This window comes from Echiichthys vipera (assembly GCF_963691815.1).
Source record: "Echiichthys vipera genome assembly, chromosome: 4".
Classification (NCBI taxonomy): domain Eukaryota; kingdom Metazoa; phylum Chordata; class Actinopteri; order Perciformes; family Trachinidae; genus Echiichthys; species Echiichthys vipera.
This window is the reverse complement of record NC_139829.1, coordinates 9,160,351-9,282,246: the sequence shown is the minus strand read 5'-3', so window position 1 is coordinate 9,282,246 and position 121,896 is coordinate 9,160,351. Positions and strand designations below refer to the sequence as shown.

The following is a 121,896-nucleotide window of genomic DNA, read 5'->3' as shown; positions in this document are numbered from 1 at the left end:
AGCTTCATCTTGCCATCACTACCCCTACCACAACAGCCCACTCTGCTCTGTTTGGTCAGCATTTCCAGGTCTTTGTATCTGCGCTCTTGGATTCTCTGCACCGCTATTGCAGCCGGGGATGACTGTAAATACACTGTAGGAGCACTTTCTAACTATATACACAGTTATGACATTACAATTGTACAGAAGTCCTGAAGGCTTGTTTAAAGACAGTTTCTGAATACGGACTGTGTGAATTTCTCTCTCACTTTTACAGCACGTATAAAGCACCTCGACCTGCTTTATAATTGAAAAAAAAAACAACACTTTTACAATACAGAGCCTGTAAGACTCCCTCCATGCAGCCATTGGTTTTCTGTGCAGGATAATGTGAATCTGTGATAGGATATAAAAAAGTTAACGCGCCTGCGGTTAATAATTATTATCAAATACCGTATGAAATTGTGCCGCTGCTGGAAGGAACTGTTTTGAAATCTCTTCCTGTGTTTTTTTCCAGAATATGTAAATTTGGCTCAAACAAATTCTCTTTTAGTAGATTTACTGCAGCTCACTCTCAAAACACTGACATTTGTCGAAATACCACCTAATATTTATAGAAGGCTTTATAGATATGAATTCAAACTACTGGTCCTTTTCTCGCACACATTTACTGTAGAGTTTAATTCAACACAACCAGCTGTTTGTTTTGTTTTAAAAGAGCCAACCTGTTACACAGTAGGGTTGTTCTCCTGTCCAGGTCCCATCCTCCAGACAAGAGCGCTCTGTTGAACCGTACAGTATGAAGCCTTTATTGCAGGTGTAGCTCAGAGTGCTTCTCTCCAGATAATGCGACCCATTCTTCTCCCCATTCCTCGGTGTGGGAAGCCAGCCACAAGACACCACTGAAGAACACACGCCCAAAAATCAAACTTTGTGAATGTTTTTGAAAGATATGCAGATCTAAGAACATAGATAACTCTTCCAGGTCCTGTTTGTTACATTTCCAGTCCTGTCATTACGTCTTTAAACAAGCAATAATAAACATGTATGATACAGTTGCACGTTGGCATTAACACTCCTATCTTGTTTCACACGGTACTGCACCTGGCTCCAGGGCTTTCATTAGGGCCTGATGGGTTTGGAAGACCCCGAGTGTGGTATTCCCCATTTTGAGGCTCCGCGTGGTCAGGGTATCATATTTACAGAACTTTGCTCCTTCCCCAAAGCACATCGTCAACATGTCTGCAACCAGAGGGTCATCGGGTCTCTCAGGAAGAGAAAAGGCAGGAACAAAAGCAGGATCGTGGCTTGGTGGGAAATAGTAAGTATCCAAAAGGAACTTTGAGTCATATGTGAAAAGGGAAGACTTCTTTGAAATGTTCCCTGTGGATAAAAATAAAACAGCAGTTAAGATGCGCAATCAGGTTGGGTTGTTGATTAAAAAAAACAAATCACACCGCAAAATAGTTTTTTTGGGGTAATTTCTTGAGCCATTGTTATAACTTTATTTTGCTGGTTTACGGGTTTTCCTCAGAGGAACGAGCAGGCATATTTTCAAATCTTTCTCTGTGAATTCTCATCAATTGTGCTTGAATGTTTCTCTGTTTTATTTTATTTTATTCTGTTTTGCTTTGTTTGACCTTGAGAAAGAAAAAGATGTAGATAGATAGATCTTTTATTGTCATTGTTTTAGGACAACGAAACAAAGTTTAGCAGCTTTCAAGGATTGGCAAAATAGATAGCAAAATATAAAATATATTATATAAAAATCAAGATAAGATATACACACAAAAGCACTGCATAAATACAATTTATTATTATTGTTAATATTATTATTATGAATTAAGGATTTATGTCTACCAAACCAGAGTTAGTCACTGTGGTTACGGTGGAAAGACTAATACGGATTTGGGGAGTTTTATTTTGCTTCTGTCCAGTTTGAAGGAAGTATGTTTTGATGAGTAAACATGGTAATAAAGCCAAGTTTGGAGAAAAAGAGAAATTTGAATTCAGAAGGTGTATTTTTGTGTTTAATAAGGTGAACAAGTGTAAGAATGTCTTTTCTTGACAGTTTACCAGTTTATTTTGCTTATTTATTAACTTAGGGAACTTGCCGCTCGAACACATCTCCCTGCGGGGACGCTGCCGCACACACTCCTGGGTGAATATATCGGTAATCACCTGTTGCTGACAGTGGCAGTCGGAAACTTTAACATATCACCCCACCCTGAAAAAAACATATCTAAGAATTACTGGGTTTTCACAGCTACCAATCAGACATGGCTAACCACTTGACAAATCAGGGTGCTTGGCTCAAACTCATCATTTTTTAAAACACGGAATTAAAAATCAGAAAATATGTGGCAGGCTATAATTTGGAGATAAGACCATAACTCTAAGAGATCAGTGCGGCGCACACACACATTATGCTGTCATGGTTTTCTTCTGGCACAGAGTTTGATGCACACAGAAATATCAGCTACAGTAAATCTATTAGTTCCCACAGGCTTAGGCTGAAGCAAATAACTTCAGTCAAAAGGTCAAGCACATGAAACGTCAGCTACTCTCCCCTGCTTTGAGGGATATGTACTGCAATTAAAGGCATTATTATCATGTACGTATGCGGTCTGGCCCGACTGTGTTCCACAGATGTGGTTTTACTTGCACTGCATCGTCACAGCCCCTGATATCTCTCAGTAATCCATTAAAGCTGCGCTAACTCTAAACATATGCCTTGTTGTTTTTCCTGTGCACTCTTAAAACATTTGTCAAAAGTTTTAGCCAAACCTGGCTCAAGTATGGAAGTCTTTAAAGGCACAATGACAGAAACCAAATCATAGAATCCCTAATCACTAACTCTTGCTCAACATGCACCATGGCTCTACATGGCTACACAAACGTTTGATATTCATGCTGCTTTGGAGTAAAAACAACTGCTTATTTCAGCATTTATCAATATGATTGATCTTTCACACTCACAGCCAGCTCCAAAGGTGAAGATGTCCTCTGGCGTGGCGTCCGCTTGGGAGATGATCTCTCCTAGTTGGGTCAACAGGTCATCTGACGGGTCAGAGTTCATCAGACCGAGGAGACCCAGAGTGCGGTTGGTAAACTCTGTTGGAAGCAGGACAGTAACTGCCATGGCTCCTCCATGCACACGAACCTCCATGCCAACTCCAGAGAGGAAGATTACTGTCACATTCTGAAGACTGGAGGAGAACACATATGCTCCTAGAAAAGAGACATTGTTTTTGTATTTTAATGCCTCATCTCTCATTGATTTTATTAAAGATCTATTGTCTATGTTTTCCTTTACTTTCTGTCAAATACTGTATATGATATTACAATGTTGCACGTTCATTTAAAAGGTAGCCAAAGCTTAAAATAATGAGGTAAACATATATAAAAGTAAACCTGCGAGCAAAAACCTTAGAATTTGGACCTCAAGTTGACAATCACAGGTTGCTGTGTGCTTTATCGTCTATTTGGCTCTAAATGGGACCATAATTTACTAACTGAACATCATGAAAAAGAAGACTTGAAACTAACGATTGAGACCATAAACTCATTAGGAAAATGTTTACTGAAGCAATAATCAAGTAAGAAGTAGGGTCCTCTTCTCATTGACCTCTATACAATCAGACTTTGTTTGGAGCCAGTGGAGTCGCCCCCTGCTGGACATTAGACAGAATGTAGGTCTAAGGACCTGTAGCATTGGATCCACTTTTCAGGGCCGAAAGTTACGTCCATCTTTATTTTAGTCGATGGTAAGCACCTGAAAATAAGCTAATAGGTCCAACTCTAATATCTATAAACTTAACAACTTTGACACTACACAGTGGTATAAGACAAAAACAGGCGCCCGACAGTAGATGTCAATACAAAACTTGTGAGTATGATAAAGTTAAACATTATTTTCCTCATCTTAACCTTTACCAGACATTTTTTTCCAAATCCTCTCACCGTGTAGCTCCACCCATCTTTGCTCGGTGAAAGGTACAACCTTTTGGTTCCGTAGCACCTGAAGGTGGCTCTCTGCTAGACGCACCTCGATGACGTCCGACGTCTTCTCCTTGATAGCCACGGATGACAGCCACGTGGCTTTGGCTAAGGTACCTTGGCGGTCGAAATATAAACATCATTGTTACAGATGTGCAGTTATGTCACTATGTATGTATTCCGAAGTTAAGAATGCTTTTTATCACTGCTCAAGTCTCTGTAATATCAAATAATCCAGATGTGTTTTTTTTTACTGATCTACCAAGGAGAATAATAATGACATCTGGCCATGTGCAGTCACTTGGCCCACAGCTGTTGTGAAATGGCTTGGCCTTGGAGGAAATTCTAAACAATGAAGCTAACATCTGTTCTTCTTCTTCACCACATCTGAACCTGAGAGATACTGAGCTAAAACAAGAGGGAACTCAGGAAATAAGCTGTCGTTTTACAGCGCACATATGTTTCTCTCACACGAGGAACTGACGTCAACCGCTCGCAGAAACTGTGTAAAAGATGAGAGGGAGCCTTAGACATGTCTTAAGAGAAGAATGCAAGCAAAAACTACTTCTAAGGTCACTGTGTCCGAGCATAGTCTGAAGGCAGGCAATCAATCTTGTGTCTGATAAAAAAGAGAAAGATCAATTGAACAATAAAACAGATCTCTCTGAAGAAGTCCTGGAAACAAGTTTCATCCAAACAAAGCTGCTACAGTAGAAGCATGGAGATGAAAGAGGGGACACAGACGGGGCTTTCACATCAAATGTGGACTCACCGTTCTTAAGTTTCACCTGTTGAGTTCTGGCCTGAACACTCAGCTCTCTGTCTGGCGAAGACACGAGGTAGAACTCTCCTTTGCCATTGAAAGTGTAGCTGAGGCCATCGAATGTTATGAAATGGGGATCCCCGAAGACAACACCTGCAAGGCGTAGAGAAAAACAAATCACGGATAAAACATACATGCTGATTTACATGTTTATTTCAAACTGAACACGGCTGATGTCTCATTCTCATATCGGTATGCCGCTCGTTGTTGCGTTTATAGTCTCCGGAGAGCAGGTAGTCAGTTGAATGATCTAATATATTTTCACATCTTAACTCTCAGCTGCATTCTGTAATTCATTTATTGCTCCTGCAAACTGGTCTCCTATTACTTGCTGCTCTAATGTCCATTTGCAGAGAGTGTGTGTGTGTGTGTGTGTGTGTGTGTGTGCCAAATTCAGCCACCGAAACCAGAATCAGGACTCTATATTCAACTATGAACAGGTTTAATGTTAGGAAAAATATATTATCTTATATACAAATAAATCTGAGTCGCAAAATGTATTTGACATTGAGAAATAAGAAACAAAATACTAGTCATAGTTTGATAATAAAGAGGTAATAATTAAGTTATGCCATGTTATTTAAGTAATATCCAGGTAATAGCTTGGTATAACATTGGAAATACAGTATGTGATTAATAATACACAGAAATGCATGTAATAATAATAATGTATTGAATTTATAAAGCGCCTTTCTCAGTACTCAAGGCGCTTCACAGAGTCCACGTTCCATCCATTCACACAGACATACATGGTGGTGGTAAACTACGTAGTAGTCACAGCTGCCCTGGGGCAGACTGACGGAAGCTTGGCTTCTATCAGCCCTCGTCAAACATACAGCAGTCATACACATTCACACGAGGCAAGGTGGGTGAAGTGTCTTGCCCAAGGACACAACAACCCGCTCTACCAAATGAATCTTAATTTGAATGATCTGATATTGATTTTAAAAGAAAAAACACATAACTCATAACCGAAGGAATTCACTTGTACCAACCATGTAATGCTGGGTTGTCAGAAGGGGAGGATAGGTTAAATAACGTTCCACAGTTAGGCTACATTTAGTCTACAGTTTCTCGAGGGATAGTCTGGCATGGCCATTTTCAAAGGGGTCCCTTGACCTCTGACCTCAAGATATCTGAATGAAAATAATCAGTTAATCAGTTATTCCCGACATCCCTAGTTTTGATGTCTGATGTGCTGAAAGCAGTCTGTGAAATACACTTGATGTGACTAATGAATTGTCTCACCAGCTCTTGGAGGCTGGTAGTTACGACAACCGCTTGAAGGTCGATGGTTGAGGTAGATGTGGCAGTGGTCAGACCACAGGCAACAATAGTAGAGAGTCATGACATCGTAAAGCCAGTGGGAGTACCCCGGCACTCGTGGTGGCTCCCTGTATGGAGGCGAGCCCCAATCGTGAGCCCTGTCTGGGGTGCTTCCACCTGTCGAGTCTCCCGTCAGTACCAGAGCACCTGTGCGGTCATAGCAGCACTGCTGCCCAGATCCATGCGTAGGACTGGTAATGCGAGAAGAAAATTATATCAAAAAGTGAAGAAATGCTTCTATCGTCACTTTTTAGAAAGATAAAACTAGACCCGTCCTCTTGTCACTCCTACCTGGCCTGGATTGCTCTGACGCAGTGGACGCTACCTGGATGATAAGTGCACACACTGCCCCTCTCAATGTCACAACTATAGTCAGTCTGAAATAACACAGTGAATACAAATCAATCTCAGTAAAATAATAAATGTGATTTGGCTATAAATTAAAATTAGGTTCAAGAATCAGTCACTGTTTTGATGACTTGATAGAAGATAAAAGACTTGAGACTCGACTCGGATTTGAAAGTTAAAGACTTGTGACCTGACACGAAAGATTTGTCTGTGTTTTATTTAAGGTTTTCAGTTTAAATAATAAATATTAGTTCTAAAACTTCTTCAAGCGAACAAAACATCTAGGGAAGTGAAGCTAGTGAAATTACTCAATTCATCCTTTTATTCTGCTACTGTTTGTAATTTAAGGAAGCACATTTTTCTGTTGTGATATAGAATAACTAAAAATAATAAATCATTAAAAGAAAATGTTAGTAATATAATGCAACCAGAGTCATTGAAGTGCACTCACATGAAACCTGCCTGTGTCTGCTCGCGCCTGTGCCAGAGTGCACGGACAATCGACAAGCTCACCCAGGAAGTTGGGCAGCTTCTTCTCCAGGACGTCCCACTGCAGACACTTTCTCTTGGCCCAGGCTGCAGAGTCATCTCTGAAAGCCTGCTCCAGGTGCCAGGCTAAGACATGATTTTCACTCCAGAGCCCCTGCACATCCCTGAATATATCAAAAATTACCATCTCAAGGTACTTTGGCATATTTGGTAAAATAGTTTTTGACCAAAAGATAGCGGCCTGCAGCAAAGTTAAAACAGATTGATCCTTTGGAGAAATGGCTACAACGCCTGATGCTTTATGAATGTCGCCTAACGCATTAATATATTTCAAAATCACTTGCAAATACTGTCCATGCCATTTTTACCTTAAGGACTGTGCCCATTTATAACAGCTGTAAAAATAGCAGCATTAGAATAAATCTGCATTTCTTCCCCCAGTACCAGCCAAATATGGGCAGAAAACACCTCAAGATGTGTATGTATTATGGATACCTTTCTCCATCTGAATTAGAACTAGCAGTGATGCGGATATTCCCCAACTCCCAGTCACAGAAGTCCTTTGAGGGCTCGGGGATGAAGCTGAAGGCACCTGTGTTGGGCAGATTCCTGCCGAGAGAGTACAGATAGCTCAGCTCGGCCTGCAGAGAGGATGATTCGTTTGTTCCAGCCTCTGTGCTCCTGCTGAACTCTCTGTAACCCCACAGCTCAACGTTGACCTTCTCTGCTCCAATCAAAGAGTTCTTCCATGTCATCTTAAGCCGTCCTGCCATTTTCTGTGTGCCGTAGTACTGCCACTGCGTTGCATTCACCAGGGTGACTTTGAAAGCAGGGTCCGCTTTACTGGGGTGGACTTATACAGTGCAAAACAGAAAACATTAAGGGGATACACAGGTGACCAGTTTTGGCGTAAGCATAGATTTGCTGATCCAAAGTAAAAAGAAACGTGAGGATGTGCAACTATAAGAAGAACTGCAATAAAAAGCTCAATGAAATCTCTTAATGAAACAGATGTATAAATAAATAGGAAATCCATATGCTTCTCTGCAGTAATAATTACTGTAAAATATGTGGGTCATTTCATGTTTTTCACAGCACCACTTGATATTTTCTAGATGGTAAGAACAAGAGCTATAACCGAAATTACTGCATTTTTGCAGTAGCACTGCTATAACATCTTAAATCCTTTTCCTAAGTCAATAAAGTGCACTGTATATTATATTCATAATCAAACCTATTAAAATGACAGGGCCAGGTGTTTGCAAAATAAAAGGTGGAAAATCCTCATTTCTATATTTCAGCAACATACCTGACAAGTACTCTCCCGATCTGTCAAAATGTATTCCTTCTGTTGAGACAGCAAACGGTATCCAACCCGTCTCAAACAACAAAGGAGAGATGCAGTAGCCGTGGCCTTCAGCGTCAATAAATCCTTCTCGTTCAATCTCACCTTTGAACCTGTAACAGAGAAGACAAACTTGATTTAATTTTTTTGGCTAGCTACACAACATGATTACTGTCCTCAATACCGCGTCTCTTCTGTAAACACTCGGACATTCTATTCTATGGTCAGTAGAATATCTATTATAGTTGCTTATCAGAGAATGTAATATGTCATTTCAAAGCCAGCATCAACTGTTTCCATTTGCTTTCAATACAGGAATATTATTAAGGCTGTCCCAGTGAAAGTGAACTCTACTGACATGTTTTGTACATCTACAAAGTCTGTTTGTTACAAAGTTTTCATTTTCATTCATTCATTTTTAACAGTAATTTAAAAAACATATCCTCCAGATAACTTTTTGGACTTTTAAAGGATTACTGCCTTTTCTAAAGATAAAAAATTGTTGGAATGTGGACACACATATCAGTTACCAATACTTTATTGGATAGAACAAGCAGGCTATCACATAACAAGATCTACTGCAAAACATATGCAGTTAGTCAGAAAAGTACACAATGTGATTTGTATTTTCTGTAATAGAAATAATCTCATGATGAGTGTAAGATAGATTTGGATCAAGATGTGCAGCAGATGTGCAGCAAAGGTCACTGGTAGTCTACACAAACCTGCAGAGAAGGCGTCCACCAGGATGAAGGACTAAATCGAGGAGCCTGAGAGCTCTTCCGCCCAGCATGGAGCTGGAGTGAGGTGTCACCTGAAAACAGAACTGGTTGTAGTCTGCACAGCAGTTCAGCAAAGACACACAGGTCGAATGGCAGGAGCATTCCTCCAATACGACTCCGCACTTTCTCCTGCATGTTTGACCTAGTATTAGAGACAAAAAACTAATTATTAATCACAAAGGAAGCCCAATGCTCTCAGAATCCTTAAATGATGAAATAAGATAACTGCACTGAATCCTGTGAATGCTATCTCTTGTACAGTCTATTGCTATACCAGTGGTGGAGGAAGCACTCACATGTTTTACTAAAGTAAAGGTTGCAATATATCAGTGTAGAGAGACTTTATTACAAGTAAAAGTCCTGCATTCAAAAAAAGTAGGCTTCCACGTGTCAAGGTACGACTAAGAACTGCCCATTTAGAATAGTATGTATTGTACTGTTAAATTATAATAATTGCATTAATGTATTCATCACATTACTGTTGCAGCAGGTAAAGATAGAGCTCATTTTGATAACGTTTATAAGCTTATTTCCCTTATCTTATCAGCACACATTATGTTTTATTTGTTGGGTAGGTTATTTGTGTTAACATCAATCTGAAACTTCAAAGTAAATAAAGTTATAATATAAATTGGTGTAAAGTCAAGTATAAAGTAGTATAAACATGGAAATATCTACTTATATATTGCTCTTTCTTTAAGACAATTAGGGCTCTACAGTATGTATGTAGTTGTGTAAATGATGCACTGTATTCAACTATAAATATGTAAGTTTGGGTGTGATGAGTGGTAGGTATGTCAAGCTTTATAATTGTATTTATTGTAAATAATGATGCAGTTGCTAAGGGGTAGGATTCCTACTCATTTTTGCATGTGTAAATTAAGGAAAATCTCTGATGAAATTAATTATTAGTTAGTTAACACTATTTCTTTTTTCTTTTCTGTCTTTTTCTTCTATTTTGTTGGATATGATTTTAGCAACTGCCTTTATCCTTTTTTGTTTTTTTGTTTTTTTTTTGGGGGGGGGGGTTACATGCTCGAAATAAAGAAATACATTTAAAAAATAAATACAATATACTCTAAAGTACAATTACCTAAACAGTACTTGAGTTAATATACTTATAAGACTTATAAGACATTGCACATTTTGGTTTGTTGCCTCTATTATACACCATGTAAATGAGTTATAAGACATTTGAACAGCGGCTCATATAAATCTTTTGTTCCTAAAATACCTTTGAAAGTGACTTACCAGCTGTTTTAGATGAGCAAATGAGAAAAACTCCACAGAGAAAAAAGGTTCCTCTTAAGTGTGCTCTCATGTTTGTACGCAACAAAATACCGCACTGCGTGCACACACATGCCTGTCCTACACCATAGCGTTACTCGGTTGAGGTTGAAACCCTGGTGGTGCAGAGTATCAAAGGTCATTTAAATAACAAACATTTAATAACTTAACTTCCGAAGGCACTTATTACGTTAGTTAACCGTTAATTCAACGGAATTTTCCTTCCGACGTGCCAACACACAATATAGCCTATATACCTCACAATACACATACTATATTTTTTTAAAAACAATAATACAATACTTTAGCTGGGGTTTTAATTTGAAGGAACCGTTAACGCCCGTGTTTATGGTTTATGCACGTAGTAGCCCTGTACTCTCGCGACACCTTGCGACACTTCAGCATGTGGCGCAGGCGCAAATCAGTCGCTTCTACATCTTCTGTTTGGTGTAACTGTGCTGTGAAATTAAATAACAACTGTCTTCTGTTAGGATTTAATTCCTCCCGGATCACCTCCGCCACGTTTACCGCTAAACAACAGCCTGAATGGAGGAGGAGAAGAGGGAGAAATGCCGTATTTCTTAGTCAATTATTGAGCTAACAAGCTAGCAGACGTTAGCTCTGTGCTCACATAGTCACCGGCATCAGTGCTGTAACGTTAGCTGCTTATAATAACAACAGGGAGGAAAATGTACCTCCTTTACACAATTATCGCGTCTTTGGTTGCTTTTTTAATTCGGGAATTGATTAAAAAGAGGAGGTATTGCACCGACATGAAAAGACTTGATGGCAAAACGGTTCTTATTACAGGTAAACGTCTCTAGTTTATTGCAGCGATGTAGATGTCCCCCTTTAGTAATCTTGTTCTGAAGATCAGTGGTTTCGATTGCTGAATGACACCAAACTGCCTATTGCCCGATGTTACATTAAACATGTGATTATAGCTAATAATAATAATAATAGGCTTATCCTTCCATGAGCACTAATTTATTTATTTTTATTTTTTATTTTTATTTGCAGGTGGGAATTCTGGTATTGGCAAGGAGACAGCTGTTGCCTTGGCAACGAGAGGCGCCCGTGTCATCATCGCTTGCAGAGACCCGGACAGGGCTGAGAAAGCTGTGAGGGAGATCAAGTTCAGAAGTCACAGCCTTAACGTCCTTCACATGGAGCTGGATCTGGCCAACCTGCGCTCCGTGAGGGAATTCTGTAAAAGCTTCCTCCAGAGAGAGAAGAAGCTTGACATCCTGATCAATAATGCAGGTGAGGGTGTCAACCATGAGGGTCTCTTGATACATGGAACAATATTCCCAGAGATCGAAAGAAGAGGGATTCTGTTCCTTCAAAGAGAGAACTTAGAAGTTTGAGTTGACCAGCTGACATTTCAGTAAAGATGTGTTGAGTTTTTCCTTGCGATGGGTGCTGTATACCGTACAGATTGTGCATTTTGCTATTTTCTACTTCCCTTCTTCTTTTCATTGTTTTCATCTCTTTCTCTGTACATCCTCAGCCATGCCTAGCGTCCTCAACTGGACCGATGACGGCTTCAGCATGTCTTTTGGCGTCAACCACTTGGGTCACTTCCTCCTAACCAATCTACTCCTACCTCGCCTGAAGGAATGTGCCCCCAGCAGGGTGATAACCCTCACATGCTCCAGCTACAAATACCAGAAACTGAACTTCCAGGACCTCAACTACAACCTGCTGCCTTTCTTCACTTACTGCCGCAGCAAGCTAGCTAACATCTACTTCAGCCAGGAAGTGGCCCGCATCACTGAAGGGAAAGGAGTGACCTCCTATGCTGTGCACCCTGGTAAGAGCTGCTGCTTTGTATGCTGCTCTAGTTCTGCAACTTAGGTTGTTTGTGCACACTATCCACCTTCTTTGCTAAAAGACATAAAGTGCAGAGCTAGACTATTTGAATCATCTTGCCCACTCTGAACAATAAAATATGTATATTCCTGACACTATTTATATTTATATATATATATATATATATATATATATATATATATGTGTGTGTGTGTGTGTGTGTGTGTGTGTGTCCTAATATCTCTGCTTGCATGTGTTGCTCCAGGTTTTGTCCAAAGTGGTTGGACACGCCACTACTCTTTCCTGTTCAGGATGCTGATGCAGGCGATCATGTGGATGTTTTTTGTGCCATGTGAGATTGGGGCTCAGACTGTCATCTACTGTTCCGTGTCAGATGAAGCTGCGAAACACAGCGGTGGTTACTTCGTGGACTGCCGACCAGCTACTCTGCGTCCTTTCGCAAGAGACGCCGGTGTGGCAAAAAAACTGTGGGAGGCCAGTGAGAGACTGGTTAAACTGGCCTGATGTTGAATGCTGGAGGAACTGATTCTTAGAGAGTTATTTATGGTCATGAACTATTTATGTTTTTCTTTAAACATAACATTTTTGTTGCATACAATGCAGATGTAAAGATTTCTTGTTCTTTTACGTGCTTGTGTATTTTGAGAGGAAATGTTTTTACACAAATAAAATACCCTGAAAAGTTTTTCAATGTCTTGGGAGAGTACATGTACATGAACTGTGTGTCCTGTCTGTGAGTTTTCTCTCCACCACGGTCACAAAGTGGATCCTGTACAAGAAGCAGTCAGTGACCTGAAGGACCAGCTGAAATGTGACTCCTCGGATCAGAGTCCAGCTGGACTATGACAGGGGGGAGGTGTCCTTCTACGACCCTGAAGACATGACTCACATCTGCACTCACAGAGACACTTTCACTGAGAAACTCTTCCCATGGTTCAGTATTGGAGAGGCTGGTGATGCTAAAACTGCTCATATCAAAGTTGATGTGATGTTCAGGGAGGTTGGTTAGGTCTAAGTGATTCATTAGAATTTTAATAATAATGGAGTATAGTGGGGTTTTTGTCAGTTCCAGTAAGTTCTTTTCAGGTGAGAATCATGGAGTTTGAAAGTACAGAAAATGTACCCAGACCCAGGTTAAAAAAACTTGACGAAGACACACATTTGCTCTGGCAGAGATACTTTGTCACGGTTTGTGTGAGCAGGACAGCACAGTTTTCTGTGAATCATAATTTACACCTGGTGGATGGTATCTGGTATGATGAGTCAATCAGGAAAAAAGTTTGGATTTGTGTGTGCTTGAGCTTCATGACTTCACTACAAAAATGCGTTTGAGAAATAAAATATAACATTGCAGTTGTCAATGACATTTGAATCATGAAAGCTGTTTGTAACCTGGGGACTTTTTGTGTATTTGTGGTAGCCTTCATTGTAAGATAATAGTTAATGCTGTATTGTTTCACACAGTCTAGTTCAGCCACGTTCCAACAAAGCTGGGACAGGAGCATGTTTACCACTGTGTTATATCACCTTTCCTTATCTTTCGTTTGGGAACCGAGGACACTAATTGTTGAAGCGTTGTAGTTGGAATTCTTTCCTTTTCCTACATAATGTATGACTTCAGTTGCTCAACAATCCGGGAAATTATAATTGAATCTTTCAATAATTGGGTTTTAACCTAATTGTTTCTCAAATAGTCAGACATGTGTTTGCAATGTCAATGCATTTTATTATGTATATTTTGTTCTTAAAAATAAATTATTTTTTTACAACTAAGCACAAGAAAATGACTGTATAATCTGAATTTAAATCAAACAGCACCATCTGATGGTAAGAATATGAAATGACAGCTGTCAGTTATATTTATAGAATGGACAGTGAAATTTAAAGCTTGATTTCAACGTTGCTGAACTGAGCTGAGACGCCATTACAGGCTGAATGATCTCTAGAAAAACAAACCAAAAGGATTATAATCTGTACTTCAAAGAGACTTGACAGATTTGGTGAGTCTTGCTGTTAAAGGATTAATCTCATATCAGAACAAATGGCTGAGAAAACTGTTGAAAATCTTCTGAACTGCAATGTGTGTTCGGAGACTTTCAGAGATCCTGTGTCTCTGAGCTGCAATCACAGCTTCTGTTCAAGCTGCCTGAAAAAATGCTTTGAACAAGCTAAAACCAAAAAATGTCCTGTTTGTAGAAGAAAATCATCAAAAGATGACCCATGGGTGAACTTTCCACTGAAGGAACTGGCTGATTCTTTTGCTGAGAAATCTGGATCATCTGAGACAGAAAAAGGAGAGAAGAAGGTGGAGGTGTGTAAACATCAAGGGCAGCAGAGATTATTCTGTAAGGATGAAGACAGAAGTGTGTGTCATGTCTGTGAGTTTTCTCTCCACCACGGTCACAAAGTGATTCGTGTAGAACAAGCAGTCAGTGAGCTGAAGGACCAGCTGAAATGTGACTTAAAGTCTCTACAGGACAAAAGGAACAAACACAAACAAGTGGAGGAAACATACAACGAAGTGATTCAACACTCCCAGAAGCAGATGTTGTCCACAGAGCGGCAGATCAGAGCAGAGTTCAACAAGCTCCACCAGTTCCTGAAAGAGGAAGAGGAGTCCAGACTGGCAGCTCTGAGGGAGGAAGAGGAGGAGAAGGGGAAGACTATCAACAGAGAGATGAAGATGATTCAGGAGCAGATCTCCTCTCTGTCAGACAGTATCGCTGCTGTTGAAGAAGACCTGCAGAAACACAACGTAGCATTCCTCAGCAGTTATAAAGCAACTCAGACCAGAGCCAGAGTCCAGTGCTCACTGTCAGATCCACAGCTGGGCTCAGGAGCACTGATAGATGTGGCCAAACACCTGGGCAACCTGTCCTTCAGAGTCTGGGAGAAGATGAAGGAGAAGGTCCACTTCACTCCTGTCATTCTGGACCCAAACACTGCAAACCCGCGTCTTTATCTGTCTGATGATCTGACCAGTGTGACACGTGGTTACATAAAGCAAAACTTCCCTGACAATCCAGAGAGAAACACTAAGTATGCAAATGTCCTGGGCTCTGAAGGCTTCAGCTCAGGGAAACACAGCTGGGAGGTGGAGGTGGGAGACCATCCTGACTGGCTGATAGGTTTGGTTAAAGAGTCAGCGGACAGGAAGGGAGAGCGACGTGCCACACCAGAATATGGAATCTGGTGTTTATTACATCGCAGTGGAAAATACATAGATGTTGTTGGTGAGCCCATCGCAGTGGAGAAGAGTCTCCAGAGGATCGGAGTCCAGTTGGACTATGACAGGGGGGAGGTGTCCTTCTACGACCCTGAAGACAAGACTCACATCTGCACTCACAGAGATACTTTCACTGAGAAACTCTTCCCATATTTCACTGTTGTACCTGCTGGTGATGCTAAAACGTCTGATATCAAAATCTGTCATACTAATATTTCTGTGTGATGGTCAGGGAGGGTGGTGAGATCTAAGTGATCCGTTAGGATTTTAATAACTGTGGTGGTTAGTGGTTAGTTACAGATATTTCTAGTTAGGTCTTTAAAGGTGAGAATTGTGTAGTTGATAGAACATAAAGAAAATGTAGAGATCCAGGTTAAAGAAAAAATATGGCAGAGTAGGCCGAGTGATGTGTAAAGCATTCTTGTCAAAATGGGGTTTGTGGTGTAAATATGATGCAAGAACTGGGACAAGTAGCTTGCATTTATTGATTTTATTTGTACTGTTATCCCTAGATTTTACCCCCAAGGATGAGCAAAAACAATACATTAGCATTATAAGAGCCTCATCTTACCTCTTTTTATTCGTGATGGCTTTATGGTGACTGGTTACTCCAGTTCCTTCAGTTGTTTCATGTGCAAACAAAACAGTTTAGTAGTGATGACGCTGATGCAGAAATATACACTCTGCATTGAATATCCTCTCAAATATCTTCTTCGACAACATAGCCAAATGTACAGTTAATGGTGTTGATGTAATGGTATCATTTTCATTCTGTTTAGATCCACAGGGTGGTGACAAAGCACACATTTTTGTTACAGACCTCCGGCAGTTTTATTTACACTTTCTGTCCCATTTGAACATTAGTTAATGTTTCCTGCACAGATTAACTAATATCTTACCGTTCTTAAGGGTCTGACCGAGAATCACGAGTGACTGTGTCTTGATAAGTTGGTTGAACAAACAATAGTTTTTGTGTGAGTCTCTTATTTATCAAATATACTAATTCAGTCATTCAACACCTAAGAGACGGCCTGTTTTTTGTGTTACTGTAATATTTAAATTCAACGGTGGGTGATACAGACGGCAACTAAATAAAACACTTTAACTTTATTTCCATTCGTCCTTCTGTGCTGCTCATTCTTTCTGATGGTGTTGGAGAAACACTCACCTGTTCAGTGAAATGTAGAACCCCATTCAGGTGGTGAGGGACTCTGTATGCAGTCAGATATTCCTCTGTTGGAAGAAATGACAATGTATTTTCCAGCAACACTGTCAAGGACTTTATTCCAGTTTCAGCATGTGCAATAAACGTGTTATCTGGAAAATACACAACAAAAACCAATACATTAATATATGTAATAAGGAATATTAAAACAATAAGGGTCTGTCCTCTCATCTTCAATATTTAGATCATTTACTTCAGCAAAAGTATATAAGCAGTATCAGCATAATTCCTGACAGTGTTTCACAATTATATATATGATGCATTAATGTGTATGTTGCATTTGACAGCAGTAAATGTTTATAGTTTTGTTCCGTTTAACTTCTTTATAAACTGTTGGGTATAGATTACTCTACAGAAATGCATCATATTTTACATCATATGTTTGTAGTGTGGCTGTCTTTTTCTTTTCATGTTTTCAGCTTTGTGACAATACAGTTTTCCAGCTGAACAGAGAGGCGTTTTTAAAGACTGTATATAGCTAAAGAAGTAGGAGAATTTTCTTCAACACATAAAGAAACACTTCCGCCTTCATTTGATCCGAAAACTTCAGCTTCAAAAATCACCAAATTTGGAGACACACGGTGTTCACTGGACAAAAGGGGGGATAGGAACTGTCATCTGAAAATTAAGTAAAGCTGTCAGACAAATGTAGTGGAGTAAGAAAAAATAACATTTGCCTCTGAGATGTAGTGGAGTAGAAGTATAAAGTTACATAACATGGAAATACTCAAGAACAGTTACAAATACCTTGAATTTGAACTTAATGCTTGATCAACACTGGGGCGGTGAATTCATATTAGCTGGCTCATATTGCCCACCTGAATAACCACTGATACAACATTCACAATCACATGTGAAAGCCAACTACAACTAAGAAGAAAGAAGAATTACTTTATTAATCCCGCAACAGGGAAATTCGATTTTTTTCACTCTATTAGTATTCATGTTACACACACACAGGCCTGAAATACACACACATGCACAAACAGGACCTACATACATGCAATCAATGGAGAGATGTCAGAGCAAGGGGGCTGCCAGTGGACCGGTGCCCCGAGTAGTTGGGGGTTCGGTGCCTTGCTCAACAGAACCTCTCCAGCCACCAGTCCATGCTCCATCCATGGACCACACAGGTACTCGAACTGACGACCCCCCTGTTCCCAGCCAAGTCACCTATGGACTGAGCTACTGCCGCCCAAATCCAAATCTCACCGTCATCGGACCAACCCTAACAATTACAGGGGTATCACAGTACTCAGCCTCCCAGGTAAAGTCTACTCCAAGAGACTGGAAAGGAGGGTTCGCCCTATAGTCGAACTTCATATTGAAGAGGAACAATGCAGATTCTGTCCTGGACGTGGAACAATGGACCAGCTCATCACGCAAGGATCCTAGAGCGGGCCTGGGAGTATGCTCATCCAGTCTACATGTGCTTTGTAGATCTGGAGAAGGCATATGACCGGGTCCCCTGGGAGATACTGTGGCAGGTGCCGCGGGAGTATGGGGTGAGGGGGTCACTTCTGTGGGCCATCCAATCTCTGTACACCCAAAGCGAGAGCTGTGTCCAGATCCTCGGCAGTAAGTTGGATTTGTTCCCGGTGGGATTTGACCTCCGACAGGGTGCGCTTTGTCACCAATCCTGTTTGTGATTTTCATGGACAGGATATCGAGGCGTAGTTGTGGTGGGGAGGGTTGCAGCTCGGTGAGCTAAGGATCTCGTCTCTGCTTTTTGCAGATGATGTGGTCCTGATGGCATCGTCGGTCAGTGACCTTCAGCACTTACTGGATTGGTTCGCAGGCCCCTGGAAGACACAGCACCAGGTGGGGAGATTATATCTCCACACTGGCCTGGGAACGCCTTGGGATCCTCCAGTTAAAGCTGGTTAATGTGGCCCGGGAAAGGGAAGTTTGGGGTCCCCTGCTGGAGCTGCTGCCCCCACGACCCGACCCTGGATAAATGGTTGAAAATGAGTGATGAGTGAGTGAGTGAACAAGAAAAATTGGTGCAGTGTTTAAAAGTATAGTTGCAAAGTAACACAACCACACACACTGAGAAAGGCCTTGTGCTGCCTTGAGGTGTCAGTGCTAGCATAACATGTTGCTACCTGTTGGCTGGATTAACTTCATGTTTAGCAATGACTGCAGTGTTTGGGACAAAATCATACAACCATTTAACTACAACAATGATAAATGCTAACTTACAGTTTTATTGCATGCATACACATGATGTCCACAAACAAAAGAACCACTGACCTGTAAGCAATCAGCTCAACACTTTGGATCCTGCTCCTGTGCAAGATGGAGTCCACTGCTGCCACTGCTAGATCTGGAATAGTCCAGAACACTGTAAAAATGGGGTTTTATACACAGGCATATCAGTCAACTTCTGTATTAGTCATCTTTTCTTTCCCACTACCAAAAGCCTTACACTGGAAATATTTCATTGTTAAAATACAAATCAGTTACATCATCACATCAGCGGAGTGGGGCTAAATCTCCTGACAAAGTTGATCCAGAACATGGCCCAGAATCCTAGTTCACCTTCTGAAGCCTTTGGTGCCTCCGTGGGCAACAAACACTCTGTGTTCAAGTGTTCTTAGAGGTGATTTTGGAGGAAGCCAGTCCAGCAGCAAGGTGTGGTCGCCCACAGTGGAGTCGGCCATTGCATTCGGACAACCTTCTGAGGTAACTGGACAAAAGTAGCAGCCACATGTTCTGCTATAACCTTAGGAAGAACCCCAAAATTATGATGTTCGATTGATTACCAAGATTCAGTCAGTGTCATGTCCAGCCTCGCTTTGGCACATTTGTATTCCTCCTCTAACTTGTTGGACATGGCCCTCTCTGTCCCTCTGTCGGTGAGGGGTTTTTGCATCTAGTACTGCTGCTAAGGTTTGAGTGACGACTTATGGTTGAGTCCTGAGATTCGGTCAATGTCATGTCCAACCTTGCATTGGCACATTTGTATTCCTCCAGCAGTCTTGAGATTGGCAGTTAAAGGGCTCCATTCCCATAGAGCCACACACTGCTGAGGTTTCTCCGTATTCAATGTCACTTCCTCACTTGTGAATTCACTAGTCTCCAGCTGGTTGGCATGGGACCATAGACTGCATGGGACAGAGTGAACTCTGGGAAGTTGGGGCAGCAAAGAAAATTGAAAACACAAAGCTTCCCTGGAAGAGAGAAACATTTAATCAAACTGTATAAAATATACAAAGTTACACAGGCGTGTTAGCAGAACACAGTTGTTGTTACATGTTCATGTTTGCTAAAAGATAAAATGTTGTTAAACTGGTTATGTGTGAGTCAGCCTGTTGAAATGTTCAGTCCTCACAATGAGTGAAAATAAAAATAGATTTTGGCATTGTTGATCAGTGCTAAGACATCATGAGAGAGTGCGAGATCTCTGCTGGAAAACACACAATTGGAATATTGTGAGCAATAAAGGGAAGAGACAATAACTTGGTGAGTCTTGCTTTTGAAGACAAATGGCTGAGAAAACTGCTCTTTTCGAAAGTTTCCTGAACTGCCATGTGTGTTTGGAGACTTTCAGAGATCCTGTGTCTCTGAGCTGCAACCACAGCTTCTGTTCGAGCTGCCTGCAAAAACTCTGGAAAAAAGCTAAAAACAAAAAATGTCCTATTTGTAAAGCAAAGACCTTAAGGGGTTTTCCAGATGTGAACATTACACTGAAGGAACTGGCTGATTCATTTTCTGAGAGACAGAAATCTGGATCATCTGAGACAGAAAAAGGAGAGAAGAAGGTGGAAGAGGGTTGTAAGCATCCAGAAGAGCATAAATTATTCTGTAAGGATGAGCAGAGAGCTGTGTGTCCTGTCTGTGAGTTTTCTCTCCACCAGAATCACAAAGTTGTTCCTATACAACATGCAATCATCGACCTGAAGGACCAGCTGAAATGTGAGTTAAAGTCTCTACAGGACAAAAGGATCCAACACAAACAAATGGAGGAAACCTACAATAAAATGATTCAACACTCCAAGAAGCAGCTGTTGTCCACAGAGCGGCAGATCAGAGCAGAGTTCAACAAGCTCCACCAGTTCCTGAAAGAGGAAGAGGAGTCCAGACTGGCAGCTCTGAGGGAGGAAGAGGAGGAGAAGGGGAAGACTATCAGCAGAGAGATGAAGATGATTCAGGAGCAGATCTCCTCTCTGTCAGACAGTATCGCTGCTGTTGAAGAAGACCTGCAGAAACACAACGTAGCATTCCTCAGCAGTTATAAAGCAACTCAGACCAGAGCCAGAGTCCAGTGCTCACTGTCGGATCCACAGCTGGGCTCAGGAGCACTGATCGATGTGGCCAAACACCTGGGCAACCTGTCCTTCAGAGTCTGGGAGAAGATGAAGGAGAAGGTCCACTTCACTCCTGTCATTCTGGACCCAAACACTGCAAACCCGCGTCTTTATCCGTCTGATGATCTGACCAGTGTGACTCATGGATACACACAGCAGCAGCTTCCCGACAATCCCGAGAGACACACTTTTTATGAAACTGTTCTGGGCTCTGAGGGCTTCAGCTCAGGGAAACACAGCTGGGAGGTGGAGGTGGGAAACAATCCTCACTGGCTTGTGGGTTTGGCTAAAAAGTCAGCTGACAGGAAGGGGAAGATAAATCCTTCACCAAAATATGGAATCTGGTGTTTTTTGCATATTAATGGAAAATGTTGGAATGGAGCTGGTAAGATTATCACAGTGAAGAAGAGTCTCCAGAAGATCAGGGTCCAGCTGGACTATGACAGGGGGGAGGTGTCCTTCTACAGCGCTGAAGACATGACTCACATCTGCACTCACAGAGACACTTTCACTGAGAAACTCTTCCCATGGTTCAGTATTGGAGATGCTGGTGATGCTAAAACGTCTCATATCAAAGTCTGTCAAACTGAAATTTCCCTGCAATATTCAGGGAGGGTGGGCAAGTCTAAGTGATTTATTAGGCTGATGCAAAGGGCCTGTTAATAAATAGTATAGCTAGCAGTTAAACAACTTTATCCACATTCCACATGTTAGAGGGAAGTCTCATATGTAATAAAATGTTGACTGTGTCGACACGTGCTTGGCATCAAAGATGGCCAAGCGCAGCCTAAATCCCCAGACCTGCCTGTCCACTACAATGGACCCCCTCCAAGTTTTAATTGAGAATGCTGTTCATTGACTTTAGTTCAGCATTGAACACCATTATCCCCTCCAAGCTGATCCCCAAACTCAGTGACCTGGCTATCAACAACTCTACCTGCAGCTGGATACTGGACTTATTAACCAAAAGACCCCCAGTTTAGACCTACTCAACACTCAACCTGAATGCTGGCATCCCACAGGGCTCTGTGCTGGGTCCTCTTCTCTAGTCTCTCTTCACCTTGTTGTTATTGGGTTTTGTCTGTCTTTTTTTCTTAGAACTTTAACCCTTTCACAGTGTTTTTAGTTCATTAAAGTTAATTGCATCAGTTTGATCACCTAAAATGTCTTGTTCAGCATACTGTTGTACTAAAATACACTAAGAAGTTGGATGTTCATTTCTTTGATTGAGTAGATTTTGTTTTAAGCCTGCTTTTCACTAATTAATGTCACGGTTAACGTGAATTACAGAAGCACCTTGCAAACCAAGTTAGCTAGCCAGTGCCAGCATTACAGCAGCTGATTGCTTATTGTTTGCTATGCTAACAGAAGAAGAAGAAGAAGAAGAAGAAGAAGAAGAAGAAGAAGAAGAAGAAGAAGAAGAAGAAGAAGAATTTGACCATCACCAAAGCAATACCGACTGGTCAGACACAGCAACAATCTACATTCATCTTCATCTTTAATACATAGCAGCAGTTATTTCATATTTCTTGAACATTTAAAAAGGTGGAGCTGCTGTTTGTTCCTGTTTGTTTCTGCTGTCTGTCCATTTGATGTGAAACAACCCGTCAGCAACCAAGTCTGTGCTGGATGAACTGCAGGGCTTACTGCGGATTCATTTTTGATGGAGTGGGCAACCATTGAACTTAAGGTTGAAAGAAGAATAAATTATCTATTGGGCCCTGCACCTTAAAATGTTTAGACATTGTGTGTTTAAAAACAGTTGAGAGTTAAGAACAAAAACCTTCCTGTTTTATTCAACATTTATTTATTACTTAGAGAAGAAAAGTATTACTTAAGAAGGTTGTATATTTTTGAAAGCTATAAAGTGAGAACCATTGTGAAAAAGGTGTGTTTCAGTCTCAAAAAAGTTTTCAAATGTAAAAGATTATAATGTAGAGTATTGTTTGTTTGACAAAGATAACCTTGGGGTTTTGCCTTTTCTTTTGGTTATTGATTGTGTGGATTATATTGTGTGAAATGGATCATTGTATGCATGTGTCTTTCTGTTACATATTCACAAATTGCTATGGTTTTGTTCTTTAGAATGTTTATCCAAAATAAAAATGAATCTATTCATTCAATTAATTTTGTGATTCATGCTGCAGTGCAGTTTGATGTTTGAAAACACAGAGACGGATTCACTTTTCTATTTAAATTATGGTTTTATTGATACCTTAACACATTTTCTTGAAGTTATAGAAACACGTGTAGCACGTAAGAGCACAGAGCAATAAGCCGAAGAATCAGAGAACTAGAGGATTCATATTATTATACAGAAGAAACCCAAAGTGACAGAAAGAGACACAGGGGACCTAGAAAGAGCCAACTGCAGAGAAATGATCTAATCAGGTTGGAAACAGAGGGAATGGGAGAAAAAGTGAAAGACACCCTATGAAGAGAAGCCAACTCAGTGCTGTCAGTGCAACTCAATGTCACTGGCTGGAGGAAGAAGATGGCAGAGGTTCAGAGTGAACACACTGGCTCCAGTTTATTATTATGCTTATTCATTCCAGCGCTTGCAGTAACCTCCGGACAGTTATTGTAGTTTATACTGTATGTAGAGCTGCACAATTAATGATTTTCTATTAGGATGTCAGCTTTGATCATTCATACAGAATTACTTAAGAATGTAAAGTGTCTCGATTCTGATGATTTCGTACCCCAAAATCACAGAGGAAAACAATCATGCATCGATATCATGATGTCAAGCTGTAATCAGGACGGCCATTTTGGTCATCATTATGCAGCCTTGATCAATAATTATAATGGAAGCTTTGTCTTACTCTACAGCGATAAACTGCTGTTGTCTCTGACTGGATTGTCAACTTAATGTGCAGCTACATCGGAAGCCCCAACTATCTGTGTGTGCTTGTGCTTTAATTTGCGTGACTGCACCCCCTGCTGGAGCTCATTCACTCTCTGAACTGCCTCTAATCTGTCAAGTGCTGTTCCTCAAAGTGACATGCGGGCTAAAAGTGAAGCACCATTCACTCTTGGTGCTGAAGGTCAACAGGCCCTCCTCGTGTTATCTCAGCTGTGTACAAAAGGCAGCCATTCTGCACTGACAACACGGAGCCCCATAGAAAAGCATGCCGAATGATCTTCATCACATCATCATCATCATCATCATCACTGTCAATATCCTCAGTGCCACAGTCATCAATATCATCCTCTTCATTATATAATCTGGAGACAAAAATAGTTATATGCACTCAAAAAGCTGAGAAAATAGATAAAGGTTGAGTATACCAGCATTCAGTAGAAAATGAGAAAACAAATAAAAATAAAAACACAAGTGTCCTGTTGACTGTCATGCAAATAAAAATGCCAGCTATGCTGCTAGTTAGTTGCATTTGTGTAATACTGTGAATTCCCTCGTTTTAAATATGTGAATCCTATTATATTGATTTTCAAGGCTAGTAAACACACTAAGAACAGAAGAACAACACTTGTACTGTACATGCTGCTATCTCTTCTTTTTTTGGAGGGGGATGGGGGGGTCATGTCTGGTCAGCACGATCACGAATGAACGCCTTCAGGTAACCGCTGACCTTTTAGTATCAGAATAGGGTGAACTAGGCATTAACACGGTCACTGGATGAGACACGAGTACAATACAACGACCCAGTGGTTCACCTTCATTTGAAAAAGAAAAAAAAAGCTTCATCATCTCAGAACAAGGCGATGGAGCTTTTGGAGGGATAGTTCACTCAAAAAACAGTCCTGTATTATATGAGCTTTAAGTGATAGATGTACCACTCTGGCAAAGTGGTAATGACCTACGTGAAAGAAGATGATGGACACCATAAAACTGCAAAAAATGAGGAAAAAGAACAACTTCAATCCACAGTTGCAGAAGAAAAATAGCATAAAAAGTAATTCACACCATGTTGGTCGTTACAGAAAAACATGCAGGATGCAAATCTGGGTGTACTATCCCTTTAAAAACAGTCCTGTTTTACATGGAGCAGTGTCCCTTTGAACAACAATAGACAGTACTTGCACAAGTGCATGAGCTGTACAAAACCCAAAACAAAGAAAGAGAAAAGCACAATAAAAATATTGACTACAAATAAATAAATAAATATTCAAAATAAATAGAAACCTGAGGACTATTCACCAAACCAACTGCCAGGTCTCTTTAATATCTTGGTCTGACCAATAGGGGCGAGACAAAATGTGAAGGCAGCAATTGGTGGACAAGCAAAGTAGAAAGATTTTTCAGTGCTGCAAAGTCCATCGGATTAATCCTGCCACCCCTGGCACAAGCACTTTAGATCATAGAAAGCTGATAATACATGAAAAACACAATACATTAAAAAATAACATATGAAAAAAAAAGAGTCCTGGGCTGAAGGCAGGGGACTGATACATCGTCCGAAATAAAGCCTTCTCCTTCCATCTCTCACACGACACACACCTCCAGTGTTTCTCCACCAGACTTGTAAAGAATACACGCCGAGAGCGACGTACATGCCCTCACACACACACACAAATATTGCACCCTTTGGCAAAGGACTAGCCTGAAACGAGGAACCAGACAACAGACAAGCCCACGGCAAACCTTCACATCTGCAGATGATTATGAACTCATGGTACGGTGGGAAAACTCCTCTCACACAGGCTTCAAGCATCCACACTTTATTCTTCTTTACTGATATGGGTATATAAGTGTGTGTGCACTGTATAAACAAACAGGCAGTGGCACTAGCTTTCTGCAGTATGGCTTTGGAAGTGAGAAAGGTCACGCAGCCTCTGGGGTCGGATCAATTTGGAGCACTGACTTCTTTTCTTTGTCACATTGATTGAAAAAAGGAGGACCTGCTGTTGTGAGATTTTAGCGAGTTAAAAATATCACAACTTTCCGGAAAAGCGCGCTGATCTTCAAGCGGGTATTGAGCCGTTGCCTAGCAACAGTAGGAGCCACCAACAGCGATTCCCATCCCCGAGCACTTTTTTAGCACCACTAGTTGAGAAAAAACAAACAAAAAAGGCTCCTGGTGGAAACTGGGGCCAAGGCTGAACTAGTGCTCGCTGAGATCCATACTGTATGAATCATCGCGCCGTGACAAAAGGCAGCTGGCCACTGTGACTGTGAGCAAAAAACAGGTTCAGCTAGGTTTATTTAAATGATTGTGATTATAACATGATACTTTGATGTATTTCAATCATTATAATGCACCAAAATATTTCGTATAATAAGAAGCATCTCTCATTGTATCACAAGTTGGTATAAAAATATTTTTTAGTTCTTCATCTGTTTTACTTGGCAGTTAAATGTTTTGAGTGTTGGGGACACAATCAAACCCATGTTGATGCATGTATGAATGTTAAGTGCGCTCTGGGTAAATTTATAATCAACTGATTGAGGTGAGGTACAGGGTTCCCACACCTTTTTACAGCCGACATCAAATTCAAGGACTTTTCAAAGGCTAATTCCCTCAAATTCAAGGGCCCAACAGTTTTAGACGTGTTAACGTGGGTTAATTACTGTAACGACATTGACCAGACAATATTCACATTTAAGAAGCTGGAATCAGAGAATTTTGGCCTATTTTTCTTTAAAAAACAAACAAACAAAAGTTTAACCAATTATCAAAATATTTGATAATTAATTTAATAGTTGACAACTAATCGATTAATTGTTGTAGCTCTAGTTAAGGTCAACGGTCAAATTCGGTTTGTCCTCAGCGCCATGAAAACGTGAGCGGTAGACAGATTATAGTCTAAGCTTTATGATGATGTATGACTTATGAAGGTTACCCTCTTTTATACCGACTCCATGTGTCAAATAGAACCACTGTAATAATGGTAGGATGAAAAGAGGAGTGACAGCACATACAAAGCCTCCATAACTTCAATGATGATCATGGGTTTTCCAACAGTAGGGACATTCCTCCAAACTGGAACTGAAGGCTTTCCTCTCTCCATCCAATCACCTGCCAGGTCTGTTTTGAAAGTGCCTGCCCTTTTCCATTCAGTTTCCAATGATGCCTTCTCAGATGTTTCTGTGAAACAAACCATCTGACGAGACAGGTTAGGTGATTTGGAAACTCACGATAAAACTTCTATTGTGTGCCGTTTGTTGTTTTATATGTTTCAAATGTTCACGTTTTAAGGCAGAAGACTCTGAGCTCAGTTAACCCCTTCCTCCTGCCGTTCACATCGCAGCAAGGGAAAAGCAACAAGTTCCTCCAGCTGTACGTAGACATTACGTTTGGACTAGCACACACCATGAGTCTGGCTAAAATACCACAGTCACGCACACACAAAGACCCTACATACATACCATCACACGCACGCCCCTTCCAAAAAAAGAAAAGAAAAGCCCAAAACCAACAAACAAAAAGCATGTTGACCATCAGTTTGGGCGCAGAAAACATACAAGAAGCAAATTACAAAAACTGCCAATATCATTTTCCACTTAAAAGCCACAATAAAAAACAGTTACTGTTAATATGGGGAAAAACATGCTTCCTTAAAAAGATAGAGAAAACAAATCCTTCAACTCTAGAAACCACTGGCATCAAGAAATATGAATTATACAAATTACATATACAATTGCAAATGTGTAATAATAATAATAATAATATAGTAATGATAATAATAATAATAATAATAATAGATTTTACTTAAAACTTTACATACTGTATTTCCAGTGCAGTGTTTATGTCACACAAGTGTGGATTCACAGGAGGACAAGAGGGTTGTGGGGACGGTGAGGAAGAGACAACAGGAAGAAAGAACCACACCCCTCCCTCACTGTCACCCAGTGTGCCGGAGAGAAGAAGAGGAATTCGGAAGGGTTGAAGGAAGTCGAGCTGTTTGTTTGATGGTTGTAAGAAGATTTTGTAGGGCAGGTGACATGCATGCTGGGGGTTGAACAGAGGTGTCCAGTGAGGGAGGGTTTGTTGTTGAAGGGCCTGTCCCCAAACCGACACTGGACTCCTCCTCCTCCTCCTCCTCCTCCTCCTCCTTCTCTTCTCGCTCTCTCCAGCAGAGCACTCCTGACAGACAAAGCTACGCCATTCAAACCTGAGAAAGAAAACAAAACAGCGCAAAAATAAATGAAACGTGTGACAGGGTTAGGGTTATGACTGAGATCTGTACAGCCCACTCTTTTAAAATCAAAGGAATAGTTTGGCCTATTTTCAGGCTCTGACAGACCAATCAAAACCCTCCATCTCATGTGGGGCGGGTTTAAGACGATGACTAGTCTGCAGGTCTGTTCAGTGCGGTTTAGGAGGCTCATGAAACTCTGATTTGGAGGGCGCTTGGGCAGAGGTTGCAGGATGCAGGACGTGATTACACAGAGTAATAGTTGCTACGTGCGTAATTTGGTCATAAACTAACATGTCTCTTGCCGTTCCTTGAATTTGTCTTTTTCGGTGTTCCTGAATCTCATTGACTCAAGTTTTTTTGACATTTTCGTTGCCATCACCCTTTTTCTTCACCCTTTAAATGTTTTCTTACTGCACGATGGAAATGTCATCAACACACCAACTTGCTCGCTATGAATTCTCCACACAACGACATGTTCTTTTAACACACGGCAAGGTGAAGCTTAAACAAATAATTTCCAACACAAAAAGCAACTGCTCTTTTCAGAAGAAGCAGTTCTATTGTAAAAAGTAGCACACACCACCTTCTACTGTCACTTTACTCCCAGTTGTCCCAGTTTCTCTGGTCCATACCTCACTGGAGGGGCGCAGCTGGTGCGCCTGAGCAGTGGAAGTGGATGTTCTGCCACTTGCTGTCTCTGCGGTGCCACACGCGAGTTTCCTCCGACTGGCTGGACCGCGGCCGACCCTGGTTGTCAACAAACTGAGTCAGGCGGATGTAGGCAATGCAGGCGGCGTCCTCGCCGATCAGGTGGACGTGGGGGTTCAGTATGGTGGTGTGGATGGGCTTGCTGTTCTTCGCCAAAACTGAAAAGATGACAAGAACAATGTTCAACAAACTATGTGATGTGATGTATAAATGTAACTCCAGCGCCTGTCAGTCTCAGTGGATGTGGGAGCGGCTGTGAAATATCTTCAGCTATCGTTGGCAGGTCCAGCTTTTTTTTTAAAGATGAAGCTTTAGTTAGATTTCTCTACTTTCTTTTTTCTCTCTCTCTCTCTTCACTTGATGCTTCCTGTGAAAACATTTACTGATGTGGTCTATTTCTGTCATCTGCAACCAGCAAAAGGGCAAATGGAGCAGCAAATACACAGCAGCTGAATTTCTATTTTTGAGCCCCATTTTGTGATTCAGACAAATCAGATGTGTGTGTGTGTTGACATTTAAAGTAAAGATAAGCAAGGAAAAAAAAAAAGATCAGGAAATAAACTAGATAAAATGCCAATCAAGTTACAGTTTACATCCAAACTGTCCAGACTTTAATGAAATGTATTAAGTGATTTTTTTTTTTTGGTGAAACTTTCACACACATCTTCAAATTTCGACCGAATGTCTCGTCTTCTGTTCCTGAGTTATGGAATGATGGAGAGAAACATTATGACGTCACAGTGAAGTTGACCCTTGACCTTTTGCATATAAAATATCATCACTTTATCATAATTAGTGTAGGAATTCTCGGCTTATTGAAAAAAATGTGTTTTGTGTAGTCACGGCGTCCTTGACTTTTGACCTCCAAAATCACGCCAGCTTTGAAGAAAATCTCTCAAGAACGGAGACGGACCTTATTTACAAGCAAGTCTGCAAGTAGTGATTTAAAAAAAAATGACAACAAATAGCAACAAATCTATCAATCTTACGGTTCTCAAAGTAAAATCTGTGGAAATCCATCCCCTCGACCAGGTTGCCGAGCGCCTCCGGCTCAAACGAAGTCAGACCAGGGTCGCAGATCTTACTGAGGAGGGAAGAGCAGGACGTGTTAATGAAGACAAGCATTCAACTTTAAACTACTGGACACAAACCACATAAAGCAAGCGGGGACTCACGCGTATGCCTCAAAGTCTCCGTTGTTGATCGCCTCTATCAGCTGCTCGGTGATCTTGATGATTTCTTGTTTGCGCACTGCGGAGGACAGTAGGCACAGATGTTAATTGGAGGTAATCGCGGCGGCTGGACGGATGGAGAGCGGTTAGATTTTTAAAACGCAGATGCTCAGGCAAAACATTCATACTCACTGAGAATACTGTGTTAATTAATACTCTAATTGTGTTAAGCGTGGATTAGGACTGCACCATATCAGTAAAAAATGCAATGTGCGATTGGACAAGGACATTACTCGTGATAAATAAAACAGAAATGAAAGTGCGCTCAGTTCTGCTGCAACAAATTGCTTGTTTAATGAAAAAAGAAAGGAAATTATCTTCAGTGTTATTTTATTGATCGAATTGAACATTGAACTGAACACAGACCATAAAAAAGAATGATAGTTTCATTTTAAAGTGCAGATTTTTTAGAACGATACCCTTTCAACTAACTCAAAAAATCCCAGAGTGTCTTTCAGGGTGTGTTTATGACGCAAGTTGATCTATGTTGATTTGAAAAAAAGGTTTCTTGTGCAGCCCTAGTGTGTATTCTGTGAAGATGCAAGTCACTCTTGAATTAGTTTGGGGCAACACCTCTTCAACACACATACAATAATAATAATACGAGCACACACCAATCATCTCCTTATACCTTATGTCACCTGAGTGTTTAAAGACAACAAGTCAAAAGCAACAAAACGATGCATGAACCCGTGTGCAGTCAGCGGTGCTCTCCATGGCACGCTGAAGAGGAGGTTAATAAGGCTCGCACACACTTCCAGAAGGTTGGATTTCCACCTTGACTGACAAAAGAGCAGTTTAACACAAAGTGCTTCACTTTGCACCTGTTTACCAAAAGCGTAGCACACTGACTGTTAAATGCGCTTGCTCACGCACAGGCCTGCGCTGAAACGCCATTTCATCAGCTCCTGTCAAAAGACTACCACACGTAGGCTCGGTGCGGGACGTGCTCGGTACTCACTCTGGGAGGAAGACAAGGAAGGGCTGGAGGGGGAGTGAGGGGGAGGTGGGGAGGTGGTGTGAGCAGGTGGAGGGGCGGGCCTGGCGCTATGTACCGGCTCAACGTCAACCTCGGGCGCTGGGGGCGCTGGGGCCACCGGCACCCTGCGTACGCTGCTTACCAGGTCTGTGAGCCGAGACACTGAGTGTCGTCCAGGAAAGGATGGATGGATGGGTTTGTGGGTGGAGGTGGTGGAGGAATGCAAAAGAACAGATAAGACAATACAATGAATGAATAAATAAGGAAATCCCTTTAGGACTTTAAACCACAGTGTCTGCAATATTACTAATTTTCACACTTGGAGGAAGAATCTGCTCAAACAGATTTATAAGGATTTTTAATTACACCTTTAGTATTAGACCTTTAATTTCTCCTAGGCCTTTCATGTGCATGGTTATTACTAAATTTCACAGTCTGAAATGTAAACATAAATACTACAACTCAAATTAAATTATGCAGTTACCATCTAAATTCTTAGTTAGAGTTTTAACTATATTTAATAAGACTATGTATTTGGCCTGTACTCAGGCACATTCAATCATAGTGAAGTGGCATAAAATGTGTATAACAAGGGGAAACAAATATAAAGTTTAATTTTTGCACAAGGGCTCAGTGATTTCTCTAATTCAGCTTGGCACTGTAGATTCTAACTAACGTTACTCAAACAGGAGTAACATAGTGCATTTGTTACGTAATAACACACATTTGGTGCTCAACTGAGTATTTAGAGAAGCAGCAGGACGTTTAATAGATGCACAATGGAGCTCTATGGCACAGGAGAATAAACATGAGCGGGCTATGAGTAGGATCAATTCATTGTTGTTCAAAATAGAACATTGTCAGCTTTATCCTTTTAACTTAAAAACATAAAAATTGATTTTGATTCTGCAGCTTGAGATGATTGTAATGGTGTTTTCTCAACTTAAGAAGATATAGTGAAGTAATGGCGTCCTGTGCAGAGAAAGAGTGTTAATGTGTCTGTATCAGGCACCAACGGCTGTGACAAAACGTCAATATGTGAAAAGTTGGAGAGCGGTGTTCTGTTTTCAGTAATTCACCTTTAAAGGGATTTCTAAAGATGCAAGATAATAATAGAATTCCATAGACCCATTTATAATCAAACATAAAATAGTGATCGATGTAGAGCTTAGAAATAAGCTATTTTACTCCTTTTCCGTCCTTTCCAAAAAATGACAAATGTTAGACAGAATTGATCCATGTTTGATTGGTTTTAAATGTAATTATCTTGGCGTGTGAACAGAGGAAGGGGAGATGCCAAATTCATGTTTTCCCTTCCACCCGTCGTCTGCTGTATGCGCCCGGTTTGCTCTTTCCTACTTACTCTGCATGGGGACGATGGGGGTGTGTGGAGGGGAGGGGGCGGAGAGGGCAGTGGGAGGCGGAGTGCTGGATCTACCTTCCCCGTCGGATATGGGCCCAGAGCCCCTGCGCACTGAGCCCAGCAGGTCAGCGAACTTTGTGGCAGCTGAGTTCAGGAGCGAGGGAGGAACATGGGAGACAGCACATTTAAATGGAAGTCTGACCAAAGCCACTGCGGCCATTCAGATGAACAAACCTAGTCTCAGAGAGCTCTTACGGTGCTTTCGGAGACCAAATCTGACTCACAGACAGTGAAGGGGAACATAAAACAAACTCATGCTTGGAAATATCTGAAAAACAATGTTAGACAGATTATCATGGAGGAGAATTGTGTTGCTATTCCACGTACGTCCATGAGAAGGAGACAACGACTTATTCTAAACACACACGGCGTGGGTGGAACAGGAGGGAGGATGGGAGAATAGAGGAGTTGAGATACTACAAAGCATCTCACTCTCTTACAGTTTTTTACTATTTATGTTGTTATGGATGTTTTAGACGGTCTGATAGCAAGACGTTGGAATGGTGCTGACTCTAATGGAGGAAGTCCAGAAGCCCAGAATAAGTCGGGGTACTAGAGGGATTTAGTGGTGCTAAATGGCGGCAGATGTATGCTTTTAATACATGCAGGGACGCTGAATGGGACACACAAGAAAGGATTAAGCCAAGGTGAATTGCTAGTAGAGCAAGTGAATGTGTGTGTGTTACAGGCTGCTTTTGGCGGGGCCATGCTGACTTACAGTACGCGGCAGCTGGGGGACCCTGAGAGTTATCTGGCTGGGAGCTTGTGCTGGACTGCGCCTTAAGTGAGCTGTTGTCTAAGCTCTTCCCTGATGACATGCCCACACACACACACACATACGGAGAAACCAAAAAGCAAACATGAATGTGAAGATAGATGACAATCAGTATTGCGCAAACCCCCTCCCCCAAAAGAAAATACAAGATGATAAAACTAGTCAAACTTTTCCCGCTCTAAGAAATCCCAGCCCTCTGTCGCCACATTAAAAAACAAAAAACAACACCCTATTCCTCGTTATCCTTGTGGATGGCTCCATTAGAGCAGGATTTACAACCGTAGCTGCTGCATCTGGGGTTTTACTGAGACTTAAAATGGAAGGCTGTGGCACAGTAGTAGAGTCGGTTGTCCTCCATCTGAGAGATCAGCAGTTCGTTCCCCAGCTCCCCCGGTCCACATGACAAAGTGTCCTTAGGCAAGACAATGAACCCTGATTTTCTCCCTGTGCTGTGAATGTGCAGTGAATGGTTAGATTACATGGTCTGTAGATGTCCACTGCCATCTGCGTTAAAGGATGAATGTGACAAGTAGTGTGAAAGCCCCTTGAGTAGTCAGATATCTACAAAGCTGCTATAATGTTTAAGTACAAGTCCATTTACCAAGTCTTGGTAGTGAGCTAGCACAGGATGGATGATGACAACGGTGATGGCCGTGATAATGAGAGTCGGATGTTACTCATTACCGCTCGTCTGTTTAATCAGCTGGCACAGAAAAGGGAAACGCAACACATGAACACTTGCTGACAGATAGAGGGGAAGAAAGTGTCCTTTGCAGGAAAAAAAAATAGATGGCAGGAGAAAGAATTTCGTCTACACAGTAGAGCCAATATTTGCATCAATACATTTTCCTTCTCTCAAAATTGACAGGTAATCCAAAGGAAAATTAGAGGTTAGCCGTGCAGCGGTTTGATTGATAGGTGATCATTCGGAAGTCCAGTGGAGAAATATCTCATCAATTAGCACTTAATTCCACAGAAGAACTTCACAATCAGCGGTTCAACAGCAAGAAATGCTACAAATCTAACCTGACGTGAAAAATGATCGCTCACAACACTGAAACTGTAGATTAACGACAAGCAGCCCAAAGAAAACCCTGTGTGAGGTATTCTCTACTATAAAAGTATTGGAGAGCAACAGAACAGATATGTGCTCAAATGCTCCGAGAGCCTGCACAGGTGTTGGGTTACAAAGCCAGCTGTCGAGCACTCGCTGACCTGACGAGATCCTACAAAGGCCGACATGTCCTAAACTATTCCACTAACCACACACGACTCACCCCTTCCTCTGGAACTCACCTGGCTCTTGTAGTTTTCTCTGTGCTATCTGCAGGTTTGTATCTTTAGAGTCTTAAAAACTGCTGTGCGAGACTAATGCGATCCAAGGGTGGCGCTAGCAGAGCGGTGTGGTTTTTAAACGCCGCTCTGGGCACTCCGTCTCTGTTTTCCTGCCACCAGGGCTAAATTTAGACACCTACCCCCTTTGGCCCCGACCCCTCTCGCAAGGCTGCCCTTGCCTTCTCCTGAAAGGGAGGTGGAGTGGTTGGGCTCCAATGTGGGACCTTGGAAGGGATGGCGATGGGTAGGGGAGCATACCTTTCACTGTGTGTACAGGGAAAGTACAGTAGAGCCTGGGGCTGTGAATGGTACTCAGGTGACACAATGCTCCTTTAGGCTAGCTTCTCCTATCAAGAGTAGTTTTTTCCCATCTTGCATTGGGATTACATCAGCCGCTACACCAAATCGGGCGAGGGGCGTAAGTGGGAGGGCAGTGGCCTCAACGCTCATTCCTACCTCCCTACTTCTTGCCCCTTTGCTCAGATCACACCCATTTCAGACTCTTGCCTTCATTTTGATCTCAACTACACGCCTGGTAAATTTCATGACTATACTGAAGCTGTTTTACTTTCAACTTCTTAATGAAGCCAAAAGTCAAATGTTTCCTTTGTGTTCTGGAATAGAGGTTAGATCCCAAGAGACTGGTGCTAAAGAAAGACAGTTAACAGCGTGGCACTGATCAAAACCTCCAAATAAATCTAGCTGACGGTGCTGGTCCTTTTGTCCGGGAACATTTAAGAAAAGTCCTTTCTTCCATTTATCTCATTTTCTTTCAGAGACATTATACTGACTAGAACACCTGGTGCCAAAGATGAGGAGGTCGCCGTTTTATTTGATTGTTTATTGATTACAGACAAAGTCATTGCCCATTATTATAGGAAGTTAGCATTCAACTCAATCAGAAAACACGAGACAGAGGAATCTATCTTTACTATATGCACTTTACCTCTGCATTGTATGTATATTGTGAGATGTATAAGGTGAGATTTCCTTTCAAAATGTGACTCAGTGACTTTAACTCTAAGCACATTATTAAGTGAGCACGATACCAGTAAAATAAGAGTACTTCTAGTCAAGCGCTACTTGATAATTGTAGTACTCTTTGCAACACAGTTAATTTCTCTTGCGGACCTACATGGTTGCTAGGGAATTTGTGACATCGCAGCAAAGTCTCTATGGGGAAGAGGAGGAGGAGAAGGAGGAGATGGAAGCGAACATTCAGTCCTGTACGCCTGGCACCAAAATGATACATTCAATGACCCGATTTAGACGCATTGTACTCATCTTGGATGTGGAGAACAGGGGTGTTTGAGTGTGTTGGCATAGATAAGCCGGAGCAAACACAAAGTCGCACGGTCACACACACACACACACGTGTGCCAACACACTCACACACTCACACTCACACACACACACACACACACACACACACACACACACACACACACACACACACACACACACACACACACACACACACACACACACACACACACACACACACACACACACACACACACACACACACACACACACAGAAAGCTGACACCCCACTCAGGCATGTTGGTATTTAGGAGGTGTGTGTTTCTCAGTATTAAGACACTAAAAAAGCAGTGCAGCCAGGCTCCATGAGGGGTCAGTAAGAGGTCAGCTATCGGCCAGTTGACTAACTTGAGAGTCACATTTACACAATCTGTACCACACAAGGTTCAAGTCTTGTTCTTACTTTTAAACAAAGAATAATCTAATTATTAAAACAGCTTTTTTTGGTGTTTACACAGTAACGGAAATTTAAAAAAGGAAGTAATTAAGCCATTTTTTGTTCCAATTTAAACCTGTAAGCTTTTAAAAATGGTCAATCACATTTAGAACTTCAAAGATTAATCAATTCATTCCCAACTATTAAATTAATTGCCAACCTTTTTGGTAATTGATTAATCGTTTTGAGTATTTTTTTTTTATTTTAAAGTCAGATTTCTCTGATGCCAGATTCTTGGTTTGTTTCCTCCCCTGTGATAGTAAACTCAATAACTTTGAGTTGTGGACAAAATAAGACGCTTAAGGACGACAACTTGGAATTTGGAAAACACTGATCAACGTTTGTCCCCATTGTCTGACATTTTATAGATCAAACAACTAATCAATTAATCAAGATAATAATCGCCAATGTACATAATAATTCATTGCATCCCTAATCATCACATTGACACAAATATTCATCCGGTCAGGAAATTCAACACATCTCATAGAGGAAGAAAAAAATCCTCTAATAAGCCACTGCAGACACAAAGCCAGTCCTACCAGAGTTTTTCAACAGTTTGCATCAAAATGCCTAACCACAATGAGGCGTGTGATAGTGCTGTCTATTAATGAAGAAGCTTGTGCAAAGCTGAGCACCAGCTGTAAGAGGACTTCTTTGCACTGTGTGCCCTCTGGATTTTCCCAACGTTAACTGTAATCACTAAGCTTTTAAAAAATCACCTGTGCCCAATTTCATAAAGAAAAAAGTTTACAGTAACAACTTTTACTGCATGGAGAATTTAAGAGTCCATTTTCACACGTGTAACTTAAGCAACAGCAGAGCTTGTCACTATCCACCATCAGGGGCCTTTTTCCTGAGGCCAGCTATTTTCCAAACGGCAGCAGCGTGACGAGGCGTTGAGCGCCTAATTAATGCTGAGCGCTGCGTTTGAAGTTTTTTTCTGGTCGGCAAGAGTTGATAAATGTTCAAATTAGGGTAAAACGTCGGCTTGTTACTGTCAGTTTTTACGCAGCCGTGCAATCACATCGAAGGAGGAGTGGGACAAAAAAATGACTTGTCTGCCTCATGTGATATTTATGATCATGAGGCACCTCATGGTGGGAGCTTTGCAGCTTCACAGGTTGTTCACTGCGTCTCTGCAGCAGAACAAACAATTACAGTACTCTGACCTTCAGCAACAGTTCAACCTTTCTGAGCTTCGTGATTTGTCACGTTATTGCCCTGTTGTATCTCTGCTGTCTTACCTTTCACATCTTCATCCTCCACGGTGGTGTTGCTGCTGTCTGAGGATTCCTGGAGATCAGAGATAGAGAGTCAGTTTGAGAACACATGAAAACACACATCACAGGAGTGATGAAAAGACTTGTTTTACACAGTCACAACTTGGGCCAGCAGGGGGCGGGTTTTTTCGTCATGTCAAATCCTCACAAAACCAAAACTTATTACACCAAATATAACACGATTAATGTGGCTTTAATTCATAGACCGATGCCAGACAAAATCCCAGTTTTGCTCAACGCTGTTAATGTATTATTGTGTCACAACCATCAAACCTTTGAAAATTCAAACCATGCCAGCAAACCCATCATCCTAGCAGCTCATTATGCCACCGTGTCAACAGTCATTTCATGTTTGACTTTTCTACCCTTGACCTGAAACCTCTTTTTTCCTTCTTCATTTCCTGTGTGTATGTGCATCACTCCATGTGGACAAGTGATGTCTTTCCTCCACAGGGTTCTCTCGTCTCTTGGTGAAACGAACGGAATCTCGGTGGGATGCGCTCCATCTGTCTATTCTAACAATGGAAGCACGCAGAAAGGATTCTCATAGGGCAATGAGTTGTCATCTTAAACTCAGCTCAGATGGTGCGATCTATCCATCTAACCTTTTCTGTCTGCCTGTCTGTCTTTGTCTACTCAGGTTTTTTCCACCAGAAGAATGTCGGCTTATGATATCCAATTAGCAGATGAAATGGGCCTAAATTCCCTGCATGTAGAGGAGAGTTTAGAGACTCTGCGACCTCATTAGAACTGCACGTTTGCACGAACAGCACCGTGAGCACAGAGAACAAATGTGGTTTCATGGCCTTCTAAAGAGCAGCTGGTTACCTGAGGAGAAGAGGAACAAGTGAAGGGAAAAATTGTGTGCGTGTGTGTGTGTATGTATGTGTGTGAGGGACAGAGCTCTGGCAAGTGCCCTCAAATATTAGAAATATTATATTAAGTGTGATCACACGTTAGTTCTCTTTGGTCTGAATCATAGAGAAGTTTTCTTGTGAGATTTAGCATCCTATTCGTTGTTTCATCCTGCCACATTACAGGTGAGCTGTCACCTGCATGAACATGATACACCTACTTGTGCTCTTTGCTGTAATTACCCCTCAATGACGTTAATGCTACGTTCATTCAGCCCATATATTAAAGCATTTCACCTATTTAACCTGCACTCCGGGCTTGCCCTCCATTCATTATGCAATACCAGGATGTCAAAGCATCACAGACTGCTTTGGTTACTCATAAATCCTCATGTTTTGGGTTGTTTCCTGTACAAAGTTAGCATCAAGGTTTGTTCTCACACGCCCAGATGGACCAAACAAAGCGAGCAAGTGTTCTAGATGTCAAGTAAGCTGCTTTAAACTAGCCTGCTGCTGGGAAAACATAAAAAAGGCAATGAAGCACCATTGTTCTTAAATACTTTCAGTTCACGTGTAGCAAAGTCATGCAGGTTCATGTACAACCTCTAAAACACCTACAGACACATTTACACTACATTTGAGAAGCTAAGTGATAGAGTGCAGGATCTAGTGAAATATCTTGTTTTTGCATATGTTTAAAGGCACAATGAGTAGGGTTTTACTTTAAATAGAAAAAGATGTACAGACAAAAAAAAAATCCCTCTTAATCATCACTTATGACCCACTAGAAGTGTGAGGTGGTGTCTGTATTCAGGCCCTCTGTCTGAATGTTCTTATTTTGCTGTATCTGGGAGTCCCTCCTGTCCCATCCAATTCCCACAAAAAACAAAACAACAACGCTATTTACATCCTGGAAGGATGATTTCCATCTCATCCCGTTCCCGTGTTGTGGTTTCTTTTGAAGACACCAGGACAGACAGGAGAGAATAAAAAATTATTCAAAAAAGACAAGAAGCAACTAGCAATATGTTCAAAGTAAAGAAAATATGTGTTTTATTCATATTTGAACTGCACATAGACTATATAAAAATGAATCTATTGTTGTTTTGATTCCCGTCCTGCCTACACTTTGATGAACAGTGAAATTTGACTCAGATCCTACAGTAGTGCCGTGCCCCACAAGATTTGTGAAAAAAATGTCAGCCTCTAGTGTCAATTTCTATAAAAAAAATGATCAGGTGAAAGATCGTAAGCACTGTGTATATATATATATATATATATATTTTTTTTTTTAAGGTTTCTATTTTCCGTCTTCAGAAACTAGCGTTAAGAATGATCAACTTTGTACATCTGACTCATCCATCTCTACCTTTGTTTCTCCAGTCTGTCATCATCAGTGTTTATCACATTAACCAACGACAGGTTGCTTTATTTGTACACAGTTCCTTGAGTAGGACCCTTAACTTATATTTCAAATAAGTTGCAGTGATGTGGAAAACTCTGCCACCCCATATTCGACATGCACAATTTAAGAAAGCTATTAAAAGTTTGTTTTTATCTCCCCAACTTTATCCCGATTATCTGTATGAACAGTAGACTAATAAGTAATAATTGAATCTAACTCCATCTACTTATTGTTTGGGTATACATGCTTATCTACGTACTAGTGTGTCTTTTTTCCCCATCATTGTTTCTGGAGAGTGCCTAGTTCAAGCCCCTCTGATGGTATTTGTCACCTTTCCTGCACATTTTCTGTTGTTTATGTACATATTCATTTGTCATTTTTTTGCATTTGAAACAAATAAAAAAATCAAGAATCAAAACACCAAAGACTGGTAAGCACACACACATCCAAGAGGGAGCAACAAAAATGGCTAACAGAGCACTGAAAATATTTGAATCTGGTCTAAGGCTTTCCCCGGCTGAGGAGGAGGAGCCAACTTTAAATGTTCACAAACAGCAACCGACAAATCAAACTGTCGCTGGGTGTGCTGGAACGTTCTCAGAACGATTACACTGGTTAACAAGGTTACACAAACACATACACACACACACACATACACACACACACACATGCGGACACATACACATTAGTAAACCAATGCCATGGTGCGTTCACACAGACACATGATGAAAAGAAGGATCAGGAGAAGATGAGGAAGAGGAGGAGAATGACAAAGAGGATAAAGAGTTAGGTCAGGACTGGGGAGTGATACATGTATACCTTCGTCCTGTCCACTGGATTATGGATGACTGTTGTCTGAGGTTCCTGGAGGAAGAGGAGGAGGAGGAGGTGGAGGAGGAGGAGGAGGGGAGATGGAGAAACATGGAATAAACAAGAGAAAGGAAAGAAAGGGGGAGATAGAGGGTGGGAGGGAAAGAAAGAGACAAGATTGTGACATAAAAGCAGATAGAAAAGGATCAAGTGTAAAAAAAAAGAAAGATGAGAAAGACAGTTATATGAATGTTCGATGAAAAGAAAGTGCTTGTTAAGGTTGACAAAGGAGAGAGGGAAGAACCCTTCAAAGAGACAGAGTGGGCGGATGAGCTGAAGACTGTAATTTGGAGTCAGAGATGTTATTGTAACTCAGGGTGAAGGGTCTGCAATGAGCACATCAGTACTCTCACACACACAGATACAATATGTACACAGCCTGAGGAAAGGACAGCATTGAAAACAACATTTCCTTATCCAGGGTTTTGCTTTACATGGGTACTCTTTTTTTTTGGCACTGCCCTGCTGTGCGTGCATCATTGGAATTGCCTCCAATGCCCTACATGATGCAAATATGTACAGGATCAAGAGAATTAGAAATCTAAATTAAGAGAATATCAGCTAGCTCATACAATATAAATGAGCTCTGACACAGATAAACACGAGCCTCAACCTCTTACAAGGCACTGGTGCCCCCGACAAGATGCAAACGGGTCATTCTGTTCCCTCACGCGCGTCTCAAAAAGAAAAGGCGAGCAGATGCTGATCATTCGGGATCTTTCTAAAGGAAAATCAATCTGAAATTGCTGTTTTTGTCACTCCACAAGATCGGCCATGTCACTTTTGTAACCCTCTCTAAATCTTGCTGCTAAAACTAAATCAGAAAATCAAATCAAATTCCTATCCGTATTGTTTTATATTGTTTCCCAATATGAAAACCATTTTTTTACGGAACATCTAATGCAGAAAACGATTTAGAAATGGTGTTGGTGAAACGTTTTTTTTATTTTTATTTATTCTTCTTTATTTAAATGGTCTGCAACTTACCAATACAGGACATAATATTTATTTAGCTATTTATTTTAGTTTTATTTCTTCTTTATTTTATCAGACAATGTAATATGGTGTTGTATAATAATGTTAAATATTCTTTAATGAAGTTATTTGTTTAGGAGAGCAGCCTTCTCAGTACCTCTGTAAAGTCATATTGGTGCAAAAATCAGTGCTTAATCCACATAGAAAAGGTTGATTTGCATTCGTCCGCCACATATCGTTAATCTGTTCATTTTCCTCCTCTAAAATCGATATCGGTCTCATATCCCCCACATCTGTTGGGGACTATTAAGTTACAGTTTTCCTTCTGGCATGTTATATCACAGTTTCTGCATAAAACGTCTATGGCTCTTATCTTTTTTTAGCACAATTAGTGGCCCCTTCAAAGCACTGGTACTTGAACTTTGTGCCTTACAAACGCCACAGTGGCGCCTCCTCATCGACTTCTACTGCAAGCACTGATTACTGATGATTCAGAATACAGACGATGATATTTTCTCCCTTTTCTAGAAATCAGACCCCCCCGGAAGTGACACCTCAGTGATGACCAATCATCAGCTTTCTCTCTGGTGATGATGGCAGCGTTGTCTGGGTAACCGTTACCCACGGCAACAGGCACTGGCGCCAACTTGGGAGATGATGATAATGGTGATGAGTGAGAACAAAGTACCTGGGGTTTGCAGAATAGAAGGAGGGGGCGTGCTGATGGTGTCACATCCTCAAGAAGGGGAAGCGGCTGACCGCTACACATCCCCACTCACTCTACATTAACACTGCTGCTCTTACAGGGATGTTGCAGTGGCACAGATAAGTCACATTATTTAATTTAAATGGTCTCTTGTGTTATGTAAATAGAGGCAAGCCACACACACATTTAAGTACATGTGCAAATTTAGGATTCCCGTCAGCCCCACCAAACTGCTTTCAAGTTAAGATAATGAAGGCCATGTAAACGTGTCTCTCCATGACCTGGCAGCTCTTAGTTAATGTACAAATGGTTAAACAGAAACGAGCTCAAGTCCCTAGCAACAGCATGGAGACCACAGGCGCCCTCCCACTCTCTATTCCCTTCAAAGATCAGAAAAAAACTCAACCTCTTTTAATCCATGTTGCGCTTCTGTACACTCCCAGTGCATAAACTTCCCATCAAGCCCTTCTGATAGTGTGTCTGCACATATGCAGGGAGGACTGGGGCTAACATCAATGCATGGACAGGCAAAAAAAACTGTCATTTTACCTTCTCTGGTTCTAATCACTCTGTCAAAAAAAAATCCGGCTGAAAACCATCCAGCCAATAAGCTAATTTCACACCTTCAACAGAAGTATCTATCTCTGAACTTAGCGTGTGTGATGTTTGGCTGGATGGACAACCTGAAGACCTTTGGTCTGTGATGCCCTTGCGGTGGTGGACTGATTTTCTACAGAGGCATACATAGGCAAGGATAAATCACACTGACAGTCCCAGCAGGCCATGGGGGAAATGTTTCCTGACACCACCTGCTGGCTTAAGACCTACCCGACCGCCGTGGCCCTCGCAGCGGGCAAGATGACCCACAAATCACAAAGATGTACAGAGAGGAAAAACAGAGAAAAGTGAAGGAGTAGGGGAGTGGGGTAGGGTTGAAGATAGGGGTCATGAAGGACTGACGGGTGGTGGGATAAACAAACACACATATAAAGAAGAGAGGGGTGTGTGGGAGGGTTAGGAGGTAAATACCAGAGCAGGTGAAGGGATGTTTCCTTTGGGGCTGGTGACTATGCTGTTTTTGGTGCTGTTTGTCTGGGGCTGTGCAGGAAAAGGAGAGGAAAGGAAAGGAAGGAGACACAACAAGAGTGTTAACAACAGCAAAAGGTGGGTTTGTGAGTGTGTATGTCCATCCATGCGTGAGGGTGTGTGTGTGTGTGTGTGTGCATCTATGTGACATCTTTTTAGTTAAATGTCACATACATTCAGTTGGCATTAGACACTGAATATGTGAAGAGGTTAAGGCCTCCTGCCACCCAAATACAATAAATGGTATTGAGTCAAAGTCCTAAAAAGGTTTCCTTCTTTTCCACCTTAAGACAGAATTACTGAACCAAACATTTATATTCCACCTCTACTGTGGTCAATTGTGAAACACCTTATCAAAAAAAAATCCATTAGCATAGTTAGACTATATATTAGCACTTTTAGGCCCAATTCCCTCCGTCCGACAGAAACTGGAAGCTCCTTAATGTTTAATAATAATAATAAAAATGTGCAAAGATTATCTGTATTAATAATAAAAAAGAATATGCAATGCATGGAGGAACTAAAATAAATAAATAAATCAAATGAAAAAAAAAAGTCACTGATGTTTATAAACTGCTCTGTTTTTGCAACACTCTCAATATACAACACTTTTCCATGAAATGAACACTTTTCCTAAATGAAACGCAAGCTGCTTGTTTTGGAATTAGGCCTTAGTTTGCAATAGGTCTGTAATGGAAAATGTCTAATTAAGAGATGGAAAATAATGATTACGCAGTAGCTGACGGTCCCCACAAGCACAGTAAGATAAACATAGATGTGTGGAGCAGGCAGCAGCAGTTGTGGGTTACCTCAAACATTTATTCACAAGACTGATTTGTAATTCTGAGAGTTCATGTGAGGTGTGATGTTGTCATTGGTGACTTCTGCTGCTTACTGATTCCACATCACAACTGTGGCCGTGATGAGACGCATTTATTAGTCTCGATCAAATGCTCCTTTGAAGAGCACACATCAAAGAGCAGCCAGGCCTTTATAGCTTAAGTCCCTGCATAATGATATTTGCATTGGATCTTCATTCAATTGCTTGTAATCTTGTTTGGAAAAATATTAACCTGAAGTTGCTTCATGGGACCTGGTGTGCGGAAGTGAGTCACCAAAGTGATTCGCTATAAGAAGTCATTCATAAATCTGAATCATGTAATCATTATTACACCTAAAGCATTTCCTACTAATCAGTAAAATAGGTCAAGAGAAGTCATGGATTACTTAAAGCCACATTAAGCCTTAATATGGTGTGAATGTTAAAAGGAAGTGGAAGAAATCTGCCAAAGAGGTGAGAGAATTCCACCCAGCTCTAAAGCTAATCACGCTTGGGGAACTGAATCCTATCACAGGCACTCCTACCTGAATTAGACAAAAGGAAGATTTTAAGAAAGAGGTCCAAGAATAAATGAATATTGTTTAGGGCTGACGTCTTCTGGTCGTTTGACTAATTGGTTGGTTGATATGCTCTTGTATATCGCTGGTGTTACTTTCATAATGCGTGTGTCCAGTTAAGCATTTGATCCCAGCAGAAACAGCCAGAGCGCTTGGATATTTTTTTTTAATGCCTGGTGATCTTGTGAAAATCCGCAGGAGTCGAAAATGTCACTTGTACACGTAGGAAGGGACAGTTTCTGTTTGTGGTAGAATATATCTCCCGCCCCCTCCTCCACCGTGATTGGATGGCTGTGTAAAAAACGATGACAGTCAGTGGCGAGCGCAGTGTTTTAAGTTAAACACTTTGAAACTTTCAGCTGCAAGAAAAAAACTCCAAACGTGCAGCGCCTCGTCATGTTGCCGGTGATTGCAGCGAGTGTAAATACCCTTGAAACACTTTGGTGGACACACATCAATTTAGTTTACCTAGAGAAAACATGCAGATTGCCCGTTGGCCAATTCATTGGTGGAAGAGTCGGTAGAATTTTGGTTGACTTCAGCCCTAATAATGATAGATCATTACTTTTCAGGCTACAGTATAGGTAACCATTTGACAAACTGACTTGCAGGATGGAGAGAAAGTCAACTAAGGTCTGTGTATGTGTGTATGGTTGTGTAATATGAATTCTTTAAGCCACTGGGCTCACTCAGGAGAGGAGAGGAGAGGAGAGGAGAGGAAGAGAGCATATACATCCGCAGGCACAAGTGCAAAGAGACAAAGCAATGCATACGAACACAAAACAGCCTAGGAAATAAAAGCTGGTGTTAGCTGACAATAAGTTGACAGAACGACACACACACACACACACACACACACACACACACACACACACACACACACACACACACACACACACACACACACACACACACACACACACACACACACACACACACACACACACACACACACACACACACACACACACACACACACACACACACACACACACACACACACACACACACATTAAACCAACCAAAGCGGCCTCAGGAAATGTATTCCTCCCCCAAATGAATGACTAGTGTGTGAGATGTGTCTTAGTAGGGACGTCAGAACCACGATTAGTGGGATTATTAATCAGGGAATTTGTTATTTGACAAAATGGAAGGAAAATGACATGCAAGCCACCCTTCCTTATATTGAAAATAGAGGGTTCAGCACGTACTCATAGGACTGGACTTACATCATGGGAACAACTCTGGCCCAGTTTAATCAGTTGTGGTGCAGCTTAGTAGTTTGTTTTTTTTACCTTGACATGAGCACAAAGAGGTTGGTGATTATCTCAAAGATGTTGGAACATATTTGAAGTGTTGGACCCTTTGTTTGGTCACTTTTTTGACAACAAGCTTTGCAATTTGGATATCCATCTTCTACAAGCACTCCCTGGTCATTTTGTAGATATCCTAAATGCTCCCACGCTGCAGATTTTTTGGGCCTATATAAAGGCTGGAATGTCAGTTGTCTGACATTTTTACAGCTTTTTCTTTTGAGTTTCAGGTGAGTGAATGGCATGGCTCAAAAGACAACAATGCAGGAATCATCATAGAAATCGTAGCTTCTACATTTCTAATACATTTCGTTTGCATCATGTGTGTCTGTGGTGAGAAAAACCCTTACAGTCCTGTAGATGGGGTTCAAAAATGATGACAGCAGTCCTGAGCAAAGGTTCACAAGTGCTGGAGACAACTGTTGACTTCCAACGCCAAACATTTAAACCATTTTCCATACTGACAGCAAGACCACGGCTGATATTTTTTACCTTGAGGATATATGTAGAGAAGAGATCACATATTCACCATTTAATAAAACAATGGGTACGTGGGTCAAAGTATTCACAGGTGGTCTCAAGGTGGGCGAAGAAAGCAGTGCACAGGGAGAACAAAGGAGGAAGAGGTGCAGAAGAGGTGGTGGGTGTGTGGAAAAAAGAGGAACATGTCAGCTCCGAGGGAGTTGGAGGTGCTTCAGGACAGAAAAGACGGAAACAAGTTAGGGGTCGCTTCCTATTCACTTAGATGAGTTAAAACATGTTTGGTTTTTCTAATGTACGTTGCTGTTTCGTTTTACATTTTGAATAAAGTGTCAGATGCTGTATTATTCAGTGCTTAGAAATGGGAGACAAGTATGTCCCAGCCTACCCAGTCCTCCTTTTTGTTTAAAGCATGGTCATTGTCCTTTAAAGTGAAATTACGGTTTTAAGGGTCTTTTTATGCAAATTGGGTCATCAAATAAGCCACAAGACCCTTTTTTTCGTGTAACAACTATTAACGAAGATATACCGGAGAGTCGCTAACAGCCTGCTGCTGCTAACACGGATAAGCTTGGGGCGAGTTGGACGCATTAAAATGTCTTTTTTTAACCACTAATACTGCTCCAAATAACACCAAAACTCTGCAGTAGCATGAGTCCTGACACATTAACCGAAGCACCAACAACGTAGTAAGTGAACACGGAGTTAATTAAAAGAGTGTTTTGACAAACTTACCTACTGGCCCCGGTACCAGCTGCTCCATTCAAGTTGATTACAAAATACAATCCAAAGGGAAGGAGCTCATTGGCGATTTATATTTTTATGGCAGTTTGGTGAAATGTCCCACAGAGTGTTCCCCTTTGCACCGAAACATTACGCAGATCTCAGGGGTCAGGGGTCGGGGCGTGCTGCAGGCAGGGGAAAAGCCGACTAGCCTGCAACTTGAAGTGAAGAGAGACAGAAGGGTTCGTGTTTGTATCTTTCCTGGCTGCGAAGCAAAAATGAAAGCTTACAACCCAGAAACCTTTCATAGGTTGCCATTGCGGGACGATGACCGGGCTCTGATAAACCAGTGGCTTATTGTTTTGAGACGCTGAGCCTCAGCAGAGGGATTACCGTGTCCGCCACAAACCACAACGTTTACGTGTCTTGCTGGAATAAATCACCAATGAGCTCCTTCCCTTTGGATTGTATTTGGTAATCGACTTGAATGGACTATAAGAGGAGCTTGTACCGGGGCCAGTAGGTAAGTCTTTCAAAACACTCTTTTAATAAATTCCGTGTTCACTAACTACGTTGTTGGTGCTTCGGTTAATGTGTCAGGACTCTTATCATGCTACTGCAGAGGTTTGGTGTTATTTGGAGCAGTATTAGTGGTTAAAAAAGACGTTGTAATGCGTCCAACTCGCCACCCCGAGCTTATCCATGATAGCCACGACAGGCTGTTAGCGACTTTCTGGAAAATCTACGTTAATATTTCATACACAAAAAAATGGTCTCGATGGCTTATTTGATGAACGAATTTGCCTAAAAAGACCCTGGGATGATTTTACACCGGAATTTCACTTTAAGTCCAAAGCTTTCTGTATCACATCTACAAGCACAAGCATGGAGCAGCATCCCATGAGTAACTCTGAAGGAACTCAAACATCCTGTTTCTATTCAGAGTGATGTCAGGGGTAGTCTTGAATTTTGGCCTTTTCTGACAGTCAAGTTTGACTTTCGGCACATTCTGTCTTCTTTTTTGCCATCACTGCTCAGTTTCTGTGATACCTAACGAGGCGCTGCTGTTATTGCCATCATGTAAAATTGATCACCTCTTGTTCACTAGAGCATTATTCCCGAAATGTCTACATGACTGCTCATGAAAATGCCTCATGAATTGGGCATCTCTGTATCACAGATTAATATTTCAGTGAAGTGAAGTGAAGGAGACTTGACTCTTCTGATGAAACAGAGCAAAGGCAGGAGAAAGGTGGATGAAACAAATCCAGGAGTGGAGAGAGGGGGCGAAAAAAAAAAATAGTGACAGGGCAAAAGCATAAAAAGCATGCTCACCATATACTGGACAGTAGAGCTGGACTTGCGTTTCTGTCCCCAGGCGATTGATGGATGGATGGATTTATTGACAGATGGATGCACGGTAGAAGAAGAGGGGGGAAGATAAAGTAACCAAGTACAAAAAGTAAATGGACTGGAACAAAGCACAAGAAAGAACTAAACCAAAACGTATGCACTTTGATTGGTAATGCAGATTTCAGTCCTTTATAAAAAAAAAAAAATACAGAATCAGACTTCTCCGAACAGCTTGGACAAAGCAGAAGAAGGACGAGGGTTTCCCTTCAAGTATTGCGAAAAGTAGGGAAAAAGGGTGGTTTGAGCGGAAGTCATCAAGAAGAGGATGTAAAAGATGGGGAAGCAGATCACAGAAGAGTCGTGTAGACGGCACAAATATGACCCGCTCGTCTTCTGTCGACAGATTACAATCTTTCAGTGGGGAACAAGGAGTAAGATGGAGGCACAATAGAATAGCAAGATAAGGAAATGCAAAATGTATTCTGTCAGAATAAAAGCAAGACTGTGCTTGGGAAGTTGTAAGATGTGTCGCGATAATTCAATGTGATGATTTATCATCTCTCATTGGAATTATATCGTGATGAATCTCTTCATTTGTCCAGTATTTAATTCACACAGGACTATAAAGAAATAGGCTTTTATCATGTGGTTATTTCATACGGATTATTTATTTACTGAATTACCAGAAAATATGCTATATCACTATCGAGATATAAATTGACCATATATCGGGATAGAAGATTTTAGCCGTATTGCCTGTCCCTACTGTACGTAATCATTTCAAATGAACACGCCATTAAAAATATGTAAACCTCACGTTGTATTTTACATTCTTGCGAATCTTGTGAATAGTTTTGTAGCAGTTAATCCGTCTATCTAACCATCAAATCGATATAAGAAGTATAAGAATGCTACATGTAATATCTTTTTGGAAGCATGTTGTTATCAACATAACAAGACTGCATGAAAAGCTGAATGAAATAGCTTTTATGGGCAGTAGCTGGCTGCACAGAACGCTAAAGGTTGAGCTTAGTCAGTGCCACAGAGAGGCTGCCTCCTTTGCTCTGAACAGGTGCTGAAAACGGTGCCATTACACATTAATAAGAAAGGAGGGGAGGCCGAGTGGAGTCGCCAAAAGGACGTGAAGGAACAAGAGAAGAGGGAAGGACGGAGGGAAAGCAGGGACTGCAGCAAACGAAGTAGAAGACGCCGTTAGAAAATGGTTTGGGGCAAGTGTGTGGGGAGCCTGTTGCTAGGCAATGAGTGGAAGTAAATGTCTATTTCTGTCGTCTGAGTTTCCAGGGTCCAGACTGGCAGCTATTCCTGAAACCGGAGTCACATTCCCTACTGAACCGACTGAGCAGATAGAAAGAGGAGGGTGGGGCGCGCACACACACGCACGCACGCACCCATGCGCACACACACACACACACACACACAAGCAAATCACACATGCGGACACCCACGCTTACGCACAGTCAATGTGCAGGCATGCTCACACCCCCATTTGCGCTGTCGTTCTCTATTCAAACTGAATGTGACACACACACACACACACACACACACACACACACACACACACACACACACACACACACACACACACACACACACACACACACACACACACACACACACACACACACACACACACACACACACACACACACAGTCACATTTACGGGTACACAAACACACCTCTACCTAACATAATGTACAATGTTGAGGAGCAAACACATTCTTATGCATGTACAGTACACTATGTTCCACAGCTCTGTCACACACTCTCATGCATGCACACATTCATTGGACGCTCTGTGTGGGATGTGTTACTGCAGTGTGTGTTCATGCAAGCGTGGGATGGTGAGAAAGCTTCATTAGAAAGGATGAACTGGAATGTGGGGTCAAAGACCAGATGGGGTGAGCAGGAATAGGAAGCACTGAAAGAGGAGGAAGAGACAGAAACGGAGGGATGAGAGGCAGAGGGAAGTGATGAAAAAAATGAATGGGGAAGCTGACAGATGGTTACATTTGATAATGGAGATGGAGAGGTGGCAATGAGATGGATAAAGCCAAATCAAAATAAAGGGTGCTTTCAGAAGGATGTGCTACTTGAGGCTTGTGCTCCGACATGCAGGCTGACAAAAGCACACCCACACACACACCCACACACACACATACACACACGCGCACACACACGCACACACACACAGTCGTCAAACTCACTCAACAGGATTTCTGATACAGATGTACACAATCTGAAAACAATCTCAACATATATCACATGAAATTACACATCCGATGAGATGAGGCACAAAATTATGAGAAACACATTTAGCTTCAGAACACAAACAGGAGATTAGCCAGATTAGGAAAGAATCAAATAGTGGAGCAGAGAAGATCATAAGAGAAGAAGAAGAAGAAGAAGAAGAAAAAGAAGCAAGAGGAGGTGTGGGAGGAAGGTGTGATGACCCTTACCTTGACATCTGCCTTTTTGTTGAGCAAGGTCTTAGCTGCTGCAATGACAAACACAGAGACGATTAAGCAGTCAGAGGGAGAAATGAGCAGAAACAGACAAGGAAAGCAAGTGATTCACATTATCTGCTGCATCTTTAACTACTAAAGAGATTTCATTCTTTAGACTTTGACAAACTTTGATATTTTATCGACACTGCAGTAAAATTGTCTTTTTGCAAAGAAATGGTACAGTTAAGCTAAAGCCATTTGTATGTCAATTGCTCAGTGAGTGTTGCCTTAAATCTTGTTGTTGTATGCTCAGTACTACCCAAATGTTTTCGCTAAAACCTTATTATTTAAAAACTCTTCCACTACTCCGAGAAGCTTTTTTGTCCGTGCATAAGGCTAATCATGAGGAAGTGTTTTAAAGAAGGTTTGCGTGTGTTTGGGATGTACTGAGCATACAAATGGATAAAAGATACTTGGTTATACTGCTCGAGCGGTGTGAGAGTTTGTAAACTGATATAGTTTTGTGGCTGCTAAACGCCAACACCTATTTCTTCAATGAAATAACACTTCTCTCTGTTTTTTGATTCTATGTTCACCTTGGAGGCATGCGACAAAAACAAAGTTTTCTTCACAAATTCAAAGCAACACTTGGTGAGTAATTGGAAATTAGGGAGTCAGAGTTGGGCTGCAAGACCATGATGTGTGAAAATGTTTCTTTTTTCCCTTCTAGTGATGCTGTGCAGCCAAGATATCATTTAAAAACACCCCTCTGCCAGTAATCAATACAGAATCTCACTCATTATGCAATTGCACGAGCTGTGAAGTAATCGAAAATCACCACCCGTGCTAAATTAGAGTGACACATATGCTTTTATAGATCTAGAAAGTCACAACCCACAGGTCCCGAGGTGATTGATGCTAAATGCTACAGCTGGTCGTCAGGTGGAAAGGCAATTATTCACCTTATGTATTTTCCCTGTCTGCCTTGAGGCTACCTACACAGTCCAGTTGCTATGTCTTTCGACAATATAAAGACGTTGTTGTCAGTGAAATAAAAACGTATTCCGATTCCTTACTTCACACCAATTCTTGTGCCAGGGTCCTTCGCATGGTTGCGAGGAAACGGAAACAAAGATGGCTGCCGTGCCCAACACAATAAGCCCTGCCTTAAAGAACTCTGTGGGGGCCTTAAGGAGGATTAGTTGTCAGTCTGCTCTCTAATGATGGGTAATGAGGGAGCTGGTGAGGAGAGGAAGAATGATACTGTAGAGACAGTCCCCTGATGAGCATAATACCCGTAATCCCTTACAACAGTGGAGCCCGCGAGCAGACAACAGAAGACGGTCCGCAGGGCGTTCACCATGACTGCACTGCTAAAGTACGAATAGCAAGGTGGTCCGATTGCATCAGATAGACGCACGTTGGCCCAGAGGGACCCCAAAATAAGAGCCAGACTCTCTGTGGTGTGTCGGTGGAGGCAGTGTCTGCCTGTGAGGATGTAGATGGAGCATTAACACTAACGACACACCAGGTGATGTGGGCGAGCAAATGTGGGCAGTTTTACTGCTTAAAGAATGATACCAAAAATGCACTAGCAGACTTGTTGGTACTGTACAGCCCTGACCCTGCACACATACATACAGGAAGTGAAGTGTCATGTCCTATTTTGGATGATTATCTGTTATGCATGTCTAAAAGTTACATTTACTGTTACTGTAAATGAATCACTGGAGCGTCCATTAAAATGGGATATCTTTGGATATTTTTCAAACAATATTGTTGCAATTATATTGAATTCTACATATTGATTTTTTTGGATGAAATGATCTTTGTGAATCAAAAAGACAAATTAGAACCATAGACCGCTAACTTGAATGAGGATTAAATGTATTAATCGTGCGTCTCTTCTAGACTTTATCAGACCGAATGGATCGATTTCCAATATTAACACCAAGTCATTTCACAGGGGTTGGGACACTCAAAAAAAGATTATCTACAGATATTTCACAAGACAAAACACCCAAGACAGGGCACCTCTCACCTCTCGTGTGACAGCTAAATCAAAAAGAATACACCAGCAAAATGAATTTGGAAAAACGCTGGTGCCCGTCACCTGCCAGTTCAAGTCCCAATCTCCTCTCTACCCTAGACATAATCCTTACTGGGACTGTTTTTAAAAGAAGCTGAGAGCAATTTAAAGTCTAATCAGATGCAATCACATCAACAGCCAGCCACGTTACATAAAAACCTATTTCTGGCAGTCTGGGATTTCTCTCTCTCTCTCGCTCTCGCTCTCTCTCTCTCTCTCTCTCTCTCTCTCTCTCTCTCTCTCTCTCTCTCTCTCTCTCTCTCTCTCTCTCTCTCTCTCTCTCTCTCTCTCTCTCTCTCTCTCTCTCTCTCTCTCTCTCTCTCTCTCTCTCTCCCTCTCTCCCTCTCTCCCTCTCTCTCTCTCTCCCTCTCTGTGTCCCCAGCTACATTGAAATCAACTGGGCAGTAATTCGTTAGCAAAGGAAGTCCAATCACAAGGAGGCCAGTTCAAAGTCTAGTAGAGCCCCAGTTCTTTTAAGTAAAAAAAAAAAAATCACATCCTTAAAAGCTGTCACTTGAAAAGTGAGACAGTGACCAAACACTAGCCCCCTTCTGTTCAAGCTTTCTTTTATTACTTTTCCACCTCAGTGGTCAGAGTATCTCATGTTTGAAGGGAAGTTTGCATATTTCAAACAGTCAAGGACGGAGCAATGGGAAGTGAGAAAGAGGCACTACATAATCCGGAGGGATGTGAGAGTGGCATTAATGTGCATGGTTCATGGTCGTGCTGTTGTTCCTCCTTCCGAGGGCTGCTTGTTACTGAGGAGAAGAAACGGGGTCAGAATAGTGTCATGTTCATTCTCTCGTATTATCTGATGGCTTCGCAGAAGAGGAGAGGATATGAAAATAGTCTAGAGAGGAGAAGACAAAGTGGTAAGGGTATTTCACTGTGCTCTTTCCAAACACCGTTATTCTGTATGCATTCTGTGACGAAGAGGGAGAAATCTCTGTGGAGACCTGAAAAATCAAAAAGGAAGCTCAATTCAAACCGAAGGTGGAGAAGCAAGGTGCACTCCTTACCTCGCCATACATTACACGTGAAGCAAGAAGAGAGAGGAGGAAGAGATTAAAAAACACAAAACCACTACTGTGAATTCCCACTATAGATCACACAAGATGCACAACTGCAGGAGCGAAGCAAGGATGGGCATGGATGCACATTCAGAAGTAGGTGCGAGAGTTCCTCAAGAACTTTTTCTACACAAACCACGTTGAAGGCCAGATTAATTTGCCCAACCCCTGCATGAGGACAGGGTGAGTTCTAGTAGACAGTGGTTGTTGCATTTGTGTGTATGAATATGCAAAATAGAGCGAGGCCTCCATTAAGCTGGTGAGGCAGAGTGAGGCTGATAGGGGGAGGCAGCTCACTATAAATATTTGATTGGAGACTAGTGGAGGCTCAGGGACACAGAGAGGACTGTGGAGTCCCAGTGGGCCACAGAAACAAGGACACTGCCACTAGTTCTGTCTCCTTAGCTCAATGCTAGACTGTCATGTGAAGCTCTTTGATGTTTGTGCCTGCGGTTCATCTCCGCAAAGTTTGACCCCAGAGCCGTGTACAGGTTGCTGAACACTAACTGCTGCTCATGCAATAACTGCAATGACAGTCAAGTGCAATAATCGTCAATAGCTGTAGATGTTTGGTCACCTATAACTTTGTTCTGTCTGTAAATATCAGTCACTGAAATATAAATAGTGTAGCTTCTCTATATTATCAAACCACTTACATTTCCATATATGTATAGTCATGTATTTTTTACAAGTGTATATATTCCTATTGGTATTTGTTCTGCTAAACTGTGTTTACTGCCGTTGTGTTTTAAATGCAATGACCATAAATCATCTTATCATACATATTTGTGGTGTTAAAAATGTCAATGACATCACCCATATATCTCTGAAGGAATGTTTTAAGGCTTACTATTTGGTTAATCAGCGCTAACATCCTTCAAATAAATAGTATGTCGATATTTTTAGCAACTGACCAAACAACAGCTAAAAGGTAAGTAAATATATTAGATCCAAATTTATAAGGGGGCAGAAAAAAAGTGGGATAAGGGAAGATCCTGTCTGTCAGTTGCATGTGTAAATTGTTGGCGAATAAGATTTCTGCAAGTTTTATTATAGACCTCTTAAAAGGTAAAATGGCTTTTACACTTTGTATGCAATTGCACCAACTCTAAAATGTGCGTTCTGTCTGAACACATGGCTACATATTAGGTTACTGAGTTTAAAATTAAAAGATCAGCTGATGTCTATAGCATTGGCTATATCTTGTTGGAACGCATGTACAGAATATATATTGTGAACTTCATATACAGGCTGTGGAGTATATGTGAGCTATGGCTCAGTTTAGTCAGCGGGCTTCTATGAGATATATTCCCCCATGCAAAAAGCAACAGCTTCAAAGGTTTTACACTTCATGAGAACCAGCCCAGCCTTGCATCTCCCACAGTGTTCACCATGCACCACACTCCCCCCTCCCCATCCGGTGTTGCAGCGCATGCACCAGTCCAGTGCCCCATGCAGCATTCACCGACAGCTCTTTGGGCAGCTCCATCCTTAAAGTGACAGGGGTGAACTTTCCAGTGTCATTGTCAGACAGAGAAAAGAAGAGAGAGGGACAGAGGAGAGTGAGATATGACAGTATGATGGAGAGGATTGACAGATTATAGGAAAGTGACGGGGTAAAATGGAGTGGTGATGTGACAGAGGTGAAGGTGGAAGGAAAAAAGAGAAACGAGAGAGACAGGACAGCAGTTGGGCTGGATTGAGGCCATGCTCTGTGGCTGCGTCTCGAGATGAGGATGAGAAGATGATGGGTGAGTATGGGTCAGTGGTGATGGGTGCTGCAGTTATAAGATCTCAGACAGGAGGTGATAGATGTGCTGACACGGAAAATGACAGCAGTAGCTTGGCTTCCATCCGAGTCCTTTACCAACTATGAAGTATCAACATAGAATGGGGCAAATGGAAACTGAAATATTTACAAATACATCAAAAAATAATTTCTGAAATGAAATATAATTTGCAAAAAAATATAGCAACATTTGTCATAAAAACTGTCAAGTAGATTTGAAATGAGAGCTTTATCTATGATGAAATCCTACTTTTACTCTCCTTGCAGCTATTGATTTGACCGTTTAATGATTGGTGAACCGGTGTTTAATGATTTCTTGGATGAAAATAAAACAAATATGGCAAAGAACAGCTGAACAAAATCTTTCCTAACATTTAACTTTTCCCTCTTTTCTTATCAGCCTCTGTAAGATTTAAAAATCTTTACTTGCCTTCACTCAGTGACTTTAGTTGCATGTTTTTTGAATTAATCAAAAGGTTGAAAGCTAGACAGTAAAATGGAAATGTAGCTAAGGCTGCAGATGATGAGGAAATGGGAAGATGTAGTTAGTTGCCACGTGGTCAGCCATGCTCTGAGCTCCCATGCCGAGGAAGGAGAGAAGAAGGAGAAGAATAAAGAGTAAAAGACCGAGGGACCGACAAAGGAGAAGGGGGAGAGGGGTGGCATGCCCTGGGTGAGCCACCCATGCTACCTTGTTCCACCAGCCCTGCAGTGGTGCCGGCGGCTGCCGCTGCCGCTGCTGCAGCCGCAGTGACAGAGGCTGGAGCGGTGGTCTGCCTGCTGCCCACTGTTAAAGAGTCCAGTAGCCAGTCACGCATGAAGAAAGAGAGTTACAAGGCAAATAGGAAAAGAAGACGAGAAAAAGAGGTGAACAAAGGACAGAAATGGTGGAGTGATATTTAGAAAGAAGGGGCGAAGAACAGAATGTGAGGGGAGACAGCAGGTAGGTGGGCAGGGTGGAGGGAGAAAAATAAAGGTGAGACAAAAGAAGGCGGAGACATTAGTTCAGAGAAGGGGGATGCATTCATTATACAGAGCACTGACATTATTTGGCTGTGACACAAATCCGCTGCCGTCATCTGAGAATCTTTGATGCTTGCATTTTGTCTCAACGTGTCCCCAAAAAACACTATGAGGATACTACTGTTTAAGGATTCCCCCAAATAGTCGACCAAGCACACCAAAAAAATCATTCTATCTATATCTAGTCTATCAGTCGCAGGGGAAAAAAAACATATTTTCAGTTTTAATTTAATTTAAACTTCTTTCTTATATGGTACGAATACTACAAGACTTACAGTGAACTTGTTAAGGGGAGCATACAAACAACTGGTTTTATGGCATATTTTGGTTGAATTGCAACCTGCAATGAAGACAATATTGTATATCTGGTATTTCTCATAATTCCCATGAATCCCCATTTAAAAGTGTCCACCTATGATATTGCCGGAATCTTGCAACCCTTTTCTTCGTCCTCCTCTTATTTATCTAAACTTTTTAATTATTTCTCATTCACCTGATGATCTCACACTGCTTCCTAAGAAGAAAAAAGATAGTGAGGAGGGAGTGTGTGTGTGTGTGTCTGTGTGTGTCTATGTGTGTGTGTGTGTGTGTGGCTTAAAAAGGGAAATGATCTGAACACCCACTTAACATCCACTCAGCTCTTCAACTCTCTCAATCACTCAATCACTCTCACACACACACACACACACACACACACACACACACACACACACACACACACACACACACACACACACACACACACACACACACACACACACACACACACACACACACACACACACACACACACAGACACACACACACACACACACACACACACACACACACAAACATAGTTTTACATATGCAAAGTGTATGCATAATGCAGACTTGTGATTTCATTAAAACAACGTGTTCCAGTTCAACAATCATCAAGGAACTGCTTTGAATTCTTCCGGTTATCCGTTACCACGATTAACCCCGAAAATATATCAGTCAAAGCTCATATGAAGCTTACAAATCAGCTCCATCCAAGCCTGGCTGCATTTAAACATTCTTCCATACACATTCTGACTTCTTGTTGCATGCAAAAAAAGAAAAATCTTTTTTTTCTTCCATGTTTCATTTCACTGACCACAACAGTGCTGGAAATGCCTCATTAAGTGAAACTGAAATACTGGAATGTCAGTGTCTGTATAATAAATAAAAGAAAAAAAGAGAGAGGTCCCGACTGAAAAAAGTCATTTGTGAAAGTGTCTCTGAGTGTCACAAGGTGGGAGGTGTACAGAAATTTGTATTTTGTATCTTAGAATAAAGCAGAGATTTATAATAGTTGTTAAACCTAAAAGAATCTATTAGAGAGAGATATAGAAATACAAGGACAAGGACACTGATACAAACTGATCAAATTCAGTGTTTCCCCATATTATACCGCAGCAGTTCAATGCAGTGCAGAAATAGGCAGGTTGGTCTTATGTACTGAACTTCTACACAGTGAGGACATCTAAAGCAATGGTGAGTATGAAAGTGTGGTCAATACAGAACTTTCTATATTTAAGCTATTGAGTCTCACTGAACTGAATTTCTGACTAACGCGGAAGGAGTCTCTCTTACAAGTTATTGTAATTACACTGCTAAATACTTAAATAAAGAATAAAGTAAAGGGGAAACACTGAAGTTGCACAGAGAAAATGTGAAATAAAAAGAAAATATATATATATATATCTTTAGTGAAGGGAGACAAATACGTCTCTCTGAATGTTTACTGTTACAACTATTTAAAAGGCACGTGCCACTATTTTGGCAGAGGAAACTAAAAGGAAGTTATTGACAGATTTAAGGTAAAGTATCACTTTTAAGAGTCACAGTCCTCCAAAATTGTGGCATGTTCCTAAAATCCAAACTGTCTTCTATATTCAACACATATTTTAGTTTCCCTGGTACTGAAGTATTTGCATAAAACTGGTATGCAGACGATACAATCCTGTCATTTAGCATTGATTGATGTTGGTTCACTGATATGAATGGTGGATTTACAGTAATGATAGACATAAGAATAATGTCCAGGCAACACTTACCAGAGAAATTTCGAGAAACCAGCATGGTAGTAAGAATGGCCCCCTGAGGAGACACAAAAAAGAACAGCTGTTCAATTTCAACCACTCAAACCACAATCCTATAATCTGTCAATCTCTGTTACTGACTGACCACAGCAGTGATTATTATCCATGAAAGACTTGTGTGTGCTGTTTTAAACTAGGTTAAGGATCCTTACATACATCAGGTGAAAATTAAACTTGATTTAAATAAAATGCAAAGAAAACTGCACTGAAATAGAACCACCAACGCGTTTTGACTGACAGATAATGATCGGAGATATATCCACCAATAAAACCATCTCACAAATGAAGACAGAAAAAAAACTTAAAGCACAAACTTGGCTCTAAAGAGAGAATACAGACAGAGAGAGAAAAGCAGACAATCTTTTCCCTGGAGAGATCATTTACAACTGGAGCTGAGAACTTTTTATAGGGCTATTAAAATGGTACTGAATTGCAAATAGACCATGGTATTTAAGAGCTGTGGAGGTTGATAATATACTTCACACCACTCGGCCACAGCCAGAGCTAAAACTAACATGTGTGGGTGTCTTTTTTTCCTTAATGGTGGATATCTTTATTTGGAACATATTTTCTTGTATTTGTTAGTTACAGTGAAGATGATCCACAATCTGATGTCACACTCAGTGTCACACACTGCCTCTCAGCGTGGTTTATATATATATATATATATATACTGTATATATATATATATATATATATATACTGTATATAAATAACGACAAAAAAACTTAAAGGAATCATGGTGTTCATGTGTTTCAAACGCAATGTAGCGGGTTGCCTGACTGTTCTTTTCTTGGCGTGCCAGGTGGTGTTTAATCAGACAATTGAATGATTAGGTTCATATTAAAGGTCAATCCCCACATGGATAAATGAATCAGTGTTAACACATCCATGAACCCACTTATTAAAAATCACCAGACAGAAGGATCACAATTACACAAGCAATTATTAGAGCCACAATGCAAACTCAGTTTAAATTAGTATATTGCACAATGAGCTACACTCTGCGACAGGAAATCTCTTTTAAATAATTGTCAAAAAGGTTCAAATGAAGTTCTCCAACAGAAACAGTCAAAAGTTAAAACAAAAATCTCTTTTCGGTTTCAAGCACAACAAAATAAAGAAAGAATTTCGGTTTGTTTAATTCTGTTTTAGTTGTTTTTGTAGGAGTGAATCATCTTCTCAAACTAAATAATAAGGATCTCTGATAAGTTTCAGTTTCGTTTTTCCCCCGCGTTAGGAGTGGCGCCTCTTCCCAAACAAAGGATCTTTGAACAAGTGAATCTCCAATGATGTTGGAGTTTTCTGAGAATTGGAAACATGCGACAATGTAGAGACAGAATTAACATGCTGTCGTGTAAATAAGATAAATAACATAAGTCTGTTTATTTTTTATCTAAAAGGACGAGGTATAGAGCTGTTCTATAGGAAAGGGATCCTAAAATGACTTCTGTGTCAGTTGTGTTTGACGCTATTCAGAAAATACAATAAAATAAAATAAACTTAACTTTCAAGGGGGGCAGGGGGTGCCGTTGGGGGGAGCGGGGCGCCCCCCTTATATAATGGTAAGGGAACACTGATATACCGTATATATTTTTTTTTCTACAACATTTAGGAATATTATATTGGGAATACAAATGAGGCACATTCAAGTTCTTTAGGTGATTTTCTTATATCATGTAATGTTTTGTGTAACATCTTTGTCATCTTTCAATATTCAACAGATTATTTTTTTACCAGCCATGACAGCGACGCTCGTGTTCACCTTGTGAGTTAGTGCGTGTGCGTGCGTGTGTGTGTGTGCATGTGTCCTGGAGACACCCACTGTAGCGTAAACTAGAGGTTTTTGTAAATATTTGTGCTGGGTGTAGTTGTGATAGATTAGTCAATAAGGATCAATGAAGAAAGATGAAGATCGGCTTTCTCCATGTGATTTTATTTCCAAATAATTTCCTTGCAAGGAAGGCTGTCTTCGAGACACCTGCACAAACGGCTCCCGTCAGGAAGAGTGCCCCGAAGGTCAGGTTCTGTAGAGCTTAAATACGGATAGCGCAGCCCAGCTGGCATGACGTTTACAGCAACATATCAGAACACAAGGGTGACTTGTCCTGTATTTTGAGCTACACAAAGTCATAGTTATAAATTTCAACAGTGTTTCTATGTTATTTTGTCCGTGCAAGATACAGTCAGGAAATGAGTGTGATCCCAGCAAGTGACCTAACCCTAACCCCCCTGTCCCCGACGCACCCGAGACAGAATGACAGACACCGTTCTGCACTGTTAATCAGCCAAAGTGTGTGAGAGAAGGAGCAAGAGAGAGAGATAGAAGGTAGACTATTGCACGCAACGTTTTTGTAAGTTATTAATAAGTCAGGCTGCTCGGAAACTTGCTTTGTCATTTTTTGATCCTCCCGTGTGGATCGGCTTGCTCATCACTACTGCGTTCAGTCACACCATTGGCAGGTAACTTTATTTCTAAATACATTACATTAACTAAATATTGTATTTTGTGGTTTAGACTATGTAAGTGAATGTGTAACCATGCCAACATTCATTTCTTTCTTAATGTAAAAAACGAGAAGCAAATGGTTCATCCTGATGGTATGTTGGTTGAATGGTCGTTCTCTACTCAAACTGAATGTGATATACACACATGCACACGCGCACATGCACACACACACACACACACACACACACAAACATAATTCTACATATGCAAAGTGCATGCATAATGCAGACTTGTGATTTCATTAAAATAACGTGTTCAAGTTCAACAATTATCAAGGAACTGCTTTGAATTCTTCCAGTTATCCATTAGACACACACACACACACACACACACACACACACACAGTCAGCAATAAATCAGTGAAGACGGAGGTCTGTATCTTAACTATTATTATTATTTTACTACAACCTCAGTCAGGAGAGAAAGCACTGATACATATGCCATCTCTATTAAACAAATGTGATGTTTTATACTAAGCATAGGTTCAAGTTGAGGAAAGGATTATTTTATCATGTACCAGAGCTTATTAGAGCAGAAATAGGAGATGTGGGAGAGCATGAGCGTGCAAACAGACCTTGAGTTTCCTCCTGGCATTGAATTTCTTCAGGCACTCCACAGTCTCCTGTCTGTGCATCATAGACGCCACCGTGGACCGTTGCTGGGACAATGAAGAAGACAAAGAAAAGACAGGAGGAGAAGAAGAGGAAGAAGAAGACAAGAATGAATTGGTTAATCGAAGTCTTTCTATAGACGTGCAGTAGATGTGTGGAAAAACTGCTGTCTGTTTGTGTATCTCAAGTTGAAGACACTTACGCAGACCCATGGGTGCTTGAGGGCCTCCTGAGCAGTGATCCTCTTGGCTGGGTTGATGGTCAGCATCTGGTTGATCAGGTTTTTGGCCTCTGGGGTGACTGTGTCCCACTCAGGGGAAGGAAACTAAAGGGACAAACAGAGCCACACGTCAAGCTCAAACGATTAGTTGATCAGTTAGTCTGCCTTTGATTAATTCACCGCAGTTTAAACTAAAGGACACATTTCCATAGGTGCTGTAGAGAACAGTCAATACTTATATAATCATTTTTAAGAAGATGAAACATTCATCACCCGTTTATCAATTTATAAATCTTTATTGGCTTTGAAAATTCAAATGACTAAACTTCAATGATTGGCTAAACAAAATGTAACTTTAAGAAAAAATCTATTAAAACCCTTAAAGTCCAGGGGAGAGTTTGCTCACCTGTTCATTAATTGAAAATCATTTTCGGACCATTTAGGCTTCAAATCCAAGGGCAACGATGCACACCACTTGTTGTCTTTGAATGTCAACATCACCTGTCTCAGTAACTGGATTTGCATATCTTTGATATTAATTTTAAACATACAAAATCTTTTCTGACCAATACAGTTTTTGTTTAGGATCTGACGCCTTGTCATCAGTTCACACTGGAAACTGAAAACAAAATGTTCAAGTAGAGCTGTGGATGCTACGGAGTGAACGGTAGAAAGTTCGGCTCTCCAAATTGCCACACAGTAGGAGTTGTGAGCAGTTGGGTCAAGAACGAACTCTGGACAGGATAAAATGCAGGACTGACATGAGTTAAAGGATTTCTAAAGAGCACTGAGATTGATTTCCCCCCCCCCATCAATCCTTCTGTGTCACTTTAAGACGTTGTAGACTAACAAAGCGTTTTACCAGATGACTGTGTGACAACTTCTTTTTGTCATTAACAAAGTACATGAAAAACACAGTGTTTTGCGTATTGACCCTATGTCTGAAGAGAAAGCTGATTTATTTGGATACTTTACAGTAAAAACATACAGAGAACAACAACCAGCACAGAATAGACATGAACCCAGGATGTAGCCGGTCTGTGAGCCTTCGACACTGTAGCCACTGTTGCCCCCTGTGGATGTGTTTTTCAACAATATCACAAGGCCAGTCCAAGAACAGCCCCAAGCAATTTGTCAAGGAGCTCTAAAACCATCAGGTCCTGTTGTGTTCAGGCATAAATGTTGAGGTCTGGGTCCTATGAGCGCAGAATCCCTGCCAGAAAATCAGTCAGCCTCTCTCTATTTGGCATGGACTTAAATGTGATCTAAGGTGAGGCTGCCTCTCTTGGACCCCCTGAAATATGAATGAGGTGACTGAGTTACGTAACACGTGCCAAAAAGGAATGAGGGCGGTGGGAGGAGAGGAGAAGGGGGGAGGGCATTACAGCAGGAGGGGAGAAATAAGAGAGCAGGAGAGGAGAGGAGACTCACATCGTAAGCCCCGGCCTTGATCTGCTGGTACAGCTTGTGCTGGTCCTCGTCCCAGAAAGGAGGGTAACCCACCAGCAGGATGTAGAGGATCACCCCTGAGACACACACGCACACACACACGCACACGCACACGCACACACACACACACACAGAAAATGCACAGATTGTTAAGAAATATTCTTCAGTGTGTGTTTGTTTATACGTGTGGGTGTGTGTGTGTGTCTCTCTCTCTCTCACTCACCGCAGGCCCAGATGTCCACAGGTTTGCCATATGCCTCTTTCCTCAATACCTCAGGGGAAAGGTACCCCGGCGTGCCAGCAAATCCTGTAGCAAAGACACACACACTTAAACACACACAACTGATTGACGTGCTAAAGGCAACAGATTCTGCTATCCTTGGATCGTCTTGTATAAAAGGAAGATAATCTATTTTGTTAGCTAAGACCTATTCATCCAAACAGCGGACGGAGATCTTAAAGACAGACCTTGAGGCTTTAAAGGCTTTAAGGGCTTTAAGGTATGTGATTGTGAATCTCCCTTTGAGGAAAAGCCACACACTCCCCCACTGATGGGCACAGCTGTTTGTGGAGAAGATCCAGGTGAGATGTGGAAGTGTGCCTCAACAGAACTGAACTGTCCCCCCCTCTCACAGGTTTTTATTTGCTAATTCATCCCCATGTGCCCAAGAAAAAACTACTCTTTTACAAACAAACAACCTAGCATTTGATTTAAGCAGTTGATCAGGAAAAATACAGTTGTCCACCGAGATCACCAACTATAGCTAACAGCGCTAGCATTGACGACGGAACGTAATTCGATCACAATGTGCCTCTAGTTGCCATGCAACTGGTAGCTTTATACAAACTGTCAACCTGACATACGCTTACGGTCGGGACAGACTTCCTCAATGAGCAGTGCGTGGCGGCTGCCTCACTGAAACTGCTCACATACTACCTTTCTACATTAAGTTTTGACAATAATAATGGTCATTAATGATAGAATGTATTATTTATATTTTTGTTAGTCAGAGAAGGTTGAGATGCTGTCCAAGGTGTTTTATATTTAAATCTACATATACACACGTTGAACTGTAGTAAAAGTGCTGTCAATATGACGGCTCAGGCGGGAAGTGTGGCTGTTCCAACCTGTTAACATGGGCGGCGAAATAAAAAGCAACAGGTTTGGCGTTGCTAACGCTGCTGACGCGAGATGTCCATCTCTGGCAGTAGCAGAGCCGCTATTGGCCTGCGAGCCGCACTTTGAGCAACCAGTTTAAATAGAAATTTTGCTGATTTAAATCCAAATCTATGTGTAATTTGAATTCCTAGGAAAACTACTCAATAAAAGTCTGTGAATTTATATTATGTGTCAGAGTCAGAACTGTTCTTTGTTTTTGTTGTGTTAACAACAGTGATGCCATTTGGTTAATTTTTATTTCTTGTCTTATGAGATGATGTCATGAGACGCATCCTTTACCATACATTTAACACACGTCTGCAGTCGTTAGCACCGACTTTAACGGAACATTTATTTCAATCGCCCTAGTTCTAATAAGCCCAAAACCACAAAAAAAGGGGTTAACTCCTGTATCTGCTGTACTCACCAAACCAGGCCTGCTGATCCCCCTGCACCTCAATGGCCAGGCCAAAGTCAGCCAGCTTCACTGCGGCGTTCTTACATTTGCTTGCCAGGAGCAGGTTCTCTGGCTGAAGTGGGGTCAGAGGAGAGAAATAAGCTTATCAAACATACACACTGTCCTGGTGGAGGGGAGGGGAAGAGCTGGAGGTAGAAAGCTATGCATGCACAAAGTTTGTAACTGGGTTCATAAAGACACTGTAGTCAACACACACACACAACACACAAACATAAAGTAGATGCCATTTGAATAACTTGCGTTGACACACAAAAGCTATACAATAAAAGTTAGTTTAATCACCTTGTGGACTAACTTTAATTGTAATGTTTAGCTTTGTGTGTCTACCCAACTTAGTCAAGTCTGCTGTGCTTTTCTGTCCCAGCCTCATGTGATGTGCTATGGGTCTATAGGCTCAATCTCTGTGGCCCAGATAATGCAGCCAGCCTCATTATTCTCTGTCAGAAGGGGGCTCTAATAATGGGTCTGCTATCCCCACTGGCCCCCCTGCTCTTTCTCATTTTGTCTCTCTACGTCTCTCTCAATCTCACTTTATCACTGCCTCTGTAAAAAGCACCTGAAAACAAAAGCTAACGACAAATAAAAGCAGTCTGGTGGGAAATATTCATATCAACAAAATATCAAATTTATTTTTATTCACTGATGTCCATGGTGTTCATGGCACTGGAAAAAGCCCCGGGCTAAACTAACAAGATTACCCACACATTACACACAACTACTGAGTCAGCTAGGCTAACAAGGTAACTCAGTCGATAGCCAGAGCAACACTAGCCTTTTCTCCAAAAAACCCACACTGAACTCCAATCTAACATTATATAGAAACAAATACAACCAGTTTAACCCGAGCAGTAAGATATTTTATGCTTTATATCAGCTCTGCCTCCAAGAATCGCATGTATAACTGCCAACCTAGGTTAACATCTTCAATCCTGGTTTGGGTTTAGTGTCATTTTAAAAAGCTACTACTTTCTCCAAAGCTGACTCTGGTCAACACCTGAGTGTAAACGACGTCTGTAATGACCACATGTTGACAGTTTGGGATTGGCAGAAGTCAAAGTCAAAGATCGCTGCGATCAAGCCCACTTGCCTTGCACTAATACAGATGTGCATGTTATAGGGGGCTTCTACTGATTTATTAACGTACTTGTACGATGGTTAAAAGTTCCAATTAGTTTGTCTAGTTGTTTCCTGAAATGCAACATAAGTTACAGCACTGAGAGAATGAGGACATTATATTTAGGCTGCATTTCTGACACTGCCTCCCCTGCATTGCAGCAGTGTGTCTTTGTACCCTCTGCTCTCTTCCCTCAGCTAATTTGTGTAAAGGCAAAGGGACACTGTGTATTTAAAGAACAGATACTTTAAAGTGTGCTTTTATTGCCTTTGAGCCCTTAAGTAAAAGAGAAGGAAACGATCAACAGTGAGACAGAGAGAGAGAGACTGCATCTGAGTGGACCAGTAATCCTACAGACGCTGTGCCTACTCGTGTCATCATTCTCCCCAGCTCTACCACTTGGTTAGGATTTACTCTTTTGTAAAGGAAGGAGTTTGAAATTGCCAACACTGCAGCAGTAAGATAATCCGTGAAAACTGGATGTGGGTGGAAATTCTGATGAAGCATGCACTTCCATCAAAAAAGGTGCATAAACGCAAATGAAAAAACATCCAGGCCACACGGATAAAACACACACATGCACGTACAAGCTCACGCACGAGCTCACGCACGAGCTCACGCACGAGCTCACGCACGCACGCACGCACGCACGCACGCACGCACGCACGCACGCACGCACGCACGCACGCACGCACGCACGCACGCACACACACACACACACACACACACACACACACACACACACACACACACACACACACACACACACACACACACACACACACACACACACACACACACACACACTCTGGTTGGGTTGAAAGGGTGAGGAAGGGAGTATATAGTGGAAGCTGTGTTTGAGAGCAGTTCATGAGTGGGTGTTTCAGATGAAATGATTCCCATCTTTCTCTCTTCCCTACTATTCTTCTTTGTGTAGAAGATCTGGAGCTTTTCCTCACTAACTCCTTCAGAGAAAGTGGCAGAGAAGTAGACCTCCATTAAGAAGACACTCCAGTATAAGCAGACTGCTGTAGTGTGGAAAGAGAAACTGGTCCTAACTTAATTTACCTTACATTGAAGAAAAGACTAAATGTGTGTATCTGGATTAAAGCCGGGGCTCAGTGTTGTTCTTCAGACTAGTGAAAAGAAAACATCCAAAACACATTAAGGTGTTTATTTTACTACACTTTGTCTGTTTGTTTCTGTAGATTTATCTTAAATTCACCAAAATATTTCATTAGAAAATGCCAAATTTGCATATTTACACATAACGTTTCAGAAAACTTGTAATGAAAAAAGAAAGTCTTATTGTCACTAATCAACTGGGGAAGTTTCAGGGTGATATGTTAGTTAAAAGTTACTCGATTCACCTGCAGTGTATTCATTTCTTTAAACGCTGATTCATTTATCATTTATCATTCACAGCCTGATTTATTTAACATTTTATTCCTAAAAACATGGAGAAAATAGATTTTTTTTAAGGCTGTTGCCAGAATTTTCTGATTCATGGAGTGATAAAAAGAGATATCTGTAAAAACCTTTGACTCTATTATGTCAAAAAAATGAAACAGGAACTTTGAACCTGGCTTTATCAAATGTTCACAATTTTGTTCTGAAAATATATGTAAATTAGTGCATATTTCATAAGATACTGCCTCATTTGCATATTTACACATAACAATTCAGAAAACTTGTGATACACAAATGACTTGTCTCAATGTCAGTAATTAACTGGTAAATTGCATTGTGATATCTTTTATCTATATTAGTTAATTTTGTCTCCCCAGGTTACATTCATTACTTGAATGAGGCTAAATAATGCTGCCTTTTTGAATGACACTAAAAACTATTTGCTGTACAGTCTGAACAATATGCACACATAGAAGTCAGTTTGCTGTGTTGTCACCTCATTTGCCATAACCCAATTCCTAATTTGAGGGCTCTTGTCGCCCAGGCTGTCCTCAGTCATCACACTATGACCTATTGCATGAAATGCTCTCTGATGCTTGGGTGGGAAACCAGATAGGCGTGTCAGCTAAATAAAGAAACAGCCACAACAGCTCTGATAAACACAAAACGCCTTTGCTGGAATGCCGGACCTGACATTTGCATAGAAGGGGCCTGCTTTGACAAAAGAGCATCATGCAAGACAAGCTGCCACGTACGGGCGTACACACACTGAAACGTGACCAGGTACAAGACAGTGGATTCACACCCAGCTTATCGTATTTGAGGAGCTGCTTTGTTTCCACAAGCACAGCATCGAGCCAGATTCAAACACTCACTTCAGTTTGGGTTTTAATCAAAGAAATCACATTAAACTGGGCTATTTACAATCTCTGTGTACAATCTAACTGAAAATGCATTTCAAGAAAAGCAAGAGAGCGAAAATAGGAGAACCATATGTCATAAGAACCATATGACATATGTGTAGGCATCTACAAAATACATCTATTAAGCAATTCCACAGTTCCAAGAAACTTTGTTACCAGTTCAAAATTAGCGTCTCACTCTCGACTTCCAACCCTAAAAAAGACTGCGCTACCAGCCGGTCAGCCGACATGAACAAATGAGTCAATTGATTTACAGAAAATGAGCTGTCACATTTGAATCACTGAGGGTCATTAACTGATCCAAAAAGGCCATTAAAACACAGGGAGTGTCTCATAATCAATAGTTAACATATTTATTTGACCAGTCAAGGAACTACAGGTCAGATTAAAGTATCTAGCCCCTGGGTCGTCTTGGAAGGATTTATCAGAAGAAAACAAACGGGCTAGCTGTGCAATGACATGATCCTGTTCCAAAAAGGTTAAAGAGCGAGCGGCCGCATTGGTCAGTCGGCATGACCAGCAGGGCATCCTTGAAATCTCCACAGACTGGGGGGGAAGTGGTGTTTACACAACAGAAGAAAAAGAAGGTGACTGCACAGAGCTGGTAAAGCAGAGGCAGAGAAAAGGTCAGAGATGGTGTGTGACTCTTAAGCTGCAGGGACTGCTGGGGAAAAGTGTGCTGTGGCCCGACTCTAAATGGCTTTCTAACTGCCAAACCAACTACTGTGTTGGTTATTTGATATAGGGTTACAAAGAAAGCAGTTGTTTTTGTAGACGAATCCGGCGAAGTACCGGAAACGAACAAGCTGCCATTGCTGCGGTGGCGTCTCCCCCCCTGTATGGGCACGATTGAATGGGAGCTGTCATTATAGGTGTACCTTTTCTACTTTTAGCTGTACTTTCTATGCAGCATTTCATTTGACAACGATGTCTAGGAAGTGGGGAAGAACCTGTGCAACTCTCTGCTGCTCTAACAGCAGTGGGAAACTTGAACGACACAAACCTTTACCTCATGAAGAGTATTTTTACGAGATTATTGATTGAGATTATTTAATTCCATCACTGATTTACCCAGCTACTTTACGTTTACATTGTAGTCATTAGGTTGCCCTAGTTAGAGTTAATTTACTCTGTGTGATCACGGCAGTCTTGATAGAGGCATCTAGCGTGAGCAAGCTAAGCAATGTTAGCATAGCTGGCATTACTTTTTCACTGATTTGAGCGAAGCAGCCGCATGCTGTTCATTGTGAGATTGATGAGTGTTAACCAAAACCTAGCGTGCTGTTGGGAACAAAGTCCCCTCTGTTAATATTCTTGATCCCTTTCTTGCTAACATCTTGGTCCTCTGCACGCCCAGGGAATCGATGTAGACCAGACGGCCTCAGACAGGGGCGCTATTCACAAGGTAAAGGTTTGTGTTGTTCACATTCAGTTCTTCTTGACATTGTTGTCAAAAGTAATGCTGCATAAAATGTACATATAAAAGTAGAAAATGTACACTTATGACAGTTCCCATTCAAGCGTGTGCATACCGGAGGGAGACGCCACTGCATTAATGGCAGCGCCGCTAGATGGCCAAACACACAAACGGCTCGCCGGATTCGTCTATATATCCGAGATAATTAAAACCCTCTCCAAGTCCTGAGGCTCTGCAGGTGACATCATGTCCACAAACATTACAGACAGCTTCTCATTTACTTATCAGACTTACACAGACTACACAAACAACACACCCACATCACTCACCTTCAGGTCCCGGTGCACCACGCCCATTTGATGGCAGTGAAGCACCGCCTCCAGGATCTGCTGGATGCAATGACTGCATGCAAACATCAAAGGGGGGGAGGGCGCATGTTAGTTTTAGCAGCGCTACAATCCCGTGCACAGGCCAGGGGGTGAGGGGAGGGAAGGTGTAGGGAAGGGGGGGTATGATGGAAGGGTGGGAGAGAATTAACGGGGAACAACAGGGGTTGAAAGGGCGTTCCTGTTGCCGGCCGTCACACTCTCACCTTAGATTGGCTTTGGCTGACCCCACTGCTAAGCACACAGCCAGGATTACGCAAATTAAGCCAATCAGGGTTCAATCTAGTTTACCATTGAGGCCCAAGTGTAAGGCCTTCTGTCATATACATTTCATAGATTTCTCTTATTGTTGAGCGTCCCACATAAAGAGGTGGCCTCAGAATAAAACAGCTACTGCAGGAATAAAGTGGATCGAACACCCTATAGTGCAGCAGATGTCGTCAACGACTTTCATTAGCAGGGTTTTTAGGGGGTTGGCTGCAGCTCTGGGTTCCACTCGGCTGACCTGAAAGAGCATAGCTGTGGCCGCTCTGCAACAGAAGAGTCCTCTGGGTCGGTTAATTCTGCAACTAACCAGTGGATATTCTCTATGATCTTCGTCTTAGATAATCTGTTCTTCCTCGAGATGAAGATATCCACAGACACGCTCATCTGAGAAAGAGGTTTTACAGTTGGCTGCAGCTGTATTCTGGATACCCCTCGTCCCTCTGTGTTCTTATTGAGCAGGCCTTGGTGGCGATGACAGGGGGTGTGAGAATGTGGCTGGCCGTGAGGGGCACAGAAGGCGTTGATGAAGGAGGTAAGGGAAGGAGTGAGTCATTGTGCAATTAATAATTTTTAAAAGATGTGTCTGTCTGGGATCAACGCCATGTCTACTGCAGGCCTGGTCGGCCACCGCTGACAAGAGCTGTCATTCTGCTGTCCGTTAGCTAGGGGACACTAAAAATAAAAACCCCAAAGTCAAAAAGTGTGCAAAGGTTGCTAAGGGATAATTGAAGTTTGGGTCCATGTATCTGAGCAGGGGAAGAAGATATATATATATTTTTTAACAAATTGTGAATACATTTTTTATTCGCAAATATCTGTTATTTTTTTATCGTTCAGAATTTGATAGAATATCTGCTGTAGCTATACCACTGCTGTGATAGCATGTTTGTTTGTTTTTAAATAACCAAACCACTTCAACAAAAACCTTTATTTTGTGAAAATAAAATTTTCAGATACAGTACCTCCCAGTTATTAGTGTTAAGGGATCAAACCAGAGCAATGTGAGAAACTAGTGATGTCCTGTGGGTGCAGATGTGCTGAAGTCATTCAAAGCTGTGGCCTCTACACTTACTGAAAGAAAACAGTGTTTAAATCTTCTCTTCTAAAACATTGGTTACTGTTCCCTAATTTTTATCACTGCTTTTTTTCCGCAAAATAATGTTTTTTGTTGAAGTACTATGGTTATTTAAAAAAAACATCAAATTATGAACAATAAAAAATAACAGATGTTTGAGAATAAAAACAGTATTTTTTAATTTGTTCTCTAATTTTGATCTCCACTGTGTGTATATATATTTTTTGGATGAGGCAGACAACACGTACATGTATGTGTAGGGGTCATGTACTGTACGTTGCCTGATTCCAGCTGTGGGAAGTGTGGACTAACGTAGTGCTGCGTAAACACAAACAAAAGGGGTGTTGGGGTTGTGGCGTTGTGTTTGTGGACAAAAGCTTCCTGTGCACTGACAAAGTCAAACTCAGAACGAGGTTTGTGTTTCACATTTTTCTAAATGTTAATCCCAAATGTGTACCATATGACATGATGTCACATTGAGACAGGCGCTAGCTTTGTTATTCATACATGAGGCCAAGTGCTGACACAGAGGAAGCCAATCAAATACAGGTGTATACATAAATGTTTTATTTCTGTTGTTTAATTGATGATCACCGCACTGAGAGATAAAATGACTGACACCGTGATAAATGTCCAAAGCAGTAAAATCTTCCCTCATAGTGCTATGCACCGTTGTGCCTTTAAACTCATGGATTAATTACTCAAACTTGATGTCTTGGATTGCATTTCATCGTTCACCTGTGCCAAAAACAACGTGCTTTCACCAACGCGGAAGATTTTGGATAGTGGAAAAACATGCTCTCTTTTTAAAAATCATTGTAATGCATTTTTCTGTGGCATTAAAGGGCGTGCTGCAGTTGAAATAGGCTTAAATAAAATGGAATTAGATGAGGTCAGATACAATATAAGATGCAGTATTCAGGATGAGGGTGGCCGAGGATTGAAAATCTCTCACTGCCCTTAACTGGCCTCTGTTTGTTGGTTGCCCCTTTTCACATGTAACATGCTGATGTTGTTTGTGTGACTGTGTTTGTGTGAGTGTGGGTGCGATAAGCTGCAAATTAATTGCCCTCTTGGGATTCACACAGTTGTCTGAATCTGAATGAAGCGGTTGCTGCTCCTAGCACGCACGGATTTTGCTGCAGGGGCTGCTTTTTAAAAATGCTTCACTTTTTTGTGGAAACACCGTTGAAAGTAGGCGGTTCACAGGGCGTTTGTAGCAGCTTTAATCTCAAAACATACAGTCCTCGAAGGCTGACAGTAACAGATTGCAATAAGAGTCTGAGAGAGAGAGAGAGAGAGAGAGAGAGAGAGAGAGAGAGAGAGAGAGAGAGAGAGAGAGAGAGAGAGAGAGAGAGAGAGAGAGAGCGAGAGAGAGAGAGAGAGAGAGAGATATGGACTGGCAAGGCTGTAAAGTTCAGGGCTATAAATTTGAATCCTGTGTCTTGTTTCTAAAGGTCTCCCGAAGAATAAATACTAGGCCGGTCACATCGACAGAGCCGTGTCTGCTATGTGATGACTGGAAGCCAACGAGAGCATGTGGCTGCATGTGACTGTGAATGTGCGGTCGAGGTTACGGCGACTTCCGTCTATTAAATGTGTGTGTGTTCTCTTGCACCCTCATTCATCCATAAATGTGTGCCTGTGTAAGTATTCATGCAGTTAAGTGTGTGTGTGTGTGTGTGTGTGTGTGTGTGTGTGTGTGTGTGTGTGTGTGTGTGTGTGTGCGCGTGTGTGTGTGTCTCTGATGGAAGGAGTTCATCCCAGACGTTCCTGTGTTAGTTAGCAGTGAGGGGCGGTGATGCCGTGGATATCGCACTCAATATTTTAAGATCTATCTGTAGTGTTCCTCTCCACATCTTGTTTTGACAACAGCAACTATAGAATGTTTTTGTGTACGAATGTGATCTTCTATAAGACGTGTTTTGTAGGGTTCTTTTGCAAACTAGCACGCTACCCACTTTGCAGGAATTCTGAAAGAAGAACTGAAAAATGAGGTCTACAGATCGCAGCCACAAATGCACCATGATATTTAATAAAAAGCTTTTGTTTTCCACTCTGGTTCTGTTTTGTAACTTTTTAAGAAGGTGTTATTACATAGCTAATACATAGCTGCAGTTCTTGTAGCACTTGAAATGTGCTTTAAATGAAAAGTGCATTGTACATAAAAGGAACCATTACAAATGCATTGCTTTAAGTAAAACTTTTTTTTAAAAACAACCCATGTGTATTTACATAACAGCAATTTCTATTTCCACCTCAACTCCTACTCTAACTCCATCACTATCAATACTGCTGTTGATTATAACTATGGAAACATTACATTTAATTAGGCAATTCAATATTATGTAGTATATTATTGTGATCTTTCTGATAAAAGAAGCGATAAATTAAAGACATCTTTTCTTCTTTCTTTGTTTTTTTAATAAGAGTGGCACAAAGGTGGAAAGTGTTCAGTCGTAAAATTACTTGTTATAATAGTTGCAGATATTGTGTGAGCACTAATTACCTGTTATATAATATAATAATAAATACCTGCTGGCTCAAAGGAAATAATTAAATGAGGGCTGCAGAGATAATTAAAATGGTGGTTTAATATTGTGATGCATGAAGAAGTCCTAACACCCAGAAGTGAGTGAGCGTGTTTGTACTTCAGGTTCCTTCATCTCAATTGTTTTTTTTAAGGGGTTTTTGGTAAGAGGCCTGAAAAAACCTTTAGAGATGTCAGCCTGGTCGTCACACAAAATACTGTCATTGTTTGTTTCTGCAAACCAAAGAAAAAAGGTTTTACTATTTTGGGCAACCTTTTACGCCTGTATGTGACACACCCATGGACGTATTCTGGGACAACGGGCCCCCATTCAAGAAAGAGAACAAGACACCCAAATTTACAACTTTTAGTCATTTTATAGTCTTTTTTTTTCTCTCTGTGGTCATTGTGCACTTATTTTTAGTTTCTTTGTATGCCTTTTTAATTGTTTTGCATCTGTTTTTAGTAGTTTTGCATCTTTTGTGGTGGTTTTGCAACTATTTTTAGACATTTTATGTTTCTGCCATCGTTTTGTTTCTCTGTGGTCATTTACATCTATTTTTAATCGTTTTGCGTGTCTTTGTTGTAATTTCTTTGTCTCTGTGGTCGTTTTGTGTCTATTTACAGTCATTTAGCATCTCTTTGTGGCCACTTTGTATCCCTTCAGTAATTGTTTGTCTCTTTTGGTTCATTTTTGGTTGTTTTGTGTATACTGGTGATCATTTATCATGTCTTTGTGATCATAACATGTTTTGACCTTATGGAGCCCTGGGCCTGTTCAGTAATCCATCCATGGATGTAGCGCGCTTTTAACCGACTCCAATGTTACAATATAGACGTTAATATTACACATTAAACCCCATTGGCTTTTGGTTGAGGGAATCAGGACGACGGCAACCTCTGGCTTAGACTTCACAAACATCCCTGCACCACTCTATTATGAACTCTAGCTGGTGATCATTCATTTATGCTTCATTTTGGCCTTACAGTCACTGCTCATTGATTACAGATACGAATCAAAACCAACCGTTTCAGCATCGATCTAAATTGGTGGAGAGAAGAAGCATTTTAATCGACACTGCTGGTTTGACTATTTTGAGGTAAAATTCAGAACCGAAGATAAAAAGCGCCTCCATACGCAAAGAAGATGCTTATAAGGACATCATAAAACATATCAAATCATTTATTTTTGACAGTTCTTTTGTTGTGTTTTTCTTTCAGCTCTATAAAAAGGTGCTGAATGAGTCACGGATCAATACTATAAAATAAAGCACTCCGAGCCAGAGAGAAGGGAGGGAAGAAAAAACATCAGTAAAGATCAGAATAAATATAACTGCAGCTTCTGGTGGGAGAAATTGGCATGTGTAAACACTGGATATTTATTTCACCTGTGGAAGGTTGTGTGTGTGTGCATGTGCACTCATTCATCGATTGATCTTTCCGTCAGTGCAAAAGGAGTTTTATTGTGTGGTTGTTTGTAACATGTTTGTAAGGAGAATATGTGGGAGGGCAGATGTGGCGGGTAGGCGGGTGGTGGGGATGGGGGGGTTTGAGGCAGGCCAGGGTCCTCCTATTATTAGAAATAAAATACCATATAATTTAAAAAAAGCAAAAAGTAAACATTAGAGCATACCAAGAGACAAGTTGGACAGGCGGACGTTAGACGGGGACGACACAAACAGACGAGATGGAGGAAGGAAGGAAAGAGGGAAGGGACGGAGGAGGGAAAAGGAAGCAGGGATGCAGATGCTCCTCTACACATACTAACCTTCAGGTCCCTGTGCACTATGTCATGTTGGTGAATGTGATGGACACTGTCTAGAATCTGATGGATACAGTGACTGTGAAGACAAAACAGAGAGAGGAGGGACGGTGGGGGTGGAGGGAGGGATGAAGATGAAGATGGATCGTGGGGGATGTACAGAGAGGGACAGAGGTGGAGAGAGGGGAAGGGGGTGGGAGAGGAGAAGAAAGAGGATGCCAGGTGAGCAGAGTGACAAAATTAAAGATGGGAAAATGGCAGGTTAGATTAGAGGAGGCCAGGTGACACAGGTGTCAGAAGAAATGAGAGGGAGGAGGAGGGAGGTGATTGGTGCAGATAAAGATGTTGGAAGGGGGAGGGATGGGAGACAAAAAAAACGTTTTGCTTTTTTAAACATGACAGACAAAGAGCAGCCACAGCAGAACAACCTGCCAGACAAGAATCACACCGGAGAGGAGAGGAGAGGAGAGAAGAGGAGAGGAGAGGAGAGGAGAAAGGTGACACATTGTGAAAGAGAAGATAGGACGCTTATGTATAGGATGAAACTGAATCATAGAAGACAGGTGGGCTGATGCCAGGCTATATTTCCACCACTAAAAAAGGAAAATACATCATAGTGTGAGTGATACATGCACCTACCTCACACTGTTGTGAGTGTGTGTACATTTAAATGCGTGTGTATGTGCAATGAGAGTGTAATGTGCACAGTATGTGACTAATAGCAGGCGCAGAGAGACAGGCAGCCTGTAGGATCCGCACCCACACAGTGTCTCGTTAGTGGGTGGACTGAGAGAGAGAGAGAGAGAGAGAGTGAGTGAGGGAGATAACACTTCCATATACACCAAAAAAACAGGATATGTACACGCACCGACCTTATGATGTGACACTCGTCAACATAATCCGTATTTCAAACCTTAAAGAGCAACTTAACACAGCTGAAAATGCTGTGAAATGACACTGGGTGTGGTCACTGATGGGTGCAACATACTATAACCCTTTAACCAGAGAGGGCTTTTTAGCCTGACATACTCTTTAATCCTAGATCCACGTCCACAAACCTCTCTGAAATTTTCCAAAAACGACATTTAAAATATTTGTTCTGAAAAACACAAATGTTTCATTCAGATCTATTTTTGCACATTCTGAGAGGGTAAACCAATACAACAAGAGACTTAACTACTTCAATATGTGTATTTATGTCAACATAAACATGTCTTTTATAAGGTCTACATAGCTACACATTACAAAATCAACAAATAAAAAAATACTGTCCCACACCGTAAAACTTAATTTAACGACTATAGACCTCTCTCCCTTTCATCCTTTTCCCTTTGAAATCTAGTTTTGGGATGAATTTGGGACGAGAGTTGAAAGAAGAAACCCCTGCTCACGTTACAAAGAGTCTTTTTCCTGGTTAAATGACGGTCAAATAAATAAAAATTAAAATAGTCAGATAAAAGGCGAAGATCCACAGAGAATGAAACACTTTTCAGCTTCATTTCTTCACTATGACAAGCTCTACATTTGAGCAGTTTGAAACAAACTTTAGCACTGATATTAACTGGAAGTGATGAGGAAATTTTACTGTCTACATGCATGGATGCACGGCTTAAGCAGGCAGAAAATAGGAGAGCATCTCCATCCCACTCCTTTTTGTTGTTCATTCGTGTGTGTTCTTCTAATATCTCACTGTCCAAAAACCATTATGTCATTCCAAAGAACTTGTGTGTTTATGAACTCCTTGCGAGGCAGAGAGGGAAAAAAAAGTGCAGCGCATGTCGCACTCGCCAAAAAATGTGACTTGCTCAGCACTTTGAGCTACAATGTCCAACTGTTCTCTGCAGGAAAGGTAAATGATACTGGGAGGAATATGAAATACAGAGCCAGGCTGTGTGTCAAGAAAGGGCACCTTATCTCCCTCTCACAAGCCTTTCAAGACTAAAACACACACTGTATGGAAATAAAGCCTTTGTGTAATATGGTTTCAGTGCTGACAAAAATAAATGTGAGGATGAAAATAAACGTATGTGCAAATAACAAGACAATGGCGGCTGCTGTTCTTTCAAGGAGGGGAAGCTCATTTTCCCAGCCTACATCATAAATGTGTTTGTTTATTAATAAGTAAATTCTTCCCTTCGTTCCTTTTCAATAAAATGATCTGTGACCTTTTCGTACCAACTAGGCGTCTTTTCCAGGGACTTGACCAGTGTCCTCTCAATGGCAGCAGAGCTAGGCTGCTTAAACGGCCTTGGCCCAGCTGGAGCTGCTGCGCCAGGCTACTGTGAAGTGTGACCGTTCGGTGAGTGTGAGTGATCGTGACGGGGGGAGAAGCTCCACAGCTGCCGCTGCTCGTTGGAGAAAGAAACCGCAGAGTGACAGAACAGCGTCTCCAAACACAACGCTAGTCGTTTTTAACAAAGACAAAGTCTCTGGGGATCGGTAAAGTCTCCGGATCAGAATCAGAATGAAAAACTTGGAAAATGCTCCAGTGAATGTTTATTCTTCAACATCGCTGATTCGCTCATTTAGCTGTCAATCAAAAAAGGATTCCGCCTCAGACAGCTCATCCAATCATCATGAAGAAGCCGAGCGTCCGGGCCAGCCCACTGTCACATAGACCACCAGAGACGCTTAGCGTCCAATGGGCGGGACAAAGCCCAGCATTTATCCAATGACCATTTAGTTTGCTGCAGTGGAAAAACCTGCTCTACGCTTCCCCATTGAAGTGAGTAGAAGCTGAGCGTCCGTCTGTGTAAAGCTCGTTGGTGCTGTGAAGGATGACTGAGAAGGAAGCTGCACTGGTTAGCTGTGATAAGGAGCTGATTCTGAAAAGATGATGGCTTTATAGTGCGTATTTAGACATTTTAGGAGGAGCTGAGCTTTCCTTGCGGTCTTAGAGCAATCGTCATTGCAACAAGGTAATCTTATGAAACATTTCAACATGGAAGCTAAAGAAACGATCCATGGAAGTATCTCCTAGCTGCAGTCGGATAAACACAACAACACAGTTTTTGATTCTGTCTGTTCCCTAGTGAAGAAAAACTACTTGATTCAGCTTCAGGTGTTTCAATCATAATGACCTCCATCAAATCACACACGACTGAGGAGAAACTGTGATAGATTCTGACAGGGGGTGACCAGGTGGGATGCAGCACAGTTTGGGGCCTGTGTGTGTGTGTGTGTGTGTGTGTGTGTGAGGCTAATTACTGCAGATAATTAAAGTCCCAATTCTTGCTGGTCTCCACGGGAGTGAGGGTGGGGGGGACTGGCCTGGATGACTGACATTCAAACAAGTGAACGGAGGGGAAAGGAAATTGTGTGTGTGTGTGTGTGTGTGTGTGTGTGTGTGTGTGTGTGTGTGTGTGTGTGTGTGTGTGTGTGTGTGTGTGTGTGTGTGTGTGTGTGTGTGTGTGTGTGTGTGTGTGTGCCAGGGATGAGTACTACAAGATGAGTGGGAAGACAGCGATCACTAGGTGGTTTAGCTGGGCAGACTGTAGGTAGAGTATACACACAGAGTAAAATACTGTAATTCTGTTTTCAAAACACATACAGCCACATTTCTACATTTACCAATCGGACGACAAAAGGAATAACAAGCTGGCTACAGTTAACAGCCTTTGTTTGCTCACAAAAATCACTGGACCAAAGCCAAAAAACAGAAGCTCGTTGGCACCAGGCATAAGGAGAAATTTGCTGGCAGTTGTTGTAAATATGCAGATTTGACAAAACAACTGTCACCCTCAGCGCACAGGAGATGAACAGGCAAAAATCCAAGATCATTAGCAAACTGACAAATACTTCACCTTAACCACAATTTGTTTCAAAATTAATGACAGCCTTGTAAACACCACAAACAGAAGAAACTACCTTTTCCTTCATTTCTTTTTTAACATTGCCACTCATGCAGGGCTTCCAATCATATCTAAGAAATCATTTTCCAGGACCTTTACAGGACATTTCCAGGAACCTTTCTTGAAAATAAAGTGCAGTACTTGCTAAGTCATATACAGTAATTAACTAGTGTGCTTACTGTCACATTTAAAGTCTGTGTAAATAAATGACAAAGATGGGGATTTGAGTTTGTCACCGAAACATGTGTTATTAAACACCCAGACAAATGTGAATGGGTTATATATCAGAAAGTAAGAATACGTTTCAAAATAATAAAAAGTAACGCTGAAACACTGGGGGCCAGTCCACTGAGGGCGCCTAAAGCACGGCCAATTACAGCAGATGTGCCGCCTCTCTCTATAAATGCAGGAAGAGAAACTGACACGTGTGCAGGAAGCAAATGTTAGTTTTAGGCTAACTATAGTTCTGTTAGTGTCACTAAAGCATTTTGACAGTAAGTAAGAGCACACATGTCGTTTTAAAAGCATGTGAAGTGGATTGTGTGTTAGGATGGGGTCATGATCGTGATGCTAATTTCCATAAGCGCTTTGATAGTAATCCCCATTATGAGTTAGCTTCAGGAGCTAAGATACAATTCAAATTTTTCAGTACAACATAGATTTTTGCAGGATATTTGGACATTTTTATCAAGTATCAGGTGTTACCAGGAAAACAAGTGTCTAAATTTCCAGTTCAGATTTTGCTGAACTTCCCTGTCATAGTTTGAGTGGCTAACTCAGACACAGCTGAAAGTTTGTCAGCCAGTGAAACAAAAAGAAAAACTGCTGCAGCTCTGCAGGCCTTCCTGCAGTTCTCAGAGTGTTCCTATCCTCATTCTGCATTGTGGTGCACTTACCTCATTCTTATCTCTGTGTCTTTACTCTGCACCTACGTTCTTTTTACATTTGTATATTTTTTATCTGACCCAAAGCCTGTTGAGGGGTTACAGATACTAAGGAGTAAAAATATCAAAATGTGTCCAATTTGGATCTGTATATCAAAAGGCTGTGTTGTGTCCAAGCCCCCACCACAGCGACTTCCTGGTTTATCCAGTGAGGAAGTGCCAAAAACTGCAGCTCTCCAAGTGTCCACTAGAGTAGTTTGCACAATAGAGCAGTTTCTCATTGACCCCCATGTTAAACAGGCTGTTTTCACAGCATAATTAAACCTATTTAAGGCTTGGGACAAAAAACATTCTCGTCTGTATGTTTAGGTCATATCTCCATGACAACAGTGAGGGGGGTGGATTTTTTTTACCAGGCTAGTTCTTATTTTATTGGAGATTAAAGTTTATGAATAATTTGGGGCACAGCCTCTTGAGTTACAGTTAGCCGCTGGCCCTCACTTCTCCTTGGAGGTATATGTCATCAATATGGACGTCTCTCCCTCCCCCCAACGTCACATACATGCCCTTTTTTTGGTAAGAGGAAATGAGGCGGAGTCAAAGCCTGACAATGGCAACTCCCATAGCCGAATTGGATCAGGATGAGAGAACGGACCTCGACGGGTATTCTATGTCCATTTTTGTATACACTTTATGGTCAGACCTAACTGGTATTGAAAAACTTTGAGGAGAACGGTACCAAATTTCTGTAAAAAATGTTAATATACAGTCACGCACAGATGGCAAAAGTCTTCTGGTCGTTCCCCTCATTAGCACCGTTAACTCTGAGTGGCAAAGTGTCGGGACGTACTGCAGAGGGAGAGGACTGTAGCACAATTTGCTGGTACTTAAGTTCTCCACTAAGCTACTCAAATAAAAGGCACATGGTAGTATGTGTAGCTCCCATGTGTTTTATTTACTTGAATAAAAACTTTAACTGACAGTATCAAATTGGTCGAAATTCTTATTGGGTATTACAAAGGCTAAATGTTAAAAGCCAGTCATCTACATGACACTTTGCTCAAATTACCTGAGTTCCGTGTTCTCCAGCTGCAAGTCAAAGAGCTTTTTTGCAGTAGATAAAGAAAAAGCTTAAGAAAAGCATTTACAGGCCACACTGGCATGAATTTCAACAGCATCAGACTATTGTGTTTCACCCACACCACAACTGTCACTTTCAAGTATGTCTCTCACTCTTCTCGCGGTCTATTGTCTGTCCACCCCCCCAACTGCTCCATTTCCTCTTCCGCCATTGGTTATAGTGAACTGTGTGTGTGTGTGTGTGTGTGTGTGTGTGTGTCAATGAGTCAGCACGAGTGGTGGGAGTGAGATATAAAACAGCATGGGTGGTGGTTGTTGTGATGGTGGAGGGTGAATAAAAAAGTAAAGAAGAGGGCTGAATGAAAATGAAGAAAAGAAAATAAAGGAGAGAAGGTGAGACTGTCCAAGTGGGTAAGGCTACGTGTTTTGTTCTGCTCACGTTCTGGTGTTTATCTCTCCCACTGTTTGAGTAACTGGAACGCAACAGTATAGGGATGTACCCTGGACCACTTGCACCAGTCAAGCTAATTGGATCATTTAAAAGACACATAGTTAAGGTTCAACCAATAAGATGGCGTTACAAATATTAGCGACCTTTTATGTGACAGACAATTTAGTTTTTATTATCAGCAGCAAAATAATTGTTGTCAGAGCTTCCTGTGTCCTGGTCTAATTAGACTAATTTCTGCCACATGAAACATTTTAAGATGTTTAAATCAAAAAGTGCCAAGTGCTTCTTGCTGTGGCTTGTTTTGCATGTTGAAGCAGACAAAACTCTGCTGGAATCTCAATTTTCACTACAAGATATTAGAGGCAGGATGATAATCACAACAAGCTGTGAGGCACTTTGAAAATGAACTGGGCACTAATTCGCAGACTCTAAACTCCTATTTAATGTCAGTGTGTTATACTGGATAACAAAATATAGATAACGTCTACCGCACTTTTTTTCTGATTTGAAAACCTATAAAACTGATTTGATATTGGTCAATACTTGGGTTTCACATAAAGGTCAGTCGAGTGTCAGTGAGAGAGGTGAAGTGCTGTGGCATTTATGGAAAAGAAAAATGCAAAGGACAGAGGAGGAAAAGAAGGAAAGAGCAAAGAAAGAATTGTAGTAATATTACAGTGAAAGTAGGAGATAAAGTTAGAAAGAGGCCCGTTTACACTTTGATTTTAAAATGCATTTTGGTGATCCGAACACAAGTGGACAGCCGAGACACATTACAATGTGTCTATCGCCTATCTCAAGCTTCAGCTTACATTACTGCCTACGAGAGCTACATCTAAAACATAAAAACAACGGTTGGGGTAATTTAGAAATGGTGTCATTACGTAGTTTATCCTGCTGAGCCTGGTCAGCACCTGACTGATACTGAACATACAGGACTGATCACTTTACTTAGTGATCTATTTCATTTGTATTTATTCGTTATTTTCTCCGTGCTCATTTCATAAATGTCAAATATTCTATAATAAGTAATTTGTTAGAACACTTTTGTCCAACTCAGCGTAAAATGGGCAAGCTATAGAGCGCTGGCCACAATCTGCACTGATGACGTATTTTCCTGTTACGTCCTCGTCTGGGACACATTAGCGTTTACACTACAAAAGATTAGGGATGAACACAAGGGAAAATCTGTTTTTAGAACGCATCTTCCTTGTCCTAACAGAAAGCGAGTGTACGGCTATCACGTACCATCGGCGCTCTCTGTCCACACTTAACCTGTCAAATATGCACTGAATGTGTGTTATTGGATCCCGATGGTGGTTTCTTACATTTGTATTTAGCGCTGTCCCCTCCATGTGATCGACCAAGATGCAAACCAAGTGTAAACAGGGTGAAAGAGAAAAGGAAACAGCTAGCAAAATAGAAGAGATAAGGCAGTAACAAGAGAGTACAGCAAAAAAAATAACAGAAGTCAAGAGAATAAGCAAAGAATAATAAAACATGCAGAGAAGTGATGTGAGGAGCAGAAAATGGGGGAAATGAGTAAAGAGGAAAGCGAGAAGAAGAAGAGTGAAGAGCAGAAAAGAGAGTAAAGCAGAGTCACAAAAGAAACAGACAAGTACGTAAAACTGAAACAAAAACGAGACAAGAAAGAGACAACAGAAGACAGAGACCATTTAGGGACGAGGAGAAGCCCTTTCACACATACAACGAGTGAAGGCATCGCTCCTACCTGGCGTCGGCCTCGCTGTAGTACTCTCTGGCTACGATGTCCTCGAACAGTTCACCTCCGGTCACCCTGAACACACAAAAACACGTATAAGTATTGGGATGGGGGGGGGGGGGTCTATGATGGCTATGAAGCAATGATTCCTACTGCACCCCTCTTCCCCCAGTCCTCCCCATCCCACACTGTTACCATGGAAACTAGAGGGAATTGCCAAGAGATGGATGTTGAGGGCGTGGGTGGTGATGGTGGGGAATATAGGAGAGAAGAGTTATGTAATTATATATGTAAGCAAGGGTGGGGGATCAGGGTGGAGGAGGAGAAGGAAGGGGGCAGAAGAAGAGTGAGGAGAGGAGAGGAGAGGAGAGGAGAGGGAAGGAGAGGATAGGATAGGAGAGGAGAGGAGAGGAGAGGAGAGGGAAGGAGAGGAGAGGAGAGGAGGATGACTTACAGGTCAAACAGGAGGTAGTGGAAGCCCTCCTCTGATATACTGTCATGAAGACGAACTGGAAAAGACAGATAAACAAATTGACAGATAAATGTCCGTTTCTCTGTGTATTATTAATTGTTCTTTTTTATTTTCAACCGTGATAGCGACACTGGTATTGTTTTCACCTTTTGAGTCAGAGTGTGTGTGTGTGTGTATGTGTTTTAGTAATGCGCAGATTGCAGTTATGTCTGCTGTTAATGTGTACATACATACACATAATACATCATTAAGGAAAATATGAATTGCGTTCTATAAATGTAGCAGAGAGCGGAGCAGAGCTGCTGCCTGTGTACCCATAAAGAGAGATGCCCCAGGAACGACAGCTTCATTGATTATTCCAAAACGTTTAGTTCTGCTTCCTCTGTCAAGTTTATAATATAAATATAAATATTTCTATAAATAAAAACATAATATAAATATTAAATATACTCATACTTTGCACTGAACGTTCACGTGAACTTATGACAGTGCTCCATGAAGCGGACCTCTGCTGCACAAACACTCTTACAGGGACTGCTGAAAGAGGAAATGTACATGCGGTAGTTTGGGCGGGTGGATTATATGAGAGTACATGCAGATTTGAACGGCATCAGAGCCGATCCTCGCATCCCTACTGTGTGTGCGTGTTTCCGGGAGTGTAGCTGAAATCAATATGAAGGTTGGGTTTGAAGATGGGTGTCATGTCAACATTGGTGGCTGATCGCGTTGTGGCAAGATGGTCCCTAGTTTGTGGTTGTTTTTTTTTTCAACTTCTTGTGTGAATATAATTAGAACAGAGCTAGAATTTATTTGTTTGCAAAGGCAGCCTGCTTTGGTCCGACCATTTTTGAAGAACTAAGTGTAGAGAGTACACACGAATAATTTTACAGCAATTGTGTGTGGGGTAGAAACCACAGGGAGTCGTAATAATTGTGTCTTACATCAAGAATATTCACAGTATTGTAGGGGGTTCTGAATATAAAGGGGTATTCGAAATCGACAGAAATAGATGGCTATTAGGTTACACTTGTGTCTTTCTGCTAATTAGTAATAGATGGGTTGTCTTTGGTATCAAGTTATAATAAATTGGTTGACATTTTATGCTAGTAGTAGAAATGTGATATCATTTGTAATAAAAGTAATGAATTTGTTATGCAAAACAGAACCAATAACAAGTAGGTCTTCACTTTTAAAGTAAGTGGTAATAGATGGGTTTCATTTTGATTCATTGACTCAGACAGATGTGAAATCAAAGAAGTGTCTTCACCGATGTTGGAGTGTTTCAACAGGCGACAAATCCGAGCTTCTCTTTCCAGCTTCTGATGATCTGAAGAGACACAGAGATAGAAAGAGAGAGAAGAAGAGAGAGAAAGAGAGACAATGAGGAGTTATTCTTAAAACCTGACTGCAAATACACTCATCTCATTATAACCTAATGTTGTTGCAGCCCGCTCAGGACAGTAGGGTGAAAACACTGTGGTGACACATGTCATTTCAAAGTTTAATAAAAAACATATGACACGCACACTGAAAAACAAACTCCTGCATGCAGATCCACTTAAAGGGCGTAAATTTGATAAAGCTGAAAATAATGAGATGTGTTGATGGCAGAGCTGCGGCGAACAATTTAATAGTTGACAACTAATTGATTATTCTATTAATCGTTGCAGCTCTAGTTGATTGATTCTCCAGGTTTTGACAAGGCACAACAACTAAAAAACATTAGACATTGAACTGTAGGAAAACATTGTAAAATCCACTCAAACCAAACAATAAGAGATGAAAGAAGACTTCATGATTTCAAATTTGAACTTGTGCTTAACAAAGTTGTCACTGGATTGCCTTAAAGGTGCCCTGTGGAGTTATGATTACATGATTCAGTGTTTGAATGTAAGAGATTGTGTGACAAACAAAACCCCCTGAACGCATGTCCTTCCTCATAAAACACAAGCCTATTTTCTTTTTAAACTTTTTGAAACCATCATTGTTTATAACCGTGCTTACACATTGGCCCGGCCTTTGTTGGTGAAATACCGCCACCCCAGTGGAATAGCGTGAAACCGGCGGCAAGGTCGCGTCACCCGTGTGCGTGCATGTTCGTCGTCAAAATACCAACGTAAAAGGTTCTCTTCTTCATTATCTACAAGGCATACATTTGGTGAAAGTACCCTCTAACACACACACACAGACACACACAGACACACACACAGGGGGGGACCACCCTGAATGTTCAGGCATGCAGAGCACAGCAGAGAGCACAATGGAATGGAAATGCATGTGTTCACCCACACCCATGTACAAGTTGCATGGGCTTAAAAACACACAAATGCACACGTATTGTGCAGTACACAGATAGAAACCACAAGCACGCACATTCACACTGGCACCGAGGAGTGACAGTGAAGTGTAAGCCCAGTGATTATAGTCTTAGAAGATGAGAGGTGCGAGGCGGAGAAAGGAGTGGAGGAGTGTTGAACGGGGTACAGAGGAGGGGGAAGGAAGGAGAAAAATATGCAAGTGCCATTAATATGTATAAAGGCCGGATGCTGTCTTTCTGTTTAAAGAATAAGACATTGATGCTGTCGATTCACCGCTCACCAACGCCTGCCATTTGTTTTGTTTTTTTTCGCTTTTCACTGATTTGTTCTTCCGTTTCTTTTGTTTTAGAGGAGGCTATGAACAAACTGAGTGCTTATTTAGTTTGTTTTTCCAGTTATTTTGTCTTTGTTTCTGTGTTCAGATGTAAAATATAATAGATGGGGAAAGGTTTCGTGAATTAGCACCGTTGGAAAAACGGCTGTTGTCCATGAAAGATGTTCACAGTTTCCTCACTAAGCACACATCCTTTCCCTCCAGCCGAACTCACCCCTGACTGGCTTAATCCAGCGTTTTAAAAATGACCAACTGTCCGCTTGTGTTGAACACTCCCAGACGAGTTATCCGTCACACTCTACAATGTCAAATGGTGGAAAACATGTCATAAGCACAAGCGTTGCATTTCATTCTGTCAGTGGCATCTGCTGACATTACTCTGCAAGTACAGAATTGGCTCTGAGTAAGCGCGATGGTTCATCTTAGCTTAGTCTCCCAGATGGTCAGACTGGGCCTTTGTTATCTATGCGTCCTGTACCACTGCATGACTGAAGGCTGCAGTGGAAACTATAAAGCTAGAATGGTAACAAGTGTTACATGTCTTTCATCAAATATCAATTTAAGGAAGCCTCTGACTGTTCTCACTTATTGACAAACTGAGTTCTAAAGTAAAGTCATTCATTCATTCATTCATCTTCAACCGCTTGTCCCTGTCAGGGTCGCGGGGGGGCTGGAGCCTATCCCAGCTGACATCGGGCGTGAGGCGGGGTCCACCCTGGACTGGACGCCAGTCTATCACAGGGCACATAGAGACAAACAGAGACAGACAACCATTCACACCTACAGGGCAATTTAGAGTCATCCATTAACCTAACACATGCATGTCTTTGGACTGTCGGAGGAAGCCGGAGAACCTGGAGAGAACCTACGCAGACACAGGGAGAACATGCAAACTCCACACAGAAGGGTCCCAGCCGGGATTCAAACCAGGAACCCTCACATTGTGTGGCGACAGTGCTAACCACCAGTCCACCGTGTCACCCTCAAAAACGATAAATATCAAGTAAAGCATGTTATCTGTTAATTAAATATATGAATAGTCTTTAAGAAAGTGTATTTTTTGTATTTACTATGTACATTAAATACTTGACATGTAGAAAGTGTTCTCATTTCATTACGCTATTTATTGCAAAATTAACAATGTGTAAATGATGTAAATATCGCTGTAATGCAGTTCAGCTGATGTTTTTTTGATATTGCGATAAAAACAATACAGAAAAATATAAACAAAAGACCTTTTTATATTGTTTTTCTGAAATATATCGTCATATTGCCCAACCCTAATGGAAACTAGATATAAATAAATATTATAATATAAAAAATGTGCTTCTTTTTAGCCTTGTGCCAGCTTACGATCCTTTAAGACCAGGTGGGTCATTGAGAATATTACTGATTTAAAGACATTTTTTGGGCAATTATTTTTGAGCCTTTATTAGGAAATGGGGTGAGGGCCGCAGGGCAGGGTTGAATGTACAGATGCCCTATGTGAGCCTCTGTACATTCTGGTTCAGATGCTGTGATTTTGTAATCTTGTTTTGAAAGTCAGAGGCACTTATCTGTAGTGCCAAATAAAAGGGATGCTGATTGTGAAGAAGGCAGGGCGGAGCTTAGATAGAAGAGCCTTAAGGACTTTGTATAAAGAAGGCACACCGAGGGTCTACTCAAACTTACCATACGCACTGAGCACAAGCACGATTCATAGCTAAAGTTTAGTTCGTTTGACCAATGCAATCAAGCCGAGGCTCGCATCTTTAAGTGATGGAGGGAGGGGGTACAATCACGCTTAAGCACGGCACGGATCAGCCCACGGTACGCATGGTAAGTGTGAGTACACCCTGATATAACCCGGAGGTGAGGTGAAGTGTGGGGAATCGTCAAGATGGTGGTAGTTTTATTTGATGTTCCCACAGCTGCAGCTCTGAATACAGATAATCAGCTCGTCAGTCTTTGCTTTGGGTTTTTGATACATGCTGAGAATAGAAATAAGTTAGTGGTTGAACAGATGGATGAGGAGGGGTGACTGGGTTGTTTCACTGTGTCAGTGATGATGACATTCAGAGGTGAGTTTAACTAAGCAGTGGTGAGACATCTACAGTGAACTTTTGAGTGGCTTTAACTTTTTACGCAAAATCTATCCATTAGCTGTAACCACTTATCCTTTACAGGGTCGCCAGACACAGACAATTTAGAGTCAATTTAGCAAGAAACTTAATAATAATAATAATAATAATAATAATTATAATAATGATCATTTTTATACTGCAGCTTGATATAGCAGTCAACTTTCCTTTATTTTAAAGTGAAAATATTAAAATGCTCCATCCCTTAGGGTTAAAATGGGGATCAAAATAGGGCTGGACGACAATTCAATGTGATAATTAATTGATAGCAATATTGTAATATGTAATTACATTGGTTAGATTGATAATAAGTACGTTCACTTAAAGTTCTCAGAAAATCGGATGTGAAATATCTTGAGGGAATATCATTTGAAGATTGTGTTTTTTTTAAATATCACACTATTTGTGAGCATGCAGTGTGTAGCTGGAGATGTTTTTTCCCCTGTAATTTTCTTACTCTAAACTGTCATTCTAAAGTTAAAACACACGCACAGGCACGTACACACGCACACACACACACACACACACACACACACACACACATATACAAAAGTAGAATTGGGTATTTCATATAGACTATTTAATTATGAAACTAGCAGACAACATGCACCAATCCTGTGAGGAGGTTAAATAAGAAATGGGAGGGCAGAGAAGGGAAGGTGTGGATCTGAGAGGAAGAGGAGAAAAGAGTGTTCACTGAGTGAGATAACCACGTGAAGTCTGCAGGAATCTGTGGGTTGGGGGGAGCAGAGGAGAGGAATAAATCTGGGTTAATCATCACCGGTGAGGACTTCAGTCTCAAGGGGGGGAGGAGATGTGAAAAGAGCCAGATATAACCATTGTTCAGAACATCCTAATCATCATAATTCAGCCTCTGTTTTAACTGGGAAGCTTGACCATTGGGAGGAAAATGTGATAAATGAGCAACAGAATGAGCAACCAATACCTGTTTAAAGTGGCATCGTCTCCAATTGAATAAAGAAAAAAAAGAAAAAAAATGAACATACAGGCAGACTATTAGAAAAGTATGGATTACTAATGAATCAGGAGTGACTTAAAGGAGTATTTACAACTAAAGTAATCTGACTTCATAATATTGGTTTAAGACGCACTGGACTACATCTGTCCTGATTATTTGACATTGACACAAAGCTGGCTGGACGAAACCAGGTCAGATCACTGCTACTGCATTGCAGGTGAATCTCAAAACACACACACACACACACACACGCATACACAGATATTAAACAGGACATGTGATGTGTCATTCTGCTTTGTGACCATATGACGGCCTTCTCACCTGGGTGCTGGGATTGGAACCTACAGTAAAAAGCCTGTCTTTATGATCATTTTTCTACCAATACATAAATATTGTTTTTTTTATTCAGAGTAATGACTGAAAGACAACTGTGTGCGTCTAGAATTAACCAAACAATTAAGTCAATCATAAATATAATGTCATAATTGTGTATTCATATTGCATTAATACATACACACACACACACACACACACACACACACACACACACACACACACACACACACACACACACACACACACACACACACACACACACACACACACACACACACACACACACACACACACACACACACACACACACACACGATGACAGAGGTTGAAACTGTGAGTGAGCAGTTGTTTTTGTTTGACATGACTGATGGGTGACGGGTTCATCACAGTTGTCTCGTTCTCATCACAATGTCACGTTAATAGACATTAAGTTTATGATGATAATGCAGAGAGAAATCGCAGGGATTTTGACCCAAAACTGCTGAAGTTCAGCCTTTCTCCGACTGAATTGCTAGCTGATCAAGACATGGACCAGTTGACTAAAATGGCAACATTATTTTCAGTTTTGTCTACCAAAAGCTGACTCTTGGTTCCAGCCTGGCAACCATTTTTAAAAGTTAATTTTGAGCCCTGTATATATATATATACTTTATATACACAACACACAAGCACAACCACTCTCTATCATGATAAATTAAGAGGCCATACAGCCACCTCTGGCAACCCCTGTAATATGGCTGTTTTTGTTGGCAACTTAATATTATAAGCAATAAACAAGAAATCATTAGTCCTTCCTTGCTGTAGCTGTAATAGATAAGATTGATAGTTGACTGGGTTCACCACAGTCTTAGCTCCTCTGCTAGGGTCCTCTGAATATCTTTGTGTGTGTGTGTGTGTGTGTGTGTGTGTGTGTGTGTGTGTGTGTGTGTGTGTGTGTGTGTGTGTGTGTGTGTGTGTGTGTGTGTGTGTGTGTGTATGTGTGTGTGTGTGTGTGTGTGTGTGTGTGTGTGTGTGTGTGTGTGTGTGTCAGAGAGAAAGAGAGAGTCAGATGAGAGTCCCGTGCTAAAGGCATGTAGGCGTAGAGGCGCATGGCCTTCAGCTGCCAAGTGCCTGGGGTGCCTTCTCTTGACCCCTCCCTCCCCTCGGCTTCCATCTCCATCTGCCAGTCTGAAGCAAAACACTCCTCTAAAGTTGCTGCAAGCAGGGCTCTGAGCTCACGACCTTACCTGCTGCTTGAGAAACAGCACAACAACAAAACAACCTAAACCAAACCCCTACTTCTAAAGTAGCGCAGCAGGCTTCATCATGACGACTGCCACAAACCGTGAATGCAGCAGCCTATGTCAGATAGGTCATGGAGCTATGAATAGGACCTGCACTTGAAGTAGTCTGCAGCAGCTCAAACCTCGCTCTGCTGTTTCATAGAACACGGCTCATGCATAAGTAAGGAGCGCCGCACAAGCCGCACGCACCAGCCAGTCAGGTCAGATCAGGCCTATCACATGTAGAAGCAGCGGGATTATGCTGGGCCTCAGAAACTTGGTGGAAAGATGCGAGCAGCGGCACTCCCTGATAAAGCAGCTAGAGTGAAATGTATAGGTTTAATAATAGCACAGTATATAGGTGAATTGATTACTCTGTGTGTGTGCTTTAGGTCTCATCAAGCCAATTTCTGGGATTGAGTGTTAGCTTCTTGCTGTAATAGCAGCAGTATAATCTAGGATAGGTTTAATCTCATTAGAAGCAGCTCACTGCACTGACAACTGCTGACAAGGATGATGGGAGACAGCATTGAAATAATAATATACCATCACAGTTGCTAATGTAAACATCCAACGTCCAACAATAGTGAGGTTTGTGCTACTTTCCTTTCTCAACATGTCTTCAAAATACACATTTACGTGTTTATTTTACTCCACTTCGTCTGTTTGTGTCTGTAGATTCCCCCCTAAATTTATCAGATAATGCCTTGTGTGCATATTAATACATAACTTTTCAGAAAATCTGTAAAACAAAAACATTGTCTAAATATAAGTCATCAGCTGGGGAAGTTTCATGGTGATAGTTAAAAAGCCTAACCCCAATGCAAAATGTATGAATTTGACTCAACATGAGTCAGAAATGTCCACTTCAGCAGCACTTACAGACAAACTTTCCACTTTCATTCCTCTCTGTATTCTCAAGGTTTTCACAGAGGGCTTTGTTCATAAATCAATCACAGCATGATTCATGCAACATTTTATTCCTAAACACATGGTGAAAAGGATTTTTTTAAGGCTGAGATATCAGTAAAAACCTTTGACTCTAATGTCAACAAAATGAAACAAGAATTTTGAACCTGACTTCATCCAAAGTTCACGTTTCTGTTCTGGACATTTATGGAATTTAGCACATATTTCATAATAATGTGATAATGCCTAATTTGCATTATGTAAACATGACATTTTAAGAAAACTTGTAATACTAAAAATATTCATCATACATGTCAGTAATCACCTGGGGAAGTTTCATGATCATATCTATTAGTTACATTTTTTTTCCTATTCACCTGTAGAGTCCAATATCGACTCTTTTTGCTCTTTTTTTCAGCCTGCTCCGCTATGTTCACCAACTAGTCTATGTATGAGCTGTGTCTGTCTGGTGTTTAGTGTTGAGCAGGTAGTGTACTTTGGTTTTTAAGGCTTTTTATTGGTTGTTTTGGTAGATCGGTGATAGTAAACCAAAACCGTAACGTTGCGGACCAGATGGCTAAAGAATGAGCTCAAATTTGTTTGTATTTTCACTGCACAAAAACTTTATGAGTGACCTTCGCAATATTCACTTTCATGTCTGCTGTAGCTGGAAATAGTATGCTGAAATACAATGCCAAAGTGTCATTACAACATCACCTAATTTATTTATTAACACTGTCGCACACTGTTTCCAAATGTCATAGCCGAGTCTAACATTTTCAAACGACTTTGCTCTTGCATTTTTGTCTCCAGCAGGTTGATCCTTGAAAACTTCCCATTTCCACATCAAATCATCACAACTGTATCATGCATACTGCAACCATTTTTTTTTTTTAAATGAGGAAGTTTTACAGACACAAAAAGGTTAACTGACAAATCAAGCCGCCCTGATGGAGAGAGATAAACTGATATGACCACACATTCTAGGTTGATGCCCTCTGCTAATGCCTGTTAAAATGCCTGTTCCACCACACTCTGCATTTTCACACACACAGTGGGCCCATATGTGTGTGTGTGTGTGTGTGTGTGTGTGTGTGTGTGTGTGTGTGTGTGTGTGTGTGTGTGTGTGTGTGTGTGTGTGTGTGTGTGTGTGTGTGTGTGTGTGTGTGTGTGTGTGTGTGTGTGTGTCTGTGCGTTTGTGTGTGTGTGTGTGTGTGTGTGTGGCTGTGCGTTTGTGTGTGTGTGTGTGTGTGTGTGTGTGTGTGTGTGTGTGTGTGAAGGCAGGGCAACAGTCAAGTGTCAGTGCGAGGCCACCTGGCAGGCCCTCAGGGAGAAGGGCTCCAGTTACGAGGCTGGAGGTACAGCAGGAGATTTACACTGGGCAAGCGGTGGTGTGAAGAGCCAAAGCGACCACCCTGGTTCCGGATTGGTCTTAGTGGTCATGGCATTTAACCTTGGCTTTGGCTTAAACTGTTACCGGCTGCACAACATGTGACAGTAATTAAGGTGCTTAAAAGATCTTTTATTCTTCTTGTTGCTATCTAATTATACAGCATTTAGCTTCATCCAGAGTTATTTGAAATGAGTGCAACAGTGAAATAAGCTTCATGTCACCAAATTCACAAGAAATCCCTCATTAAAAGAAATTTTTAATGCGTTAATAATATCTTTCTGTCCATTAAGTGATAATTTAATGGTAAAGTGCAAGGAAAACACCAAGAGATGAACGCTTGTTTCAGCTGGTTCGCTGGTGCTCAAGAGGACAAAATCTTTCAGGGCTGAGCTGAAGCAGCAGGAGCCTCATGCCTGTGAGCAAGAATTTCTGCCCGGTGCCACCCATACCTCCCCCGAATACCTTGAGAACCCATTTGAAACGGAAACCTTGAGCAACAGCATTTTCTCTCGCATTGCGAACTTTCACAGTGAATATAACAATAAACCAGACTCGGTGTGCAAAGTTTTCGATGCGTAACAATGTTTTTTTTCGGATGGAGGATTTTTTTAAAAAACTACAGAAAATACAGATTCAATGTGCAAATACCGGAACTCAGAAACAGGGCGCTGCTAAAGGTGAACACGGTGTTCAGAACAGCGCACCACAGTCACACGCTTCTGTAACTGCTCCATTGTCCTCCTTTTCTCATACACAGACCCCGATGTGATAAAAAATGTTGTCCTACGCAGCAGCATATGAATACTGAAATGTGGATGTGCTTACCTCTTGCAGATAACTTTTTGGTGTTGATTATTTTGGCAGCATACTCCTGTCCTGTACACAGCTTAACACATCTGCGCACTACTGAAAAGGCTCCCCTGTGAAAAACGAAAAAATGAGTTGAAATATTGTATGTGTGATTCTCTAAATGATTCATCATCTTTTGTATGAAAATGTATCAGCTGCACACCTGCAAATTCTTGATGAATGACAAAGAGCGGTGAAGGACCTCAGAGAACATTTTCTGCACAGCTGGCAGTTTTTTCCCCGCTCCGACCTGATGTCACTTGTTAACTGCAGCTAGCTACATTATAAAGACCATACTCTGTCAGCTTAATAGGCTCCCACAAGGGTCACTATTACACTGTCAGCATATTATCAATAACATGCGCACATGTGTTGTGTGAGAAACAGTATTCAACACAAACCCAGCATTAGTGAATAGTTTGTTCACCGTGAAAAGATGCACAAACACTTGCATGAGGCGAGGGCAGCTTTTGGCCCTAAAAAAAGGTTGCGCACTCCCACTGTCCGTCCGTACCGTGCCCCTTGCTTTAGGGTACTTGCCCCCCCTCTCCCCTCTCCACACATGGTCCGTCCTTCTTTTTTTCTATGTCCGAACAGGCGCACATAAAATGACGTCAGAGCCGCCGTAGGCCTTGTGCTCGTGCTCGTACACCTGTGCACGTTCGTGCTCGTACATGTGCAAACGTGCTTTACAAAAGCCCACCTCTCCTAAATGGCCCGTGGCCGGCAACAGTAACGCTCTTAGGCGGTTAAACGTGCTTGGGCACGGTACGGATGGACAGTGTGAGTGCGCCCTCAGCCCCCTCAATATACAAATATCAGTATCACCCCGTCACAGGAGACCAAGTCTGATCTGCCCCAGTCTTACTGTTACTGTTGACTTCAAAAGGTGCCACTGGTCTGCCTCCACACTGAGGCAGTTAACTGATGGCGAAAGAGGTCAAGGTCAAAGGTGAAACCAGCTGACCTAAGACTTTGATGAGCAGACACTGGGGGAAATAACCCAGCAGACTTCACAGTGTAGTTCAATATTGTTTCAGCACCTGATTAAAAAAACACCAGGCTGAGTTCTCAGGGTCCGGACTGTCTGCCATAACCCAACAGGCTTACAGAGCCCTTTTCTGAAGCGCTTCTGTGGTGAAATACGACCCAAAAGAAAGAAACCCCACAACAGAACAGTTGTGTATGTGAGCACTGCATGTGCGACACCAGCCGCACACGCCCACAGCTGTGCCTGGAAAGTTCACACTTTGTGAGGTAACTCTTAATCGTCACGGCTGAATATGCTTTAACACTCACACGCAGTTAAAAAGGCAACGTGTCATGAATTGTTGCTTTAAAAAAAAAAAAAAGTCTGGTTATACACCCAGAAAATTGGACATGAAGAGATTTAATTGCCCTCGAATCATTTTTTTTAAAGATGTTTGTGCCTTTTGCAGTTTGTTTTTTTTGTAACTGGATAACTCTGAGCTTCAGGGTGTGCTGTTACAGCGTCACAGGCTGCCTGTGGTGTAGAAGACTTACGTACGTAAGGATTAGGATTTGTAAATCTATACTCCGAAGCTTCGAGTCTAACTGAGATGATACAAAATCTCAAAAAACAAAGGAAATCGATGGTGAGCTTTCATAAGCTCTGTTTTCTGTTTTTCTGTTACAGACTTCAGCTTAGCAGCTGTGTGAGAGAAGGACAGACTTTAGAGAGGTGCCATTTCAGTGTGTTTCTTTCTCAATCAGTAACTGTGACAGGAAGCTACATTCAAGGCTGCACACTGATAACATTATCGTGGAAAATCTTCCAAAATGCATAGTTTATAGATATGTTTGTTTTCCTATCAACTATGAAGAATTCAAATGATCATCTCATTTCTTTTAAGCCTGCATTACTGAAGTACAAGACACAAATTTGTTTTATTATTGACTTAATAATATGAATCTGAAGTACACTGAACGTTCAACCTATGTAAGACTGTTAATTTATAAATTATGCAATTAACATTATTGCAAACCGTTTTTTTAAAGCTCACTGTGGTTTATCTAAGTATGGCAGACATGATTTGTAATGAATGCGCTAAAGATACTAAAAAGGAAAAAGATACAATGCTCAAATGTCACAAGCGCGGCGGAGAAAGTGACAGCATTAGAGAGTGAGAGCGCAACAATTAGCCCTCCTCAGATGTTGGATTAGAATTACAAAGTCACAAAGAGCATTATCAAGAGGATGCCAAGCCATACACACCTGCGCTCTTTGCTTCAGGCTTTATGTGACTGGGTGAATAATAAGATTGGTGTATGAAAGATCATTTTTCAGTGCAGAGCGTACAGATTAGTCTAAGAGTGGAGCTTCAAAGTCAGCGTTACTGACTGTGTTGTAGGGGCTAAGATTTATCTGAACACAGCCAGGCCTACACTTTTGGTCAGTTGCATTTTTTTAATAGAGAGCCAGGACCGCAGCATGTCTCACTGGCTTTGGGATATATTGGAGTTAGGAAGGCAAAATCTTCTCTTCTAACAGTGTTTATTACTTAAGGGAAGAAACGAGCGCAGCTGGGATTCAATGTTCCATCATACTGGTCAAAAATATCTGGTCAAAAGAAACACACAAAAAAGACTAGGGCTGCAGCTAACGATTATATCAGTTATCCATTAATCTGATGATCACTTCCTCTAGGTTTGGGCCGACAGACGACGCCATTATCCACCTCCGTTTGCTAGTCACTGAGGCCAACATCGTGATCAGAGAAGCCGCTTGCAAGCAGGCAAGGCAGGAAACTGCTGGGGGGCCCCAGGCCAGTAGGGGGCCCCTGAGAAGACCGGTCCACCTACTACTGTTGCAAGTTTTTTGTTCGTTTTTTTACTTCTGTTGTAAGTTACCTGCAAGATTCGGTTTAAACAAACCTAATGACAATGTTGTGCATATATTTGCTCCGTACGCTTTAATTGTGCCAGCTTATTACATTGTGCTGTCAACAATGGCTGTTTTTTTTTTTAAAGAACACATTTCAAATTTGTTCACCATTCTGTAGTTTAGAAAGTCAAGCTTCAGATGAAAACAAAAATAAAACACCATTCTTAATTAGCCCTGAAGGAGATACTTATGCATGATCTTTGTCACTGCTATTCATTGAGTTTGTCAATTTGAAACGTATTGGATAAATGCACATTGCAATTGGTTTTTAATGAAGAAACTCAAAATGATACACTCCAAGTTCGTAAAGTTGGTAAATCCTCGTCCCAACATTTCACAGAATGACTCTAATGACTCTAATGAGTCTAATGAAGCTCACACATGAATAAACACATGATGTACTTTAAATATAATAGAAATCTGGGGGTTGTTGTTGTTGTTGTTGTTGCAGTTATCTTCCCCCAGAGGTGGCAGGCTAAATGGCATGGGGCCAATCAAGCCATCAGTAAATAACAAGTGATATGCATAATAATCAAACATTGTGCGCCTGATGAGGAGTGATTTCTCAATTGTTATTGCCCTTTATCCTAAGAATAACTTTATGTTCCTTTTCATCTTAATGTCACTATGACTTTACATTGTGTGAGAAGCTCAAACGTGACTTTGAAGTTGCATTTCTACACTTGTCTTGTCCATTTCCCTCTGATACTGTATAATACAGAGTGATTGAGTTGTGAGTTTTGAACAGAGCAATGGCTGAGTGAGTTTATATCGCTTCCTTTCAATCTACACCGGATGTTTTACTGAGGCATAATTACAAATGTTGGATGAAAATAATGGTTATATTAATAATGGTTCTACAATTTGACAAAAAAAAATAGTTACTGTACCTTTTTTTTATAGTTGCTGGAATATTTGCACACTTTCCTTTAAATTATAACCAATATTTTTCTCTCTTTGGAGTCATTAAATACCCTCTTAACAAGGAAATGTGTGCATCCATGTGCAGTTAATATCTCCTTAGAGCAGAGATGGACCTGGTGTCAGTGCAGAAGGGAATATGGTGTGTTATCTGTCACCACAATGCTGCAAAAGAGCCTCGGAAGGAAGCAAGAATCCACTCCTTCACATAATGTGCAATGTGGCTGTTAAACACTACTTGTGTTTACAAAACGTGTACATCTACATTGACGCTATTCATTCAAAACTGTACATGAGAAACCGAAAGAAATGGTCAGGGGTAAAGCGAGGTAACTTTGTTTTTAAAACCACAAGGCATGCATTTGTACAGATCTGTGATTTCCAGCTTTGCAGATGATATCGATTAATACTTTACCAATGCGTCTGATATGAAAGTGCCATGTGTGCAACCATTAAATACTGAATTAACATGCACATTTGCTGTATTTGCGTCTAAGAATCCAAGCTTACCATGCCACTGTCGTTGTCTAAAATATACTTTATATAAACCACAGTTGCCTTTGTGGCTCAAAAGACATTTCTGACACCCCACGTTTTCTTTCTGTGTTTGAACGTCACATCATGTCAACTGCAAGTAATGTCAACAATGCAGATGCGTTTCACGTCCGTTTTTGTGACGATCTCGAAACTAGATATTCTGAGAAGAGCACGCATCTGTCAGCGAGACATCCAGTGGCGCGCGCACAAGTCTGTGACACACACACACACACACACACACACACACACACACACACACACACAAGCGTATTTTGAGAGCTGTCATCCCGAAAAAGCATGCACAGACGCACGCGCGCACACTGCACTGTAAGCCAGCCTCCCTTAGCGTTTCTCCAAATGCTACTTTACAAACACTGAAATATCCCGACACAAACACATTAAAAAACAGCTGCTACTCACTTCCCCAGCTCCTCGTACAGCTGATACTCGTCTGTGAATCGCGTACAGGTTGTCGTGGCCATGTCTCCTCTATTTTCTCTACTTTTCTCAGCTCCCGTGGAAGAAAACCAAAACAATGCGCTAAATTCACGTTTTCAAAGTACACAGGTCCGCCCTGCAGCTACACGGCCGGTGGAGGCGGTGAAATGCCTTTTATTTTGTAGGAGGCGCAGAGGGAAGGTGGAGGTTTGATAAAAGGGAAGACGAAGCGACCAGGGTGGATGTTCTCTCTCCGTCTGACTCCACTATCTGACAGATACCGCGCTCACGGCGACCCGTCGTCAAGTCAGCGGGGCCACGCGAAAGACACTTCCTGCTAGGATTTTCACAATAAGAAGCAGCTTTGCTGATTCAATTATTGTTATTATTATTATTGCTTGCTTTAATAAAGCATGTCATTTATTCATGGATGGATTACTGAACGGGCCAACCGGCCACCCATAAGGTCAGGTGGCTGAAAAAAACACAAAAATGATCACAAAGAGATGATAAACGACCTCAAGTATACACAAAATGACCACATAAAATGACTATAGGGATGCAAAACGACCACAAAGAGACAAGAGAACAGACAAAGACACGCAGAATTATTAAAAATAGATATAAGATGACCACAGAGAGACACAAAACGACAACAGAAACGTACAATGTCTTAAAAAAAAGAAGATGCAAAACCACCACAAAAAGATGCAAAATTATTAAAAAGTGATGCAAAACAAACACAGAGATGCAAAAAGAATTACAAAGACATACAAAATGGATGTAACATGACCACATAGAAAACCGTGACCACAAAGAGAAACTAAATGACGGTAAAACAACTAAAAGTTGTCTCTTTGAATGTGGGTGTCTAGTTCCTACGTGGAGAGGGTGGAGAGGGTGGGGGGCCTCTTACATGTCCGTGCCCAGGGGCCCGTTGTCTCAGAATACATCCATGCATTTATTTTATTTTATTTTTTATAAATGCAATGCTTTTCGGCTTCTGTGTATGTGTAAAAGAAGAAGAATCATTTCCCCTTGCGGAATTAATGAAATATACTGTACTTTATAATAATAATTGATTCATTTATTTTATTATTACTTATTTATCTGAAATGTAAAGTGTGTAAACTATATGTAAATTATGTATACATATATACACATTTTTGTTCAAATTAAAAAAAAACAAATCCAACTATCAGAAAGCTACCATTATTATATGTTGTAGCTAACAAGTCAGTAACTAGACTTATTGACAAACCCATAACATTAGTGGATGCAGATACTTAGATAACACATAATAAAACATGTAGTGGTCATGGCACCGTAAACCCCTGACACAGTTAGGACTTCCAGACTGCATAAATACAATTTGAAAGACTTAACAATTTATATTTAATATTCAAAGATAAAAAAATTTTTTTTCTAATAATTCTAATTATTCCTGTTTATTGCCCGCTAACCTTTTTTTGCAAATCCCCTGGAGTTTGCTGCCTTTATATTTCACTGACACGTGAATATTTGACTAATGAATTATTGTTCACTTGAATCCTAAAGCTCAGCCTGTCACACATACCATGTTGTTGTATTATTCTATTATTAAAATACATGAACATATTTGAATGTAGAGATGAAAGGCGGTATATAAAAAAATAAAAATAAAAACTTCTTTGCAAGACGCACTGTATGGTTTTACCTATAAAATGAGGAAAATGCAACATGCATTTTTTATTTTTTATTTATTACTATTATTATTTGTCCGTTAAACTTTATAATGAGCACTGGCTATTATGGTTTACGTTTAGGCCATTTTTTTCTTTGACATTTATGACTTTATTTTACAGGCAAAAATGAACCGTTTTCCGGTGTTGTGCTGATGAGTGTGACCAACTTGACACCAGTCCGATGGATTTGGCTGCAGCTTCACCACCGAGCGGCGGCGGAGGGGCCGCTCTCTGCCGCCCTCCGGTGGACAAAGCGCGCAACGGTAAAGCGCGGCACTGTAATGGAGCGCACCTCCTGCCAGCGCGGTGCGTATTTCCAAATAGGGGCAAATATGAGAGAGCTGGTTTGTGCCTTTAAAACATGCCACGGTGTGTGTTGTAGATGCACGTGTTTCTTCGGATCCCAGCTTTAATCCGCACAACGTTAGAGATATATTTGTATTAAACCCTAATTTCTATAAAAAACACAGGTGCAATAAAATATCTTTAAACATTCAGAGAGATATGACTAGAGCAACATTATAAATAATACTGTGGTGGTTATGATTTGTTTTTTGTGCTTGAAAAATCAGCAGTTTAATGTTTACTGCATTTTGTGCATTGCAAATTCTCCCAAAGGTAATATTGCTTTCTACTATGTCAGTACACAGGTTTTTTAAAATGCTGAACTCATTGTTGACTATAGCCATCAACCAAACTGCACAAATGTTCTGAAAATTAACATTTAACTACTCACATTTTTGTCTAAATGTTCTGTCAAAGCCCACTCTGCACTTATTTGCAGGTGTGTAATTCATACTTTTATTCAAATGTACAGGTTTCTCATCTGATTTTGTCAGTAACTATTCAAATAAGCTTTAAAAAACCCACCACATGTAATTTATGTGTAATCGTGTGATGTAAACTCCTCCTTGTGACATTAAACCGGCCACATTTACAGTGTCAGTGAGGACACGAGCCCTGAGAACATCATGTCGACCTGGTGGAAAAGGAAAAATAAGTGTTTCGCTTTGCTTCAAAATAGTGTTTCAAAGATGGGAGTGCTCGCAGTTTAACTTCTGCTCAGGCGGTCCGCATCCTCTCAGTCGGGGTGATCCCAACAGACACTAACTGGACTGCATCCAAAATGCTTGAAGATACAAATTCACCTAAGCAGGACGGCCTACGTGCTGCCAATAAAAAGCACACACTGTGCACAAAGTAGTTAGCAGATTTCTGGGAGGAAGCCTGGCGAGAAATCATTTGAATGTTCTGTCTTGGTCTCTTTCTTCAGGGAGGCTATAAAGCTGTGATGCAGTGCTGGATTAAGATGTGATTAATACTGCACATTTGGGCAAATAAGAAGGCCATTCAATCCAAATATAAAAGCTGTGGGATCGGGGCGTCCAAGGACTCAAAGTTAAACTGAGATTGAGGGTTTAAAAGAATGTAATGCAATTAAGGTTATTCCATTTTTGTCCACTTAATTATCTCATATATTTTCTATACCTCCTACTACTATAAAATATGTCACCAACTGGATGGATTAAGGAATTCCTCCTACGCATATTCATGGTTCCTGCAGGATGAACCCGAATGGCTTTAGTGAATCCCTGACTTTACCTGTTGCACCACCACAGGGTTTTAAATGAAATATCACCATAACAACTGCAAGGATTTCCATGAAATCTGTCTCAGACGTGCATGTTCCCCAGAGGATAACTTTGGGGTTTCCTTCACTTTTATCCAGCACCATCATGCTCAGCTGTACTTTTTCTAAGCTGAACTTAAATCATCAAAAATCCTGTGCTTTCTTTACTGAAATCCACCGTTTCCTCCCGCTCAGCCTGTTAGTGTTACACTGCTGCGCTCCTTAATGACAGCCAGGTTATTAATCAGAATCCTCAGCATTTGGATCAGATAACTTGTGAATATTAACTTGTTGGATTAAGAAGAGGCAACTGTTTTTTCAGTGCAGATACATATTTAACTAAACCTGCAAATAGGTATCAACGGGGTCCAAGCCCGCCATTCAAGTCAGAAATGGCGACCCGCAGAGGTGATGCAATTTGGACCAGCAGGTCCACGGGCGCAATGCAAGTCGAAAGGTTGAGTGCAGCACAGATTGCAGTTTGAAAAAGAGTGTTAGTATTTGAAAAAGTCGATTTTTCTTCACAAGTGCACAATAGCGCCAGCCTGTGGCCGATGTACCTTAAAATTTCGCACAGACTCCTAGTTGCAGCACAGTGGTGTGATGGTTAGCACTGTTGCCTCACAGCAAGAGGGTTCCTGTTTCGAATCCTGGCTGGGGCCCTTCTGTGTGGACTTTGCAAGTTCTCCATGTGTCTCCGGGTTCTCCGGTTTCCTCCCACAGTCCAAAGACATGCACGTGTTAGGTTAATGGATGACTCTAAATTGCCCCTTAGGTGTGAATGGTTGTCTGTCTCTGTTCGTCTCTATGTGCCCTGCGATAGACTGGCGTCCTGTCCAGGGTGTACCCCGCCTTACGCACGATGTCAGCTGGGATCAGCCCCCCGCGACCCCAATAGGGACAAGCGGTTGAAGATGGATGGATGGACAGACCCTTAGTGGGGCATGGGAAAGTTCTTATCCGAGTTTGGCGTTAATCGGACTTACATTTTGCGAAGATATTCACTGCAATGTACAGGAAGTTGTTCTTTTCCCAGATCATTTTTGCAAATTTCCGTCATGATCAGACTCTTGGCCTAGGAGGAGTTTGAAAAAGTAGCTTTTGCATGGATTCAGCATATTCTGCATGCATAAAAAGACTCGGTGTAAACGGGCGAAAGCTCTAAAGGCCAAGGTCTCTGTGACTCAAGCCTCGTCCCTCGTGCTCAGCCCCTGCTTCATCCACATGATTGCTGCCAATTTGTTTGATTAGCCGCTTGGACTCATTAGACAGTTGCCCTTTCAGCTTCCTGAGTCACATATTCATCTGCTGTTTCAGGATGACGTCTAACGGGAAGGCCGCATTGAACACGGAGCATTAATGAGAAAGCAGTTCCATTGATGTTCATGAAACACTGAAAAATCTTCTGAGCTGAACTAAACTGCAAGGCACTTCAATCACAGTTCAATTAAAGCCTTTATTTATTTATGGATTTATTTATAGGAGATTAAGCACACAGAACATACTGTGGGCATCAAACACTCTCACACAGACACACACTGAAACACACACACATCTCAGACAGGGATTAGCGAATTGCCATGACACAAGAATAAATTAACATCATAAACACATTTTCAGAACAGCACGGATCACATTCAACACAGCACACATCACACATATCATATCAGCAAGTCCTGAAATGAATGTCTCTTAAAATGTCCTCATGCACCTCCTGATTCTCTGACAACAGCTCTTTGATTTCCACATTATAAAAATGTCTAGTAACACTTTTGTTTCCAGCCTTCCGTTTTTTGAGGCAAATATGTTGCAGGGTCATCTTTTGTAGAAGACAACGCACCCAGAGAGGTCAGAATATATGTGTGTGTGTGTGTGTGTGTGTGTGTGTGTGTGTGCGTGTGTGGAGTCACTGCAGAAGCCGTACAGAGTTGACATGGAGATGGTAGAGAAAGTCTGCATAGGACGCTCCTCCGTTGGGACTCTTATCCTCCACCAGGTGGCGTTGCAGCGCCTCCTCACAGGTGTCGCCCTGCTTCACCACCCACAGCTGAGACGGAAAAACAGACACAAACAGACAAGTCATTTAACTTGACATGACTTTGGTGTGGACATGGATGACAGAACAAGAGGATATCACGTCTAGAATGAGCAATAAACACCAGAATGAGGTCAACCTTTTTTTTAATGCTTTTATCGGTTTCCCCAGCTGGCCACTCAAATTTACACTAAATCTGACATGACATGAACGTGGCATATGGAAAAGCGATACTGACACAGAATCAGTGTAATCAAAGGCCACAGGTGTTGGCTGACCCATGAGGTTGTTGTTAAAATATAAAATCTTTGTCTGCAGCAGCAGCAAGACAACCAGCGGCTCACCTTGCGGGCACAGGGCGCCTGGGAGTTCAGTGTGTGGATGAGGGATCGGACACTGATGGACAGAGGATTTTCAAGCACTGGCAGCTTGGTCTGAAGAAACACAAAACATCTGAAATGAAAACTAAACAGTGAACCAAGTAATCGCCTGGACTGTGCGTGCAACACGTGTCAATTAGGTTCATCAGCAGTGCAGCACCTTAGTGACTACTTGGAAAGCCACTATACCTACTGTACATCCATATAATCGCTTACCTCTCCAGAGGGCAGGGAGGAGAAGCAGCTGGTGTTGAAGAGCTCGACCAGGGTGCATGTTGGGACTTGAGTGCCCACCCAGAGCAGCAGGGTGAAGGGCGCATGAACCAGATACAGACATCTGGGCTCCAGGCTGGCGGCACAACAGCGCAGTGCCTCCTCTCTGTTCGGAGAGCTGGAGCCATCGGTTGACAACGGCTGCAGGTGACAAATAGGTGAAAGTCAACTGGTGTGTGTCGAAGCTGCAAAGGTAATGCCACGATTGCTATGTCCATGACGGTGACATTCATCTACTGGTAGTGGATACTGAGGTCAACATTAATGCAGTGCTGGAGAAACTGTGTTTTGCCATCAATAATCAGTGAATGAACAGTGTTGCCAGGTTACAATTTGCTCATGAATAAACACTGGAGCCCCTCAGTAGCAGTGAGCTACTCTCTGGTTCTGGCTCAAGACGCAGCACGCTCTGCTCTGCCCAAGTTGCAAAATGTAATTAAATACATTCATACAGCTTTGTTATTGGGCATCAACCTCATGTTTACATGAGTATTGTTTAAAAAATACACTTGAAATGTAAATTAATGCTTATGGCCGTGTTGACGCTAGTGAGATGCAGCTGAGACATAACGTGCGTTTGACTTGCATGTGAAGAAACGTGTCCGAGATGCCTGCTTTGGAAAGCGGGTCACTGGTTAGAAAACCTCCTTCGTGTTGATAGTAACCTACTGACCAGAGGCAGAAGCAGAGGGTAGAAGTGCGTTGAGGTGCTGCAGGCGTCCATGCTGAGCACCTGGCAGCGCTGCTGCAGCCGCTGGTGGACGGAGCTCCTCAGGCCTGGCAGCAGCACCTCGCTCTTCCTCAGACTGTTGACGTAGACTGGGAGAACTCGCAGGTACTGAGGGAGGACTAGCTACAGGACACACACACAGAGTTCTTATGGTCAAAATATTATAATTCACTCATGCCGTTGTTAGGTTTTGCGCAGTAAGTTAAATATGCCTGAGGGTAAACATAAGAACGGAAACATTTGACACTTTTCAAATATTTAGAAGAGAGCATCCTTGTGTTTTGAAGAGTTATAAGAGAATGTTATACTTCGGGAAGAGTTTCCAACCAAACCTCACCTGCCCAGCAGACACTGACGCAGAGCAGCAGTGTTTGCGGTAGGACGCCAGCGCTTCTGTTACCTCCGTCTGCAGTTCCTCCCTCAGCTCCTGTAGAGGGCGCTCCAACACCGCACAGTAAACTAGACAGACACAACAAAACACAAATGAATGTTGACTTATGTGACATTTTGAGAAACACTGTAAACAAACGACAGCATAACTACGAAGGCAATGTCTAAGGGCTGCTAATATTTTGGCATTTTAAGTAGTATATACAATTCAGGTTTCGAGGGGAATCTACCGGACTGTTTCATAACTCAAAACAGACATTTTCTGAATTTAGATTATGAAAACTATTCTCATGTGTGTGGAAAATAGGTTGGAAAATTGTCTTGTTTGTTTACAGATGGCATAATGAAGACATTCGTATTCATTTCGATAATGACAAAAGCTGGGTGATTTTTTTATACTTTTTTTATATTTGTAACAACTGATGCTGATGTTTTACGGTATAAAGCCTAGATAAGGCAGGACTCTACGGTGGAAGATCCTCACTTTTTTTGCAGTAGAAGGTGAGTAGTGTTTGGGCCTGGTACTGCCGGAAACAATCTTGTAGGTGACGAGAGCATCGCAGGGTCAGAGTGTGCACCCTGGTCCTCCTGTCTCCTGTCTGGGTGCTGTAAGACAACACAGCCTGACAGGCAGAGGGGGGTTGATTACATCTCGATGACAGGAACAGAAACATAACAAAAATAGATTTGTAAATTCAACCCATTTCTAATCTAAATGATGATCATGAACACAAACGCACCTGTATGGCTACACCTCTCGTCTCATCCAGGGCTCTGGTGTGTGCGAGCTCCACCGCCAGCGTTGTCCTCCAATCAAGAGTCGCCATGGTGACCTGGCTGGGGCTAGGCCCGGGGAGGAAAAGTCCATAACAGCCGGACACACGCACATCTGGTGAGCACGGGCACAAATAGTGGAAGCACAGGTTACTTTTTTTTTTAAAAAGCTAAACAAAATACAAAAAAAAAAAAAATCCCTCACCTTTGCTGACAAAAACCCTGAGCTCAGCCTTGTAGCCTGTGTCCGTCTCTACGACGCTCTTTAGATCAGTGATGAAACGTTCTCTGTCCAACTCTCCCTGTGATAGGAATTAAGAAGATACCAGTCTACTATGGGACCTCCAACACTCTAGGAATAGGATATTGGCCTAAATTGGTAAATATAAGTATATTTTCGAAATCTTAAGGGCAATTTTTGATCCTTGATCACGTTTTTTAGAGGCATTTCTTTGCATTTTTACTCTTTTCCACCCTTTATTTTTGACACAGAGAAAGAAAATCTCCTTTATGTCGCTCATCTTGTACCATTATAGGAGGAGGAGCTGATATACCTGGAGATGGCTGTAGGTGTGCAGAGCTCCACCTGTTAGATATGGAATGTGCCCCGGCCAAGCCCCGCCCACGTCTTGCTGGGAGAGGACAAACAGGTGAACGCCGCAGCCCTGACTGACACACTCCTTGGCCAATGAGATGGCGAGCTCTGATGGCTGAAAGATGGACTGGGAAAACAAAAGAGGAGAGGATTAACTCAGCCATGAAAATGTCTTTATACTTCGTACACAAAGGCTGCTGTCGTTTTATCCTCACACCTGTACCTTTGGTTTGTTGGAGCCAAAGAACCCTGGGGATGAGTTTGTGTGTCCCATCTCTATCAGAGGGGCAGTATGAAAGATCAGCAGCTTGCCAGGACAACTCAGGGCCTAGAAACAAACATTATAAACTGTTTAAATCACATCATATGTCACGGACAACAGTGAAGAGAGGATGTGGTTATTGTGGAAAAAGAACCATCTCTGCCACTAAGCACTGACAGCTGGCAAAATAATAAGCCACAATAAATACCGGCGAAATGTTCAATAAACTTGAAGGGAACCCTTCAAAGTCTGAGCAGTGATTACTGACCTGCAGTATGGCGAGCCCCGCTTTGATGGGCAGCTCCATGGGGACTCCACTCGAGTCATCACACTCTGGACTCAACTGAGGGATGAGCTGTAACACACTACAAACCCAGGCAACACACAGATAATGATCACTTCACGCCAAATAATTGATTCCAAAAAAATATTCAATTACTTAATGCAAAAAATGTCACTTTTATTTGCAAGTATTTGTTACTTTCTGGACACAAACAACATTTTATTTTCAAAGCACAGAGCATATTAAATTGACAATGCCGGCTTTTAACAGTTCACGAGATTTCAGTGATTCAAAATGTATGAAGTGTCATCATCTTCTAAACCACTGCCATATGCTTTCTAGCCGAGAGCTTGTCATTTGTTTGGATTTGAATACATTAGAAACACGACTGGGAAGCAACAAAGTGATTTAACATCAGCCTTTAAAAAGTGATGTATGAGTCCACACTTCTGTTACCTGTCGATGCTGTCTATGCAGTCTTTCAGGGACACTAGAAGCCCCTCCCTCACAGGAAGCTGCAGGTCTTCTGTCTCGGTGATGACCAGCATGTGCGGGCGGGACAGGGCGGGGCTGAGATCGTACAGGTGGATCCTACTGTCATAGGTCATCAGACCAACACGGACGTCTGACGAGGCAGCACCATCCTCCCTACACAGATGAAACTACTATGGACCATTGTCCCCATTTTCACAGTACTTCCGAGCAGATTGTGAAAAGGTGCGTGTGTGTGTGTGCATGTATTATTGGTTAGCGTGGTTTACCTCATCAGAGAGGTGAGCAGAGCAAGTATTTGTTGTGTTGCGAACTCCAAATGTCCTCCTCCCACCGCTGACGCAGACACATCTATGGCTAAAAGCAGTACAGCAGGTTCACCCTGAAATAAATTACCACTGTTCACACAAACGTGGCATCTTCCCCACAAAATTATGAGACTACCAAAGGTTTTAGAGGGGCACCAATTATGTAAACAGTCCAACTTTTAAGTCATTTTTGAAGTTACGTTAAAACATTGACTGAATTCCAGTTATTGCCTCGTTACAGTTACACACTTGTCCTTCTCTACATCAAATTATGGCTGCATCTGCAACTACTATGGCCAAACCGCCAAAATATTACATTTACAATTATATTAAATGTGTCTCACATTTAAGGAGCTAGAATCAGCAAACAATTGGTATTACTGCTTGATAAATGTCCTATAAATTTAATGATTCCTCAGAAATGGTACGCCCCACATAAAAACCTGTCCATAACCTGCGTCCCACCACACACACACACACACACACACACACACACACACACACACACACACACACACACACACACACACACACACACACACACACACACACCGATGCTTAACGAAGCCCATATGCAAACATGCAAACCAATCTAACAATTGCAGAAGGTGAAACTAACCTTCTGAGAATTAAGTATCTCATACGACCCCATGCTGAGTTCCGGCCTCTTGTCTTTATCCACCCGAACCCCCTCCACCCCTTTGGTGGGTTGGTAGTGTTGCCACGGCACTGAGACACAAGAGAGGGGAGACAAACTGTCACTGCATGTAAAAAGGAAACAACAACAAAAGGAAACAACAATGGGCTTTTTCTGACCAGAAAATGTTATTTTTATCCTTTCACTGGGAGCACAGTTATCTCATAGGTAGTCCCCTTAACCGGCTAAAATTCCACTCCAAAACAAGACAAAATGCAATAAAATCTGGGAAATATTCATTTAAATGATCTGCCAACAGGACTATTAAATGATCTGCCAATAGGACTATTAAACTTGCTAGGATTTTTAAAAACAAATAAAAATATCTAGTCTCAAAGAACCCACAGATAAAACTGGTGCAGTTTTTTTCTCAATATGTAGGAAAATGTGCTTAAATATAGAAAATGCTAAAGCCATTGTGTTTCCAAGTGGCTATACTTAGTAACTCAATTTTAAAACCTGAAAACCACTGCTGCACTAACAACAGGAATATTGGTCTGAATATATTCATTCATTCATTCATCTTCAACCGCTTATCCCGGGGTCGGGGTCGCGGGGGTGCTGGAGCCGATCTCAGCTGACATTGGGCGTGAGGCGGGGTACACCCTGGACAGGACGCCACTCTATCACAGGGCACATAGAGACGTACAGAGACAGACAACCATTCACACCTACGGACAATTTTAGAGTCATCAATTAACCTAACACATGCATGTCTTTGGATTGTGGGAGGAAACCGGAGTACCCGGAGGAAACCCACGCCGACACGGGGAGAACATGCAAACTCCGCACAGAAAGGCCGAGGCCGGGATGCGTACCTGCGACCTTCTTGCTGTGAGGCGGTAGTGCTAACCACTACACCACCAGAAAGATAATTTTCTTTTTCAATATGTAGGAAACTAATGTGCTTAAACTTAGCAAATGCTAGTGCCATCACCTTGAAATGAGGCTATATGTTTAGAAATTAAACAAGTACACTCAGTTTGGTCATTACCTGTTCTTAATATGTGACGAGATGAAAAGGATAAGATGCCGCCAAGTTATTATAAGTTATTAAGATAGTTCAGGACAAAAAAAGCTTGAAACACATGAACTGCTCTAACACAACAAGTATACGGTATGTTGCCTTTCTGCAGTGTGGGTATGATAATTACCTTGATAGTCAATGTTAAATATTACCTTCACTGAGTTTACCACAGAAGGGGCAGTAAAACCTCTGACCGCAGTCCTGCCAGCCCATCGACGGGCACATTGAGGCTCCGCAACCACCGCAACCCATAACACACTCTGGCTCGTTACACACTGGCAGGGGCTTCTAGTGGCAACAAAATACACACACACACACACACACACACACACACACACACTTCTGTATAAATACATGTTTGTACCTCCACAGAAAACTTTGTGTAATTGTAGCGTTACAAAATGGCTTACTTTCCATGCAAACATCACCCTATATATTTCATGTTTTTCCACTTGTTTTATTTTTGCTGTTATTGTTACTATGGTTTATTTAGTAGACTAAAAACTGACCTCTTCAGAATTTTGCTTTGCCAGAGGGGTGACCAGAGCTCCCAGTGGCAGACGGCTGAGCAGGGCTGTCTGACCTTCGCAGGGCACACAGTACGAGGCGGAGCGGATGGCGAAAGGACTCGCGTTACCTTGAGTTCAACCGAGACAAGGTGAGGAATGACATGAAGGTTGGCTTAACGGGTTATTAAAATTGTGACAGGAGGGGCTTGAGGAGGAAAAACTGGCACACCAACACCTCAAAATATTATATTCGGAAAAAAAACACTATAAAACACTCAAAATGAACAATTTCAGTACAGACGGGAGTTGTCATATCCTTTCTGCCAATAAGGTGAACACTGGCATCATTTAGAAAGCACAAACTAAACTTGAGACAAGCCAATGTAAGCATCACATGGAGGTTTTCCAAGGTAGGTCTCCATTGTCCTTAGATTAAATATGCTTGTGCTAAAATTCCCCCTCTTGTTTGACTAATGTCTGATTTACCTAAATCAATAATGCATGTAAAAATCTGTCACCGTACTTAACACTATTCACTGTGCAAGGAGTAAAAGGGACATTTCAGTCAGGTAAAGTACAGTATGCCATCTGGATCAATCGTACTGGTTTGAATACTTTATTACGGGCAGTGTTTTGTAATGTGTTTGTTTACCCCTGTCCTCTACGATACAGGAAGTAGTTGCCAGAGGAGGAAGACGGGAAAAATGCTCTGATACGAAGACCTTGCCCTCCCACTCTGCCCTGTCCTCTGCAATCACCTTTACCTGAGACAGATAGAAGGGGACAGGGGTCTAACCTTATATGGTAAAGTTTCACAATGGATAAACAGATACAGATCTGTATTCATGCAATAGTGAAATCAACAAATATTAGATTATTAATTATCACAAAATCTGTTAACAATGATTCCTGGAATGAAGTTCATCTTATTGTCAAAGAAACACAGTATATATCAGTAGTTTTGTTGTACTTCGAGTTAAAAATAAAAATAGATAGAGTCAGAAATCACTAAAGCAAACAGTAGAGCCTTTACTTGCCACACAGTGTGCTTTTTCAAGGGAAATACACATCAGCAACGTATGTGTGTCGCCCTTAAAGGCGGAGTCTGCCATTCTGGAGAAAGTCTGTTGGTTATTGAACTCAACACACGTTATTGAACCCCCTCAGTGCACAGAGAACAGGACAGCTCACAGGCCGGAGATATTTGACTTGACAAAGGGTGCATGGGAGTAGAATCGCAGACTCCACCTTTAAGAAGCTGAGCAGGAAATAGTCTTTGTCAGAAGTCAGACAATAAAAAAAGATGTGATGAGAAAGAATGAAAGAACTTACCACACTGGGCAGGAGCTCTGGGTCCAGGCCATAACGAGACTCAGAGTTAGGAGACTGCAGAGAGAAAAGTGAACGACTCGTTGTCAAAACCATGACATCATATATATGACATCACTACTTATTTGGTAGTCTTTAGTTTTTCTAAAACAGTAATATTGAGTCTAAAAAAAACATTCTGATTCAGGTTTTAGCTTTTCCAGTGTGTGGATTTGCTGCCGTCTTCTGTTTTATGAGAAGAAGACATGTAACCTGAATATCTTTGGGTCTTGGACTGTTGGCTAAAAAATGCAACACATTGGAGAATATCGTCTTGGAACCTGGGAAACTGTGAGGAGCATTTATTTCTATTTTGTTCCATTTTTTTTAGGCCAAAAGATCTTAAATCGATTGAGAAAATAATCTGCAGATTTATCCAGAGGAAATCATCATTCGTGTCAGTCATCATTTCTACTTTAAAGGGTTTTAATGATGTTACCGTATTTTCCCACCTGTGGCGTGATGTTCCGGTCCTGTGAAGCTGCATTGGGAACAAACTCATTTGTGGTTCCTGAGGAAAAATAAATGAGTTATTCAATGGAGAAAAGATCGAGACTGGTGTATTATATTCAGAACTTCTGTTTTTGTTCAGACTGCAACACTTGTTTGGGAGAATTAAAGGTGTACTTTGGAAAGTTTGTTGGTCGTGTACATGCTGGATGATGGGCCTACCCTGTGGTGCTGTTTATAGATGGTTGAGAAATGTGTTTTTTAAAGGGTCACTGGTGTGTAGATAGTATTTATTTTCTGAATTTGGAATCTGATCAGCTCTTCGCAACAACTGACATATTACTTCCCTCTTGAGTCTGCGGCAAGTGTCCACTGAGGCTGCTGTTGGACAGGAGACGTGGGTGAGGCATGATTGTGTGTGTATCCAACAGAGGAGTCCACATTTGCCCTCTCAAATGCAGGCTGCGGTGTACACTGTGGACTGTTGTTTACACTGAATGATGGAGGGATAATGGGCAGGTGTTTTTGATGTGGTGACTGAGGTCCATTCAGTGAACCATGGTGTGTGTATGAGAGCTGGAACGGGGAAGATATACCTTGGTAAGGGCTGTAGGGGGAGTAAAATGGCATTTGTTGGAGCTTGAAAGGCTGTGGCCCCTCCTTTAAAAGAGGGAGAGAACATGGAGGTATATTTCTTCGCTGGCCTGCAGCTGGATCCACACTCTGCTGAGCATTATTAGCATAAAGCGTGCCGGGAGGAGGGTTGTTTCTGGATGAAAAGTCGGTGAGATCGCTCTGGCAGCCGTGGTCGGAGGCCTGCAGGTGCTCTTCGTAGCAGGGTCTCTGGTCAGAAGGAGAGCTCAGGCTGAGATGTTGAAAGCTGGGCAGAGGGTTGCAGGGGGGTCCTTGAGGTGAAGCTGGGGACCAGCCGTTCTGGCCCGCCCATGGCTGACAGGGTGTCGTCTGGCTCTGATTGGCTGTGGGGACGTCCATCCTCCTCCATAACCGTCACTGATAGGTGTGTTTCTCCTTGGAGGCAGGATCTAACGTGGCAACACAAATATGCAAAATTGATATTGAACATATTTTAATGTTAAACATACATTTGGATTCTTTAGCTCAATTATACCCTAGTGGCTATCTTGTTGACTACCTTAATGGCTACCTTAGTGACTATGTTGGTGGCTACCTTAGTGACTCCCTTAGTGACTGCCTTAGTAGCTACCTTAGTGGCTACCTTAGTGACTACCTTAGTGACTATGTGAGTGGCTACCTTAGTGGCTACCTTAGTGACTACCTTAGTGACTATGTTAGTGGCTACCTTAGTGACTCCCTTAGTGACTGCCTTAGTAGCTACCTTAGTGGCTACCTTAGTGACTACCTTAGTGACTATGTGAGTGGCTACCTTAGTGGCTACCTTAGTGACTACCTTAGTGACTATGTTAGTGGCTACCTTAGTGACTCCCTTAGTGGCTACCTTAGTGACAACCTTAGTGACTATCGTAGTGACTACCTTAGTGACTACCTTAGTGACTATCGTAGTGACTACCTTAGTGATTACCTTAGTGACTACCTTAGCGACTATCTAAGTAACTATGTTAGTGGCTAAGTTAGTGACTATCTTAGTGACTATGTTAGTGACTACCTTATTGACTATGTCAGTGGCTACCTTAGTGACAACCTTAGTGACAATGTTAGTGGCTACCTTAGTGACTACCTTAGTGACTATCTTAGTGGCTATGTTAGTGACTACCTTAGTGACTATGTTAGTGGCTATGTTAGTGACTACCTTAGTGACTATCTTAGTGACTATGTTGGTGACTATGTTAGTGATCACCTTAGTGACTACCTTAGTGACTATGTTAGTGGCTACCTTAGTGACTACCTTAGTGACTATGTTAGTGGCTACCTTAGTGACTACCTTAGTGACTATCTTAGTGGCTATGTTAGTGACTACCTTAGTGACTATGTTAGTGGCTATGTTAGTGACTACCTTAGTGACTATCTTAGTGACTATGTTGGTGACTACCTTAGTGACAACCTTAGTGACTATCGTAGTGACTACCTTAGTATCTACCTTATTGGCTACCTAAGTGACAACCTTAGTGACTATGTTAGTGGCTACCTTAGTGACTATGTTAGTGGCTACCTTAGTGACTATCTTAGTGGCTATGTTATTGACTACCTTAGTGACTACCTTAGTGACTATGTTAGTGGCTACCTTAGTGACTACCTTAGTGACTATCTTAGTGACCATGTTAGTGACTACCTTAGTGGCTACCTTAGTGACTATGTCAGTGGCTACCTTAGTGACTATCTAAGTGACTATGTTAGTGGCTACCTTAGTGACTACCTTAGTGACTATGTTAGTGGCTAACTTAGTGACTATCGTAGTGGCTATGTTATTGACTACCTTAGTGACTGTGTTAGTAGCTACCTGAGTGACCATGTTAGTGACTACCTTAGTGACTATGTACGTGGCTATCTTAGTGACTACCTTAGTGACTACCTTAGTGGCTGCCTTAGTGACTATGTCAGTGGCTAACTTAGTGACTATCTTAGTGACAACCTTAGTGACTATGTTAGTGGCTACCTTAATGACTACCTTAGTGACTATCTTAGTGACCATGATAGTGACTACGTTAGTGGCTACCTTGCCTATAAACCGGTAAGCCTAGAATTAATGTTGTGTAAATGTATTTATTTATCCACAAATGTATCTTTGGTATTAATACATTGCATTCATGATATGTATATTTTCAGACATATTTTTGTAAAAATAATCAAACAATATGGCGGACCCCATGTAGTGACTCTGAGGACCTCCTTGGAGTCCCGCACCCCCTGTTGAAGACCTCTAGATTGAGGCTTCCCGCAAGCACAATTTAGCTTTTCATTATTATTATTATTTATTTTAGATCAACGTTAGCTACATATTTGATAACGCCTGTGACATTAGCAGCCATGCCACCAGCAGATGAACATACTAGTTGCATGATGTGAATGCTTGATTCTAAACGCAAATGAATATGAGTTTAGCACATTAGAGATGAGAGCGACCGTTATTCTGTAACGTTACTCAGCGCATTGGCCACAACACAGAGGTGCTCTCTGAGATGTAAACGCCTCTACATGGACATGGTGAAATAAAACGGCCCCACTCTGGATGAAACGATCTTATTTGAAGTAATAAAAGGTTATATACCTCTGGACATCAACGGAAACAGGGGCTTCGCGTGCGGCACTTGGTCGTCAACGTTACCGTGTTCATTTCCTCCTTTGCGACGGAAGCGAAACACTTCAGGGAGGTTACAGTGTCATTATTGTATCCTCTCTTCCATTATATTAAACTGGTGCATTATTAGCGACGTGATTGTAGCCACAATACAACCGGTTACATGTATGAGCCTTATTGCTTCAGCATCAAAGTAGCCAGAATAACGACAACGCATTTCCGCGTGTCCTTTCAAAGTAAAACCTAAGATACTCGGTTACAATAACAAATGGAATAAAAAATATTAAAACCAAAAAAAGTAACATCATGGCATCAAATAAATCAGTTTCTCTCTATTCTTTTGATGTTCTTGGTTTTATTTTTCTAATTATTTCATCTGAATGTAATTGTATGTGTTAAATGTGTTAAGCATTTGAATTACCTTGTTGAAAGGTACTATACAAATAAACTTACTTTGCCTTTAACAATAATTGCATCGTTTTCTATTGAAATTGTATTGTATTTCCATTTTCAATGCGACTTTATACTTAATTTCAAGCGAAAATATGGTACCTTTAACCTCACTACATATTACATATAAACAGCTACAAACTATGTATTTAAAAAATAAAGTCATGGATTATGTCGGTAGACTACAGCCTAACTACCACACACATACATATACTGTGAGATATGATTTTAATTGAATGATATATGCTCATGGAAATTAGCTTTACTTTGACATGCTACAGTACCAGTAGAGCTTTCAGAATTATTTTTAATTTTGATACTTTAAGTGTAATACTTCTATACTTCTACATTAGTAAGAAAAAAAGTGACTTTGCTGCTACTGCTACTTTTAAAATATCTGCATACCTCTTCCACCACCGCCTATATGATAAATGATGATTCATACATACAAGGAGAACGGGACAGTAGACCTGGCAAGGTGGCCAGGCATACACACAAAAAAGCTGGAATGTTATTATTGGCACTTTATTGAAGGAAAGTTAACCCGTTAAACAAAAAACACAGTCCACCAGTATACCAAAAGAGAATAACAAAATACAGTATACCAAATAACTTGGTTACAGCAGTTAACCTATAGCTCCAAAACTTTCTAATTAGCCGTTTGCTAATCAGACACAAGCATGATGTCGTCTGTTCAAATGAATGTGTGTAAGACACTGCAATCATAATCCACTAAGTATGAATCTGTTCTTGGTCGTCATAATGGATACAAACACTCACAATGTTGCAGAAGATGATGAGATGAAGACTGAATGAATGAAAGACAAAGAGGAACAGAGAATGGAGAGGGGTAAGAAAATGAAAGCTTTGTAATCCACAAAACTATCCCAACTGTAACTGCTGCAGAGTAATTGACATTTTTCCATTACTCTGCTGTGGTTGCACTAGTTTCCCTTTTTGGATCTTGCTCCGCTTTGTCTTTTTAGGGCAGTGATCCTGTTTCTGACGTAGTCCTTTACACCTTTCCATGTACGGGTTTTCAGCGCCTCCGGCTCAGCCTCGAGACACTGAATGCAGTCGTTTTTCTGAGGCACCCTGTGGTCTTTGATCAAACGCATCATGTGTCTTTCAACGGCAAGAATCTCCGCTTCCTCCCATTTTTGTTTGCCACTATTTTGCGAGCCTGTGGGATAAAAGAGAAAAGATGAAAATTCTGTCACCACTGAATAACTACGGAAAACTAAAGATGCCTCAAAATAAGGAAAAGACAAATCTTATTGTCATCAGGTACTCTTCGTACTGTTGTCCACGTGTGTTCTCAAAGACTCCAAACAACAAATCCTATCTAGAGCATCCTCACTGCTCATATTTACACATCAAATTAAAGTCCCACTCCAGACATGTTTTAAAGTATGTAAAACTATTCTGCTGTGTTTAACATAGTTTCCCTATTCTAGCTTATCCCTGAGGTTGGCCGGCAAAGTAGCAACGTGAATTAGGACGTTTAAACACTCAGCCATAGCCACTCAGATGTAGAGTCTGTTTTGCACTAAAATCGGCGACTAGCAGTGTTATCCGGATGGAAAGTGTAGTTAGCATTTGTTATGTTGTTTGTTAGTTTGTAGCTTTGTGCTGTGTCTTCTCTCTGTACTGACAGTCCGCTCTGCGCTGATATGTTCTTAGAATTTGGCATAAATGGAAGTGCTTTGGTTTTTTTTTGCCTAGCACAATGGGAACTTTTATTTTATTCTACTGCAGGCTCTGCATCTGACCACATGTATGCCTCGCAGATATATTGAGGCCTTGATTATTTACCCTAAAATTCCCGGACTTTCAAGGATTTCAAGTGCCTGTCGAAACCAAGGGTCACTGGAAGGTCTGTTTGTTTTGCAAAAGCCTTTTAGACACATTTAGTTGGAGGCAGCATTCTTTTAGGCATGCTGTGACCTGTGATTAAAGAAGTTCTAGGCCAAAGTGGACTACGATTTTAAAAAAAGAAAAAGAAATACATAGAATGACTGTTAATGACCATTACCTTTTTTACTGCCAGATTTTTTAAGAACAGTCCTGTTGGCACCTTTTGTTGCTCCATGGGCTTGTTCCTGATGAAGATCTGTATTGAAGACAGAGAAGATCTTCTTTTACATATCCCATCTACCTACACACACATTCCCCACACTCTGACCTGGGCACGTCTTCATCTAGCGTCTAAGAATAACTTCTAAGAACTCTGCTAAGAGTTGACTTATGAGTAAAAAAAATGATTTGCTGAAAGCTGCACTTAAAAGTTAGTTATCAAGCGTCTTACTCACACTTTCAGTAAAGTTTAGGACTGAACGATAAGTGTCACTCTCAGAGCTGAATTAGGTAAGTACTACGTGCCATAAACAGAGTTTTAGGTGACATAGAAATGACAAATCATGGGAGGGAATCCCTTGTCTAAGAATAAAGAAATATCTTGGAAATATTGAAATGGACAATGGGAGTGTATATTTTGACATAATCTACAAAAAAATACAAAACAAATTGTCAATGAATACAAAATATATGTTTCCTTTTCTTTCCAATTCATTAATTAGGCAACTCATTTGAAACTGGTGTGGCTGGATGTATAGACACAAGCCTGCTGCAGCCACATGCAGAAATCAACATGGAATCGAAAGCCCAAGTGGCGAGAGGAGGAGACACTGTTATTAGTGGAGCTAGTAGAGGAGAGGAAGCTCATCATTAAAAGGCAAGTTCAGCCCGAAGCTCACCAGCCATGATAAAAAACAGGCATGGGCAGACATAACGCATCAACTAAACGCTTCTCCAGCCTTTTACCGTCGGTCTACAAGCTGACTGCGAGAAAAAGAGGTATAACATTCTCTCGAAAAGTAGAACTGAAACCGCAGCTTTCAAGGCCTGCTCCATGCGCACTGGTATGTAGTGCTTCTTTTTAATTTGATTGCATGTCGCCCTATATCTTTCTTTTTCATTTTTATATTCTTATGAAGGCTGAGGACCACCTGGCAAAGACCTGAGCGCTCCCGGATCGTCAAACACCTCTCTCTCACCTCAGTGCCATCCCCTGCTGGCAACACCTAACTACTTAAGACACCTCTGGAGGTCTCAAGTATCTGGGAGAGTAGGAGTGATTCTTAGGCTTAAGAAAGATGATAAATAGCTTTTATTCTTAACTTTGAGAGTAGGACTAAATTCCACAAATTCTCAGGACTTAAGTGTAAAATGGCACTCTAAGACGCTTGATAAATACGGCCCCTGATGTGGAGCACACCGGACAAGTTTCTCAAGATTTCTCCTAATTAAAGATTGCACTGGTTGATTTAGAAATGAATGGTGCCTTTTTGCATATTTCCTCGTATCGTAAAAGCGCTAGTTAAAAACACTGCACTAGCTGTAACTAGATTTAATCACTTACAAGGCACTGCATGGCCTTGCTCCTTTATATATTTCAGAGCTTCTACACCCTCAAGGCTCTTTTGCTGTCCTAAAACCCAGACTCAGACTCCCAGCACCCAGAAACTCATAAAAAAATTAAAAAATAAATAAAGTCCTACCATCAGTGTCCGTTTCACCATCATCCAGCTTCATGTCGCTGTCCTGTCGCAGGCTTCGGACTTTATTATTAGGGCCTAATATTTGGTCGGCCTCATTTTCATCCAGGTTTATCATCTGTAGCATTTTTGCATAATGCTGCCGGATCTTTGCGGTTGTCAGCACTTCAGGGTCTTTAGCATCACATGCTTTGGCATATTTCTGGATGCTTTCTGACCCACTGTAGGCAGTCAGTGTTTGTGGTCGACCAAACAGGTAGGGATTCTTACTGGGGACTCCGCATGTCTCACGTGTCTGTACGAGGAGCTCCAGAGCTGACACGAATGATGGTTTAAATAAAATAGGGACCATTCTCCCACTCCTCCCTCGTATGTCAACT

The 121,896-nt window shown here is 41.4% G+C and overlaps 6 protein-coding genes across 11 annotated transcripts in view; 2 read left to right on the top strand and 4 right to left on the bottom strand.

The window, feature by feature from the left end:
* Positions 1-2,134: 2,134 nt before the first annotated feature.
* On the bottom strand, positions 2,135-10,715 carry susd2 (sushi domain containing 2). Its single transcript, XM_083912218.1, has 11 exons — positions 10,343-10,715; positions 9,035-9,233; positions 8,274-8,422; positions 7,460-7,817; positions 6,927-7,128; positions 6,419-6,504; positions 6,050-6,318; positions 4,751-4,894; positions 3,943-4,095; positions 2,959-3,210; positions 2,135-2,206 (listed from the first exon to the last, which is right to left on the bottom strand). The coding sequence occupies exons 1-11, from the start codon at positions 10,410-10,412 to the stop codon at positions 2,157-2,159; spliced, it is 1,932 nt and encodes a 643-aa protein (XP_083768344.1). The 5' UTR covers positions 10,413-10,715; the 3' UTR covers positions 2,135-2,156.
* Positions 10,716-11,067: 352 nt separating this feature from the next.
* Positions 11,068-12,750, top strand: LOC310946275 (retinol dehydrogenase 14; the record flags this gene model as incomplete). Its single annotated transcript, XM_083912713.1, has 4 exons — positions 11,068-11,188; positions 11,399-11,641; positions 11,889-12,191; positions 12,456-12,750. 4 exons carry the CDS (start codon positions 11,068-11,070, stop codon positions 12,713-12,715), a joined length of 927 nt encoding a protein of 308 aa, XP_083768839.1. The 3' UTR covers positions 12,716-12,750.
* Positions 12,751-14,252: 1,502 nt separating this feature from the next.
* LOC310945906 (uncharacterized protein) lies at positions 14,253-22,907 on the top strand (the record flags this gene model as incomplete). The annotated part of the gene is made up of 2 exons (XM_083912167.1): positions 14,253-15,658; positions 20,147-22,907. 2 exons carry the CDS (start codon positions 14,253-14,255, stop codon positions 21,603-21,605), a joined length of 2,865 nt encoding a protein of 954 aa, XP_083768293.1. The 3' UTR covers positions 21,606-22,907.
* Positions 22,908-23,179: 272 nt separating this feature from the next.
* camk2b1 (calcium/calmodulin-dependent protein kinase (CaM kinase) II beta 1) lies at positions 23,180-100,595 on the bottom strand. 5 transcript variants are annotated; one of them, XM_083913208.1, is made up of 24 exons: positions 100,330-100,595; positions 95,523-95,617; positions 86,314-86,373; positions 85,029-85,083; positions 84,584-84,649; positions 76,592-76,664; positions 65,651-65,753; positions 64,288-64,371; positions 64,047-64,141; positions 62,598-62,720; positions 62,359-62,442; positions 59,231-59,273; positions 56,839-56,934; positions 51,212-51,249; positions 43,410-43,478; positions 40,649-40,693; positions 37,535-37,583; positions 33,137-33,226; positions 32,359-32,502; positions 30,978-31,157; positions 29,960-30,035; positions 29,774-29,868; positions 28,709-28,942; positions 23,180-28,049 (listed from the first exon to the last, which is right to left on the bottom strand). In XM_083913208.1, the coding sequence occupies exons 1-23, from the start codon at positions 100,389-100,391 to the stop codon at positions 28,710-28,712; spliced, it is 2,058 nt and encodes a 685-aa protein (XP_083769334.1). In that variant the 5' UTR covers positions 100,392-100,595; the 3' UTR covers positions 23,180-28,049; position 28,709. The 5 variants fall into 5 exon arrangements, with proteins under 5 accessions (XP_083769334.1, XP_083769335.1, XP_083769336.1 ...); XM_083913209.1 differs by lacking the exon at positions 33,137-33,226; XM_083913210.1 differs by lacking the exon at positions 56,839-56,934.
* Positions 100,596-105,607: 5,012 nt separating this feature from the next.
* LOC310945905 (protein transport protein Sec24C) lies at positions 105,608-115,267 on the bottom strand (the record flags this gene model as incomplete). The annotated part of the gene is given in 21 exon segments (XM_083912166.1): positions 105,608-105,748; positions 106,081-106,170; positions 106,333-106,530; positions 107,063-107,242; positions 107,457-107,578; positions 107,994-108,132; positions 108,250-108,398; positions 108,489-108,585; positions 108,838-109,005; positions 109,102-109,206; positions 109,409-109,505; positions 109,880-110,071; positions 110,185-110,297; positions 110,843-110,952; positions 112,100-112,235; positions 112,457-112,584; positions 113,109-113,220; positions 113,789-113,842; positions 114,277-114,330; positions 114,332-114,335; positions 114,618-115,267. Coding segments are annotated over 21 exon segments (3,039 nt in total).
* A 3,209-nt stretch (positions 115,268-118,476) lies between these two features.
* Positions 118,477-121,896, bottom strand: part of LOC310945843 (uncharacterized protein) — a 10,166-nt gene continuing 6,746 nt past the window's right edge. For both annotated transcript variants that reach the window (XM_083912072.1, XM_083912073.1), the window contains 3 exons: positions 121,520-121,896; positions 119,995-120,072; positions 118,477-119,142 (listed from right to left, as the gene is read on the bottom strand). The exon at positions 121,520-121,896 is cut by the window's right edge and continues 1,499 nt beyond it. In XM_083912072.1, the coding sequence (XP_083768198.1) occupies positions 118,904-119,142; positions 119,995-120,072; positions 121,520-121,896 (694 nt within the window). In that variant the 3' untranslated portion in view covers positions 118,477-118,903. The remainder of the gene's footprint in view (positions 119,143-119,994; positions 120,073-121,519) is intronic.

Bases quoted from the DNA above. Each gene is read 5' to 3' on its own strand.
- susd2 (XM_083912218.1), bottom strand. From the start codon at position 10,412: ATGAGAGCACACTTAAGAGGAACCTTTTTTCTCTGTGGAGTTTTTCTC. The intron at 9,234-10,342 runs GTAAGTCACTTT...CTCTAATACTAG, and splicing joins TTGCTCATCTAAAACAGCTG to GTCAAACATGCAGGAGAAAG. The intron at 6,319-6,418 runs GTAGGAGTGACA...TCGCATTACCAG, and splicing joins GTCAGAGCAATCCAGGCCAG to TCCTACGCATGGATCTGGGC.
- camk2b1 (XM_083913208.1), bottom strand. From the start codon at position 100,391: ATGGCCACGACAACCTGTACGCGATTCACAGACGAGTATCAGCTGTAC. The intron at 43,479-51,211 runs GTAAGGGTCATC...TTTCCTGCACAG, and splicing joins ACAAAAAGGCAGATGTCAAG to CCCCAGACAAACAGCACCAA. The intron at 31,158-32,358 runs GTAAGTAGGAAA...GACGACACTCAG, and splicing joins CCCCATCGTCCCCATGCAGA to TGTCTCGGCTCACAGACCTG.